The sequence below is a fragment of the Platichthys flesus genome, chromosome 7, assembly GCF_949316205.1.
Source record: "Platichthys flesus chromosome 7, fPlaFle2.1, whole genome shotgun sequence".
NCBI classification, from domain to species: domain Eukaryota; kingdom Metazoa; phylum Chordata; class Actinopteri; order Pleuronectiformes; family Pleuronectidae; genus Platichthys; species Platichthys flesus.
In genome coordinates, this window is record NC_084951.1 from 18,799,192 (window position 1) to 18,923,690 (window position 124,499).

At 42.9% G+C, this 124,499-nt stretch overlaps 3 protein-coding genes across 4 annotated transcripts; 1 reads left to right on the forward strand and 2 right to left on the reverse strand.

Annotated features, from left to right (window-relative positions):
• Positions 1–43,779: 43,779 nt before the first annotated feature.
• Positions 43,780–46,519, reverse strand: aar2 (AAR2 splicing factor). The gene is made up of 4 exons (XM_062392724.1): positions 46,440–46,519; positions 45,447–46,351; positions 45,129–45,358; positions 43,780–44,655 (listed from the first exon to the last, which is right to left on the reverse strand). Exons 2-4 carry the CDS (start codon positions 46,219–46,221, stop codon positions 44,488–44,490), a joined length of 1,173 nt encoding a protein of 390 aa, XP_062248708.1. The 5' UTR covers positions 46,222–46,351; positions 46,440–46,519; the 3' UTR covers positions 43,780–44,487.
• A 3,331-nt stretch (positions 46,520–49,850) lies between these two features.
• prpf6 (PRP6 pre-mRNA processing factor 6 homolog (S. cerevisiae)) lies at positions 49,851–61,013 on the reverse strand. Its single transcript, XM_062392023.1, has 21 exons — positions 60,799–61,013; positions 60,027–60,186; positions 59,739–59,857; positions 59,521–59,599; positions 58,971–59,147; positions 58,371–58,499; positions 58,148–58,242; positions 57,901–58,057; positions 57,363–57,525; positions 56,378–56,496; positions 56,030–56,248; positions 54,715–54,837; positions 54,476–54,597; positions 54,178–54,316; positions 53,645–53,764; positions 52,711–52,887; positions 51,957–52,090; positions 51,412–51,503; positions 51,104–51,218; positions 50,845–50,971; positions 49,851–50,624 (listed from the first exon to the last, which is right to left on the reverse strand). Exons 1-21 carry the CDS (start codon positions 60,984–60,986, stop codon positions 50,472–50,474), a joined length of 2,907 nt encoding a protein of 968 aa, XP_062248007.1. The 5' UTR covers positions 60,987–61,013; the 3' UTR covers positions 49,851–50,471.
• A 9,880-nt stretch (positions 61,014–70,893) lies between these two features.
• samd10b (sterile alpha motif domain containing 10b) lies at positions 70,894–118,767 on the forward strand. Of its 2 annotated transcripts, none has more exons than XM_062391143.1 (5): positions 70,894–71,235; positions 92,555–92,739; positions 103,328–103,496; positions 110,194–110,334; positions 118,633–118,767. In XM_062391143.1, exons 1-5 carry the CDS (start codon positions 71,223–71,225, stop codon positions 118,653–118,655), a joined length of 531 nt encoding a protein of 176 aa, XP_062247127.1. In that variant the 5' UTR covers positions 70,894–71,222; the 3' UTR covers positions 118,656–118,767. The 2 variants fall into 2 exon arrangements, with proteins under 2 accessions (XP_062247127.1, XP_062247126.1); XM_062391142.1 differs by lacking the exon at positions 70,894–71,235 and adding an exon at positions 83,023–83,174.
• The last annotated feature ends 5,732 nt before the right edge of the window (positions 118,768–124,499 follow it).

Genomic DNA, 124,499 nt, shown 5'->3' on the forward strand with positions numbered 1-124,499 from the left:
CTATCCTGTGAGAAACTGCTCTTGATCGTACCTTTCTTTAAAGGGATACTTCATAGAAAAAAGGAAAATTCACTCATTATCTACTCACCACCATGCGATGGAGTTGTGGGTGAAGTGGTTGAAATTATAAAACCGACCTCAGTTTTAAGCCTAAAAGTCCACAACAGAAAGAAGCGATGCTATTGGACATAGCGATGCGAACTCGCACCCCCTGCGTGCATTTGGACGAGAGCTTGTGTGCAGTGTGTGCAGTTTTTCTCTGTGACAATTAGAACATCAACAGGAGGAGGATATCAGAGGAGGTTTGGGTCTAGGCCCGGTATTAATCACACAGTTTCGAGTCGAATATATAAATGCTGGAGCTTGCGGATACCCGGATGACACCACACAAACTCTTCCCCCCCCTCCCCCATTGGCACAGGGGTGAGGAGTTAACGAGTGAATTTTCATTTCTCTGTGAACTTTTGTAAACTATCCCTTTAAGAAGTCCACGCTTAAATGCTGGTGTCAATTCCAGAAACATATAATTAAACAGTCACTGTTGATCATTTTTAATCATTCTACCTAAACAAGCACCGGTTCAGCAGTCCTCACTGTTACAGCAAAAGCAAATCTCTGGGTGTGAGTTTATTATATGGCTAAATATTATTAGTTCTCAGGCGGCCGGGATCCACGGCTCAGGCGGCCGTGTATGGTAAAGGTTTTGTGTTTTCACAGAGAGACCACCACACACTGGGTCAATGAGTCTTATGATAGCACTGCACTGAGTGTGTGAACGGGCATACGTTTCTCCATGTGTATACGATGTGGTCTCTATCATTTCTTCCTCACTCTCTCTGAAACCTCTCCAACAGCAAAATAGACCCACATGATGAAGGAGGATTATTGTTATTTGGAGAGACTTGAAAAAAGGTTCAGAGTATTCCTCTCTCTCAGGGTCGGCGGGTTCAGGGTTTTTCACTGTGGCTTTAGTGGGCGATGGGTTCGAAGAAGTCTTGGCCATCCTGTTTTTTTCCCCCTCTGTCTTTATTTTATTTTAGATTAAGTCTCTTATGTCATTAATCAGCCTGAAAGGGAAATAAACCAATCAAATAAATGGGCTTGAGTTGTTTTCTCCTGGTAACCGCTCATGTTATCCTTTCCTTATCTGTGTCGGAGGCTGGAGGAAACAATAGGAGCCTTGTTTTCTCGTGTTGGTTCTCTTCCTGTGGCTCGTGGTGAAAACAGCAAGGACCAATCAATCTAACAACCACGATCAGTGTGTGTGCGAAGATACGCGTTTTTGCCTGCCCTCATTCCATGTGTGTAAGTGTGTACGTTTTTCCCACACACACCGGGGGGTTGTTAAATGGTTCATGTCAGGTCAGCCCTTGAAAGGGGTCATAAACTCACACGAGTAAAGCCATCATTGCCTTTTCCTTGCCCATATCCACGAGTATCACTCAACCTGTCGGCTCCGTTTCCTCGTCTTCCTCTCCTCCGCCCTCGATAGTCTGCGGCTCACACCGACGCCAATCATTCCCTTTGCTCCTGCCTTCAAATGCCCACTGACTCCTTCCTCCTTCAACCCTCACAAGGAATTTCATGAACAGCTCGGCTGCATTTCCAAGCTTCTATTTCCTGGTGCGTTAAGTGCGACCGGTGCAGGTGTCACCACCCTCTCAGACACTTGCCCTGATCCACCCTTTACCATGACACCATCATGCACCAGGATTTACAATAGCTGCAGTTACATGTGCATGTTTATTTTGTTTTTACTCTGATTGAAATGGTTCCGATTAAAGATTTTGGCACCGACACATTTAATCTGAGCAGCTGTGTGACATGTGCAACAGTGATGAATACATTATCTCTATGGCACGAGACGTTTCAGAACTATTTGGTGATTTGATTCAAGAAGAAAGAAGTAAAATGCACAGTAAAGATGGAATTAAGCATTGCATATAAATCAGCAATTTTAACTAATTGATTGCCAGCCGGTTGAGGCATTTGAATTTGGACGTGTAAATCAGTCTGTATTTACTTTATACTCTCCCTCATTGAAAATGCTGTTGTGTCACGTTTTAGAGTGAAACGAAGATGCAAACGTGAAACGCAAATGTGAAACGCAAATGTGTCTGTGCTTCTGACTCCTTTTCTGACATTGTGTTCAGAGACTCATAAATATTTAACAACAGGTATCACATGTTCCGCCATCTTCTTTTACAGAACAGTTATGTTTTAATCTTGAAAATTAACAGACTGACATCCATTTTCCACCAGGTTAACTTTGTGTAAGTTATCGTAGAGTAGAGGGCGTCACTGAGAAGCTGATCAGAGTTCTCCTCTGTGCAGCTGTAATGCAGCTGGCCCACACTGCTCTGACCCATACTGGGCGGCACTACACACGGCAGGCCAACATGCCCATAATGCGTCAGACTCCAGTCCCACCTTCACACCACCTGTTCACATATTTCTGCAGCTCAACCTACTTAAGTAAGTCCTTGAAAAGCAGTTAAGCACAGAGCAGCTGCATTGCACCTGAAATATATTTTTATACTGTTTACTCTATAGTTATACAAAGGTGCATTGCTCTGTAGACACTTCACTGCTGTAACATAACCTAAGTTTAAACTATTTAAAATCAGAATGTAAGTCTCAATGTAAATGCATCTAATAAGAGTCCCCTCTTCCACAGCAACAGTGACTGGTGCCAACTGGTGTCTCTAACTGAAAAAAGCCCTTTTGGGTGACAAAAGCCATTAAACTCCAAAGAGTGAGAGAAACAAGTTCCCAAATTGATAACAGAAAAGAAACATTTGTGGTTAAACAAAAACCATACACACCGTCCTTTGCTGCCACAGGAATTCTGAAAATGTGCTCTTGGCAGTCTTCTCGCTCCAGTGTCCATGACTTAAGCCACGTCAGGCTCCATTTATTTGCACAGCCCTTCATCAAAGTTGCAGTCCCCATCGGTTTCACAGCAGCCACATTATGAAACAATAAATAAAACCAACACCCCCCCCCCCCCCCCCCCCCCCGAACACAGAGGCTCAATGAGAACGAAAGAAAACAGAGGAAACCCTGTGAAAAACGATTCGGCGTTCCGAGGACCACCGGGCGTACTGCTGTATCAGTGCATGTCAAACACGCAGTTGTTAAATCAGCCGCATTAGTGGCTTTGCCAACTCCGGCAACATCAACAGCTCACATGAAAGAGCAGGTGAGGACGATTTACTGGGATTAAGTTTTGGTCGATAAATACCACCATCATTAATGAGGTATAGGAAATTACTGAAATCGTCTTCACTCTGAAGACATTTCATCGGTAGATTAAATCGAAATGCCATTTTCACCACATTATATCATGCTCCGGGCATTTTTTGCTCCATTCGGGGGAAATGCTGCAGTTTTTAATTTGTTGCTTCCACATGCCGACGCTCGGGGAGATACGTGTCCGTGGAGCTCCACAGCCGCGTGCCTCTGCCTGTGCGTTGAGTTTATGATTTATAAACACCACTGACAGAGAAGAGAAGAAGAAAAGGAGAGTCTTTGGCAGGAGCCGCGGTCCGAGAGGGACGATTTACCGTTCCGTGACGTGGGACTGCAATGAAGGCTTTTATCACTGCTGTGGAATTGGCATCGCTGCTTTTAATCTGTTTCTCTTTCTGACCCTCACCACCCACGCGTAGCTCCCAGAACACGCACGTGCAAACATTTGCTAGCAGACAACCAAGTGGCCTGCTGACAGGGACTTTCATGAGTTTCATAAATGACCCTCCGGGCATTCAGGAGAAGAACGCGATGCTGAATCTGCTTATTTTCCCTACCGCAAGTCATCGCCTCAATAGACTCCTCATCAAGCAGAATGTGAGACTTCATCGCCCCTCTGTTATTCAACTGACACAGACAGCCCAGTGGACTTAAACCCTTCAAAATAAAACGGTCAAATTTGTGCCTTTGAGTTAAATCCCCGTTTTATCCCCCCACAATTTCCTGTGAGCAGCGAGGAGCAGACATGTAGTAAAGCGGGGCTCATCTGTGCAGCAGTCTCCAGCTGCGGATGCCAGGAAACCCCTGGCCTGCATACCTGAGGGAGCCGAGACAGGATGGAGTAGCCGAGAGGAGCAGCATCAAACGCACCGCCCTGCAGCTCAACCACCGCGCCAGGCCGAGGCCCCTCACCAGCCTCCCAGCTATATCAGCCCCACTGATCTTATCGTTCTTTTGTGCTCCATGTGAACGCAGATCATGTGTTCCCACACTTTTCTCTGAGAGGCTTAACTTCAGGCAGTTTACAGTAAGGAGTACAAATGGAAGTATAATAAACGCATGGAGCAATAAAGCTGCCCACTTGTTGAGTGTGTCAATCCCACCACTGCACAGGGTTTCAGGTCATTCAGGAGCTGTCACTGACACTTCTGTTGAGGGGTCCACACGTATGAAATGGGGCTGTATGTGTGTTGTATGGGCTCAATTTTAACCAATCACAAATTGTGTTGGATAATTGTGCCAGTCCTCATTCCGTCAAACTCACTGGGTGGACTGTGTGATTTCTTTTTCGATCTTTTGTTGGACTTGACCTTCAACTTGTGGATTTCCTTTTCTTTCGTTTTTGGATCTATGTGGCTTTGCACATGTTCGTTAATTCCAGTTTTATTTTGAAACATCTTTCCCTGTGTGTCTCTTTTCCTTTACTGCCCGTCCTTGTCTGGTTTCCCTCCTTTGTTGGTCACCTGCCCTGTCTTCATTAGTTTCATCTGTGTCTATCTTTGTGCCAGTTCATCTGGTCAGTTTCTCCTCAGTCCCTCTGTGAGATTGCTTGTGTTTTTCTTAAAGGTTTTCCACACCGATGCCTGTCAGCAAGTCAAAACAACGACAGTTCGTTGGATCTGTCCTCGTCTGGCTTCTGCATTTGGGTCCTCAGCTGATCCTGGACATGACAGTTTGAAGGTTTGAGGTTAAGGTTAGAATAAGGTTTCAGCACATTTTAAGGGTTGGGTTGATGACTTGTGACGGCAAACGTTTAACACATATTTGGATTTGGTTCACCACATTTAAAAAACAGGGTTGAGATTAAAAAACGACATAGCAAATTACATCAAATGGTACTTTCTGAATCTAGCAGCTGCACTTGACTGCACGCTGAGCATGATCCATCACCCAGTATGTACAGAACCATATGTATAAATGGAATACAAGCTCCAGGTTATACGTTTCACTTGTGCTTTATCTGCCATGACAAGTCAAAATGCCTGCTATCAAACTGGTCCTCTGTGATTCATTGGCGATAGAGTTCAGCCTCATGAATTGTTAAAGCTGTTTATATGACATGTCTTCTCAACATGTCTAGAAGTTAAAGGGCTCGAAGGCAAGGTTTTCAACAGGAGATAACAGTTTCACATTTTTAGTAGCTGGGTGAAGAAGAGTTCATATACTGGTCATTTCCCATCTCCTCAAAACTGATCCATGCAATGGTTATTAAAAAGTTACACAACTAATTGGACGTGGTCAAACAATATGATGCCCTTTCCACTGCTTCTCTCTCTTCTACATGTCTTATTGGTACAGAAATCTCTGTGCGCCTCAATTATCTGGACAACATTAATTATATCGGCTTTAAACTTTGCCTGTTTATTTTTAAGCGCCTTCACTGCAGTGTCAGAACACACAACATGTTCAACACTGATCAAATCTGAATAAACCGAGGAGCAGATCTCTGTTGCAGACGTGGCTGAAGTTTTTGATCGGGACAACGGAGTGTTCACCGCAAAGTCAACTAATTTCTGGATTCTGGGTCCTGAGTCGAGCTTCACTAAAGATTGAATTACTCAATTACTGCAGGTCACTTTCACGATTTCAGACAGAAAGCTGAAACCACTTGTGGAGGTGGCTCGGTGAGGGAGTGAACCAGGGAGAGGTGACTCAGATGTCACAGTCTAGTCTAGCCTCGTTGGCCAATCAAATCTCCCTGGATTCAAAAGGCAGCAAATGAGCTGCCACACGAGAGAGAGAGACAGAGAGACTTCCTGAGACAGAGTTGAGCTGAAAAGCCGGATTCCAGCAGAAAGTTCTGGCAAGTTTACCTGTGTTGAGTTTATGTTTTTCATCTGTTTAAATAATAAAGTATGCTGACAGATGAGATCCCGGTGGCACCGGACATTGCCACACCAGTATTACCACAGACCAGGCGAACAGCTCATTCCCGACATGCAGCTTTAGAATGGGCACTGCACTGCTTCTCTTGTAATTCTGACCATTGTCACTGTAACTGCTGGACACGTCCAGACTCAGAAATCTGTGGCATTGACCCTCCGCTTTCTATTCTTGCTCAAAAACAAAGTCACATACTGTGGGACAACCTGCAGCGGGCTTCACACACCTGACTGAATGATTCCAGTATATTTAATGGATCACACGTGCCGCGTTCTCTGTGTGTGTGCACCAGGTCCAGTCACTCTCCGTTCCCTGGGGCCAGGTCTAGTAAAAATGCTTCTATAAATAAGGCCAACTGTTTCTCTGGAGCTCATAAATCTGAGAGGGCCGTATTTCTCTCCATTGTGGCATCTGGCGTCATTCATCACATATGTGGTGAGCAATTAGGTATAAAAGAAAACCAGGAAACCCAGCAGAGGCCGCACTGGCTGGTGCCAGCAGCCATTACTATGTTAAACTTCACCACAAGGAGACCGTGATCCAGAGACTTTAGTGGATACGAGAGAAAGAGAAAAATTATGTATTGGGTCTGGAAATGACATCACTGTTTGCCAGTGAGTGATGGGACTTAAGTTACAGCCTTCTTGTTTATGCGCACCACAGGATAACAAGCGTCTCAGGTTTAGCATAGATTGCAATCAAAGTCCTTAACTCTCCTAATCTGGGCATGTAAACCTCAAACAAACACTAACTACAGGCAGACACACACACCGATGTATGAATGCCAGTGCTGTCACACTGACACCATCGATCATAGACCTTTTAAGCCAGAATCAATATGTCACATCCTGTGGCCGTTTCGTGTGTATGCAATACCATATTAAACACTTAGGGATAAAAATGTCTGTACTGTCATTGTGCAGCACTTCCTGACTCTGGTCCTTGGAGCTTAATGTATTTGTGTCCCCTTATTCAAAACCCGCCAATCAGCACAAACCCAAAACTAAAATAGGACTTCCTGTGGTACGCCCAATCACTTCCTGGTGCCAGTCACCATACTGCTGCAGACCTACCCGAAGTTAAGAGGTTTCGGGCAACATTTCAAGATCCGTAAAGAACACAGTCTGCGTGCTATGAATACTGACACGCCGTCGGGGAGAAGGACTGTGATGTGATTTTGATTACAGCCCAGCTGAGTCGCTGCATATTCTGACAGAGCTTTTCAAGCAGGACATATATTCCAGATTGCATTCCCCAGACTTCCCAACTCTTCCTCTTTACCTTTACCAAACAGGAGGCTAATTGCCGCATCTGTTTCCCCTCACAATTTAACAGCAATTAGATTGGGTTCCAAGTGTGGGGGGGGGGGTCAAACAGCAGAGCTACCTTCCTGACAGAAAAACAATTAGACACACTAATGACTGCAGACAGAGCAGGACACATGTCAGGCTTGTGGTACCAAGAGCTTTAAAGCAATCCTTCCACATAAATGTTAATTGAAATATGCGCAGTCATGTGCTTGTATTTAAATTTCCCCCCGTTGGAATAGGTCCTGTGTAAGCGTGGATACTTTGTGGATTTCATCTGGTATCTGGCACCTTCCAAGTCATGGACTGTGAAGCAGCATGCACCTGTGCCCATAAACATAAAAGCACAACACCGGGATATGTGTAAAAGCACGGCAGCAGATATTCAGACGCACACTCACACAGGCACAAACACACTCTTAAAAAAACACACATTAAAACATCTGAAACAATGGAATCAGGAAAATGCTAACTTTACTTGAAAACAGAGCGACACACACACCCACACTGATACTGTCTAGACAAGTTTCAAAGCCTGAATGTGTGAGAGCAGCGTCAACCTAGGTGGGAACTACTGGAGTCTGAGTTGGAGGAGAGAGGGGCGGCAGAAGCAAATTCCTTCTATTGCCACGCCGCCCTTTCCACTCACTCTCCCCACAACAAACACAAAATAGCAACAAAATGCTCTCGTAATGGGGCTTTGACCTTCCCAGGGGGAAAGTGCCTCTGAATGCCAGAGTTAGAATAGGGGGATGAGTGTGTATAGACTGAGAGTGGCCTGGGATCAGTGATGCACATCGAGCTATCAGACCCAAACCCAACAACCCTTCAACCGCTCAGTCCCCATTGCTCTTGAAAGCCTCTCACCCACTCCCACCTCCCTCCTCTCGTCTATGACATTCTCCTTTTCTCTTTCCAACCCCATCTTTGCTTCTCTCTTCACTTCTATTATTCACGCCTCCTACTTTGTCATCCTCTCTACGACATACGGTAAGGAGCGGGCTAAGATCTCAGTGCATTGTGGAATGCCATTCACAGCCTCTTTCTATAGTTGGAGGGCAGTGTTGTTCTCCCAATAAAGCCCAGGCTGATACACTGTTTGTAGCTTCCTAAGTCAAATATGTCCCACGTCTGTCCCAGACTGTGGTGACTTATGATCAAACCTCCAAGGTCAAAGGCCATATCCTCATCTTAAGAGACTTTAACAATGACCTTTGACTTCATTCTATAAGACAGAATCCATAGCAGCAGTTTCAAAGGGTTACAGGACATACCAGAGACATTACTCTTATACAAGGGATTACTTTTTGTTTGTGTGTGAGTGCATAACTATGCACCCATGAGCATTAGCTATATTAGTTTCCAGGCATTTCCTCCTAAGTGTAACCATTCAGTACGAACCGGGAGCCAATACTCCGAGCTCCCGGGTCACAGAGAGAGAACATAATGCACCTCATTAGACAAAGCACAATGAAGCTTCTGTTGTTACAGTGAAAGTCGGCCCGCTCTGTCCCCAAAACACATCTGCAAAATCATTAACAGATGTCTTAAGAGCCTCCATCGGGCCAGGGTATCACAAACACACACTTTTCTAGCTTGCTGCAATATTCCATTTTCTCAGTCACTGACTGGCTCCGTTCCTCTGCATTTCCTCTGTTGCATCACCGCTGGTTGAGCGCCGGTGCAATCAGGCCACTAACACTTACAAATACTCACAGAGAAAAGTTTCTCTCATGAATACAATGCATTTGTGCCCAGAGTCTCCCTTGTGTCATCCTAAAGTTTATCCCATTTAAATAGTATCATAATCACCTGTAATGTGATAATTTCATTTTTTTAATTTTTTTAAACTGGATACATATCTTATTGCAGACACCACAATGGCAAACAATACTTTTTGTCAATTCCTTTTGTTATTTTTTCGGGACTAAAAGATGTTGATGAAATGTAGCCACACATGTTTTTGTTGTTTTTCCCCCCTTGTATCTGTCAACCACATTAAGCCTCCCGGAGCCCATTAAGCCGCACACCTTCCGAGGGAAATGGACAGCGGGGGTGTTCTGCTTCCTTGACCGGAACCAGTTCACCCGTCATCAGCTGTGTTTAATAATTATCACCTCATAATAATTGGTCCGGGTTTTCAGGAGCCAATGTGTGGAAGGTGTGCAGGGGCAAGTGCCTGCCAGCCAGAAAAAAAAAAAACTGGACAGAGTCGACTGTGAGACACGACGCACTCAGGAATTTACAGTTGTTCTCATAAAGCCAATGAAAAGCAGAGCTCTGAAACAGCAGGCACAGTCATCTGAGGGGAAACACTGCGCGGAGGAGAGTCCAGAGCCAGTGAAAGTTCTGAATGGACATAAACAATCAGAGGAAGAGAAGCCCGCGGAGAGACAGAACATAACGTTGTGTTATCCAGTTGTCATTAATAATGAGGTATCGCTCCGTTGACACCTGCACGGTTGTCCATGCTCATAATTTACTGCACCATGAAAACTAATACACGTAAACTTTCTGGTGCAGCTCTTAAACACACCACTTAGCTGCAGGATCACAGCAGCCGGGTTTAATTAAATGGCGTGTGGGTTTTGGAGTAAAGTGATAATATCTATTAGGGCTTATGGGATTAGTCTCGGTTACAGGCGAACACTGGAATGCAGGGAGAGCGTGGTTAATCAGTCCAAATCCACATGGCCTCGGTCTGCTTGCAGATCCAGAAGTTGGTGAACCTGTGTTACTGGTCAATGCTGGAACACAGTGGCACCGGTTGGGCCAAAACTAATGGGAGTCCTTCCATGAACTACCTCATAACTAGAATTTGGCTTGGTTACACTAGCAGTGGATTAGTTGTGTGTATAAGGAGGGGAAAGAGAGAGCAAGGAAACGAAAGCCAGGGACTATTAACCGCCATAGCAGCTGTGCTGGTGCCTGTGGAACCACACATTAATCACCATGTGACTTTTAAATTTTGCCTCTGTACACTTGCGTGTAAGTGTGTGCATGCAAATCTTGGGAGGGTATAAACGTGCAAGAACTTTGAAATGGCTCCTGATTCTATGAGTCAATGGAGGGAAAGGGCAGAGAAAAAAATCACATGGACAAAAGAATCAAATGGTTTCGAGCCAAATGATTCTGAATGAATATATAAACAAATCAGAGTTGGATTTCCATCAGACTCCTGAATGAACTCCAGGTCGCAGCTGGTGCTGGCCTTTCTTTTAATGTTCCGATGTCAAATTAGCACACTAACCACAGAGGCTTTCCAGGGGACACGAGGAGACACAGGGAAGGAAAATAGGGAGCTAAAGAGACAGAGGCTCATTACAGAGCAGGACAGCTTCCTTGTTTTGCTGTTGTTTGTTTGGCATTTGGCTGGTGTTTACCATCAGCACGTAGGGTCAACATTCAGACCCCGGCCGTTAGGCTTTCTCCCAGGACAGCACCATACAAAGGCAGGAGACTGCTAGTCTGCACAGGGAGGCCCCTGGCCATGCCCAACAGGGGCCTGGGGTCACTTCATCTATGCCCTCTGCCTATGTTTGATCATTGAGGAAAACCTCATGAATGTGTGCATACATGATTGGATGCTGTTTACGAGACAACCTTGTGAGTGTGTGTTGGTGGAAGGACAATTAAGGACATTCTGCAGTAGAAACAACATACATGAACATTCTTCGCCTGAAGCATCATCTGATGATGTGTCCATTCAGCTGTTTGATGGATAAACACATTTAGAAGATCTCCTTTTAAGAACCTATTAGTCCTGACCTCCAACCCATCTCAGTTGTAGATGTTAAGGATAAGCCCCCTGAGCCACTTCTCCATTAACGTCCCACGGAAACACCTCAAGGTTAAATCTGGTTTTGCCTTCTTTTCAACATAAACGTGTTATTCAATTATAGTTTTTATGATAATTTCACCCACTAAATGCACTTACTCTAAAGCAGATGGAGTTTGTTATGGATCCGTAAGTGTTTAAATTGAACTGAAAGAACAGAAAACAGTAGGAACAAGAAGACACTGGAAACAAGACAGTGAAAAACTTTGACAAACCAACAAAGGGAAGCACAGAGACTTATATACACAAGGGGGGAGGGGGGGGTGATTGAACACAGGTGAAACACATTAGGGACAGGTAGAATCATAGTGGCATGAAAAAGGACAAAAATAGGAAGTTTAGCCAGAGACACAAAAGGAGTAAACACTTCAAAATAAAACAGGAAACTTTGAACTCAGGGAAAAACAACCGAACACAAACACAAACAAAATGTCCACAAAGAAGAGTCTCCCACGAAAAACAAAAACTCTTTATCTAAGAGTCCAGAGCCATGACACATTGCTTGTTATGTGAGTTCACAGTGATCTCAACGTTTGGCCACCAAATATAATAAATTAATTCTTGAGTCCAAGGTTGAGGCGCTCGTGAGATATTGTGTGAAGAAGAACACACAGCTGGACAGACAACCTGAAAACAAGGCCTCCGGTCACTGGATGTCATTGTTGTGGAAGCATAAAAATAAACTATGAATGTAAATGTTGACTTAGAAGCTGAGACTGAAAGTTTGAGTGTGGCAGGAAAATCTGGTTGACAAAACAACCACAACACAAGGTATATTATATAGATATATAGAATGATGATCATTGGATGAAAGGAAAGCTTACACACAATCCCCAATCAAAATAAAAAGAAAACTTTCAGGTCATCCACACGTGACAAATGGGACAATATCTTTAACAAAACCTATTGATCGTGTGTCATCATCTATCAGTGCTGGAGCCTGTTGAATGCCAACTTTCCTCTCCTCAATCCTCATGTTCCGGCTAACTCTCTTCTACCTGAAGACATGTAAGTATCTCTAAGATTTATAAAGTTTACACTGTGTTTCAAGCCCAGAAGTCATCACTTGAACAGATAGATGAAGCCATCACTGTCTGAGAAGGGTCCCACACGTTACAATTCCAATCTGATTCAACAACACCTTCTTTATACCGGCACAGCTCGACCACAGATGATAAACTGGGGAGTGCTACATCCCAGCTGGAACTTTTTGGGAACCATCAGAGTCAAAAGATGACATTTTTTTCAAAACGCATGCATCTCTGATTTGGAATGGTGGTTACTGCTGAAAGCCCTTTCCTGCTTTTGACTCTCAGATCCACAGCCATATTGTGATCTTGCTACACGTTGAGAGAACCTTATCCACAGATGATACATAGTCTGCGTGCCAAAAGCCTGCTCCGAGTCCAAACATTCTCACAGTGGACGTCAAGGGGAACACTTCTCTCAACTCCTAATGGCCAGGTACGAGATTTAACACCAAGAAAGTCAGTGGTGCAGCCAAACCACTCACTTAATGCAGGAAGGAGACTTGGAAGGATTTTATTTGAGAAAAGTTCTGTTGTATGTCCAAGTTTGCAACAATGAATGGAGTGATGGATGGGAAGTTGGCGAGAAGTGGAAAAGTCTTTGTCTTGATGGGCTGTTCATGATGGTGAGTGGGTTTCTGTAATCCGTGGTGGTCAAGGATCCCAGCTGTCCCAGTTACCTCAACCACGCCAGCTGGACGCAGCAAGGCCCCAGGACCACAGGGACATGAGCTAGAGAGAGAGGGAGAAAGAGAGAGAGACTCTGGACAGATTTCCTGGTACAGTTGGTAGATTTAGCAGGACAAGATTCTTAGCTCAAAAACATCCTCGGGTATGTGGCATCTTTGATGGCAGCAACTGAAGACAAAGCCAGTGGTAACCGAAGACTTTGGCACTACTTTCTCGGACAGAGCAACAACAAAGCGAGACAAGGCAGCGTGAGATGAATGAGAAAACGATCCGAAGCTCAGTGGAAATCCATGGAGATTCATCCAGAGTTGGCTCGAGAGCGACAGGCCTTATAATACTTCGTTGCAGTCGTTTTGACTTGTTACCCACAGCGCTGCATCAGTGTCTCTGAATGACTCCACAGATTACCTCAATTATAGCAGATTGTCCCATCTGGCGCCTCCAAAGGCCCCCAAAGCCCATCACTGACTGTCTGTCATTGAGTGCATTGTGAGTGAGTGTGTGTGTGAGTGTGTGTGTGTGTGTGCGTTTATGGATGAACGCTTGTATGAGTTGTGTTCACGCATACCGTTGTGTGTGCCAGGTTCTGCGTGTCCACTGAGAGCGGTCGCGCTGTTGCACATCTTTCTCCTGCTTATCTGTTCTCAACATGTGTGTCTATTAGAACAACTGGAGTATTATCTCTGAAGGGTCCATTCAAGCCAAGAGCAGGAGCTTAAGTCATCAGACGTCGTGCAGCCTCAGACAGAACACAGCTGAACCAGGAGACACCAGATGCCGCATCCGCAATTTACCATTTAGTTTGTGCGTCATTAGAGACATTCGAAAACATTTTCCAAATTAAAGGGCTTCAGACGACATATTTCCTCATTGTCTCCTTCTTTTATCATAACGAATCTCCTCTCCATGACATAATCATAAGGCACAGCAGCGTTCATCCAGAGGATTCACATTGCATTATCTCCAGAAAGGTCAGCGTGGTCAAACAAGGACACAGAACCAGACGAGACCACGGTTTTGGATCCAGTTATCTCGTTAGCCCCGCCTCAGCTCCGCATTCCTCAAAGGTTGAGAGGCATCAGAAAAGCGGCGTCGATGAATCCTCAGCAGCAGATTTTCACATCTGCAAACCAGAGATGCTTAGAAGTAAACACAGAAAAATGTCAGGAGAGACACGTTTACATTTCCTAATGCAATAATAGGGAAGGAGAGAGAGAAAGTGAAAGTGAGAACATGTATCATGTGGTGCCTGACTGCAGGGTTTCATTACGGCAAGCTGCATCATATACTGGAAATAAACATGCGGGAAAAAAACACTTCTAATTCTAATCAACCATTAATCATCCCATTGCGCAAAAATTCCCCAGCATCAACATTGTGGTTGATTAGACACAGACACAGTAGTCAGTGACTTTTCCAAAAGAAAAAAATTGAATGGAAAGGCAGAATTCTCTCAGCGGTGGTGATGACAAGAGTGAATCATTTGCTATTAGTGTATAATCTTTAAACCACACCGGCTTACCCTATACTTATTTTTTTCATTTTTTTGAATACATCTAAAGAGCTTGTAGCCATGTGAGTGCTGTGTTAGTAAACAGAGTCGCTCGTCACCTCCCACTGGGCCGATCTGTTTGTGTTTATGTGCGATCTCTGCTGAGGCCTCATCGGCGTGGTGTTGTATCACTTCATGTATTGGACCAAAGAGCGTATTTTTCCTCTTCTCTGTGTCTCAAGGGGCCTCCCAACTTTATCACTTCCACTTAGCTGGCCACCTGGGAGCTCAGGGCGTTATGTGTGTTTTTACATGTGTGTTTGCCTACATGCACGTTTGTGGGTGTCCACGTTTGTGGGCAGTTCCCTGAAACACGAGAGCGAGTTGATTCCTGCACAATTTGACCTTTTCTTCTCTTAAGCAAACGCTTAGTGGAAACTACTCAACGCAGTGGAAAGAAAAAATACAAACACACTCATGCGAGCACGTGGAGTAGATGGAGTGGAAAGACCAAGTGCTGCCCAGATCGGGAGAGCTGAGTAATCCAGCCTCGGGATCAGTAGCAGTGTTTACGAGTCTGCATCCTCACTGATAAGCTCAGACGCCTTCTCCTGTCGTAGTCCGAACGCTCGGTTCACAAAGCTGTCAAAGGTCTTGTCCAGTTTTTTTCTCATAAAATTTTCCCACAAGTGAGACATTTTTGTTTCTGCACAAGATCCATTTTGTTTGAAGACTGTTTGTTTGGAGATGGTACAAAAGCCCCAGGTGTTTTGTTTGTAATATGAATAAATCAGCGTGAAGCCAAAGTTTTTTCCTAAAACATCCCACAATATTCAAGTCTACATCAGCTCTGGGTAATATCCACTGATTGGGTTGGACATCACAGTACAGATGCTGCACTTGAAAGCATCGGAGGGGACGGAGAATAATGAGATCTGGCTCATATTAAAACACCAGAAAGCGATACAGACAACACGTTGGACAGCAGTGCTGGTGTGTCGGGTCAGAACAGGATCAGCACAATGCAACTCTCTGTCTGCGCTGTCTTCTTTCTCATGAAAAAACAAATCATACAGCTGCTAATCAGCATTTGAGGGCCACGTTTGCTGTATTTGCCTTCATTAAATGGGACATGTGCACAAGTGGACCCCGGTTTACAGCTCACACACACACACCAGAGCACAAAGAGTCAAACACAGTCCAGTGCACTGGTATGCAGACACACACATGCACAAACACAAACAGGCACCTTAGTGAAAGTGGACGCCCGCAGCCACTACAGCGTCAGTGTTTTTTGTGTGGACGGCCAATTCTCGATGGGCGGACTTTCAAAGCTGTCTCTAATCCATTTGATTAGCTGGACCCAAGAACCTGGGCTGCGGACAAAGAGCTCCTTTCACACATGCGGCCGCCGCTTACAGCTACATGTGATCTCAGGAATCTGTGCATCACAAAACATTCTCCTGGATTCCACCTCCTCTCTGTCTGTCTCTGGCTGTTTGTGTTTCCCTGTGTTGCCTCAGCTGATACTACAGCTTCAGCGGGTCGGCCTTATTATGATGTATCAGCGTCGATCATCGTGTTTTTCTTCCCTGGACTTTGAAGATTTCGAGCTTAGTAACGATGTTTGGTTATTTTCCTTCTTTAAGCGTTTCGGCAAAACCATTACCCATTCTTAGAAAGAAACATGACTCGACAGGATCTCCTCTGTCTTGCAGTCAAATCCCCCACAAATATTGGATCAGTTACTTCCCGTAATGCAACTTGGTACAATCTTCATTCCCTGCCTGCTGAACAGCAATCTAAAATCTCTCAATTGATTCAGTCGATGTTGTAGTGCTCTCTGAATGTTTACACCCTGTATAATGCATCAAGCAATGTGTCAAGACAAGACAAGAATTTAGAGTTCGTAACAATGCGGATTAAAAATTGTGTCTGAATATGAAAGTAATAAATAAAGATCCTAACATGTGATTTAATAGAGGAAGTGGTTAGGAGAGAAAGCTGTTTCTCCTAGTGTAGCATTAAGGCTACGCTAGTTAGCTTGATGTGCTAAGTTTGGCAGCTAATAAAAGGCCAAAACCAAACACCAGCCTCCTGAATCCAAACTTTGACAGTCCTGCTGACAAGGTTGCATAGAGGTCTCGGTAAGGAGTCAAATGAAAACTAATAAAACACCGATTTGGTGTGAGAAGTTTGTTGAAAGCAACACATTAATGCATTTTTGTTTAGCTTAACTGTTACATATTCTGACAGTAAAGGAAAACTGTGATGTATAAACTCACATCTGAAAGCCAGCAGAGTCTCGGCCTGCAGTTTTAGAACGGAGCCATAAACAAATCTGTTTTAGATGTGAAATCGACTCAGCAGAAATACATTCCCCCTTGTTACTTTAATGTCAACATGTCATTAGCGGCTTCCATGTGTTGCCATCTCTGGTCCTGAAGCTGATTTGGGGGAAAGTAATGGAAGGGCCATCTGGTCTGACAGGGCCTCTGACATCAAATGTCTTGACTTAAAAGACCACAATAGATCCCTTGGAGCACCCACATGGTCAAACTCACGTAAATACCTGCAAGTCCAAGTATAAACATATGATTCAATGAGGGAGGTGTGTCTTGTTGTAAAGCAACATAGTGATCAGAAAGCCACAGAGAACCTTTAAACTTCCAGGGTGAACGACTTGGAGCAAGTTTTCTTCACAACCACTGGATTCAAGTTTTTACAAGTCCCTGAAGTTCACTGCTCACCCTTTCCCGGCTCCATCAAATACTTCAGCTTTTAAGATCACAAACGTCAGGAAAGAGGGAACATCTTGTGTTTGATAGGCAAATTTTCCAAATCCACTAAATTCTTCCATCTGAAAGATGTGAACATCTGTGAGCAGCTATTTACTGGAATCCTAAAAAAATAGACAACCACAGATGCTTTTTAGGGCCATTCTCCTCAGTTTTGACACTATATACCCCGTTCTCCTATACACACACACACACACACACACATACTGTATGCATGCTTGCTCACGCATACACCTTCTGTAATGGAAAAAGCTGTTGGACGAACACGTTCAAGTGACAGCCACAATAAATAAAACAACAGCATGTCAAAACATTTAATGAAACGTGCATTAGGTATCCTCCCCAGAAGACCAATTTAAAGGTGTGTTCCACAATTTACTAGATTCTTCCAGGCAAGACCACTTGGGAGAGATGCTTCGTGAAAGTGTGTGTGTGTGTGTGTGTGTGTGTGTGTGTGCATACTGCATGTGAGTGTGCAGGTTGTGCAGCATATGCAGAGGTTTTATGCGGCACAGAGGAGAGGCAGATCTGGGTTATAGGGAGGGAGTGGCAGTGTGGACACAGGCGGTCTCTCATCTCTTGTCTCTCGGGTCTGTCTCTGTTCTGCTTGCTTGGAGACACCGTGGCAGTTACAGCTAATGAAATGTTTTCCCAAGGACAATGATAGCGAGTCCTAAAACACCATTAGCTTCACTCTCCGGGTCGCGGAGCCAATGTGAAACACAAAAGCAATTTATAGTTAATTAAATACATGGGAAAGCATCTGTGATGGACAGAAGGGAAAACAAGAGTTGGTTTGTGTTTTTTGCTCGGACGTGTGTGCACATGGGCCTCTATGTTTGTGGTAAAGTCCGTGAAAGATTCTTATCTCAAAATACAGCCTTCTTACAAAAACACAATCTGCATGGTATATTCTGTGGTCATGAAAGATGTCTGGCAGTAAGGGGAATCGTACAATAATGACTGCTGCTTGTATTTGAATCGTTACAGATAAACCAAAAGGTTTGCAGTGTGACAGAGCAGCAGAGCTATCCAGGTTTGGCAAGTACCGTCAATTCTCTTTTGCTTTTCTCTCACTCTCTATTTCTCTCAGTTTTTCGCTCTCGCCCCTGCGCTTCTAGCCAACTGTGAGTCTGTCTAGCCAGTCAGCGTGAGACATCTGGGATCCATTGGACCCAGAGAGAGAGAGAGAGAGAGAGAGAGAGAGAGAGAGAGAGAGAGAGATGTGAAGAGTGCAAAATTAATACAAAAATTAAACAGAAGAGGAAGGGACAGAGTGAATGAAAAAGGCCTTGATTTATAATCTGGAAGCCAAGGTGTTACCAGAAGGCACCAATTACTAATCCCATCCCATAATATGAGGTCACCCAGTAACAGCAGGGGTCGTCACTATTAAGAAAAATACAAAACTAAAATGGCACTGAGTAGAGCACATGCCTCTGCCAAGGATCTTCAGTCTCCTTATGAAACCACATTTGAATTCACTAGATCCAGATTTTCATTTGGATCTCCTCGGAATTGCACAAACTCATAAACATTGGTCCCCTTAACATGTCGGATATTCACGACGTCCATAAATAATTACCTGAGCAAACAAAAATGTGGAAGACGGCCTTGCAATGTTACAGAACGATAAAGAAACATCTTGGATCCGCCCCTGATCCTATTCACATGCACCGGTTCTTTTTGACCCGTACCACATCCTTCATCAAGTTTTGTCATAATCCATCCTGTAGTTTTTGTGTAATCTTGCGAAGTCTGGTGGAAGCAGATGAGTTTGCAGAGCTATACTTTGTTGGAATACAAACAGCTCATTCAATACACTTGCCTCTGGCTGTTTGACAGGGCAGGTGATATGTCATTAATGGACAGAGGCCGATAAACTTCCCTCTTTGTTATAAATAGGAAGTTTGGGTTCCAGCGTAAAGTTTGGAGCAGTAAAAAAAAGAGTACTGTTTTAAAGTCTTGTGCTTCAGATTAATTAATTCCAATTTGTTTGTAACAACAGTCTAACGAATAGCCATGAAACAGTTGAATTCCTTCAGACAGTAGCTCGAGGATACTTAGATTACGGAGTCAAACATTGGGACGCGGCCAATGAATCAGACCAATCCCACTTTTCAGCGACTCTGCCCGGCTCCCTCGCTCAAACAGAGGGAACCTCTGTGGACAGGTTAAACCAGGTGTGGTTTGTCCGGTGCCTGGACAGCCCGAGGTTAGATTTGAAGCTTAATGCAGGGGGACAGATGTGTTTAGTTGGGAGGGGGGTGGGCGCTGATACTAACACGGCCTGACACCTGCAGCCTATGGTGGTGATGAGGATATTTGGACATGTCTGTACCCTGTAATCCCTCCACGCTTTGGCCTTTTTCAGCTGGAAAGTGAAATGAGTGAAAATGAAATGTGTAAAAAAAATAGAATCCCCTGACAGGCTTTTTTTTTTTTTGTATCTCTGCCCTCTGGCTGCTTTTTGCTGTGAGACTCCAAACACACCTGCCACGTGGCATGAGGCACCTGCTGGGACTGAAACATCAGACTGACACCATATGTCAGAGTGGATGGGGTGGTTGTTAGGACATGTCAATGAACATTAGAGTGATTTTAAATGATGCTCACTATAGCCATGGTTGGATTAGTGTTTCTGGATCTGAAGAGAAGAGAATTTTTCTCTGGCACCTGAAAAGAGAATTCCACGTGGGCATAGCTCTCCGTCAAAAAACAACGAGGACAACATGAAGACCTAGATTTCATGTGGACTGGGCTCATCTTCTGGGGTTGGAGTTGGGGGCAGTCACAGATTGGCTTTCAGTGTTTTTCGAGGAAATATCTTCATCATCCTTGCCAGAAATCAGGGTCCACCCAGAGATAATGGAGAATAACACATTCATTCCCAAGTTCACTCTCTCTTACACACATGCAATATCACACAGACACACCCTCTAAATCCACACACACACACACACACACACACACACACACACACAACCCAGCTTTGGGCCATTTAATACCTCGTTTTGTTCTGTATTATGAAATGTTATATGTTCTCACAAATCTCAATTGTAAAAACACTTGCTGGTGCACAGCACTAAAGCCACGTTCGAAATATGACATTGGAAGGCTCTCAGCTCCTCGACCAGCGCTCGGAATTTACAGCTCGATTAGTGTTTCGGATTTCATCCCTCCCATTGTGTTTTCTCTCATGTCCGTCCAACACATGAGAGCCTTTAATTCACATACTGCTTCCATATGCTCGATAAGTGCCCTGAGCTATCGGTAACACTGACTGAAATCAAGCTGCATTGCACACACAGGTAGTTTACTCGGCAGGCCACCGCCTACAGAGCAGTTCTGTCACTATCCGTTAAATTTGTTATTGGCTGCTAATGTAGTTGTTTCCCGATTAGAAGAATGTAGTGAGTGAGAACACAGACTCATCCATCCATCTGTTCATTATCCATTCTACTTATTCTTTGAGGGTCACAGGTGCCACAGAGCTACTTGACATTTGGCCAAAGGTCCGGTCATCGGCGTATCACAGGATTGGAGGATTCTGTCTACACAGTCTATGAAGGAGTGGCCTCCAGTGACTGAGCCGACCATGAAGGCTGAACTAAAACAAGACGGTCTGGTCTACAGAGGATTTCATATATGCTTCACCAGCTTGTCACTGAATCATTAGTTACTTTGAGCTGCTGCACTTACAGCCACATGCATGGCTAGCTTGTTAGCTTTATAACGGTAGTGCAATGAATCCTGGGAAAGATCGGCTTAAGAAGGAAGGAAGGCTCCATCCGGTGGAATCCTCTTTGCTCGGGAATGGAAGAACGTCGGTTAAGATAAAGGGGACAACCTAGTTGTGCAATGGGACGCAATATGTCTTAAAATGCAGCCTCCGAGGGGGACACAACTATAGAGACAATCATTCACACTCCAATGAGCCTAAGCTGCCTGTGGGAAGAAGCCAGAGCCCACTGAGAAACCCCACAGACACTGGGAGAACATTCAGCTCCTCACAGAAATGCCCAGGCCGCCTGACCCAAAACCTTCTTACTGTGGGGAGACAGTGCTAACCCCTGCACCACCGTGCCACAGACCCAAAATTAGAATAACACAACAGCAGAATTAGGAAACAGTTGTCTTTGTTTCCTTTGTTGTGACCCCGTATTGTTCTGCTCCATTGGTTCCCACACTGCTTTGTGTTCTGAACCATCGTCCAGTTTTCCGGTTTTCACCTAGTCCCAGTACATTAATATGTTATGTCATCCTCACATTGCAGTTTTTGTTTCGGCATGTTTTTCAAATAATCAAAAATCACTCAAGCAAAATGTTGCCCAATACAGTGACTCATTGTTTTTCGGAGTGTAAACATGCACTCAAGAAGCATGTATTAATCACTTGTGACAATGACGAAGCTGAGGCAATGCAATCCCTTTGTATATTTTTGCAGCAGGCCTTTGTATGTGTAAGTGTCATAACAAGACCACCCAACACAATGTCCGCGCCACTGAGAAAGCCTGAGTGACTTGACAGACAGAGATCAAACACTCGGTTTGATGTAAGAAGGACAGAAACAATTTTGTTATGTCTTTCAACACTGAATGCTTCACACTAAAAATACATAAGAGTATTTGTTTCCAAGCAAAGAACCATATCCATTGTGATGTTTTGACTTTTTTTTGGTCGAAAGTGTAGGTGGTATGAGGCTGCATTTATCCATCTGTGATGTCAAAAACTAAATCAGTCCCTCATGAGTTTGGAGAAGGTCCTGCACTGTCCATGCTTTACAAATTACTGAAGGACACAATGGTCTCTGGTATCTGGGCAACACAAAATGTCTTGAAGGTACATTACACTTTTTCTACTGTTACAATCTATTAAATAGATAAATAAACACATTAATGTTTCTATAAAGGCGGATATGTATTTCGATGATTGTTATCATATTTTATTATAACACCTCTATTCTAATATATACATCTACTTACAATCTGTGATCTTACCACTAACCGAGTTACTCACTGGCACAGGGACTCAGTGTCATGAGTGTTGAAGCCACGGGGCTACCCACTGGTGTGGGTCATTTGCTGTTAGCACTTGTTCACCCCATTAAAGAAAGGCAGCTAGCACTAGCTAGACTCCTCCTTTGTGTAGCATGTGACCGAGTGTTCAGGAGCTGCCTTTAAACATTCATAGTGAGAATCAGCACCAGTGATATATGAACTGTATTCTTTTTTCGAGTTTTATAAACGTAATATTACCTTTTCACCCACAGGTTCATACAAAGTTTCTACACACATCACCTCTCATAGGTTGGCAGAGCCATCAGGGGAAACCTGGGGTTCAGTTTTTCGCCTCCAGACCCTTCAAATTTGAACTGGAGGAGCAGGGGATCCAAACACCGATCTTCTGTTCACTGGACAACCCGCTTTACTGCTGAGCCACAGCCTACCAGTTAAAAAGGCTTATGTTGGTGAGTCAGGCTAACTAGCTTAAAACTTCTTTCTGAGTGGAATTCCAACGGTTCCACCCACGATGCTGTTCAATAGCTAACTTTTTATGTAATTGATAAAAAGGAGAAGACAATGACCTGTATCTCTTCAAACAAGCCTTTAACGTGATGGAGATTAAAGAGAGATGTAAACTCTTCAGGGGAGAAATCGGCTCTGTCATAGGACTTTCTAGACACAAATCACATTCCCCCCTCTTTCCTTAGATGCACATCCTGTCAGGAAGCCGAATTTGCACCTTCCTGTCACTTCAAGATGATCTGATTCCTGCAGCGACCCAGTCACTGTGGGGGGGCTTTGGAATCTTGGAATTCCAGAATTCCAAATTCGCTTCCTTTTTCCTTCCAGGAATCATCTCCTCTTCTGTGTTTTCTAATCTACCCCTTCTCTTTGTGTCTCACGGACCAGACGAGTCTTTTAGAATCTGTCGGTCTCAGGGTTATTACTCCAATATCAAAGTCACAGGTGGAGAGCTGCCCTGCAGAGCGGCTGTTAGACTCACTGTCACACAGCTCACTGACTCACAAACAACTCGTGACCTGCTCAGCTAATTTTCTTCACCTGCCACACACTCATTTCTTTGTCAAAGAGACCAAACACACGCAGAGCCAATTTTTCTAATTATTCACTAATACTAATTGACAGGCTGGATTCCTCCACAATTTAAGTTGACCTCTCAAGACACCAGAACCCCCCCAAATTGTGTTTTGGACCACCAGTGTCCTGTTGCTGTTTTGACCTCTGACCAGATTGTTGACTGTTAGTTTAGCCACTGCTCTTTCTCTCTCTCTCTCTTTGTCTATCGGTCCCTTGGGCCTCTACATCTGTCAGCATCATTCCTTCTCACTCTAAAAAAACCTTTTATCCTTTGTTTTCTCATTTAGCTTCGATGCTACATCATATCCCTGTTACATCTTTATTTTGACACTCCTATTGCATTTTGCACATTTTCTCTTTCTGTGTATTCCACTTCACTTTTTTTCTTTTCTCCACCTTCATCTTTTGTATAAACCCCACTGATGGACATCTGATTGCCACTCCTCTGTCATGTTCTTCTCCACAGCTCCTGTAGTTGCTATGTTAAACGGTGACCATCTGGGTCAACACGGCCCTCTGCCATCTCCTTTTGAAGTCGGAGGTTAAGCTGATAATAATCCAGTATTTCTACCTCTGTGCTGCCCCTTGTAAGAGGAATTTCTAATTATCCGAGAAGGAATTCCCAAGATCTCGATGTGATTGGGAACAGCTTCGGCATTTGTGCGAGATGACTCCGTGTGTACATGAGAGTGGATGGAGAGGCTGCAGGGTCGTGGTCACTAGAGTAGCATAATGGAGGTCTTGCAGAGTGCACACACACACACACACTGTAAATCCTGTGTCACAGCGGAGGATTTGAACATTTTGGCAAGGTTGCATGAAAAATGCTGGTCATACATCTGGTTAGCCTCTGCATCAATGCAGGTGTTTTGTTTCATTGTTATACTGTATAAGAGAGCAACTGCGACATGGAGTCAGATATATATGAGGAACAATTAACAGTCACTGGATCCTCTTCTGCTTGGTTTAGTCGCAGTTCACTTATCGGTTAATATGACAGAAATGGCATCTGTCCAATGAGAGGATCAATCGCGGAACTACGTTCTTAAAAGGGTGTGAGAGCAATGCTGACATAGAGCCTTATTCTAGTAGCCTGTATTTCACAATGGGACTCTGTCCAGGAAATGACATCAGAGACATAAACAAATTCTGCCATTTGAAGGAGAAAACAAAGACAAAGGCACATGGGTAATCTAATAGAGACACGGGAAGTTATGTCCCCTCATACATTATAGTTAGGGCTGGATTAGGTGAGTCCTGAACCTTCCCTTAGTTATAGACTCCTGGGGGAACTCCCATCGAGCACCGAGCACTTCTCTCTATCCCTCTCTCAGTCACTCTTCTGATTAAGTTTCAGGATCAATTTATCTATCAACTGATTTATGGATTCACGCTTTTAAATCAGTCATCAGTGGCAAGAGATGACCACTATTAATGTTAAATCCAAATTAGAATCACATCTTGAGCTTCATGAAATGCATGGAAATTTGAATCAAAAGGGTTCAATCATTAAATCAATGTTGACATTCATCCATCTTTATTCAAGCACATTTGAATCTGCCATGCCAGACTGAACAATGTACAAATGTACCTTCGTAGTTTTACTTCCCTTCTTTCAAGATGCAGTGTATTTTACTCAAGTAAATTGAATCAGGCCTCTCCCTGGTCTGAGTGACACATTGCCTGGATAGCCAAACATCCATTGACACAGCTGGCTGTTTATGAGGGCAACGGAGAGGTAAACTGAGCAGATAAACACAGATAATTGGGTTTGTGGCCTGCTGGTCAAACAAAAGCCAGATGCTCTCCTGGCTTCCTGTTATTTCCCATATTATTTATTAACCTGACTCGTGGTCCATACAAAGGATTTCCAGAAATTTTACTTTCCACCAGTGGGTTGCCTCCAGTTCATCATCAGCCAGACGCCATCTAGCCAAGAGAGCATTTTAGGCTTTTGAACCATGAACCTATCTGATGGAGTTGGAGCCCGTTGAAGCTAATCCCACTTATCAAAGACGGGTCCAAATGGTCCTAGAAACCAGTCGAGTGCCATCAAGCCTCCTTAACTCCCTCACATGTGCTGTTGACTTCAGCTGTGCTTGCAACTCCAAGGACATCGCTGTCCTGTTGCTGCTGATGTAACAGCCGCTGCTGGCCAGGCTGTTACATAACCCCTGGAGCCACATGAAAAACCCAACTTGGAAACAAAAATCACTGAAAATCTCTCTGGTCCCTTTCACAGAACCGTGCAACCCCTCCCATCACAGGCTACCGGCCAAGCACATGATCACAGCTCTGCACCATCCCTCTCTCTCTATGACTGCCATATGGAGGAACCACAAATCAACAGCTGTAGGGATATGTGCGTGTTCAAATTGTTAACATACTGTAATAACCTGAGAGTATATGTGCGTGGGTGTGTGTGTGTGTGCACCCAAATGCCCCATGTGAAGTGTTGCGCAGGTTTAGATCTTTTTAAAATAGCCTCGGAATAACTATTTTATTGTATTGTGCCTTTGCAGATGAAGTAATAGATATAAATCGTGAACATACTGTGGCACACACAATAGTGGGAATGTGTTGTTGCTTTGTTGAAATTCACCCTCAATAAGCGAGACCTCTGGGACGAAAACAACAAATTACTCCCAGTTTCTGAGCAAGTGCCTCTGTGGGCCAACTTGATGACACATGACAATAACTTATATGGTTGTGATCATAAAAACGAAAGCTCCAGAGCATTTTTCTAAAACTATGAGATGTATACGAGCTTTCGATGGCATGCTGGAACACATGAATCATTGAGCCTATGGCCTGTTGTAATATCAGAGTGGAAAACACTTAAAATAGTTTATCTTTTGGGTTTTGTAACATTTGTTACTTCTTCTTAAGCACCGACTGTGGTACTGCCTGTGTTACTTCTTGACTCTGTAGATTATGTATTGATCAATAGGTACCATATGGGGGTGAGGTGAGATTTGACAGTATACAGTATACGGACAGTGTCTGGTACCACGGAGTCATGAAAGAAACAGCTAATGCTGGATGGACCAGCTCCTTTTTATGATGAAGGATGAAACCAAACATCAAGTGAGTTTGTAGTGATTTACTGAAAAACTGACAAGAATAAGCGATTTGTGCGCAAAATAACCCTAAACCAATTGTTTAATGTGTGTTTGTCAACAGCTTTATGCCCCAAAAAAATGTTAATGAAATAACATGATCTGGACAAAGGGGCAGACCCAGTTTTTTTTTGTTACCTCATTGTCTATAACATTGCAAGATATGGCAACTTTTGTATGTGTAATTTGTGCTTGACTTTGTTTAAGGGGACTGTTGGTGGAGATACAGCTTGAGAGATTGTGGGATGACGTTTTTACCCCTTAGTAAAGTCCCATTGCTGGATTTAGTTGTGTTACATATTCACACAATGTCCCAAGCCAAGCAAGATGCTCGCTTGCTGGCGAGCACTGACACACCCACAGCATCGAACGACGAGTCACACGATTCTTCTTCCAGTCTAGACACCATCGGTCCAACTTTACAAGTTGCTTTGTGTCTGTGTCATCACCCAAAACACATTTAAATTAAAACATTAATACCATGACTTTCTTTCCCACAGTAAAACCACGACAGCTCTCCTACTAATATAATGCTGCTTTCATAAACCTGATTTATAGGATAGTTTTAAATGTGCATAGTAAACAACGTTGCTGCTGGAAATGTTTCCATTCACGCTGCCAAATGTACGGACGTCTACTCTCATGCTCACTGTACTGACGGCGTTGTGTAACCCAGCAAAATTCTCCAATCAAACTGAAGCCCGTTCAGCATTAAAATAAAATAATAGCAGAAGGTAGAGTATATTTCAGAGCCAGGCATGGTAATTGCAAATAAATGGGTCCTCTAACACTGAACACAGTTGATGGAGGAATGGAAATAATTTCAGCCTCTCCAATCAGGGGTAATGGAGGCCAGTCCTCCCCTGACACCCCTGTTCTAATTAAATAGCACTGGGGGTCTATACTATAAATTCTCGGTTGGTTGATTCCAACGTGAGCCTAGACTTTTCAACTCTGACTTTCCTCCGCGTCGTGACCTTGTTGAAATTTTACATTAAATTATTATGTGCGATTTTCCACTGGGGGCAAACCAATCAAGATAAGTGGCTACACTTTTCTCATTATCAGCGAGTTCTCGGTCCCTCTTTATCATCGGTGTAGGACTTGGTAATGATCGCTCTCAATCCCGTTTGAAATTCACTTTTTAACCTGTATGTTAATGAGCAGGACCGTAAATGTAAACCTGAGGCAGAATGGAAGGATGAAAGCAGCATGTGTTAATAGTGATATGCTCCTGATCCACACAGACACGGAGCCAGAAGGCCTGGTCATTTCCCCAGGAAACAGCCTGCTTGGACAAAGCTGGCATGATTCCCCTCTTCACATTCCCCCACTGCAACAGATTAAGTCTCTGCACATTCAACAGGGATTCAATCTTTTCTTTTGAATGTCTTCTTGAACATTATTTTAGCAAACTGTTAATCACATGTAACCTATTCAAGACATCTCATAGCCGTCCGGTTCTGGGGCCTTTCTGCTTTACATGCTAATATGATGCTGTGAGGGAAAAACAGGGAAAGATGGAAATAGAAGACATTCTAAATGAATCAAGTGCATTCCGTTCAGGCAATCTTTGTGCCCACAGAGGGGGACTGCAGAGAGAAGAAGGGAAGGCAGCTTCAGTTTGTTGGATGCTCTTCAGGAACCGGAGACAGAAACGCTCGGTTCTGTTAATAATACTGGAAACAATCAGCACTCCAGGCAGTAAACACAACAAATTGCTACTGGGGCCTTTGTGGAAGTCACTGTGAGTGAACTGCCACCTCATCATTTGTGTCCTGGCCACAATCAAATTCTTGTTGCTGTGAGTGAGAGCAGTAAATTATATGTATGACAGCGACTAAATCAAATATGGTACAGTTTATTGTTAAAGAATTTCCAGATCAGGATCCAGTGGTCTTGTGGGGAGTAGTGAGATATTATTCAGTTCGCCTGCAGTCTGGCAGGACCCCTCCTCTGTTAAACTGCATAAATAGCGGGGGCGCCTGGTGGGTGCTGGGAAAAACACACTTGCGGACCACTGCAGAGACCCGGGTTCAGTTGAGGGCAGTAACCGCTTTTGTTTTGGGTCTAATCGAACGCAACGGTTTACTGTACTAGAAGGCGCCTGTGGGGATGGGATTAGGGGTTTGGGGGGAACATCACTGATGTCCTTGCATGCTATACGCCCTCCTGCTGAAGCCGTGAAAAGAAGCGGATGGCGTCACTCCTGGGGAAGTCACACCCTCCCAATGCCAGTTAGTTGTGATGATAAGAAAAATGTGAAAATAAACAAGTCGACATATTTAAGTACAGAATGAAATAAAAGCATGTTGACTTTTCATCATTTCACCACATTTTTGACTCATCGAATAAATAAAACAAAACTGATTAAATAAACACTAGAAAACACACCAGTTTGATTAAAACTATCTAGGATTACAGAACCTATTCTTGTACAAAACTTATTTAATGTGTACTTTTACTTTTTAATTTGGTCCGTGTCCCATCTGCTAACATGGAGGAGGCAGTTTTTATTAACCATACTGGAGTTAGCCACCAGGGGGCAAAACATATTGTATGGGGGCACTTTAGCCATTGTATGGTGAAACAAACAAACTCCAGAACGATCAGCTCCTAGATTATAGTTGATTGTGACAGATCATTTTGCTGTAAAATATTAGTTTAGAAAGTCTTTTGATTTTCACTTTTCACATGGATATTTTTTATTTACTTTGAAACAATTTTACCTTATTTAACCTCAACACATTCTTGGGAGTAACCCTAAAAATCTGATTGTTGCAGATGAATCCCATTTGAATAGAAACATTAGGGGATTAGATCATTGTCCATTTGGCTTGTTGGTGCAATTACAGTAAGAATCACATTTGCTCCAAGTTATTTGCTCACATTAAGTTAATGGATTTGATTTGTAAACTGTATTAGCTGCTACTCTGTAAGTAAATAACACTGTTTAAGAAGTTTGGTATAAGGATTAAACTCCCCAAATAAAATGAGACTCACAATCAAACCTAATCAGGTGAGAGTCCAATGGATTACATTTCACCACAATCTGTGGAATAATGTGTTTTCCCACCGGGTCTCTAGACGTTAACACCTAAAAAAAAGAAATCCAAAAAGAGCATCACAATGAAATGCTTTGTATGCCTACAATGGGCACCATGAGTTGTGTTGCATCATCTGAAGGAGGGATCAACCTCACTGAAATTAAAAATAAAGGACTTACAGATGGAGAAGCTTATGTAAACACAGTGTTCCGTGCTCAATAGAAGTCAGAGAGGGCATTTTTGAAGATTCCGCTACAGGAAAACAAGGAATTAAATGAATAAGTCAGGAAGGAAATCAGTAGTGGGTGAGTGAATATATTGTGAAAGTCATTTAGCACGTATCTTGTCATTCATTGTTGCTTTGTTGATGCAGAAACTTCATGCATCTATTATTATCTGCAGCACGTATGGCGATCAAGCAGCCAGTGAGATATGTCTTTCATTAAGACATCAAAGAGTGTGTATCATTTCCCAACTTGAGCGCTTCACTGAGCCACTTGGTGCATTGCATGCCTTATTAGATGGGTTCAAGCTAATCCAACTGTAACCAATTGTGCGTTATTGTTCACGCTAATTACCCCATCACAAGAGGTCGGCCTCTGCTAAGTTCGCCTCAGGGTCACATCAGGAGGTCAGAGGTCACAGTCGACCAGGGTTGAAACCAGCGTGCCTCAACCCCTCACCCTCACTTTACTCAGCCGCTTGACCCATATGGTATCCCTATCCTCTGTATCCCCATAGCCTGGGAAAGATTCATCTGAAATAATGGGAAAATGGGCCTGTCATTGGAGACTCGAGTTAATACGCGTACGTCCGCTCCCCGTTGTGGCCCTGTGACCTGTGCATGTGCCCCTGTCAGTTGAGAGCTCAGGTATGCAGGGAATGCCATCGCAGCGGAGTCAGGCAGACGCTGCTGAGGGCTGCGAGCGAGAGGAGGCGCAGGTTAGGAGGTGAGGACTGCACTTCATGCCCAGATGGATGTTTGCTCAACCTGGGATCATTTATGAAGGGACCTCATGCTGGAGGAGATAGTTCGGCCTCCATCATCTCCTCCTCTGACTGGATAAACCTTTCTTGAATACAAAGAAGGTTGTATGCAGTGATGTGGAAGATATTCCCCCCCACCACCACCCCTTCATTATATTGCATTAGCCTGCAGCTATCTCTCAGCGCTGTCCGTGGACTGTCTTTAACCCTGATTTGTCCGCTTCCTGGATCGTATGAAAAGGGGAGAGCTCCTCATTTCACACTTAATAATCTCATTTCACAGCATCTGGCACAAGCTCAGAACAGAGGAGGAGCACAGAGAGCTGTGAAAGCTGTAGGTCCAGTAACATGGTGCAGTGTGTGAGTATATGAGTGTTGGATGCAGGTATTACTCATAGTGTGGGGACCTCAATCACCTTATGGGGACTTGTCTTCCTGATGGAGGCCAAAAAATCCCCATAATTTAAATCTTTAAATGTGTCATTTAGACATGTGTTAAGGTTAGGTTTCGGTTGAGGTTAAAGGACGTGTGTGTGTTTGTGTGTGTGTGTGTGTGTGTGCATTCAAAACCAGTTAATCAGTATGTGCAGTATGCCAAAGAATTACAGACCTATTGGATAATTCTGCAGCTCACGATTTAAGTCCATTGCCAGCGTTCAGTGCCAGTGCAGTAAGAGTGTTTCCTCAGGGCAGGAAAACTTGCGGATGTCAATTGATTGGTGGACTTGGACAAATGAGACGCTCTCAGGGTCAATTGTAGCAGTTGAAGATCAGAGTGGAGCTCCAGGTACCAACTGTGCACCGACACATTCCTGAAACACTCACACACAGTTTGTCTCCTTTCTCTCTGGCTCACACACACACACATCTGCAAAGAGGTGTGCTTTTTGAATAAAGGTACTGGAGCCAACCAATGCCGCATGCATGCACACGTGCACTTAAGTTGTGGCTCGTTTCGGATCCAACCACTGTTACTACTGTGGCAAATGAATAACCGACAGCACAATACAATGTTAGACCGACTACAGACTAAAAAAATGATGTAGAGAAGTTTTAAGTTGAACTTCACTGTGAATCTCAAAGGTGGATCTCAAAGGTGGAAAGTTTTCTTCTGTGTTACTGAATGCATGAGTTGATGTTGTGACAACCTCAGCACACTTGTGATAAATGTATATATTCAAACTCAATAGCTTTATAATACAATTGTGGTGTGTTGTTTGCATGTTTGTGTTGTTGGGGTGGCCATCGCTCATCAGAGCACCTCCAGCTGCGATTAGTTCGGCAGAATCTAGTTGTCCAAATTCTCTCGTTGGTTAAAACGAGGCACAGAGAGATGAGACTGACACAGATAGAGAGAAGCTGAGCCAATCCCTGCAGAGAGGTTGTGTGTCAGGTGATTTAAGAATCAGAATCAGAAAGTATTTATGGCTAAATAGGTTTACTTGGTGCATACAATGAACATAGAAACAAAAAAAACATAAAAACACAATAAATACAACACACATAAGAAAAGCAATAAAAAGAAACAATATATATTTCCTCACTATTTACTTCTTATTTACTCCCTTTTTCTAATATTTATACAAAGTAACATTTATTTAGACATAAACATATCTAAATAAAATATATATAATAGATAAAAGATATAAAAAGTGAAGTAAAAAGTGAAATACAAGATGTAAATGTAATGCAGTATAATATAATGCAATATAAAGTGTTAATTTAACACATCCTTGAGGTGTGGGGGCAGAATAAAAGTCAGAGTCAGGTGGGGGTCCCGGACCTTGTTGATATGGCCAACTGCAGCCGGGAAGAAGCTGGTCTTGTGGCGGGCGGTTTTGGTCCTGATGGACCGCAGCCTCCTGCCCAAGGGAAGAACCTCAAAGAGGTTGTATCCCAGGTGGGAAGGATCAGCCACAATCTTACCTGCACGCCTCAGGGTCCTAGAGGCAACAGGTCCTATAGAGATGGCAGATTGCAGCCGATCACCTTCTCAGCAGAACGGATGATCCGCTGCAGCCTCCTTTTGTCGTTTGCGGTGGTAGCAGTGAACCAGATGGTGATGGAGGAGGTGAGGATGGACTCTATTTATGTTGGAATATTGACTTTATGTCTGTTTATCTGACAATAAAAATGATGAAACTGGTGAGCTATTTCCGTCTGATTGATGTTGGGAGACCCACAGTGGTAGCAAGGGGACTTTGCCCCAGTATAGGACATTGTTTTGGTGGTGAGGGCCAGACACTAAATCCACCTTTACTCAAAACCTCATGACTGCTTTGAGGTTTGCAGGAAAGGTTGTGAGGCCCCAAAGGGGCAACAACTGCACAACTAACAATAGCTTTACAGTGTGACACAATGTGGACACAGTCTCCGGTTGGGGTTTGAGTATTCTGGGTAGATATGGAATTGTATAAATCACCAAAAATGTCACCCCTGCCCTAGAATCTTTCGTGATCTTTCGTGGACCTTCTTCCTTTTATGAACCAGCTAAAGGCTGTAAATTCTATTATAATGCATAGGACACATAATAAACACACAACAGCTGCTGCCAGCACCTCTACATACCCTCTTGTATGTACACTTCAACATACCCTTGAAAAGTCCAAAGCCCTCATATGTTCATACTTTCAGTGGGGGGGGGGTCCTAGGTCTCACAACTTGATTTTACAGACTGTGAAATGTCTTCAGTGTGGAATGTAATCGCGGCCGATAGGTTGATCAGTGTCAATAAATCAATTATGAAGGGCCCGGTTTCAGTATGGGAGCTGGAACATGTTGGTTTAAAGGTATAGGCCCAGGGAGGTTTAGACAGACTCCTCTGTCTGGCAGTGTAATCCTTCATACGACACAGTGCTTGCCAAACAAATCTCACATTTTAATAAAGACAGGAATTTTTCTCCAGACTGGAAGAGGACCGAGCTCGGTTGGGTGTGATGCTGGAGGGAACGACTAATGAGCAGGTTGGATATGGATCCAGAAGAGGGAGGGGGGTGCAGCATAATTGTTCCCACTTCACCCTAATTGTGTGCCTATACCGTCGGTCCGAGGAGACACACTCTGGGTTAAAAGCTTAACTTCTTTTCTGCAGAGAGAAGCCAGGCCAGTGTGTAAAAGTTCAACAAGTAGTGGATAAAACGATCAAATATATAACTTATAATATAAGTCAGTGTCTCGTTCACAGCTTGGAGGGACCATCTCAGCCAGATCATCGCAAAGATCAGAAGTGGATGTGAGTCAACTAGGGATGTTTAATGTCAGATCATAGTTGTGTTGTTGATGGGATTTCAAAATAAAGGACCAATAGACTGCCCTTTTTTCCAGAGGTCACAGCTTCCCTCGGTATAAAAGAGATATTTGCCCGTTCACATCTGGGCTTTAACATCGTAAGTCGTGCTTTTCTGCATCACCAACAATCCATCAGAACAGAGCAGCCCGTCAACAAGCTTTCCATGATCCCCGTAACCTTGGCCTTGACCCCAGCCCAGATCCCATGACCCAAAGCCCCCCCCCCCCATCTACCAAGTCCATTAATCATACAAAAATACCTTCATGCCTATTACGTGGGATCTCAAGCTTTTCACAAGAGGCATGCTGTACTAATGAATTCCTTCTCAGTTAATTCCAATTCACTGTTTCTCCTTCTAAGCGATCATCAGGTACAAAGCCTCGCAGGTATCAAGGGTAGATTCTGGGTAATTTCTTTGCATGAATAAGTAATTAATACTCTCAATTTACGCCTGTGTTCCTTCGCTGCTAGTTCTCATCATCGAGGACACGCAGATATTTGTGACAGAAGATGAGTGTTTAACTTGAAGGGTCAATCCTGTCCCTGGGGCTTTCGAGATGTTTTTATTTAAGGGGGGGGGGGGGGGGGGGGATCCTCAGCCTCCCTGAGCAATGGCGGCGATGGCTTTAACCCTCTGATCTCAAAGGCTAACAAAAAACCGGACAGGATATGAAGGATATCTGCCACAGCAATCACAGAACATGTGCCAGTCAAACACATGTGTGAGTGTGTGTAGATGTGTGTGGTGTGGGAACGAGAGAGTGAGTGCATGGCTGTACAAATAAGTACGTTTGTGTGGTTTGGATTAGGAAACCCTGATGTGCTGATCTAGAGCCTGCATTGAGTTTTCTGAGCCTTTTAGTTATTAAGGTAAGATTTTGTGCGCTGCTGACCCCAGATATCGACGTTAAGGCTCTCCTGCTGAAACTGCCTTCAACTGAAGCTATTCCCAAGTGGACCAGTCAGGAATTCTGTCAGATAAGCCCCCCCAATCCCCCTAAAGCATGGAGGCGTCAGTACATCCCAAAGGGAAAAGGAGGTTCCATAGCTCTGTGTGGTTTGTACACATTTTATATACGGCGTCACACTACTCATGTCCCAGCCACAAACTCGCTTGACTTACAAAAGCCGGGATCTTTTCCACTTAGCATTAAAACCCAAACAAGCATGTTTATGATACGCCCCCCATGTCCTCGCTGCAGACAGGGGTCTCTCTCGGGCGTGTGAAATGATTGTGTGAAAAGCTGGACTCCAAATTGGCTGTGTGTGACCGCCACCGATTTGCCCGTCATTCCTCTGCTTTTATGAGAGGGACAGCGCTGCCAAAAAAGAAAAGGAGAGTGAAGCAGTCCCTTTCAAATGATGGAATAGTGAAATAAACAACAACATGCACACAAATATAAAGAGACCTGTTTTCAAAAATAAATAAACTTATCATTCGCTAATTCTTTGAACATACTCCCGAATTCCCCAAGTGTAATAGTGCAAACAGCTGTGTGAAAGTGTCTTTCATTCACTCATAATAAAGGACAATAAATATCTGTTTTATAGAAGCCAACATCAGCAGATGAATCTCAAAAGCTTATTGTTTCTCTATGTAATGCCTGTTATTGTGAGTTGATGTGAGAGGTTTCTTTTCCTGTTTATGCACATGTACAAAAAATTAAGAAACTATACAACACTTCTACTTATCTGAGGTTCTGACTGGAAAGCTGTCGTTCGCTGTCATGTTTCCAGTGGCTTCTTGTTGCTACCTCCCAGTGTTTCTTATGTTCGTTCAGTTTAACCTTGTTTGAGTCCTTTTTGCTTTCCAGTGTTTTTTGCTACTGAACTTTGCTTCTGTATTTTTGGATCCACCCACACACCTCTGACACAAAAGTATATGAAACAGCATCTCGGCGAGGATCTTTCTTTCTTTATTACATTGTTCTGTCTCTTGTAAGATTAAAACAAACAGATAAAAGGTGTAAATGTACCAATGAACCATTTTTGCTTATGCAACGTTTCCTAAACTAGGCAGAATTTTTTTTTACAGTCATAATTTACATCCTTCTTTTACTCCAAGAAAAGTCTTATCACAATTCAGACAAACCAATGTAGGAGATATGACATCACCTTTATAAAGAAAAATGAAGTGTCTCTTTCCCCCTCTCTGACCATCAAAAGCGACCAGATCACCACACGAGTTTCCGTCTTTTTGCGGGTCTTTGTGTGTCTACCCATGAATCCTGGCGGGGGGGGGGGGGGGGGTGCACAGGAAGGGATGCAGACTGGAAGCTGTGAGAGTAGAATATGATTAGCCACAAGGCCGATCCTCACTCCGCATCCTCGCGTATAACTCAACACATGGCGAGCGCCGTCTTTTACTGGAGCGCCAGCTGCATGTGGCTAAGTGAGTTCTCAGATCAAAATGTTTACTTTGGACCGGACGCCTTTCCTCAAGAAACTACACGAACAAGAAACCCTGAATCTGAACAGGGAGGTGGATACCGCTGCCGGGTTCTGACACCCCACCTGGTAAAACAGAGGAAATGGTTTTAGTGTGTCTGTGTGTCCTGGGCACCTATGCATGAAAACACACACACACACACACACACACACACACACACAACACACATACATATGCATACAGAGTTGTGAAAGCAGTATAATATCTGCTGTGGGCTAAGCAGGTTAAAAGAACAGCGGTTCAATGTCACCAGAGGAGCAGAACTGAGCTTGAAGAAGTGGACTAAGACATAAGTGAATACTAATGTAACACGTATGTTTTTTCTGCATAAGTACAGTATGTTTGCATGGATTGGAATCGGCCACGACACTGACGGAATCCTGCCCTGATGTTTCTGTATCCCATCCAGCCTCAAATATTTATACAACCGTCTCCAGAGTCACTGGCACGTCCACAGCCGTTAAGTCCTCTCCTCCTCTCAGGACTCTCCAGTAGCTCGGGTGCTGCCTGGCGCTCATGTGGGCAGTCGGCCTGACTTTCATTAGCCAGCTGCGGTTCAGTGGTAATGCGGAGATGGAGAGGGCCCAGTGCAGACATGTGGAGCCGGTCGCGGCCCAGGAGAGGGGCCAACGTCTGTTTACTGGCCAGACACCGTGGGTAGGAGAGGTAAACAACACCAGCCACGAAGCAGAGAGAAGGTGAAACGGGGAGAATGGAGAGGAGACGGTGAAGAGACAGAATGAAGAGTTGTGAGCGATCCTCTTTCTGGCTGCCTCTGTTTGTCGCCGCAGTGTTGATGCTCTGTTGCAGCTCCTAGTGACATCATGGCAGAGGAGCAGCTTCTGCAAGTTGTTAGTAATTTAAGCCGCTTAATTGTCTGTCAGCCAACATACCACAGTGAAACCACACCTAACAAGTTGTTTGGTTGATCCCGAAGCCAGAAGACTTTTTGTTTTGTTTTCTTTTTGAATGCAGATGATTGGACATGTTCAGTTGTCTCTTGTTTGCAGCTTTTCGCTTTCTGACCTCGGCTCCTTCAAACCTCTCCTGTGTCAAACCTACTCAGCAGAGACCCATTGAATTCTGGGCTACAGTTAAGCTGCTGTGCTCATCCATTACAGGCCACATATCTCAGAACCAGGGCCATTATCTCCTCCTCAAAGATTAACATCTTGGACTGGGTTCAAACCATTCGGCTCATTTGTGAATAGAAAATTTATCCCAGTTGCAAAACTTGATGTGAAATGTCTCGTTCCTGGTATCTAATGTCTGTATCCATGCATCTGTTGCCAAGTCTTTGGCATTGAACCAAACCTTTACGCCGTGTGTATCACATGGCTGCGTTTATTGCCTGTAGTTTAACACTGAAAGAAAAATGGCCTCTTGTGAGCCAAACACGTGGCCACCTGGCTCCAGTGATCCTGGCCACTACATGGGAGAATCCACACATGCGCTCATGCACACTGACAGAGGCTTGTCCAATGAGACAGACTTAATTGCAGTGGTGACAGCAGCAGGAGAGGACGGGAGACAGCTATGGGCTCAGATCAGGGACGATCAGCTGAGACGAGACTGGGACTCTGGCCAGCAGCACTGGAGGAGAGTTGGAGCTGGTTAGAAGTAGGGAAAGACTTTAGAGGAAGCGGTAATTAAGAGTTATTTACTTAACTATCCTGATAAACTCCCCCTGATGAGGATTGATGTTCCTTTTGGGTCTGCTCATGATTAAGAAGGGATCAAGACTTTAAACAACACAGAATAGAGTAGGAGCGTGACTGCGGAATATACAAATACTGAAAACAGATCTCTCTGCTCTTCTCCTCTGAAAGATGGACTTGTATCTCAGCCCGAGCCTGGACGAGGGATAAGCCGAGTGATGGAGGAAGTGGAAAACTGTAGGAAAGATTGAGATGAAGGAAAAACTGCATAGAGGAGACAGGAAGAGAGAGATTTACTGTTGTATTAAAGACAAATGGGAATATAAAAGGGGAGGTGGGGTTTTCTTCTTCCAGTGGCTTTTTAAAAGCTCCATGTGTCCAAAAACAAATCCTGGGGTTTTTCACACTGAGCTACAGCTTGATCAGTGAGGACTTCACACACCTTCTGAGAGAGAAGAGGAGGTCACAAGAAAAAGAGCATGACGAGAACATTTACAAATGAGACTAAGAAGAGATGAATTGGAACTATCATGTGAGGTTAATGTCAAAAATGAAAGACTGTGACATGTGACTGAAAGCTCCACAAAAAGCCACTCCACAATCACGTTAATATGTGGCTAAGGAGGTAGTGCGGGTCATCCAGTGATCAGAAGGTCAAGGGTTTGATCCCTGACTCCTTCCGTCCTCATGTCGAAGTGTCCTAGGGGAAAGACGCTCAATGGTAAACTCCTCCCTGGAAGTGCTGTACCAACGTGTGCACGTGACTCGAGGAGTGAAGTGCTCTGAATTAATACTTGAATCTCATTTTTCCAAAGGGTTTCTCACAAACAGACACATTTTCTTTCTTCCCATTCAAAGAAGAAATTAATGGAATGCTCCATCCATCCATCAGGTCCAAAGGAAGCAGGAGCCAAGCCCTCACTGACCACACAAATCACCAGCGTGTCGCATTAAAAGACCAACTCACATTCACACCTACAGATCATGTAGCTTCTTCAATTAACCTCAGCTGCATGTCTGTCTGACTGGGGGAGGAAGCCAGAGAACACCCACACAGAAAGACCCCGGCCAACCGGAGAATGGAACCGAAAACCCCAACCACTGAACCACCCTGCCGCTCAAATCATGTGTTCAAATCATCTGAACATTTTGTCAAATCTCAAGTTTTGCCACAGAGAGCTACAAATTGAATGCAAAATCCAAAGTTTCCAAATATTTTACGAGTTGTTGTACAAAGCAATTTTCTTTTCCATTTACCTGCACATCAGGGAATTGTAAGGTTAACAATGGTTTTAGTGTCTTTCTCAATGACACGTGGACACAGGGAGATACCATCAACCTCAGTGGAGGGGCTCTTCTACCTGAGCATCAGCAGCAGCCCTGCACGGAGCCAGGTTCTAGACAGAGCAGAGACTCATGTGCACAGTTGCATCTCCTGAATTATTAATATTTACTAAGAGAGAAAGCTACGAAATAGGCAGGTTATTGTATATATATATCCACCGTTTAATAAATGTCTGAATCTTTTCTTCCCACCTGCTAATAAATAATCTTTCATACCTGACATGTTGGGAGCAGGAGAGGAGGCATGTGTGTGTGTATGTGTGTGTGTGTGTGTATGTGTGTAAGTGTGTGTTTGTGTGTGTGTGTGTGTGTGTGTGTGTGTGTGTGTGTGTGTGAAGTCAGAATAATACATCAGAAACGTCTGAATTATTCACAATCGAGGGACGGTGCTGCTGCAGGCGGCAGAGTGGGTGAGCAGGAATGAAGCTAACAAGCGATAGGAGGTCAAAACAGGTACAACAATGAGTGTTTTCCTCCTTTTCAGAGCACTGTTTGAAAAGACCTGGTCCACTCAAGGATGTGGGGCTACCAGCAGGGCTCTGCTCTGGCCTCAAAACACACACACACACACACACACACACAGTCACTGTCTATGGCTCATGTTCTCTATACCCATGTTGTTCTTGAGCAGTTTTGTGCCTGTGTGTGTTGCGTGCTTGCGCGTGTGTGTGAAAGCAGAGCCCTCCTGTGCGTGTTTGGTGGTGCAGGGGTATTCAAATCCTTTCTGCTGTGACAAGGTCTGCCAGAGTTCATTCTCTGAGTGCCACAGCCAAATACAACACACACACACACACACACACACCAAAAATGGGAGTCAGAGATCAGTCATCTGATGGGCAGGTAGGAGGGGGGGGGGGGGGTGAGAGTTATCTGATGGGACTCTGGTCCATGCAGGCTCTTTACTGTGCTTCATTCATAAAGACTCGTCCGGTGTTTAGTTAAACTCCTGGACGATAAAGGAGCAGAAACCTCCACGTGTCCTGTGACAACCCTGAGAGGTGAGTGTGTCTGCAAGTGTGCTAATCACAGCATGTACTCGTTTCCCCTCTACAACTTTAATTAGTCAGCCTGGGAAATGTCTCGGCCAGCTGTCGCGTCCTTGTGCTGTACATGATCAGAAAGGCAGACACTAACACACGTGTGCTGACCAGACCTCAAAGGTCCACCGCTTTGTTTTCAGCTCCTGGCTTTAATCACTTCAGCAGATCACCATAACAGAGCATACTGTTCACACTCTCTCTCTCTTCCCTCTTCCCTGGCAGGTATGACATTTCCAGGAGGAGATTTTTAACTTCGTCCATCCTCGCTTTCAGTGACCCCCCCCCCCCCCGTCCATATGTCTGGGCACCAGAGATCCAAGCGTGCACGTGCCCTCCCTTGACGCACACTCATATACATGTCCTTGGAAAATGTACACGTGCCTGGCTCACAATTTGGGTCATGCAAGTAAGATATGTGAAAAAGGGGGAATCAAAGCCTGGTCATCTCACACGCACACACACACGCACACGCACACGCACACGCACACGCACACACATGCACACACATGCACACGCACACAAACTATTTTGAGGTTGACAAAAAAAGTGAGAGAGAGCGGCAGCTATTGTGTGTGTGTGTGTTTTTGTGTGTGTTGTTCATACACACTTTTCATCACAGTTTCAAGTCATTGAACTGATTTTTTTTCATTTTCACTGTTTCACCTCAAAAGTAAAAGTTCAAACTGTTCGCTTCACTGCTGAGGTTTGTAAATACACATATTTTTTGCATTCACACAGTAAACTCGTTCCACTTCTGCACCAACATCTTTTCCCACATGTTATCTTACGACACGGGCAATTACCAAAAAGCCCACTTTTTTTTGACAAGCTATTCATTCTAATTATGCCTCTTGCGATACATCAAAGTGGTCGTAGAAAGAAACAGACTTCACATCAGTGGCTGAAAGACAGACTACAGGCAGAGAAATGGCAATCATCAATCGTAACAGAAAAACGTGAGAAACTTAAACTTGCATCTGAAACTTCTACAAAAATGGTGTGTTTAGAGACGTGTGAAGGATCAGGCAAACAGGAAACAGCCGTTAGAAAGTACTGAATCTCTCTGTGCTGATAATCCTGCTCGTGTATTTCTGAATTTACACCGATCGCGGACAATAGTCTCTTTTCACAGAAGATATTCTGACCTGTCACAGTAAAGCCGCTTTCAGACATGACCTCCGGGTAAAATCCAGAGAATTGGCTGCAGAGTTTTCCTAGAGTCTGCGCCTTTCACACATGCACAACACAGCGGGAGGTTTTCTTGACACAGACGCGTTCACAACAGCAACGAATCCTGAAGAAAGGCCCAAGTGATACTGGCAACATTAACCACTGGCACTAAGTAGTAGAGCACACACCTCCACCGAAACCCAACAGTCTCCTTATGAAACCACATTTAAATTCACTAGATGCAAATAAAATGAAGATGTTGCAAAAGACACTACCTTGCAATTTAAAAACTGGTAAAAAAAAACATTATTTCATGGATTTTCCCTGATCTGGATCCACATCAGGATTTAACTGGCTCTTTCTTAATCCATACCACATCCTTTCACTAAATGTGGTTGTAATCCATCCTGTTGATTTTACGTAATCCTGCAAACTAACAGACAAAGAATCAAGAATGAATAGAAAGGCTCTCAGTAGAATGCACAGCTCTGCCAAGGACCAACAGTCCCCTTTAAATTCAACCAAGCCACACACACTCATAGAATCATTGAAATTATCTGAGAATAAATGTTTGATTTCTTTCATCAAGAACCATGAATAATTCCCTGGGAAGACTTTTCCAAAAAATGCCCACAATAAAGTAAAACAATTCCTGGATCCTTTGTCCAGATCCATGAGAAAATGTTATGGATTATTTCTTGGTCCATGTTCCATCGTTCCACCAGGTTACATGGAAATATGTCTGTAGTTTTTGAGTAATCATGCAAATTAACCAACAAACTAATAAACAAACAACAGATAGAAGTAAAAACACAACTTCCCTGGCAGCAGTAATGTTGCATAGCAGATGCTTGGGTGAAAAGAAAAGTTGAATTATTCCCCTACACACATAATCAAACACTGCACATTATCATCACATTAACATTAAAAAGGTAGAGTCAGTGCTCGGTCGAGAAGCTGCACACACACACACCGACACCCATCCTCCTCCATGCAGCGAGCTGGAAGGAAGGAGAAGGAGAAACGAGGGGCTGAGCAGTGAGAATGACCAGCTCACATCTAACGGAGAGAGAGCTTCACTGCCAGGGGCCTGCTGTGGAGGTTTGAGGTTCCGCTGCACAATCAATGAAACCAGTTTCCCAGCCCGCTTCCTTCCTCGGGGCGGCCGCACCAAATGAAATAAATAAGGGGAGATTAAAAGGAAAATGGTTGCCATACCAGGAAGATGGCAGGAGGCCGTTCCCCGAGGGTGAAGAGGATGCGTGCGGCACAGAGACGCTTGGACACTGCGTGAGGCTATTTGCTGACTTGATGTATTTCCAGGTTTAATGGAGGGGCTGGTGTGCCAGGGATGTCCCTGTGGTGTCATTGCCTCATTGACAATGTACAGTATTTCAATCCCCGGAGAGGAAAATGGATCTGCAAATAATTGGGGTACATTTCCTTCCCATGTTGCGCTGCTGAGATGTTTCCACCGTGTGTTCCAAGCCCCTCTCTCCATTTAATTGCATTCAAAAGGAAAATAACAAACCGGCGCAGGGCCCCAGTTGTCTCTGAGTGGACCACGGACACGGAGCTCATTTTAAGATGTGTGTAAATGTATCAAAGGAGGGTTTTTCATCTTAAAGCCGACCATTAACATTGATTTCACAAGGGCATCTGTCGTCTGGGAGGAGGATGGAATCCCTCCAGGATCTCCATCAAAAAGCCCCAGACTCTATTGATTCAGATAATTACATCAGATGGCTTTGGTCCCTTTCACAGCAGCTACATGGTTACAGATGAGTTCACAGAGCCGGGGCACGTCAAAGCAGAGACGTCCAGCTGGAGAGACAGAGGGTTCAGGAGGGGCATGGGGAGAAACTCATGAGTGAATGGATTGATGGAGCAACAGGATAATACGGAGCCTGTCCAATCCTTCACAGTCACAGAGCACACACACACACACACAGAGAAAGAGAGAGAGCCAATAGATTGCATGTAATTATCTCATCCAGTTGATCCCGTTTTTATCTGTGCAGCCTCATTCCTTCCACCTGTTGCTCCTCTTTGATCGTTTCCATCCCGCTGCCAGTTCCAACTAAAGCTTAAATCTCTGCAGCGACAAAAACAAAAGCTTTTCATTCTGTGTGAAAACGTAATTTATAAATTTACAGTGAAAGTTCAAATGAAGATACGTGGAGTTGTAAATCTTTCCAAAAGGCCTATGACTGCCATCTAGTGGAGGAAAAATAAATGATTCCAGCTGGGACACATGCATTGACACACACTTCACAACTTTCTTTGTATCAAAAGTGTTGTTTTTATTATAGTAAACCTTGGATCCAATAAATCATAGAAAGTGTAAAAAAAAGCTGAAAATGAGGAAAATAAATGTGATCTTCATATTTGACCAACTTACTGCCAAGTATGGATGCAGAAAACGAAAAAAGATTAAGTTCATTAATGTATGAAGGATAGAATCATTACCGTCCCTCAGTACCTTACTCTATTGTCCTCTAATGAAACGCTGTATAATATGTGTAGATTTCGCTTTTTTAAAAGTCAGAGGTATTTAGTTTACACATCACGGTTAGAGCTCTTTCATTCATACATTGCTTACTTGGCAGTTGTGGTGAACAGTTAGGTGATCTGTCTCTTGAAGAAAATGACAGGTTCTTACCATTAATCAAGTCTACAACCATTCTTATTTAACTTTTTAAAATACTAGGGTGTTTGTTTTGGGAATAAATGTGATGAGACTGTGGCTATAAAACTTCCAAGCATGCTTGTTGAGCATGAGAGAAATGACCACCAGAGGGCACCGTTGATATTCAGTAAGCTGCATCTCCACTGTAACTGAAATAAGGCTGAGCTGCAAACTCCTGTTAAGGTTATGTGAGAACCTCTGTGTGGTGTTAGAGCTTCTCTGCTCTCCCTCAGCTTCAGATCACACTCAGTCCTGTCCCATGCTAATGATTCCAAGGATTCAACATCTTAGTCCAGAGCAGCTTCAGTCCACTGTCACACCTTCAGGCAGCTCCACCACCACGGGGGCGCAGTCGTCCGAGTCCGCATCGAAATCCCAGCGAAACTTCTTGGTCACGTGGGCTTTGAACTTCTCCGCCCTCTTGCGGAGCGTGCTGTCGACACCGGGGCCGACGGCAAACTGGAAGAAGTCCTGCGAGGAAATAAAGTCAAACAATTAGTTTATATATATGTGAAACCTCCTTTGACATTTAGGTCAGGCTCTGACAATGCATGTGGGGATTTAAGTAAAATATGCCGTCATCTACTCCGTCTGTTATAAAAATGTTAATGACACGAACAACCTTTTTGTCAAAAATCTAAGAAAATAATTTAGAAGGATCCACTTTTTCTTTTTTTTCCTCTTCCGAATCCTCGAAAGATAAATAAAACCTTCTACTTTCTATATTTCCATACCGACTGGAATGTGTGATTATATTTGTCATATGATTTTCTATCTCCTGATAACAATTCTAAACAAGTTAAAACATTTATTTCCTGTGTTAAGACAGTTTAACAGTTGCATCTACATCACATGATAACTGTAAGCCTAGATCGTTTATGTCCTAGTGATCATTTGTATTTTATTTGTTTCAACATGTTGAAATCTGAGTGTGGAACCTGCACCTGCAGTGTGGAGGTGAGGAAGTTGCTGTGTGACACAATGTCGACGAAGAAGTCGGGGGGGATCTCTCCGAGCTGGTGGTAGAGCACGGCGATGAGTCCCAGGTAGAGATCCTTCCTCTTCCGCATGGAGTCCTCGGAGCGACACAGCAGATTCAGCAGACGCTTCCAGTGCTCGAAGCCCTCGTACACGTTTCCCAGAATGAAGCACACGAAGGCAAACTGCAGCTCACCTGAGAGAGGAGAGGGAAAGTTAGTAAAGACATCAAGTCAAAGTGTGGCCTCTTTTAACTACTTGATGTTGAGGTTTTAAACAAATACCGAGGAGGTGGAGAGGCTGCAGCTCGTAGTTCTTCTCCAGCACAGTCTCCAGGGCGTAGCTCAGGTCCAGGCTGCACCGGGTGATCTCTGCTGGCGTGGCCCCAGGCGGGTAGGTCTTCTGGGGGATTTCAGAGAAGCGCAGCTCCGTCCCCTCCCTCGGCTTCATCCGGGGGAGCCTGTCCAGGCCCTCCTTCATGCTCTGACAGGCCGTGTCGTTCCTCGGCTGCTCGGCCCGGTCCTTGGTGTGTTTGAACTCAACCTCTGGGACCACGTCGCTGAAGGCGCAGATTCTACCGGACACGGGCTGCAGCTTTTTGGTCAGCTCCTCGCTCAGGCGGTCGGTGAGGGACACCCATTTCCTGATCACCTCGTACGGATAGGGGCCCAGGTGGGGGTCCAGCTCCTGCAAGGTGGCCCGGGTGCGGCTCACCTGCTCCTCGTCCTTGGAGGCGGAGAAGTCCAGGTCTTCTTCTTGGGGGTCCCAGTTCGCCAGCAGGATCTCTCTGGGTTTGAGGGACAGGAAGAGGCCCTTCTTGGGGCCGATTTCACTCCCGCAACTCGGTGCGTTCACAGAGCTGTAGTGGAGGAAGTGCAGGCCCGGGGGGATCATCTTCACCCCCTTGAAGCGAGGGCCCACCTGCCAGCTCTTGCAGTCGATGCCCAGCTCTGTGCCCTGGGGGACCCCCAGCAGCACCAGGGTGGCCCCCTCCTCAAACCGCCTCAGGGCAACATCTGGATCCATGTCCATGCTGCTGCTGCTGTCGCCACTGGCCATGTCTCTGTCCAGGACCTCTTCACTTCGAGCTGCTAGTCAAACCGAACCGAGCTGAGCAACAACTAAACTCTTTCAGCTGAGAAACGACAGCGTCTCATGTCCAGAGGAGATGGAAGGACTCCGTGTGTCGCTGAAAAACAGGAAACGGAAACATTTAAACGAACCTTATTTAAACCGTAAATCTGTTTAAGAAGTGATAGAGGTATTTATTGTTTTACCTTGAATGAAGACTTGTTGATGTTTCGCATCGTTGTGAGATCGTTTAGTCGAGGCTGTGCAGCATATAATAAGTTTCCGGGCGGAAACAGCACTGTGAGTCGAAGGTTCCGCTTCTCTATTTTAATTCAATTATCACCTTCAAGTTATAGATTATCACTATTACTGTCTGTGTCTATCTTTAGTTGATTTTATGCATTATAATGTTGTATTTTAAGATTTAGTCTTGCACTGTTTTCCCCTTTTGAAATACACTTAAATGTGCTGTGTGTGTTAGTTTGATGCACAACTTTTTACAGGTTCGGTTATTAGGGCCCGAGCAACTGACAGGCACTGACAGCCAGTGAGGCCCTATTGAAGTTGTAAGGATTATTATTATTATTCAGGCTAATGAATTGGCTTTTTCAGGGCTTTAACATGCTCAAATTCATACCAAAATTTGCTGAAAGTTATTAATTAATATAATATAAGTCTATAATTTATCTTTAAATCTGTATTTATATTCGACTTCAATAGTCTTTCAATCCCATTATACTGAAAATATTTTTATTGAATATTACCATCAGCACATACCTCTTTACAGTGAAAGCTTAGTAGTTCTGGTGGAAAGATTTTTTTATTATTTGTCTATCATTATTATGCTTTTGTGTTTGACTATTTTGTGTGACGCTGGAGGCATACATTTCCCTCTTGATCAATAAAGCATCTCTCAATTTATAAATCTACTACTGTTAGATTAATTATATAAATGTTATATCTACCGAATGTTTTATTTATTTTTTATTTCAGTGTCTCTGTGAAAAACACTAAACAATAAAACTATAATGTATAGTATTTTTCTATTAAATATTTAGGCCTAATTATTTACTAATTTTTTCCTTTATTTAACACTAATGTATGATAGTTGAGTTATACTGTAATGCTGCTTTTACGGTTTGTCAAATAGGGAGAGTAATAATAGTGTCAACAACAACCACAATAATAATAAATACAAGAGAAGAATTAAAATGTTTATTATATAGTGACAGAGGCACATTTCATGCTGAGTGTTCTAACAATGTAAGTCGCTTTGTACAAAAGCGTCAGCTAAATAACATGTAATGTAATGTAATGTAATGTAATGTAATGTATGAATACAATCACAAACATGATAGTTGCTACAACAGGAAGAGAGTTCAGAAATGATCTTAATGCATTGTGGATATTTAGCTTAGCTTTATCTGTGCTTTCTGTAAAACTATTCCGAAAAAAACAAGGACATGCAAAGTCTGGAATAGTTTTACTACACAAAACAGTGAGAACTTGACAACAGTGAACATTCATGACATTGTGTTAGATGAGAAGTCACGTCATGTCCACTGTTAGTTAGATGTGGAGAACCTATAGTGGAAATCCACCTGATGTCTTCATGAGAAAGCTGCAGGTTCACAGGATCAGGCCGAGACATCACTTGCTACTTTGAGAGCTTGTAGACGCTCTGAAGTTTCTGCCAGCAAGTGATCAACGCCTTGATAACTTGGATCACCTTGTTCCTCTTTCTCTTCTTACCTCGTATTTTCTTGACAGTGGAACAAGAGGTCCTCCGCCCCTGAGAGAGTATAACCAGAATAGATAATTGTTCAGCAGTGAAAAAAAGAAGTAAGTTGGTAACTTAAATTAAATAAATAGAAGACATACAAGGGACATTCAAGGTCTATCCTTAGATTCTCTGTAAACCATTTCTCCAAAACCAACAACCTTCTGAAGAATAAAATAACCTGTAAATATCTGGATGCGGTGGTGAGTCGAACATCTCTTTCTTTGCTCGCTCTGTTGATTGTGGTAAAACTTAAAATTAAGAGTTATGTTGAGTCTCCTCACCAGATAATCAGGGCTGCAGTTGTGAACGACGAGCTGCTCCATGCTCTCCACTGGCTTCTCCAGATCAGACCGCTGCTCGCCGCTCCTGTGACACCGGACCTGCTGTGTCATACCATATATTGAAACCAGGATGCGACGTGCCTGCAGTGGGGAAATAGCCGTTATAGCTCATAATTCCCTCTTCTGTTTGCATGTTTTAATTCTCAATGTGGAGCAGCCACCGAGACGGATTATGTGACATGCTGTTGTGATCATTACACTGTCCATGGTGCTGAAAGTGTACATTCTGTTTACCTTTGCTTGGGGACAGGGGTCTCTGTCTCTGGAGGTGTGAGTTGAGCCTGTCAAATTCTACAAGAAAAACCAAATGTGTATTTATCAACATAGATTAAAAAATTGTCTGTCATTCAAAATATGAGTCAGCAGAAGTAGTGTCTGTTAATCGAAAAAACTGCAGCAGACACTGGAGGGCAGCCTCTCATCACAGAGGTGTTCACACATCCCCCCCCCCACACACACACACACGAATACACTCACAAAGAGCATGCTGGTTAATGGAGTTTGATCATAAGATATAAATCTGTTTAAAAGCAGACATTCTCCTACCAGACTCTGCAGCTCAACGAAGATGACAACTCTGTAGGAGTCCAGGATTTCTTTATAGTTACATCTGCGTTTACCACAATGACAATTGACCAACAACAGAAGCGCCAGGACACTGCGGAGGGAAGATCCGGTCAGACACTGCAAAACACAGAGGTGTGTGTTATTATGAAAGAATCCTTTTTAAATCATTATATCAGGAATAAAGGATGATGGGTAATTGTTCATTCGGCTCATGCTCGGATGCGCACCAACATCTGTCCCTCTCCAGATGTTTGGAGACCACGCTGACAGTCGCCTTGTCCGCAGACCAACATCTGTCAAGCTCCCCGTCAGCCACCACATGTTTTTAAAAGTTCTCACTCACCATTTATCATGTCCTGCTGCAGGATCCTCACACGAGCAAACGCATCTCAGTCAGCGCCACGGAGACCCGAGGAATCAGCCCCTGATCTTGCGGGGATCATCGCACCCGAAACCCCTCCAGCCCAGGACTTTCTCACGCTTCCTCCGGTGGATAGGTTAACACGGTGGCGGATAGACTTCCAATAAAGTGCCCCGTGGTTTTGTCCAACATTAACAACGGCACACTCCAGTTTCCTTCCCCCGACATGGATCGCTGACGCTGGGTTTAGGATTTCACCAAACTCCAGTCCGATCAAGTCGAGGAAAACTTCTGCAATCAATCACTTTGTTCTCCACTCTTTCGATTTCGTTGCAGGGAGATACAAGACCGAGGAGGAGCAGCTGTGGATGTGGTGGAACACTTCTCCCCGAAAGACATTTAATACTTAAAAGCCCACATTTTCACAATGGGTGGTTTAACTGGATGAAATCCCCAGAGTCTCCTATAACGACGGAGCATGGAGGATGAGTGCAGGTCAAACTCTCAGAAATAATTGATGCCCATCAAGTCATAACAGTGTTTAACTACAAAGCTCGACAGCGACTGGTGCAACAAACTCTGTTTATTGGAATCCTGGAAAGTATTTTTTTTTTCAAACTCATTTCAAGCAAGCAGTGTATTATAAAAAATTAGATCACTACAACATGAGAGATCAGTTATTAGCCCCTGACAGTTTGTATACACTCACAACTTGTTGAACAGACAGAGCCAAACCTACAGCTCAAACACACTCACACTACGAGGAGTGAAAATAAAAAAATCCACTAAAATGTGATGTTTAGATGTTTTAACCAAACACATTTTTTACAGAGCAACTACAGATCATTTGATTCCTACATGCCAAAATAAACTGTTGAAGGAGGAATGAAACTGTGTGTGTTCGTACATTTGCCTAAAACAGGGTACTGAAATTATTCATTTTCATTTCTGCAAGTTCTTTTTTATTCTTTCAAAGTCTTCAACAAACCACAAATGCTGAAATTTGGATTTTGACACTGATCATCAGAAAAAGCAGACCAACAACAAAACATGTAAAGGGGGTCGATCTCAGTACTTTGTATGTTACGGAGACGGACAGGTTGAGCTTGTCCATCGCCGTTCCCTGCTAGACTAGTGACTGCCAGAGTCCTCAACCTGCATAGAGTCCAAATGTCCTCCCTTAGTCTTAGAATGTATTCTTGATCTTGCTGGCCACCAGCACTAAGATCTCTCCCGTCTTCTTCTGCCAGTTCAGGACGTGTTTGGACTCGGCACACCATAGCTCTCCGTGGCGGGGCTCCGTGTTCTCACAGCGCTTCCGCACCTCTTCCTGTTGTTCCTGATGGACCAAACAACAGTGGGGTTGGACATAGCTTTTGGCAAAAGCATATTTGGTATCTCTTTGGTATCAGTTTTAAGTAGTAAATTTGAATTGACTGAATTTAGATCTTTATAGGATTCTGGGATTCCAATCTTGCTGATGTTTAACTGCAATTTCCCCCCCAAAGTCTCACAGAGACTCTCAGCCAGAGAAGGACCGTCAATAGTTAGACTCTCACCTCGGTTCCATGTTGCTGCTCAAACTTGTAGAAGAGAGCCCAAGCATCTCCAAGATCTGGGTCAATCTTCACCGTCCTGAGGAACCACTCTCTGGCTTTGGTGATCTTACGTTCACTCCAAAACAACCTGAAAAATACACACAAGATCAGTTGGATCAAAACATTGTCAAGAAGAAATGTTAAAAGCAAAATGGAATGTAAACCAGCAAAGACAGGGCTTATTATCGAGAATGAAACGAGGGAGAAGACATTGTCATACTTGGCTACAGCGAGCAACACGTGGGGATCATGTTCACACTTCTTCAAAGCGTCCACACTCTTAGTTTTCCTTTGGGGCCTGGCCTCCAGAAACACAGCCTCAGCCCACAGGATACCTTTGTAGGAAGCAACAGGGAGTAGAGGGAGATGGAGAATTAAAGATAACAGACGGAAAAAAACGAAATGCCAAAAGTATTTCAAAATTGTTGTTGTGTTAAAGGTCTGTAGGATGGTTTTTTGACAATGATTTTAGAACAAACTCAAACAAATGTCCTGAGACTTCACACAACAGCATCCATATGCTCTCACCTGAATTGGGGCACTCCTGCAGGGCTTTGGCCATGAGTGTGTTGGAGATGTTCTTCAGTCCGGCCCTGAACTCCAGTCGAACCGAGTCCAGCCTGGTTAATATGATCATGAACACATCATTTTAGACACAGAGCTGTCAAAGTTCGAGGTATTTTTAGTGTTATAATATGACATGAATCTCAGTTTGTGTTTCTGTGCTACATCTCAATAAATGTGGTACGAGCCCATGTTGTCTCATGTTCTCTGATTCAAGTTTCTACTTCTACAGAAATGAATACAATCTGTCTGTGGGTGTTGGTGCAAGCTCTTTCTCCTCCATGCAGTGAAATGAAAATGCCACAAAAAGCCCAAAACATAAAATGAGTAAAGAGAGGGAAGCCCCTTCAATTTTTAATCGCCCATTTCATAATAATCACTTTAAACAGTCACATTATTATAATTAATTCACTAATAAGCTACACAGGAGACTAATTTCAAACTTAAGTGCTTCCTGCTTTTGCATTCAAGTGGCTTATTCACACTTTGTTTGTTGTGTGTTTTCTCACCATAGCTCGGGGCTCTGGGGGTTCTTGAGTCGTGCCTTCTCCAGGATCGCTCTGGCTCTGGTCAGCTGTCCCACTCGCTCCTCAAGATGAGACAGCAACAACCACAGGGACGTCGAGTGGGGACACTTCTTCAACTGAAGCAACAAACGAGACACATGCCATTTATTAGAGAAACACCAATTTTCATCAAAAACATGTGCGAGTCAGAATTCCTCTACAAACACATGTATGGTGAAATAAGAGAGCGCTATCCGATGTGGAAAAAAAACATAGTAATATACCATCTGATCATGACCTGTGCTATTATGCTTAAATTAACAGGAAATTACATTTAATATATACAGATCAATAAGACATAGAGATGTTAAGTAGTAAATTGTGGTTTTTAGGTTCTTTTTTGTGTTGGGGAGTAGTTAACTACGTGGTTCTCTGTCAGGAACGAGTAGGTTAAAAAATGTCTGGTCTATTATATGAGCCAGAAAACCTATATATGATATAAATGATCAAATATGAATCCAGAATGTCCCCCCCCCCACATAAGGACATTTCCCTATCTGCCCATCCACTGTAATCCCGGAGTAGCCGGGCTAGAAGCACTCTGACTCAGCCAGTGGAGCTCGTGCGAGGCGCCTTGCCCGACCGTACTTTTTTTGCTTAATGCAGTTCACTCTTATGATCATTTGTGAGACAAATACGGACATTCACTTAAATCAAAGTTAAAATTTGAATGCATTCTTAAGATCCCTATCCTCACCCCTTGGTTGTATGCTTCCCTGGCCTTGTCCATGTTTTCACCCTGCTCCTCGATCTGGCCTCTCATCATCCAAAGTTTTGGGAAGTCCTCGTAGTGCTTCAGGGCCTCAGTGCACAGCTCCTGGGCAGCTTCTATGTTTCCCAGCACCCACTCCAACTTCACTGATTTCATAAATACCTGAAGAGATTACAAATATACACAAGACGTTTAGACAGCAAATCGGACCCTGTGAACTACAACTTGAAATATACTTATAATAGTATTGTATAAAATTATCTGTAAATATATGTCTTCTGTAAATACACTACCATCATGCAAATACAAACTTACTATACAAACTTTCCCAGGCAAAATCTCATTACTGCTTCATCAACACCATGTATTTGTCTTATCTGACCGGACAATCAGTGCAGCCTACGTTAAAGCAGGTTTACACACTTATATCTGTCAATGAATACATTACAGATCATCAAAAGAGCGGTGGAGAGGTCGACTGATAGACAGAGTGGTAGTTTGCTTTGAACAACTGTTTTGAGATAAAGGACCCTGGCAAGCCTGAACTTGAGAAAACAGCATGTTTGTAGAAACTCTCTATTTCAATGCACTAGTGACTGACAATTAAACAAAGGCTGTAAAGCTGAGAGAAATCAAATCTGATAATCAAGCCACCAGTTCCAGCATTACTTAGAAAAACAAACTCAATGTCCTGATACAGGGGGTCATGAAAGGACAGTGTTTCTTTGTACAAATTAATAGCCCAAGAACATGGTGTCCTTATGGCCTCGATCTTGACAACAAAACAATATGCACATTCCATATTTTTCTCTTTTCAGTATTTTTTATAATATAATTTTTCCTATTTTTTTTAAGCAGAGAAGTGGAGTTGATGAGAGTTTGAAACAGGGGAAAATGTTATTTTTGTCTTCTCACTCACCCTGGCTGTTGGGGCGCTGCTGCGGGCCTTGGCCAGCAGTCGACGGGCTCTTTCATACTCATTATTCTCAGACTCCAGTTTGACAGCAGCCAGCCAGATCTCTTCACTGTTAGGGTTAGCCTAAAAATATAATTTGGGTCAGAGGTCGAACAAATTGATGAGACAGAGAAACATAAGAAAGGGTCACACATAATCCAGTTCAGACATGTCCTGTTGAGGATTTCCGGAGAATTGGGTCCGGACTTTCTCCGCTGTTCACCTTTCACACAAGAAAAATGCAGCTGGAGGTTCTCTGCTCAGACACGTCCAGAAATGCAAAAAAATCATCTGGAGGATCAACTTTCTCCGACTGAGTCTGCAGGAACTCTGCAGAAGCCTAGGAAGTAATTTGTATCCACACATACAACTCCTCCGGAGAAAACTACGGAGAATCTATGTAGTTCAGTGCATGCCTGAAGCAGCTATAGATAAAACACATGGTCACATAGACACTTCATGAACAGGTCAAAATATGGTATTGACTGCATCATCACCTGGAAGGCCAGAGCTAGGATACTTCTGGCTGCAGGCACATCCTCAGCCAGCCACTTGGACTTGGCACCCATCAGCCACAGCACCTCGGCCTTGGGACAGTGAGCCACAGCTCTCTGGAGCAGAGCCTCCAAAGACTCTCTGAAAGATGCAATGAAAGAGTAATGGATGAGAGGAGCACAGTTAAAATTGACTAAGCAGAGTAAAGGAGAGAAAAGCAGATGTTAAATATAGTAAATAAGAAACAGACAAAGTTCCAGCTTTAGAGTGAGCTACATTTACAAAAGAAGAGCTGGTCACCTGGTGCCGTGGTTCTTCTCAAAGTAGGCGGCTCTGAGCCAGACACTTTTTTTACTGGGGAACACCTGCAGAGAGTGGGCGTAGATGGCCCTGGCACACTCCAGCGCTCCATGGGACACACACTGAAACATAACAGATGAGCATCTATAAAACTCCACTGGTAAATGAGTATGTGAAGTTCATCTCAAGGAGTTTGGGTCTAAGCGTGGAATGTGTAAAAAACATATCGCATTACTCACACTGTCCGAATCCTCCATCCAGGTGTGTTTACGGTCCTCCTCTTCAATACCAATCCCGATGACGGCCCTTATCACAGCCTGGCAGGTAGCCACACTGGATGCTTTGTCACATTCCTCTGCATCCTGCAAGAAAAGAGGAAACATTGAGGAGGGAAACGATTCTGGGTGTACACAGGAGGACAATGCAAAAAGTTAGAGCATTAGTTAGTGACACCAATTTGAGAGGAATGATGGAGCTGGAACCAGAAACCTGGAAATGAACCTGGATTTCTGATTGATAAGAAATAAGTCCATCTGTCGTCGGGGGTTTCAATGAGCATAACACACAGTTCCAGACAAGATAGTCAGGAAAAGAGCAAGTGTCAGAAAGTTATTCTGTGATTGAAAAACAAGCGTGAGCGGCACTAAAAATGTCAAGACACAGAGCTGGCTTCTATTCTTTTGCACCCAGATGAAAAAGCAGAAGGTAGCTTTGCCAAAGTATACTGGCAAGCGGTCAAACACATGACGCAGTCTCTACTCACTCAACATTTAAAAAGTGAAAACATTCATTTCTTCAGCTTATAATTTACAGGTTTATTTTGCGCTAAAGGTAGAGACACAGGTGAACAAATTCAATGGTGTAGACAGAAAAGAAACACCAGGCTGGATTTACTCCAGTGTTTTTGCACATTACTGATGTTTTTGTTATGGCAGAAAAACACCAACAACTTTGTTACCATTTGTTTACTGTTTCTCTAAATTTTGAAGTGACAGTAGACTGAGAATTATAACTTAATCAAAGTGCCATTCCTTTTTTAGTGGTGCACAAAGACAGAGTAAATTAGTTACATCTGTACATCACAACACAACAGCACTAAAACACATAAGGTTTTCATTAGGGGTGGAAATCTCTAGTCCCCTCATGAGTCCATTCAATTCTGATGGATAAGATTCGTCGATTATCGATCAATCAAAGAAAGATATTTCTATACAGGATAAAAAAAATATATTACCCTAACCCTTCATCTTCACAAGCCTCATGATTTGTGCTTTGAAAACGTATTTTTGACAGTTACTGTTATTACAATTGTAATTTACTAAATAAGATTTTCTATTCAAAAATCGGACCACAACAGTCGGTCTATAACTGTATCGCATGACTCCGCTGTTCAACAAGAGATTCTGCTCCTCTGCTCTTTTCTAATCGCTCACACTATGATCAGATCTTGACAACTGCATTTCGTTATTGGTCTACAAACAGCTGCAGTAATTGCTGCTGTGTCTTTTTCTCTCTCAGCGATGTCAAAGAAATAACGAAGCCACAGCAACCCACCGTTATCCACTGCTCTCTGTTGATCTCTACACCGTTGGCATGCAGAGAGGTGATGGCTCTGTCGATGATCTTCTCCACCATCTGAGTGTTGCCATTGGCCTCCTCCAACTTAGCAGCGGTGATCCAGATGTGGCGATCAGTGGGAATGTTCTCTCGAGCTTTGTTCAGGACACGACGGGCGTTCTCGTACGTCTCTAACCGGGCCAGTGCCAGCCACAGCTAGAGAAAGAAAGACAACAATAATTTAATATAGAGGTAGGTGCAAAGCTTAGTTTGTTGCATTGTATTGATGTGGATGCATGCAATGTATCATGTTGGTGGAAAGAAATCTACATGTGCTAAGCGTACCTCCACACTCGTAGGGCAACACTCAACAGCTCGGCTGAGCATGATCCTGGCATCCTCTGGCTCCTCCAGCTCAACAGCCGTCTTCCACAGTCGAACTGACTTGGACACGTTCTCCAGGGCTGCATGAGTAAGAGTTACATAAGAGTTCAGTCATTTCATTGAGTCTTTTGTTCCAAGAGATTTACAACCAGTGAGCAGGACTGTGTGTTGCTCAAGGAAAAAAACTAACTCGAAAATTTTCAAATCCTCAGACCATGCCATACGGTTTAAATGAACATTAAATTTTTTTTTTACAGAAAATAAACAGACCTTTATTTACACTAGCAACACATTGTGTGCAGTGGCAAAAAAAAAAATAGAGACGCTACTCGCTTGAGTGAATGTAGAACCAGGGCATAGAACATAATAAAATTAAACATTATACAACAGCAAATCCTGCAATACAAAGTTCAACAGCGTCTGGGGGAAAACGCAGAGGCAACTGAACATGTAGAGGCGGAGAGACCTCTTCCACAGAGGAAGCTCCCCATCCATCTCTGTCACTGCGGTATGCTGCTGGGAAATATTAGTGTGCGTATGTGTGTGCATGAGGGCACTGACACCATGGCGCTAATCGGGTGCTTGGCCTTGATGAAAAGCCAGAACCACAGCTGCCAAATGTAACCCTAATAAAATCTTTTATGCAATCGTATGATTGGAGGGAGTGAGTAGCTCTGTGTCGGTGCCTCTTATGACACAATGGACAGATTGAGACTGGTTGTGAATTTTTGCCCTGCAGACAGTAGTGACTTCCTTTTGGCAAGGAAACCATTAAATATAAATGAATACAGAGCGCTGCTGGGAACACACACAAGCCTCTCGTCATAGCAACATGACAGCAACAGTGTGTTTTAAAACTTTCAATATCTTTACAACCAGTGGAGAATAATTTAAAAGCATTCCTACGGTCAATTAGATCTTTTATAACATTGTATGACTGCCTTACCCTTCCTGAGGACTCGTTTCTTGGCCCTGACATCTGTCTCCAGCTCTGCAGCTCTGATGTAGATGCGGACAGACTGCGGCATGTGACGGACGGCCTGGGCTACCACGGCTTTAGCCGTGTCCCCAGGCTGGAGCCGGGCTGCCTCCAGCCACACATCCTCACTCTGGTGAGCAGAGAAAAAATATATTTATAGCATCAGGATGGCGAGAAACAAATTAACCCATCAGCCAAGCAGCATTACAGTGTCATTACATGAAATAGCTGGCGATGCAAAATTGAATAATAATAACAATGATGATAATGAACTTTATCTGTTTCGTACAAGAAAAGTAGAATAAGCTCAATTTCAATTTTGTGCTTCTATGAAAACTTACATAGATTGAACATCATAAACAAGGATAGAAAGCCATACAAAGTAAACAGTAATAACTTTCTTTGGACAAGTATTATAGAAACATACAAATTGTATTACATGAATTAAAGTTTATAGACATAGATCAATGAGCTTAACATATTTACAAATTCTGTCGGTCCTTACCTTAGGACACATCTCGGTGCCTTTCATGATCAGGTTCCTCGCCACCTGTAGTTTGCCAGTCACCTCCTCCAGCCTGGCAGAGGCAATCCAGGCAGGTGGGTGATGGGGATTGGTCTCCCTCACTGATTTCAGCAGCAGACGAGCCTTCTTGATGTCACTTGACATAAGGAAGCAAAAATAAATCATTAGACCAACAACATTTTACTTTAGACACATAAGGATCTTGGTGTCCCTTCGGTGTTTCTACCTAATGTCTCCTCCATGTGTGGGGATCATTGAGTTGAGATCTGTTAGGTAACCCTTAGGATCCACCACTGTCTGTCCACTCACTGAGTCAGAGACCTGAAGACAGACAACATGTAATTACTGGAGATAGAATAAATAAATACTGTGCATTTGGATATCTAAGTGCAGTGCGAGTTGTTGAACAAGGTAAAAGTGAAGTTGACTGAGGATGTTGCATCACTTACCTGACTGAGCCTCATATCCATGAGTGTGTTCCTGGCCTGACCAATTTTCCTCATGTCCAGCTCTCCTGTCCCTGGCGTCATCAGGCCGGGGGTCATGCTTCCAGGGTAAGGGGTGTTCAGACCTGCCAGCTAGGGAAGAAAATAAATAATCGTCAAAGAGAAGAGCATTTAATCTTGAAAAAGGGTAGTGAAAAATAGGCCTGGATCATGTGACTGATAGACACAAAAAAGTCGAAACAATAGCTTTCCATTGCTGCAGAATGACAAATACAGTGCAGTATATTCATAGTAATAATGTAAGATCAGAATGAAAATGTTTTAATCAGTTGTTAACATGCCATTTTTCGATTTGTGTGTGGTAATTGGTTCTATTTGCAGAAATGGTCAATCTTACCAATCAGATTGGCACAAGCTGGTGATTCCATCCGGTTACAAAGTAAATGTCTACTGAGATTGCACAGTTGAAGTAATTTGTTTCTCTGCAGTGAGATATCATGACTCCTGCTGGTGCAAGATGAAACTACACAGTGCTCACTGATGTGTATCTGTCTTAATATAGATATCCAAAGTAAAGCAAATTGTCTTTGTGTATATACTGACCCCTTGCAGAGGGTCAACACTGGTGTGCTTGTCTCCGGTCTGCAGGTGTTTGGAGAAGAAGCTGTCGGGGACAGGGGTGAGCTTCTCATAGCGGGGATTCCTCTGTCGCTTGTTCCTTGCATCTCCAACCTCAGGGATGCTCAGCCACTCTTCTTCTGACACCTCGGCCAACTTTCTCTGTGATAAGAGAGAAAATAATTAAGGATGACATTTCATAAAGAGATTTATAAATGGAAAGTCAGTGATTTGGCATCGCTGTAACAAATATGGTGCCGTGTATCGCTTTATATCTTGTGAAAAAGCTCTAACAGCTTGATTTAATGTAACCCTAATGACCAGCTGGATCATCTCAAAGGGTCTTGGTGGACAAGGTTACAGCTATGATGTTGTAACTATTTTTACAATTTAAAATAGGAAAATCAATTTTTTGCTTGGCAGCGACAGAGTCACTAAAATGTGGAGAGACAGGTGTAAGATGAGGACAGCCGCGAAAAAACGGCTTGATTTGGGTTGGAAAAGGCAGCAGTCTGGCACATGTGCACCTTTGTACCTTTAGATCTGAAAACTGCTGCTGTATCTTGGGCCGCTCCATACGATATTTCTCAATTTCTTCCTTTTCTCTCAGCTCCCTAAAAAAAGAGAGAAGAAAACTTTAAAAACAAGCCTCACATACATTACAAATTGCAAAGGATGTCCAACATGAAGACACCGTGTGAAATCTGGAGTAAACTTCAACCCAAAACCCAGGTGAGAGAAATGTATTGCTACCTTCTTTCTTTGCGTCTTTCATCCATCCTCTTGTCTAGTGCAGCATATATAGCATCTGCTTCTTCGTCGTCTTTCTCATAGGGTCCACTTGAAAACAAGCTACCTGCATATCCATTGAACTAAAAGATAAACAAACAGCCTAATGTTATGGGGATGGCAGAAAATATCACAGAATCCTTATGACCTGCACATTAATGGTCTGGTGGGCTATGAGTTTTGAAACTTAATACACAATTTCACATTAGAAAAACATCAAATAACAGCCAGAGACAATCGAGTCACAGGCACCTCATCATAGTTGGTATCATTGAGATCTTCTTCATCCTCCTCGTTCTTTTTCATTTGGTCCCCAACTGTCCTCTTCCCGGGGGGTGCATGCCGATCATCCACTGGATCATTGGCATCACGAGCAGGACCAATATCTGATCGGGTGGTGAAACCAGTTGCACTGAGGAGAGATCACAGAAATAAAGATATGGCATAGGACTCGTACAGGGAAATTCAATAAAGGATTTGAAAACGTATGTGACAAATGTGCACTCGTCATTTTTGCTGTTTGACTAATTGAACCAAGCTAGCTGGCCTCTTAGTTAAATTGAGTTTAAGTTGAATGATCAGCATTCACTATTGTCAGAGAACTGATCAGAAAACAGAGTAGACTTGAGAAAGTAATGAATGAGGTTATGAACACTGCATCGACAACAGGCTCCAATTGCCTTTAATAAATATAAACTATGAAAACAATTGTACGGTCGGCCAATCATATTTGTTTGACGTTACGTTAAATGAATTTATTCAATCATGCAATCACAGATAATGCCGAGCTAATACCTTAGTTATTGCAAGTAGCTACTGTGTATTTTGAACATTAATTATAAGTTCATTAAGCTGATGTGTTGCTTTTGTTACAACGAATGTTTTATTATTTATGCTTAATGTGTGTATGTATACACGTGTTACCACCAGGAAAGTTCGCTGAACCAGAGACTTCATTCAATAGACCGAACTTAGCTTGTTAGCTAGAGAGCGGTTAGCATGCTATGTAGCTGAGTTAGCTCACCCTCTGCCCAGACCGGGGACGTAGCCGAGCGGAGCGGGCATCCCCAGGAAAGGCTTCTTCTTTTTCCCCATGAGCGGAGAGGCGAGGGGTACGGCCGGGGCCGCACCGTTGGCCCCCGCGGCCCCGGCGCCTCCCGCCGATGCCTTGTTGGACATTTTGGGCGCCTGTTTAGGACCAGAACTCGCCATCGTTTCTGTAACGGCGAGGAGGCTCACTGCCGGATAAACAACAGTCGCACTTCCGGTACAAGCGAACAGCTTCTGGAAAGATCAGCACCCCTACAGGTGAGTCTTGGTGCTGTTTATATAAAAAAGAGTCTCTAATGGAATGTTTTAAGCTCATGAAGTTGTTTGTATGAATCATATACATGTCTTAATTTCCACCTTCCGCTGTGAAACTGTGGTCGGAATTATAAATATTTGTAATCTATTTTATCTCACGGTGGTGTCGCTATGTTCACAGAAGCCACAGGAGGGCACCAAATACCCAACAAAAAGAGGCCTTTGCTCTGAATTTAAAAGTTTAAACTTAATGTTTTTTAGAGAACTCTTCCTAATGCAACTTTTCCAGTGGGTAAATCCTGTAGCATGAAGTAACATCGTGACATGAAATTGTATAACTCTCCCAGAAAGAACTGAAACAACTTTAAACCGAATGCTTCGTGCGTTTTTATGCTTTGTTTTGTGATATTTATTCATGATTTTACTTTGCATTTAAAGCATAATGTGTATTTTGTAGGAGGCATTCACGCAACTTCAATGGCCTATTTATAATAAGACCGGTAATTCAATCAACTAATCAGCAAAATAGGCCTTTTACATATTTTATGATGTAACCTCATTTATTCCCTTGACTCCACATCAAAAGTAGACCTGTGACCCCAGTCATGCAATATATATCACACCTGACATGCATAATATCTGAATTAAAAACCTTCCCATTTGTAATCTCAGGGATTTAGCAGGGTTCCTATTTGAAAGGATCCTCATGTGCTCCAAAGTAAAACCAAGTTTGCCTTAATATACTCTGGCTCCCTGAAAAAATTGTGAATTAATAGTTTAGTAGAACTGAAATTGACTTCATTTCTTAAAGAGGATGATAACATGTGAGGCATATATTTTAAGTGATTTCAGTGCAGCTCTGACAGACATGTGTTAACGTGTCGCAGCGATAACTCATCTTACATTATGGGTGAAAGATATTCACTTTGGAGAGTCTGTATTCAAACATGAGACTGGAGGCGGCAATGGATTTAATTACACTCTAACATGACATTTCTGGGCTCCATCCTGTGAGACGAAGAGAGGCCATACATCAATTAGCTTCAGTCACGTTTAACTTCACCCACCCATAATCTGCCTCAGCCCAGACCCTTACATTTCTCTTCATTTACATTGCCTGGAGGGCAGACATCATCTCTCTCCTGGGAGAAGATGTTATGATGAAAATGGACTGTCAGACACATCAGAAGATATATGGCGCCCATAGCCGAGAGCCAATTTCAACATGAAGTGCTACTCGAGGCTTGATTACACCCAGTTATTTCATTGCTTTTAATTTCTTTCAATTATTTCTATGCAGATTGATATGGACACGTATAATGTGCAGCTTGAATTCACACTAAATATGTTTTGGTCGCAATACTGACCATAGATGAATGATTCGCTCAGTCTCTTTGTTATACTTAAATTATTAATAATACTGCCCAATACTAACAATGTAAAAATCGCTCAATGTCTTGTTCATGCACACATGTAGCCCTCTATACATGTTTAATGCCCCAGTGGTAACCGTAATGCTACATTCAAATTGCTAAAATAGGAATTCTACATAAAGAAGCACCCTGTATTTGAACAATGACAATGAGTTTCCATTAGAATAAATGCATTCAGCAGGTATTTGCAACCTCCACCACACACATACAGTATGAAGTGCATAACAAAATGCTCATGGTGACAGTGACAGTAGGAGATATCAGGTTTGTGTGGGACAGAGTTGGAAGGAGTCACATGGGAATTTTGAAAATACCAGCTTAATTTACCCTGAAAAATAGGAAAATCAACCTACAGGAAAAAAAGAAACACGCAATAAAGTTCTGGGCCCATAAAATCCCTGAACTGAATCTACGATATTTATACTAAACTAGGGGATTGGCTCAATTACCCACAAAGGGGGATTAATCCAAACATGCTAACATAAGATACTAAACAGATCAGTTGATCTATTACATTACGTTATCACATGTCATTTAGCAGACGCTTTTATCCAAAGCGACTTACATTTTTTTTAGAACACTCATCATTTTATGAGGGGCCATCTAGGGGTTCAGTATCTTGCCAAGGACACTTAGGCATGCAGATGGGATAGAGTGGGATTTGAACCAGCAACCTTCTTGTTGCAGAGCACCCGCTCTATCCCCTAGGCCACGCTCTCCCCTATTACTCAGTGGAAGTGTTGGAAAAATTAGAATTTACCTAAACTACAGTAACTCTATACATTGAACTGTCTATTTAATCAGATACAGGATCTCCTTCTGATAACTAATGTAAAAAATACTTCTTATTTCAAAATAAAAATTTCATGCACACCCAAACTAAACCACGCCCTGTTCAGACGAGATTGAGTCCTGCTCTTTCTACCTTTCTACCTATAAATATGGAGAGTAAAGCTCATGATGGCGCCTCCCTCTGCAGAGGAGTGTGTCGTAGAGCATCTGTTCCTGCAGCAGCTTCACCTGCAGCTCTGTCTCCGAACAAACTCTGGATCTCACACTGTGAACATGAAGACATGAGGCCTGGTGCTGGAGGTGAGTCCAGCAGAGTCACAGCTTCTCACTTTACTTCCTCATCACTGATCTGCTGTGGGTTTGTTTGGGAAGATGTTTCACTAGTGGAGGAGAAGCTGAACTGAAGAGGAATAGAAACATTAGCAGCGATCCTTTATGGTTCTGTTTTTAGATGGAGCGCTCACTCTGGGGAGACACTGAATCATTTGAACTGATTAGTTGTTTTTACATGAAACGTGTGTTAATTTCTTGTTTGGTTGTTAATCTCTTGACTCTGTTTTTTTGTTTGTTTCTAAATATAATTCATATTAACGTGACAGAAACCTTTTCTTTTGTCATAATTTTAAATTGTAATTCCCTGTGTTCTCAGACAGAAATGTTTGTTAATTCAACATGAAAAGTTGCTTTGCGGTTAAAGTGGATTCAGCTTCAAACGTTTCTTCAACAGTTGCAGTTTTACTGGTTGAAAATGAACCATCGAATCATTGAAATAACAATAAGTATAGCCTAAGTAGGCCGACAGCCTCCTGTCCCTCCGAAATAACCCAAACTCACTGAGGATTGTGGAACAACTGTTGTGGGAAAGGGACACATGTATTTTACATAAGTGCACATATTTCACTGTGATGCATTCAGCTTCTCTTGATTTATAAATAAAATTAAAGATTTATGTAATGAGCAAGTGAGAAAATAGTTTATCTGCATGTTTTATAGAAAACTTGGATCAAGACACAGAGTCTTCAAGCGACTTTGTCTTCGAGTGTTGACTAATTTATAGAGTGTGTCAGTTACATTTGATCTGCACTGAAATGACGTGTTTTTATTTTTCAAAGTAAATGCTCGTCATCTTAAGAGAAATTGTGACTGTTGTGTTTGACAATTCATTTGCAGATTTGTATTACGAAAACACAAAAAAACAATAACTTCTCAGTTTGGAATAACCCATTAGTGCAATTTGTCAACGTGAGCAAAGCTGAAATAAAAAATTGAATAGCTCAGTCTGTTTTTTAACAAAGACTAATTGCCTCATTTGGATGTAATTTAATTTTTGATGAGGGAGAGTCACAAAAAATACTAATAAAAAATACTGCATGAATTTGTACCTAGTGAATTGAAATGCGATTTTGTGTTATACTGTGTTGTGTGTATTCCCATGGAAGCATTCTGTAATCTACATGTTTCTACATGTTTATGCATTCGTGTGCGTGCTAGTTTGTACGGATGCATGATTCAGTTTAGTCTGTTTAAGCAGTGCATATGACACGGGGTGGAGTGGTGGACCACTGGACTATCTGTCCTAAGAGACCTCTAATACCTAGAATGTAGCTGCGGTTTTATGGATGCTGCAGAAATATATAGGAAGACACCAAGAAGTACAAGATGAAATATCCCAGCATATAACATTACGCCCCATTTATGGTCCACAGACTGAGAGGTTTGCCAGAAAGATGCACAGGAGGAGATATGTTGAGATGACAGGTTTATTGATACGCTTTCATGCATCGCACACAAACACACACCTACACACACACACAAACACATGCAGACACATCATTCTCACTGCCTGAACTGCAATGGCAGTTAATTCTAGCTCATTATATGTCAACAGTACAATGTGGGTGAAGAAAGAAAGAGGGGGGGGGGGGGTGCAAAATAGGACATCATTTTTCACTATTACACACTCATGTTAAACTCCATCAGTGTCTCTGAGTTGAAAGCAGCCTGCACGCACAAAGCCTGACTTCATTCGTATGTGAAAGTCAGGGGAGGATTAATGATTTTTTTTGCACTAATTGCCGAGTGTGTATCATTCGGAAACAAAGCAAAGTGTCCTTGTGAAAGGACAACAGTAAATTGCTATTAGGGCCTTCCTTCAGAGGAGGCCAGCCAGAGCTGTTTTCGGGCAACAGATGCTCAAATGGAATTTCATCGATCCACTGAGCTTAGTGTGACAACAAAGCTTTGAATATGGGCAGTCCAGTAATCAGCCCAAGCCGCGGATCTGAGCCCGCGCACAGAAGGAGAAAAAGATGATGGATTTTGTGTTGTGAATACTAATGCACTGACAAACGGGACACGTGTGCATTTGCGGGTCAATCCTATTGGAAATGCTTCGTTAGACTAATTGCCATGTAAAGAAAAGGACCTCTTGCACTCCTCTCCTTCAAGAGTGGGGTCACCTTGGGAGGAGACTTGTATGACAGAGACTTACAGAAGCTCAAACAGTAACACTGCTAATAGCATGTGCCTTATTATTCACTTAACGTCACAGCAGCAACCTGCCGCCACGATACATCTGTATGAGCTGTCAATTTGATTCAATGATGGAGACGAAAGGAAGGCAAGTGAATGACATGCACAATGGTTTTGGTGAGAGGTTTTCATATTTCTCACATTAAGCTTCTGACAGCTCACGATGCCCGAGTTGATTTGTTTCCCTGACGGCTGAGGAGATAAATGAGGTTATTGACTGAAGCAGTTATATGACCTGTTGTTTGACTGAGGCTGGTATTTAGCTGATGGGTTATTTTGAGGAGAGGAGAGAGATACAAATCCCTGAGTTTCAACATTTAGAGAGATAGACCGAGCATCCTGTCTTCCTCAAAATTATGGCCCTTGAATAAATTTGGATTCCTTCCCATCCGAATCTTCCCTGAGGACAAAACACCAAGAGTTTTTTTTTTAATATATAAAGATGACACAAATATCAGTGTCCTCTATATCTGTCGTTTCATGTCAGATTCTGTCTTTGTGTCGTCTTAACTCAGCCGGAGTACCACGAATTTTTGCATATTTGTCACATTTTTTTGTTTTCTGCAGTCGGAAAAAAGTTAATTTGTTGAAGATTTGAACACATTGTGAAGAGGACAATTCATAATACAGTGACATAAAGAGTTTATCATTTTCCTTGCACTATGAAGGTGGGTAACAGCAGAAATTATTTAAGCAGATTGATTCCAGTGAATCATTATCAATTCTTTACTTAAGTACATATTTTCCATTGGCATGGAAGCTGGTTGTGAAATTACTCAGGTTGTGTACTTTACTTGTAATGTTATATGTATATAGGAAATTCTGTGATATATTGAAACTACTTCAAAATATGACACATTAGTCATCTGTTATCGCTTCCATTTAAAGTATTTCCAAGAAAAAGTCCCAGATAATTCTCCCAAAAAGCATCACGAATAGGCATAATAGTGCAATCATGTACATCAGGAACCATCTCTGGGGGAAGACTGGGCACTAGAGTGAGGGGCACTTTCAAAGAAAACATCCGAAATAAGAAGGGATGATTCTTGATAATATTGCTGTTCTTTTCTTTTTTCACTCGCTGAGGTTGCCATTTTATTCAGGTTGGTGTCTGTGTCGACTTTTAGAAAAAAACAGTAAGTGCATTGTCTGCGGATGGAAACATGTTTCTTCACTTACTGCAAAGTGTGATCATATCGAACCTCTAAGACTGAAAGAGATTTGATGACAGACAGAGAGTGAACAGCATGTGAGGAACAAAAGGAACACAGTACATGGTGAGCAGCCTCTTGGTTTTGATGATGATGATGGAGAGCGATGTGTTTGTGTGTGTGCGTGCGCACGCGTGTGAGAGAGACAGGGGTTGTGTAGGTCAAACTCACACTGTCTGTTACACTGTGGTAATTTGCATAAGAGTGAGGTCACCATCAGAGAGTGAGTGGAATGAGAATCACTTCCCACCCTTACCGCCCTTCATATGGTATGTGCGCACACACACACACACACACACACACACATGCACACACACACACACACACGCACGCACACACACACACACACACACATACACACACATACAGGGTGCAGAACAGGAGACAGGGGGTGATGATCAGGCAAAGGGAATACATCTCTCAAATAGGTTCTGTCATCCTTTGCTCCCCTCTCTGAATTCACTCGGAGCGGGGGACAGAGCTTTCAGAGGACGGCCCCTCTATACAATATGCACTTAGAATCACAGAAAACTCCCCCAGGTCTCTGATTAGGAAAACAGCTCAGGCCCCAAACTTAACACCATAAAGTGGATTCTCCTCTGTCATCTGCACTCATCTCGCTGGAGTAAATAGCTTCCTGTGGGAATTCATTACATTTCTTTCACTTCCACCTGAAAGAGCCCTCCCTTTCAGATCAGATTAAGTGCAGGCGGAGGAGAACTCTTATTTTCTATTGAAATCCAACCTCTTTGAATCTTTTCTGTCTCTAAAACATTCAGTTGCACCAAAGGTTGGTCTGCTCTCTCCTGGGCTGTTCTTCTCTCTCCATTCCTCTAGTCTATTTGGCACCTTTGGCGCTTGTATGTGGGCTCTGCCAACTCGAGGGACAGCCATTCACCGTGACGCCAGCTTTGGCAAGGATGCCACACTCCAGTAAATCAATGGCCTCTCTATGTCTCTTGAGGAAGTGTTCTCAGCTTCTCTCTCATTCTTTCTTTCTTTTTTTGAGGAGATCTCTAGCACCGGCTCAAGCTGTTCCTTTCACTTCATCTTATCAGCCACAATCTGGCTGTTTGCAGGACAAACATATTCCTTTTCCCCCCAATACATCTGTTTTCATTACAGCTGGAGTATGTGTGCAATTTGCAGCACAAACACACGTTTTTTATTGCAGCTTTGTGTATTTGCACCATGCATATGTCTTGCACTGTCGCAATACAACAAAGTCTCCTGGCGTGAGCAGGACAGGCCTTGTGTAACGGTTTAACACAGACAATAAAAGTTTAATAGCATAATCTGTTTGTCGCACGATGTAATGCAGATGCTGCTCGGAGAGAATAACATTCCTCAACACCCAGAAAATATGCTTCAACTTAACTCCCGGTGGAAACTCTTGGCTGCAGCGTGAGGAATGAACATCTACAGACAATAACATTTTCATTCTCCTGGTCCCTCACGTTCCTGCCGCTGCTGCTGGGCCACAAAACACAGGACAAAGATATCTTTTCCCAACAGCAGCTCATGTTGTTGCTGCTGTGCTTCTGCCACCTGACTCCCGGCAAGCTGGTATCAGCAAATCTTGCTTCTTGATCTCTGCAGGATCTATTCATTATTCACCGCACTGACCGTCCTCTGGATTAAAGCTACGCGCCTCGACTGCTCCGTTTTATTTTTGCAGAAAGCATTCGCTGGCACATTTCTAAATTAAGCTCCGTCTCTGAGATTATGAGGGAGTGCGTGCAAATGTGCATCCCTCCATGTGTGCGTGACTGCGTCCGTGGGAATAACAATGAGTGCACCATCATGTAGGAATCTGACTGGGTGTGTGTGTGTCTGGGCGAGTGAGTGTGTGCTTTTAGCTCTTGTCAGCGTGTGTCCTGGTGAAGCCCTGATGGACCAGAGACTCCTTTGTTCACGGTCTTTCAGGCTTTGATGATCCAGTGTCTGCACGAGCTTCAGGGAGGGCCCACATCTTCCAGCACAGGCTGATGGACCGGCTCGGAGTCTTCTAGGGACATGGCTATGCAGTGTTCTACGAGGAAAAGAAAAGAGAGGGTCGGGCGATGAGCAGTCTGAATAAAATCAGAAACAATTAGCGGGGCAAGTTGTAACAGCAGATTGACGAAGACGCGTTCACAACCTGCTCCCACATTCTCGGCTTTGAAGTAAAGCTCGACCGTCTGCAGGGCAAATAGAGGCTGACGGGGGTGTCTGTCGAGGGAGGACTGTTTTTAAGGATTTTCTAAGTTTCTGTAATATTCCAGAGGATCCTTTCCGGGTGTGAGCAAAGATCACATGTTTGCTCATGTGTTATCCCACACATGCTTACAAATCAGTGATTTGATAAAGCTCATCACCTTAAAGGGCCAATCCACAGATAATACAAACCTAAAAAAGCACCTATATAATAAGCTCTGCAGTTCCAGAACAATCTTTTTAAAGTGTCACCTTCATGATACCCTCAGGCGTAATTCAGGTCGGGCTTGAGACTTTTATCCTATCGACAGAAAGTTTGTGTTATAAACTGAATGTGTCCGGTGAGAAAAATTGGGCGATAACAATAACTTTTACCGGCAGGAAAACTTTTTCTTTACTTGCACTGAAGGAATTGTATACAGTGATTTGAAGCTTGATTTATAGAGGAAACTAAACGCATATCTCAGCCTCGGCTGCATCTGTGTTTTAGTTGTATTTGTGTGTCTTCATGGAAGTGCTATAGTTCATCCCAGTACTTTACGTCACAGATCTTACTGCCATATTTAGTATTCAGAGAATTGAAAAACTTTGGGGGGCAAGTGCAAAATAATAGCAGAAAGTATCATCATGAGTAAACAGGGGAAGTTGCATATCGCTGATGAATCCTTACAACTTATACTTTTTTAGTTGTGTATGCAGGTTTAGTTTATGTTAGTCTGACATGCACAGGGCCTGCTTATGATTTATCTTGTTATTAAAGAGGAGAAGAGTTGAAAACAAGACGATGGTTTGTGTCTGCAAGTTACAAAGATGCAAAAATAAAAAGACAAAGCACTAACCGTGCAGTTTTCATAGCTCCCACAATAGGCTACAATAAAGGGAGCTCATTCCCAGGGGGGGAATATTTACTGCACCCAAAGAACAAACGTGCTTTTGAGGATTTCTGCTGAATTGAAGTTTCCCTTTGTTTAATCTGGGAGGCTTGTGCCCTGATCAACTGCAACCTCAAAGAATCTCTATAAAGAAAGTGATAAATTAAAAAAAAAAAATCTAGCCTTTCACAACCAACAGTGATATAGAACAAAACTATAACTATTACAGCCAGGTTCATTTCACAAGCACAAATACTCAGGCTTGTTTTTGAAAGTATACGAAAATGTGGGCTCGAGGGACAGATGAGGCCCAGTATATGTATATCATACTAGGTTATACCCAGTATATAACCTCCTTTGAAAAATTAATTTGTATTCTCTCTGCGGCTCTGGCCAAATCAACTCATGGTGAATGTAAAAAATAATGATTCAAAATATATAAAGGCATTCAAAACAAAATCTGAACAAAAAATTTAAGAAACACAATAAAAATCTCATCCCACCTATATTCACCACTTCGAACCGGACAATGTGTGTATTTGTCGCTTGTGTGTCACTCCATCAAAACCATCGTATTGGGAAATATCACATCAGAACTTCTCTGGGCTATTTGCATTAAATTGAGAGCCAAAACAATGACAGCCCCGTTTGTAGCCTATGGTTGCCATCATAATAAAATGGGGCGTGTGTGTTGTGTGCATGCGAGAGAGAGGGAGAGGGAGAGGGAGGGAGAGAGCGGGAGAGAGATATAGAGAGAGAGCGGGAGGATCCAGTCTGGCTCCAGGAGCAGCTGCTCGGTGCGTAATGACCTTTTGTCTCCCGGCGGTCAGGTGCGGAGCAGCGGGGGGGCGGAGATTCACAGGGAGCCGCTGTTAAACCCGACTGGTCCCGCGACGTCCCGCACAACAAATGTGCGTGAGAGAGTGATGTAGGTTTTTGCCTTGTCTCTTCCCGGTGCACGGCCGCAGTTCGCCGCCGGCTCCATGCTCCCATAGCGGCTCCGAGAGGACGGAGAGACGCGCTCCTCTTCCCGGTTCGTCTTTATTTCTCACAGAAGCATGGGAGAGTCCTGCTGACACCACGGAGAGATACACGCTGAGACCGAGTATGGCCGTGGACGGTAAGAGCGCCCAGCATCACTCCCACTGGAGCCCCGCACAAACTGGGACGTCATGTCCAGGAAGGAGTTCACGGTCATCTGACTGCACTTTGACATATTTCAGAATCTCATATTGGACCATCCATAGACACGTTTAATAGAATATATATGTGCTTATTCTGAAATGTAATATTGATGTTATTGTACTTTTCATATTTCAAAATCTCATGTTAGACCATAGACCCATTTTAATGCAATATCTCCGTTTTGACATGTGCTAATTTTTAATTGTTGGAGGAAGTTAATTTGATCTTAATGTACTTGTTCACATTGTAGAATCTCATATTGGCCAAAAATATTATCATACAATATTTTCATATGGACATGCGCTTATTCTGCAAAGTAAGAGCTCATATTGATCTTATTTTACTGCTTTATTTTGAAATCTCTTATTAGACCATATAAACATTTTATGGAATATTTCTGTCTGAGCTCATTCTGAAATGTAAAGGAAGTTCATACTGATGTTAATGTATTTTCTATATCCTGAAATCTTTTGTTAGGATATAGATATATTTTTAAACAGTATTTCCATGTGGACATTTGCTTTTTCTGCCTTATAACGAGTTCGTGATGAGCCGTTACGCTGAAAGCTGCACTATGAGCAGCCATATAGACATGATATTTACAATTTCAAAGTTGCGTCACAACCCTAACCCATTTGTAGATGGTGTCAACGTGTGGATGGATCTTTTTTTTCCTGCAAGGTTGAAAACCCAATCCACTCAGAGACAAATCAGTCGACTCATCCTTTAAAGTCAAGTGGTGTTCTCTTGTTTTGGAACATTTTAAGATTCATTGCAGCCAAGCAGCCTGAAACTATAAGTTCTCCTGCTCGGTGTGTGCGGGCCGGCACATTGTTCATCTGGGAGACAGTGTTTACTTCTGGAATATATAACAGTGAGGCAGCCGTCTTTGGTCGTCCCTATTTGCTTTGACTCATGATGGCGAGGCCATGGTATAAATAGAACATAACCTACCTCTGCTATGCATGCAATCAAAAGTAATCTAAATAAAAGCACAAACATCCATCACTCCATACAGCCATACATCGTTTTGCAGGGTCACTTGTTGTTGTGGTGCTGGAGCCAATCCCAGCTGATAAGGTTCACCCTGCACAGGTCACCACTCTATCACAGCACTGACATACAGAGATAAACAACCATTCGCATCACCATCACATGCACACCTATATGGGCATTTTCACCAGATAACCAAACTTGCATGTTTTCCGACTTCGGGAGACTTTCCTCCACCGCGCTGCCCCTTTAAAAAAATCCAACACGCGTTTAAGAAAGAGGAATAGGTCTACATAAGAATTTGACATAACCCTCCGGGTATCGCCTCCCAATTTCTGTGAGGACGTTGGAAATGATCAAACATTTTTGGAAGAGGCCACATTTTATTCATCCTTGGCTTTTAACAAATATCTTGTTTTCGTCCTCTTCCCCTGCTTTTCAAGCTCCAGCGGGCAAAACCAATTATTTTCTTTAAACTATACCGTGCATGAGAATCTCTTCAGCATTTTAGTGGGTCCTGTTGTTCTCCTGCCCCGTTGTCTTCCCCGTGCTTCGCTGGTTGGTGTTTGCTCCGGGCTAACTGACTTAAGTGAAGCCTAATCAGAACCTCTCTCTGCTCAAGGGCAATAATGTGTGTGAGAGCATCAGCGTAGTGCCAAGTGTGTTTCCCATCTGCCCCAGGTCTGCTGAAGCAGGTTAGCTCCTCATCAGCATTGCTGCAGGTAAGACACTCAGTCAGATATGCATATATGCCTAGTGACACATTGAGCTATCTATAATTAATCCACAGTTTACTTAAGCATCATTAATTTACCCAATGCCCTGGGCACGGACACCACCCTGACAGTGTGCTGTGCCACTTAAACTTTAATGAATGTTGGTCCGGGTAGACTGTTGCATTGTTTAAGCACACACACATGCACACGCACAGACACACACACACACACACACACACACACACACACACACAGACACACACTGAGGGCTGGATTGACAACCAGGGGAGATGATTAGGAACACAGATCCCTAAGATTTAAGTCAAATCTGTGATTAAATATTAGACACACGATCCGTCATCCTCAGAAAACCCAGGGGAGGTTTAAAGTTGTACATGTCGGATCCCTGTTTAACTGTTGCACAGGACAATGACTGAGTTGATTTAGTTAATTTTACCCTGATTTCCAATTGTCAGTGGGCCGCTCTTTGATTGTTAGGTGGGTTCTCAGCTACAGGCCTGTGACTGTATCATTTACAAGGGCTGATCTGCATTTAAATGGTATAATTTACATTTTTACCTCATATTCATACATTCTGAGAGAATTACATTGTCTGCCGCTCAGCGAGTTTCGCTCTATAATTATGTTTCCCTTAGTGTTAGCCTATTCAGAGCAGATAAAATTCATCACATGTTTGCTTAAAGCGCCCAGGACCTCCGGCTGTATTGTCATATCTGAGATAGCCACACAAATTGATGCTCCTGGATCAGTGAACTTCCAGATGCAGGGATGTTTTTCCCCTCTGAAGAGGAGCTAGGAGTGCAGGGTGACAGAGGCATACTAAGATCTGCATGTTGGGCATACAAAGACTTGAACTGGTGCTGAGGACGCCAGGGTGGCTTCCATCCATCCACCCATATACTGCTGGACATATGCGCACACACACACAGAGCAAAAAGAAAACAGAGCTGCCGTGCCCCCCGTCGATCTGACAGACCCACAACGAGACGAGCCCAGAGCTGGATCTCAGTCCAAAAGCAACCTATGTATTTATCTCAACCCCGTGTCTCTGTGAGCGTGTGTAGACACACCACTGTACGAGGGGTGATGGTGTGTCTGTGCTGCCTTAGTGATGGACGTGTGAGCAGAGGAGGGCTAACGAATGTGGAGCAAAAGCGAAAGTCTTTCAATAAAATACAATCTAATAGGATTTTCCTCCTCAAAGGACACTGCAATTACATATATTCACCACGGACCATTTATTATGAATTTAATGCCAGTAATCCCAGTAACAACTATCAATTTATCACTAACTAGCTGAGGAATAATGCAGCTGTCTGTCTTCTTAAGCTCGGGAACGGTTACAGGGAACCATTCTCTCAAAACCTCCAACAGCACACAAACCTGCCCTTCCCTCCGATCAGGTCACACAGTCGCATGCTCATTCAACTGTGAAATAACTGGCCATTTCCAGTGGGGCGCTCCTGCTATACCACAGGATTTCAATCTGTGTTTTGGTCCATGTGCGTGTTTATGTTTGTGTGTGTCTGCATGCAGATGAAGTAGAGGGGGAGCCGGCACCTCAGTGGGTGTGTTGGTAGTGGGGGGGAGGGGGGGGTGTTGAGTGTTAGCTTTACACGGACAAATACACCCTTTGTTGTTTTTCTGGCGTGTGTTTCGTCGCCTGCTGGAGACGGCGTCCATTTGGTGTTTGGAGCCAAATGTGTTTTCTGGCCTCTAGTAAAGTAATATGGTGTTAGTGTGTTAACCCTCTCAGTTACAGTGGAACGGTGGGGGTTATACAGCTGTGTGGGTGTGTGTGTTTGTGTGTGCGCTTCTGTGTGCATGTGTGTGTGTGTCACGGAGAGCATGCAAGCTGTTGACCTCTTTCCCCTGTCCATCATCATCCCCTGCTTCCTCGCAGCAGGCAGTGTGTCACTCAGTTTAATTCATGGAGCATCCTCCTGAACACAAACGCACGCACACACACACACACTACCTCCTGTCATCCATCATCAAGTCTCTGATCCACCGCAGCTCCGCAGCTGCACCTGGTCTGAGCCTGTGGATTCCGGCAAAGACAAAGTGGACAGAGGGTGAGAGGAGACAGAGAAGAATGTATTTGTATAATCTAGTGGAGTCTGTCTGAGTTTATCAACATCTTAGAGGATGTTTTGTTTTTACTTTATCTGAACCACTTTACACAGAGGTAGCAGGAATGAGTGTACCCATCGTTAGGATCCCTGATTGGACAGGAAAGCTTAGTTGAAGTTTAAACAAAGACAAGACATTTATTTTCTCCTCCAAATAAGTTTGAAACCAGGTGAAACTGGAATCTTCTATCTGAATGTTTACCTCCACCAAGGTTATGCTTCCCCCCCCTGTCTGTCAGTGGGTTGTTTGTTTGTCAGCAGTATCACCCCCCAAAAACGTAATGGACTTGCCTCAAACTTGGTGAAAGGATCGGAGCTGAGCCAAGAAACAACCTATTACATTCTGGCACAGATCCGAGATTGCAAGAGCATGTTTTTCAACTATTTCCCAGGGAATAATGCACGGTTCTTCATGGTGGTATATATTTAGGGGACCGACATATATGAGTTTGTGCAATTTGGTGTGAATCCATATCTAACGGATTTTAGATGTTGTTTCTTAGAGAGGAACGTTTTTTCCAGCCACTACCCTAGAACTGCCGCCAATTTGATGGTGAGATAATGTGGATTCAGAAGGAATCAACGACTTCAATAGCTTTAGAACTGTGCTGAAACAAAAAGAACGTATTCAAATTGAAGGGAACTGTTGGGGCCTCGGTCGTGGTATGTGCTTTTTCAGTTTGACAATATTATCACGTTACCAGTTTTCAGTTACTACACTGGTGAGAACAAGGTTATATAAGTGGCAATAAGAAAGATGGACAATCCTATGGAAATGAGACCCTTGTTGAAAGAGCTTGGATGTATCACACTGTATCTCGGTGGTTACGGTGCTTGGACTTCTCACTGAAACAGTAATCCAACAATCCATTTTTGTCAAACTCTAACATCTATAGGAGAGTTGTTGTTGAGGTTAAGGGAGGAAAACATTTTCAGTGAGGTATTGATCTGATGGATTTTTCAAGTGTTCCTCTCAGATCCGCCGCCAAGTGCTTCGACCTCTAACCCCTTTGTGTTGAAGTGGGCTGAGCAGAGGACAGTTCAGTAGATCCACATCGACTCTCTGATTGATGAAGTGGTAAAGGCGGACTTCAGTATAAATCAGCGGTGGATGAAAATTAGCAGAGTGTGGGGGATTTCTTTTTTTACCCTGTCCTGACGCGTCACACTCGGACTGTTTCGTTCAGCCGGGCCCTCACTGCTAACCTCGCCATCCCCTTTAATACGTCCAGAAATGATAAGGCCTCACCGTTCTGATCCAGTGCCCTTGTCCCAGGTCCGACTCCCCCCCCTCCGCCCTCCCTCTCGCCTTCCTTCTCTCTGAATTAGTGTACGCACAGGCCCATATCCAATTTCTCTTCTTTTAATTAACCTTCAGCACGGGTAGAGGGGCTGAAAGGGTGGATGAAAAGGAGAGATGTAGTTTTTCTGAAGAATCACACTAATTAGCTATATTTTGACACAGGGGTTGTGTCCCTCATGTATCTCACTGTTGTTAGCAACTGACACACAAAGTCCATCACTGTCTCTGCTCCTCGCTGTTTGTTTCCCCTCAGCCTTGCCTAGATGAAGTGTTGGCATCCGGCTACTTCAGACTATTTGTTTGTGCAATTGTAATGATTTTAATTTACCATTTATAAACATCGCTCGTTGCTGCTCCCCATCATGACCATCTGTCCCGGGAAAACGAGATAGCGCTTAATGTGATGAGGCCACGTTCCACTATCCTTGGCCAGATGTCTTTCAGCCGGCACTTTCAAGGAGAGCAGTCAACCTCTCCCCCCCCCCCCCCACACACACACACACACATACACACGCTCTATCCTTCCCATTAGAGTCCTCTGAACAAACAGTCTAATTAAGTGTGGCCTTGTGCAATCGGGTGAGCTTGGAGATTTTCACTCGTCGTTAATAAGCTGGCCCCCGCTCCTCCTACCAAGTGCTGGGGGTCAGGGGCCCCCAGCGGTACAGATTACCCATTAAACCAAATGGCTAATGGCTGCAGGTACGCCCTAACAAGGCATCCATCCTTGCACACTCGCGAGCACAAGTCACGTCCGTGCACTCGAAAAAAAGCAATTACACTGCCACTCTCAATCTCGTAGCATGATCTCTGACAGGTTGGCTCTGCGTTTCAGATAGTGTGTTGTTGTTTTTTATGCAAATGTCAGAACTTTCCAAGTATGTGTTTGTGTTTGTGAGTTTTGAATTGAACACGTTTTAGACTCATCCCAATCATTGGTCTATTGTCCTCCAAAAATAGAAATCATACAATTGCTTTCCCTCTTATCAGCCTTCTAGCTGTTCCCATTCGCGCTGCTCCAAATCTAATTGCTCCACCCTATTTCACCCTTTTTTAAAATCACCTTACCACCGCCGCCACCGCCTTCTGTCGCATTCCCACCCCTCCATCCATATTCCGCTGTCTTCCTCTCTCTCTCCGTTCCACTCCCGTCCCCCTGGTGTGTGTTGGACCTGCTTCCTGTGAATATACAGCCCTGTCTGTGGCCTCCTCTGGCTGTCACAGTGCCTCTCAAATGGCCCCTCAATTTGCTATGTCAATAGGCAGCCAAGTGTCAGCGTGTCAGCTCCGCGGCTGAGGTGGGGAGGAAGAGTTGTCAAAATGCAGGTCAACTGTGTGACTAACCCCCTGGCACTAATATTCTCGCTTGCCTGCATTCGTTGTCCGTTTTTCCAGGTTTCATCTCAACTGCACTTTATTCCCGCTTTCATCTCATCACAACATTAATCTCTCTCGCTCTCTTCCCCCTCTTTGGTAGCTCACTGGAGTTGCATTAAAGGAAAGAAAGCCCTCCCCAACGATAATGCAAATCCCACAGTCCTCTGCATGCTCACTGAACATTTAACTGAGATTTTCACCTCACAGTCTTGCGCTTCTTTTAACTCTCTCACACTCACGGAACCCATGGGGGGAAGCTCTGGTTTACGCATATATGAAAGCCATATGGCACCATCAACATCGGGGGGGGGGGGTACATATTGCAGAGATTTATATAACGCTCAGTTAATGTGGATATTTCTACTTTCTGACAAGTTTAATGCAACATGTTTTTTTTAGGGCGTTAACAGATTTTTGGCCTTAAATAAGAACTGACGGTGATTTTCTGAATATCGCAGACCAGGAAATGTCCTGGAGGCTGAACCTAAGAAATCCCTCTTAGCCTCAGTGTAACCCGCTGCCTCATGTGCCCTTCTCCGGACTTCTTATTGAATGATTCATTCTCAGAAAGAGATTGCGGCCATGATGCCAAAGACAGGCTCTTAAACATCTTTATATATTTAAAAAATGTCCAATTTAATCTGGCTTCAACTGTGAGTAAGCGTAGCTGAAATCTTCTTAAATTCCCTCTTTACTGAGATCATTGGTTTTCCTTTTACCCTTGTTTTCTTTGGATTGGTTGTTGTATTAATCCCTTTGTCTTTTGCTTCCTTCACATCAAATGGAGTGAAGCTGGCTGTGGCTCGGTGCAGTGTGTGTGTGTGTGTGTGCAACAATGCTCGTTTGTGCGGCTGCACCCTTTTGACCTGATTTTCGATGAAATCCAGTGAGACATGCGACTGTTGTACCTTATCCGTAGATTAGCAGGGATTTGTCCGGCAAGAGTCAGCGGGATGTAGTTGCCTAAGTGCTGCATTGGTCACAAAGGATCCTGCAGGGAGACAAGTATAGACATGTTGTTTCTCTTGCCTCTTTACAACCACCTGGGGCATGGCAAGACTCCTGCTGACAAACAGCCATCGGTCTGTCAGAGTCCCAGTGTATCGCCTTGAAAGCCGTTATTCCACCTCATTCCATTTGTTTTATCCTCCAGTCCTCTCGCAAAGGTTTAATGGAACTTTGCCCAAGACGTAGTTGTTTTTATTGAGCCCGGTATGACAGACGTTAAAAAGAAAGCCGGAGCAAACTATTGTCGCGGGAGGCAGCCGAGGTTACAGGGCTGTCACTCAGAGTTAGTGGGGGTGGGCTCTGAACTGTCATACCAGCCTCCCGGTCTCGCCCTACATACCGGGTCACTGGCGCTCTGCAGGCTTTGGGTCTCGGTTGAAGCAATAGCACACGACGACACAAATACTTCTGAACACGTAGCTCAAGTTACGTATATGTACTCTGCCCTCGTGTGCACGTACATTTGCCCTGGCGCTGCCGGGTCAGGCAAATAGTAAGATGTTTCAGCGGATGCAAGTCACGTATTTAGCTCGCAGGGTAACTTCTGTGTTTTCAATGGAGGTAATCAAAGATTTTCAGAATGGCTCACCAGTGATGAGACAGATTTCAATGAACTGGTCATACAGGGTTTTATGGTATCCAGTTTTAGGAGGCAATGCATAACGGATATGAGCACAGTCACTGTACTTAGGGAAATTGGGTGGTTTGCGCTCAAGCTGCACCTAATTTGGTTTAAAGTGAAATAATTAAGCGTTGTATAATAAAGCTTTTCTCTCATCTAAAGGGAAAAGGCTCCACAATCAGACAGCACATTCATACGATACACAGATATGTGTGTGGGTACTAGCACAGATATCTTTGTGAGGACCATTTTGAGCCTATACAACCTACACAGTGAGGACATTTTGTCAAGTCCTCACCCTTTTGGCCCACTTTTAATGGCCTGTTTGAAGGTTAAGACTTGGTTTTAGGGTTTGGGTTAAATTAGGTTTAGGGTTAGGCATTTAATTTGAATGGTTAAGGTTAGGTTAAGGGCCTAGGGAACGCATAATGTCAATGAATGTCCTCTCTAAGATAGATGTACAATTTTGTGTGTGTGTGTATGTGTGATACAGGAAGAAGAAAAGTGGGGGTTGCATGTGCTATTAATGCCCCATTGTTAACATGATGTGTCTGTGGGATAATTGGAGTGTGTTTAAGTGTGTGCGTGCATGTGTGTATGTGTTTGTGGGCGAGTGTGATTGTCTGAGTAGCCGAGTGATAATAGGGGAATCGTTAGTGGAGTGGAAGAGGAGAGAGGGTTGGAAAGAGAGCCGGTTGGCTGCTGCCGTGTTGGACCAGAATTACTGAAATCACCGAGACACACACCATGAGTGGTGGCAGTGTCAGTGTCAACAACCAGAGCACCCACACACACACAAACACACACACACACACACACACACACACACACTGATGTTGATTAATAAGTGGGTCTCTATAGAATATATGAGACATCTGGCGTTATTAGAGATCAGCGTTTTCAGGGTTTTATCAATAGAAATCCAGCAGCGTTTGAAAACCTGACATTAATCATCCGCTCTGATGTGTTTACCACTGAGCATCGGAAGAGGAATTTGCTTGTAAATCACAGAATTACATTCACCATCACTGTGGGGATTACTTGTTAAGAGATTTACTATTGTGGCCGCGGATGGTTCGATTAAGTCCCATAATTAAGTGATGGAGTTCACAGAGAAACAAGGAGGTTACGTGTTCATCTGCATTGGATATTTATGAGTGTTTGTAATTTGGTTCAAATCCAAAAAACCATCTGGATCTCATCATTTTTGTTTCATAAGAGGACTGTTGGTAGGTTCTGTCTGAGCGCCCTTCAGATAAGACCTTAATCCTGCTGTGTGCTCGGGTTGTGGTGTGATTTCATCGTCAATTTATCCTTGACTGTTTTAAAATAATGAATAATCCAGTTAATAAAATAGTGATAAATGCACATGAGAAATTTCACTAAAGCTTACTAATCAATTTATATATTAACCTTCTTTATAGAATCTCAACAAAACACAAACAAGAAATAGTTCCAGAAACTCTCATTTTACATTTTGGTTTTTGTATTGGATTAAATAAACATGATGTAATATACTCTCTTTCTTTCCTTTTTTTTACCTTTGAGCCAGTGTATATTTCCCTCTGCTTCCTGTCTAAGTTAAGCAGAATCTCCTGCAGGCTCTAGATTCTTTACTGCACTGAAACAAGTGTCAATTTCAACGTTGAAATGAAACTGTAACAAACCCATGAGGAAACAGATAACGAGTGTGTTCAGAATAAAAAGAGAGATGAATGAGAGAATGTGTTGTGTGCATGTGTGTGTTTAGAGTATAGGATCAAGACAGAAATGAAAGTAGAAAAAGTTCCCTTGAGATCTTCTGGCCTGGACAAGAAACTCCTACTGGGACTGTGTGTGTTTGTGTGTGTGTGTGTGTGTGTGTGTGTGTGTGTGTGTGGGTGTGTGTACCGATAAGAATGACAAAGAGCTTTGATTCTCTTTCCTGTTTCATCCCAAACTGTCTACTTTGTACTAGCTGCTGTCTGACAGCGCGCAGCCTCACGAAACCTAGTGAATGAGCATGTGTGTGTGTGTGTGTGTGTGTGTGTGTGTGTGTGTGTGTGTGTGTGTGTGTGTGCATGATGATGTGTGAGTGTGTGGAGGAGGAGAGGTAATTGGCATGTCCATCTGACGCAAAGTCCTGGGCAGTGCAGGAGTGGACTGGATAACACAGTAATTAAGCAGAGAGAGCTAGACCCCCAATCAGCACAGCATTCTGCTGCAGCCCACAGAGAGAGGGAGGCCTGTGGAGAGTGAGTACACACAGAGGGGGAGCGGGCGAGTGCCCCCAGGTGTGTGAGCATTTTGTCTCGCTGTTAGACTGGAAACAAGGAGGCTCCTGAAGGGCTGGTATCGAACATGGCTGACTGGGATGTGCACACACGCCATCCACAGACGACACCTGCTGATGCTGCTGCCGCTCTATCTGAAAAAAAAGTGTGTAGACTTTGAAGAGATATAGAGTGCAGGGGAAGTGTCGGGCTTACATCTGTTGTCTAACACTCGTAGAACTTAGTTAGTTCTGCAAATCTACTACAACTCAACTGTCTCAGTGCTATTGACTCTGTATGGCCCTTGCTTTCCTTCTTTCTTGCTTTTTGTCTTTCTTTTTTCTTCCCTGCTTTATTTCTCAGTTTGTCTTTTTTTGTTGTTGTCTTTCTTGGTTTATTTCTTTCATGCTGTCTGTCTCTTCTTTCTTTCCTTCTTTCCTTCCTCTTCTCTTTTACAGCAAACTTTAAAAACTCTCATATTTCTGCCGGCTGACAAGGACAGAAGTGGCCCCACCACTGCTGCCAGCGCCACCGCTACCACTACCCACAAAACTACCAACTTACTCCCCGTCTGCAATTTTCATTTTCTCCCTCTATCTCAGCTTCAAATTCATTGGCACTTTTCGGCTTCTCTCTCTCTCTCTCTCTCTCTCTGTTTACCTCTCTGCGTCTGTGGAGCATTAACTTTTATCTATTTTTTTCCCTCCACCATTTCCCCGCCCATTCTATAATCCTATTTCCTCCTCTTTTCATCCCCATTTATCTTCTTTTATCCCCTCATCCTGGTCTCTTTGTGAGGATGCAGGGATGCTGTAGAGCAGATTACCAACTAACTCTCACAACGGTCATTTACTCACTTCATTGTTTGCAAACCCCTCGGTGCTCAGTAACCTTTGTGTTTGTTTGTGCATGTGTGTGTGTGTGTGTGTGTGTGTGTGTGTGTGTGTGTGTGTGTGTGCATGCTTTGTGCCATCGACTGGTTGTTATTGTTGACTCACTACATCGCCCCGACATTTCTTCTCTTATATGTCACAGAGGTTTACAAGCGATGACACACACATGCACAAACAAAGTAGGCTACTCGTGTGATAGTCACGGCCTCGAGGACGCTCAATAAAGTATTGAGTGCTGAACCCGGCCACATCTCGCTCTCTCACCAGGCCACAGCTCCAGTGCGCCGCATCGATTTACAGACCACATGGTCCCAATGAACTGGAGTCCATCCTCGTCACCGCAGGCCAGCGTACGTGTGTTTGCATGCGCGAGTGCCAACTTGCACACAGACTCGGTCACTCAGGGAAGTTGAACCTCTGCAGATGGCCGCCGTCGCTCCTCTCGTGCAAATTGCAAAGCGTTATAACTTGAGAATACATGGAGCTGGTTTTCCCTATGTTCGGCAGAGGGAGCGTGGAGGATCCCTGCTGGCCGGCCCTGCAGGCTCTCACTGAAGGTATTTGTGCTGTGAAGTCAAGGAGCCGCTGTTTGCTCGTGAAAAGTGGATGTTTGATTTCAGTGGTAAAATCTGTTTGTCTTATGGCTTCAGCTACTTTTGGCCTGATTTGCAGACTCGTAGATTGATGTTTCAAATGCTTAAATTGAGATTGAATTTTGTTATTGAAATTCATGCAGACTTTGTTTTTGTGGTGAGCCTGCTAAATGACTAATTTCCTGCCTTTTAATTCAGTTCATGACTTTATCAAGGCCATTGTGCTAAAATGGAAATGGAGCTTTAATACTTTGTGCCCAAACGTTGGTTAATCCACTCAGACACAGCGTTTTGCCAGTCAGGGGAACAGCTGTAAACAAACGCTAAATATTTAAAAAGCCAGTCTTGCCTAAGCTGAGAAGTTACGTGCCTGTGTTCGTCTCATCCCCCACATGGTCTTGGATTCTTTCCAGGATAATACCGTGGGGGCTGGTCTGCACTTCAAACTGTGAAGGCTTTTTAGATCACAGCACGTACACGAGATTTGAAAGCTGAAAAAATAATTTTTATGGGACAGCGGAAAAGGACTGTAACTGAACATAGTGGCAGCTCTTCCCTCCGTTTAAACTCCTGTCAGAAACAACAGACATCTTAAACTTTGAAGTATAAAGTTTTAGACTGGATCTAAAATATATGTTTTTTTGAATCAATCAAAAACAAGGACAACAAAAGGAAAGAAACTAGTTTGATCATTTAACTTGTTGCATTTGACCTTTCCCAGTATTAAAAGATTCAACCAGTCAAACCTGTTACCATTCAGCGTATAACCTTTCTCCTGGCTGCCTGTGGGTGTCACTGCTGTGGGAATTAGAAACACCTCAACATGCAGAAAGTCATGCTCGGCCTGCTCGACCTTTTTAATGCAATTTGCTCCATCCTATCTGATGCCTCGATCCCTTTTGAATTTCTAACCAGGTTAATTTGGATGAATTTGTCAAAGGTTCCCATAATAGTGATAACAGTGTAGTGGCTTTGTGGGGACAGATTAATCATCCTATTACCTGTCCACTCAGGCTGGCTGGTCGAATTATAATTTAATATCTCGCGTACAAGATCATGCAAATAAACACAGATAGCACATGTCCTTGAAGCCCCGAAACACGGAGGCCTTGGGTCCACTGTCATTATTATATTATAAATTATTTATGCAAATGCTTGTGTTTCGGTTCGCATGTGGACCAGAGCACAGTCTTCAGGGTCAAAGTTTTGCATGTGCATATTTTTAATTCCACCACCTCCATCCGAAAAATGCTAAACAGGCTTTTAAATGCGTGTGGAGATTTTTGCTCCTCTCTGAAACCAAAACAAATTCTTAGATTATCAGATGAGTGATGCTAACAATTGCTGCTAAAGTTGAAAGCTGGGGAACGGTGACTCTGTGTGTTTCTAGTGAACCATTCAGGATATTACATCTTTTAGCATTGTTTCAAATATGTGAAGACAGTTGTGAGGGTGTTTGTCTCCAGGGAACTCATTAGAATCATTATACCTCCACCAAGGCCCAACACTTTAAATTTACTGGATCCCAAATTGCACACACTCACAAGGATCAGTCCCTTTAACGCGCCTGATTACAGTGATCAAAGATCCATGAAATATTCTGTGAGAAAAAAAAAAGACTTAAACCTGATTTTCTTTATGGGCAACTTGTGAAGAACATAAAATATTCTTCTACATTAGCTTCCATGGAATGTGAGACAGTAGTTTATTCATAATTGTATATTCCCTGTTTATCGTATATGATCATAACAACGTGAAGGTCCATAGTTGCCGCGGCAGATGAGGATGAACACTGTTTATTGTTTGCTGCCTGAACTTCTGCTGGGTTTAGCTTTCCCATCTTTAATGAAAGTGAAAGGGACGACACAATTATTGCGGATCCAAATTAAGATTTTAAATTTAACTTCAGCATGCAGCCCTCATTACATCAGCTCTCATTAGATTCTCCATTTTCAGTACGTACTTGAGCCATGCAGGAAACAAAGCCTTCTTCGAAAAAAAAAAAGGATACGTAAAATACTACACAAACCAGAGCAGTAGCTCATGTTCTACACCAGTCGTCAGGGAGGTTATGCAACTGGGCAGGCTGGTGAGAAGAGCTGGCTCTGTGGTTGGAGTGGAGCTGGACTTAGCTGTATGGTAAGTCACCCTCTGCACAGCACCTTCACAAGGCAGGGGAGTAAACAGTCAGCATAAATACATGTACAGGAAGTCTTTCCCCCCTCGCAACACTCTTCAACCCCTCACAGCAATGGTGGGTTCTATCTGACAGAACCCTCACATACTGTACATAATGCACCTGTCTCTCTCCTCCCCTCATTCTCTCCACCTCCCTCATCACTCACCTCTCTCTCTCTCTCTCTCTCTCTCTCTCATCCTTACCCCTCCCTCCACAGTGTCTAGCTCCTCACGCTCTCCTACCTGTCTCCCTCTCTCTCATCCCTCTATCTTACCTGTCTCTCTCTCCAACCTCTCTTACCTGTCTCTGTCTCTCTCTTTCTTACCTCTCTCCTCCTGTCTGTCTCGGATACAGAGGGACTCATCGATCTTGTCCGTTCTCTAGTTCCCCAGTTCGATCACACCTCACATCCTGTTAGTCGACCTTGTCTCACTCCTCCTCTTCCTCCTCCTTCTTGTCTGCCATTTGCGCTGAATTATCAATTGTCAGTGAAATGTAATCTGTCCCATATCACCATAGGGAGACTTGACTGTGAAGGGGAGAAAATGGCAGAAGCGCACGATTTCCATAAACTCTTCTCCTCTCCTTGCGCTCCCTCTTTCTTTACCCTTCATTTCCTCTAGCAAATAATAGCATTGTTCTATTCTGAAGCATCATTTTTCAGCTGTTCTTCCCTTTTTGTGACATGTCATCCCGTTTATTTCTGTATGTCTCTATTCCGACATTCACCCTGGGCTTAATTCTTTCATCCCCTCAAGAGGGCGTGACCACGTTAGGCCTCTGTGTTCCATCTCCTCTTTTGTGTCATCCTTCCGTTTCCTTCTTTTGTGTGAAACATGTATGAGATCCTCTGAGCCGGAGCCGATGTGACAGCCAGTGGCCTCGGGTGGAGGAGTTGGGTAGATGGTGTCTGTGTGTGTGCGACTATGTGTGTGTGAGTGTGTGTTTTATCCTAAGTGATCTGTAATTGTATGTTCACACACACGGTGATGGATAATCAATAGTTCTGTCTGTCTCTGTGGAGGAGTGGTGGGGACCAGAGTGGAAAGGGTAAAAGTCGTCCTGTCCTCAGCGCTTGACCCTCCAGTTTGTTTTTAGTTTTTGGTGTCACAGCACCGCCTAATGAGAGGAGGCCAAGGTCGGTTTTGGCTGTTCTCCGACCAGCCTCTGTTGTTTTTCTTATCTGTCAGGTCCAAAAGAAAAATGCCAACTCCCCCTGAGTTCTGGGCTGCACTCTGCATCGTGCGCCATAATTACCCTGCAGCTAAAATCCAGAATTCAACCTCCATCCACAAACAAGCTGTGTCTCAATTCAGCGGCTGCATCCTTCAAAGGACCCGCCGACCCCGGTCTTCAAAACCAAAATGAGACCGTCTTGTTTTCCTGTTGCGTCACCAGCTTGTCCCGCCCTTAGAGCCGCCCATCGCCATAGCAACAAAGCTACAAAGGCAAACGTTATTCGGTTGATTATAAACGATGAAAATATGTTTTTATAACACGTGTGCCGTTAGCTGTTTGGTTAAGTAGTGACATTTAAAAATAAATTCTTCTGACATTTTCGCCTCAACATTACCGTTTGTCTCCGAAGCGCAATGAATCATGGGATATGTTGGGCTGGGGGGGATCCACCCGGTGGTCAGGGATGGAAGGACACATCTGGAGGATCCTACGAATTGGAATAGTATATCTCGCCGCTGTGACGTAATCGGTCTACGAGCATGACTTCGAATTGAGACACTGCTACAGACTCTTGCAGCTTTATTCAGGTCCGCTCTCCAAAACCAAAGCAGACAGGAATTATACAGATGTGTGGATACGCAAGTCCTCATGCTGTCACATTCACGTATGCATGAGCGTGCCGGTGCTCAGTTACACACATACACACAAACACAATGACACACAGTGTTAGCAGGCACTTCCCCCGTCTGTGTACTGATGAGAGGTGGTGTGTTGTTATCCTCAATCAGCCTGCGTGGTGGATGCCCAAAGTTCACTCCCATTTCCCTATCACCGCGCCCCCATGACACTGATAGTTTGCGAAAGGTAAACCTCAGCTCCAGCCTTGGCGACAATGTCTCATGTCAGAGTGGATAATGGACCGCAATGCATCATGGGAAAAAGCCCCGGGGTCCTGGGTTTTAGATTTATTTTTAAAGCTGCAACCAAATTCTTCTTTCCGGCCCTCCCATGCTCTTTTCAAAATTGAGTAATTTCAAGGCTCATTCCTGAGGTGAGGACCAGGTCTGGTGGAGAGGAAGCGTTGTAAATAGGCCTTCGCTTCACCCCCAACATACCACAGGAGCAACAAATCGGTCTCACTGGGAGGTGTATTGTCGGTGCTGGCAGCATTAGTCCGTTTGATGCTTCAGTTGGACTCCGGGTTTAAGGTACATTACGGATGCATGAAATCTCCATGATGAAGTTTCCTCCTCTTGCAGATTACAGGGGAATGAGAATTATCTTTTTTCTTTCATACAACACTTGCACTCCAAATATACATTTTTATCTTTGAGTTGAATAAGAGGAGGTTGGTGTCGGGAGGGAAATGCACCATGGATGGCACCCTGGTGGATTAACCAGACCACTTTCCTCATGAGAGGATGAGGCAAACACAAACACACACACACACACACACACAAAGCCCTGAAGTTGATGCCAAGGTTGTGCAAAGATCAAACTTCTGCGAAAAAGCCCACACAGCAAAATAGTTCACATAGGCTAATTGAGATGCTCTCTTTTGGTGTCAAATGACTGATGTCCAGTGATGTCATGTTAATCTATTGTGGGATTTGGCTTGGAACGACCTTCCAGAAGACGCACCTAGCAGCTTAATTACCTTTTTTCAGAGGGGAATACCTCGGAGATTTAGCAGCCACTCGGCACAGCAGATATGTGGCTCAGTCAAGAGGAGTTGATATGAGGTTACACTCGACTGGGCTCGAGTCATATTGACCTACCTGACCTCCACACACACACACACATACACACACACTTGTACTTCTATTTTGGTAAGGACGCTGTGCATTTTATGGCCCCTTAACCCAACCCTTATCCCTCACGACTAGAGGCCTAACCCTGACCTTCAAAACAAGTCCTAACCCTTTAACCAGTGTTTTTTTACCTTTCTTGGAACCGCGGCAAATTTTTGTCATATGAATCTCCCAAAGCAGAAACATTCCAATTGTTACAAATTGAACATAGTAGCATATTATGTTTTATATGTAATATAAATAAGGAATTATAGAACATGCATCATGATTCTGTGGGAAGAATTTTTTTTTTTTTCTGGAAACATTTAACTCTTTTTATTTATTATTTGTCCTTTACAAAAGCTTTTTTCTGCTTTCAGGTTCACCAAGTTTCTTGAGTCCGTATAGGAGTCCAATGCGTTTTATTATTCTGTTTGTTTTTAATATTTTCAGCAGGAGATTAAATTCTGGTCGAGGAGTGAGGAGGATTTTGTGGTCCTCTCACTTCTGAAATAAAAAAGAAAGGCAACATTGGGTCTACCCAATCGTGTGAAGCCGTCAGGAACAATTTCATCTCATCAAAGAGATGCAAAAATTATCCAGATGGCTTCCAAGTCTATTTCAGGATGTCAGCGGTCCAGTTTGATACACTACCACCACTGAGATCGCATATTCAATAGAAGAAAACCCAATTTCCATGAACCTATTGATCTCGAGGGACTCCCTGGAACGCTTTTAAAGGATGTGAAAAATGTAGCAATTAGAAACTATTCCGAGAAATGTATGTTCATCTTTTTGTCTCTTTTTATGTTTCCTGTTTGTGAACATGTCCGTGCAGAAAACCTCCCACTGCATTGTGCATGAGTGAAAGGCAAACTGGGGCAAACTGGGGAGCCAACTCTCCAGATTTTGCCCCGAGGTCGTGTCTGAAAACAGTTTTTGTGTGCCCTGCCACAGAGGGTGAAAAAGACCTTAGACAGCCCTTTGAAGGTGTGTCAGAAAATGAGGGTGAGAAGATCCTCACTCACACCATTTCACACTTATGTAAGGTGTAAGGGACAAACTGGTCCCCACAAAGATAGCACCTAAAGTAAGGTGTACGGGCCAAACTGGTCCCCACAAAGATATGAACTCAAGTAGACGCACACTCTCATATGTTGTTGTATTTTTTGCACCTCTACCACTTCTCTCTCTCTTCCTCTTTCTTCTACCTTTCTTCTCTTTATGTGAATCAGAACTTTCACTGCCTGTAGCTCAGAAGATACAGTCCATATCAGGCTTTCTCACTTCTCACCCTGCCTCCTTACGGCCACCCTCCATCATCCCTTCTCTTCTCCCCTCTGTCGACTGGAGGTGATAAAAGTCGCCGGCAAGGGCAGCCAGAGATAACACAACAGCACTTGGTGATAAATAGGACACAGAAGATCTGGTCCGGGCTGATCAAGTGCACGTTGAGGCAGACAAGGGAAGGTGACACATCTGCTGATTGGTATGATGGTAATAATCATCCCTGATCACAAATAATGCTTTTAAGGACATTGAGCAAGATCCTTTCGTCCAGGCTCTGGGTTTTTCTTGTCGCGACCAGCAGAGGCACACGTTGCAATGTCATTTCAAAAAAGAGGTCAGTGGGAATCTATGGTTATTTAATTGCTTTTGGCAGATTCTAAATTCAGAGCCGTATCCTGTGCCAGGAGGTTAAGCTGACTGGGTCCATTAAAGCGGGCAGGACGGGTGCTTTGTCTTCGTTTTATGACTGCTTGGGGGTGTCAGGGTCTGGCGATGTGGCAGAGATTGAGATTTCAGTGTCGCGGGGAAGTCATGATGCCTCGCTTATTCATTTTCAAAGTGATGTCTATAAAGGGCCGGGTGGTCTCTGTCTAATAACTGGAGAGCTCTGTCTTTAACAGCTTGTGAAATGAAGTTGTTTCGTGGTCTATTAATGCGTCTCCCCCACCTCGTCCCCCGGGCTCCTTTACCTCAACACAGTTTGATCAGGTTACTGTCGGTTTGCATGGATCAGAGAGCTAACTTACAGAGCCGCTCTCCCGCCTCGCTATCGTGTCTGTCTCGCTTTTTGGGTCTCTCTCTTGTCTCTTCCTGTGCGATTGGCAGGTCTTTAGGGCTGCAAGGCACTTAGCTTCCCACGTCTCTTCCTCCTGTCTCCTCCCCCTCAGTGAGACTGACAGTAATTACATCGGGGCCGGGCCTAGTTTATCCGGACGACCCCGAAGCCGTGACAGCCAGAGAGAAAAGAAGGTATAAGGAGGATGCTGCTGCATAAGAAGATACAAAAAGAAGCAACGTATGGACATGAGGAAAGCGCCCGACAAGAGAGACACTGGTGTACGAGGGGAGGGAAGCACAACACGCTACACACCAGTGGTTCCTGACAGGCCTTTCTTCTTTTTCAGCTTCAACCTCTTTTTCATTCCTTCATCATGGCTGCGCGAACTCTGCTGCACGCACGTTCAGACCTATTTTTTTTTCTGCAACCAGGTTTTTCCCACAAGCCTTTGCTGTCCTACAGCAGGTCTCAGTGGTCCGTTGTGCAATTCTAAAATTGGAACAGTCCAGGAGGGATTCTTTGGTTTGAGGTTTTATCTGTGAGTTCCGTTGTTACCTCTGTTTTAGGTTTCAATTATTTCATTTTTAGCTCTTTTATGGGAATATAGAGCTGAATCACAGGGTCCAAATTCATCTGAAAAAAGGGACAAATAGATAAACACACTGTAAATACCCTATAAGTCATTCTCGCTTTAAATACCTGTCCCATCCTATTCCCTAATGCAATGGTCTCTGCTGGTCTAATGTTAGCCGCCCTCTCTGATTGGATTAATTCCCCTCTTGTTATTGATTAGTAAAATAAAAAAACCAATGTGAATATGTAACAAATATATACAAAATTTGGTGGAGTAGAAAGTACACATATTTGCTGATACATGTATTGGAGTAAAAGTGAAAAGTATCTGAAAAGGTAATTACTTTGCACTTTGCTGCTTATTGCATTTCTGTTTCGATGCTAAACTGCAGTTTTTCATCTCAGTATCTGAATGCAATGAAAATAAAGTTCAATCCAATCTTTTTTTTTGGAGGAGCAGGAAACATAAATTAAGAATCATTGGTGGGAAATGAACTGAAGCTTTTCCAAAATGACACTCTGACATTGTGAAGAGACAGTTTTAGTTTTTTTCTGCAAACATTTATCATTCCTTCCGCTTTTACAACCATCATTAACGATTCTGTCTTTGTCTCAATGACACTGTTTACATGCACTCACAGAAAACTGGGGAATTTCAGATGGAAATCACAAAGTACTGCAACCCTGCATTTACTGGCAGCAGCTTGGTGATCTGATTTCTCCTTCATCACAGTTTGAACCAGGAGCGATGCTGTATATTTAAAGTATGATTGTGGCGAATCATGCTCAAGCTTTGCAGTGGAGTGTGGAAAAGCTCTGAGTTCTGAGTCAAAATGCAACTTATTTCCTTTATGGTTGGCCTTTTGTGTTATTTTATCACCAGGTTTCTCTTTAGCCTCAAGAAACGTAAGGTTACTTAAGTGTTTCTTACTTGGTTTCACAATTTCTTTGACCTTCTCCTGCTCCTTTCCACTGTCTCCTTTCTGTTGCGTCTGGCTAATGTTCAGACATATTCTCTTTCATCATTCCCATTACTAATAGGTAAGAGGACCAGTGACTGTATTTGAACTGCAGATCCTTTAGAAAAACGTAATCCTTAGTGGAAAAGAGGGACTGATAGACACACGGGGGGAAGAAAAAAAAGAAGCAAATATTTATATGCGGGATTTCAATAATCAAGGATTACTCTGACATGGGAGACAGTTCCCAAAAACCCTGCATGCCTCTGTGAATGTGCACTCAGCATAATTGGAGATCACAGTGGAGTAACACTGCTGCCCACCAGCATCACCAAAACAGCCATCTGTTTGCAGCTCTGTCAGCACACAAAGCGAGTAACCGGGAGTGAGCGCAGCCTTTTAAGCTCTTTGAGGATTATCAATCATTTATTCTACTGTTTTCTGTTTGGTGTTCCTGTGGCTCAGTTCACAGACAACGTGTTTTCCAACCCCTTAAACAAAGACCATACAAAGTGATAGTTAATCAGTTCTTCTCTTCCTGCTTGTCTCCCTCTCTCTCTCTCTCTCTCTCTCTGTCTCTGTCTCTCTCCTCTCAGCGGCGTCCAGCTTCAGTTTTTGCCGTGCCTCCCTGGAGCACACGCTGTCTGCTGAGGAGCTGAGCTACCAGCTGCCGCGTCGCGCCGGAGGCAGCAACCTGACCTGGCACGACGGCCGCGGCCAGAAGACGGCACACACACGCACCGTCAAGCTACTGCAGCAGCCCGGCACAGAGGGCATCCAGGTATAAAGACAAACAACTGGATTAGAAGCATATACAAGCAGATATGTATTATAGAAATCAAATCACAGATGACTAAAGTAGGATCAAGCACCAAAGGACGGCTCAGAATCATGAGTTGGGCCTTAGTAAACATGTAAAGAGAAAGTGTTTGGCTTTAACTGGTGAAGTTAAATGATTTAGACATAATCTGTCTCTTGTTTGAATTTTTCAAAGGGAATAAATTCAGACAATTTGTGTTGATCATTTACATAATTGATATAAACATATATTTTTTGCCAAAATCAAAAAAGCAGTATTTTTATATTTCCCAGTAATCCCTTCAGTTCGGGGTCAGTGGGTTCATCCAAAATACACATTTAATGGTTATTTAAAAGGATAGTTTATAAGCGTAATTGATATATGAAGGACATAGTGTATTTTTTCATATTCAAGCCTTAAGTTTTAGGATTTTGTTCATTTGAGATCCACTTTTAGAGAAATTAAAACGTTTTTCTATCTAATGGGATGAAACAGGACTTTATGAATATACATGATGATGAACGTGGGGTTATGTGATTTGACCAAACTCTCATATCCCATTACTTTACATTGCTACCCATCACTACCTTTTCTCAACCATGTATATTTGGTTCCATGTCTTTGACATGTTAGTTGAAACAGAAGCCATCAGATATTTAGTTTTTTCTGTCGCAGACAAAGGCTTCCTGCAGCATTTGAGTCTGGTTGTTCCCTTGAGCTCTGGACTGCTCTCGTTCAATAAATCCATAGACTTGATCCGTACGCTTTGACCTGATTCATTTTGCATAGAGGGTAAGGGGTCAGTGGTCTTTTGAGTGTGCTGAGAACTGATAGGTTTGCATAAGTACAGTTTCCTGGTCCAATAAACTCTTCTCTTACACAAATCAGATGCACGAGACAGGCCTGCTTTAACGTATTTGGTCCTTTTGCCCTGCTCCTTATCAGAATTCCCAACTTCTGTGTCACGTTCACTCTCCTAAATGTTTGTTTGATTTTATGCAAATCTCCTGCCCACATCTGTGAAGCATCATCTTTTATGATGGTGCTTTCCATACCCACAGATATTATTGACTAACACTCATACACTACAAATATGTCAAACTGATATAAAGTGAAATGTAAATGCTGTGTGATCGTAGGTTACCAGCACAATCATCAATGGTGAAGATGACTTTTAAATATCTCAAGGGTTTTCTGTATCTGAGATATAGTATAAGAAAGACCGGCAGGTGTTTGAGCAATAAAGTGGCTCAATATTTCAGTGTCTCAATATTTCAAGTACAACAAGTCCTATTTCATATTGTAATAAGTCAAATATCACGGTTCACTATTTTATTAAATTACATCTTAGTAGTGGATTAAATATTTTAATGAAGTAGTTTGAACTTATTTAAAAGAAAACATTATTTCCCTTGGGGGGAGCTTTTCCGTAATTCAATATCGTCCAGTGTGAATTAACTGGTGACTCATAAAAGCTCTGTGTTTTCAAAGCTGCGTCTGATTGGCGGAAGGAAACTGTTCTAACGTTGGTGGAGAAATTCATACTGTGAATGCAACATGGCAGATAATCTGTTATCATCAGAGAGACGAGAGAAAACGCATCAGGGCTGCATCTGGAGCTGTCGAAGCTCAGCGGTGAAGGAAGTTCTAATTGTTTTCTCTTGTACACGATGTCGGCTGGTCTCACCGGAGCCTGTGGTAGACACGACCAGAGAGGAAGTGGTTACGTAAGAGAAGAGCGGTACAAGGAACTGTTACCTCATGGCCTGTGATGTAACTGTGCTCGTTCAGTCCGAGGGAACGCAGAAAATAGACTCACAGGAATTTACAGTTAATAGTGTAAAATTGCCATTTATCCCACAGATGTTTGCGCCTGATGTCCAAGCCGGATATGGAAGTGCTTCCAGTGCTCTCTGGTTGGTGGCTCATGACTCAGTAGTATAGGAGCATCGTTTACTTCCACATATCGCTCTTGTGCAAAATAGCATCCCATCTGTGCATCACCACAGAGAGGCAAAACAAAGGGGGGGAATGATCTATTTTTAAGGCATTCTGCCTGTGTCTGAGAACAGCCCATTACACATCAGCCTCCCTCCTGGCTCCTACTCCTCACATGACAAAGAGCACACAGCCCAGTGGAGGTCATTTGTTTAGACTTCCTGCTGCTTCTAAAAAAAAGTTTGCTGCTGTAAGATGAACGTGTGCGCTGCATAAGATTGTTTCAATAATTCATAAATGAGTGCCCCCTCAGCTATAACAGCTATAAAAGACTTAATAAAAGACGAGTGGGAAGCTGCTTCCATGTGATATCACAGAGACTGGATAATTAAACCTCCTCCATACCATGAGAAGAAAGGCTTATCATTTCCTTGTGGCAACAAGACTCTTTATGCATAATTCAACAAATGGGAGAGCAGTCCAGTTCCCTCAGGTGTGTGTGTGTGTGTGCGCATCCAGTTCTCTCAGGAGTGATGTTTAGATTTCTCTTCATTACACTAGTTGTGCACACATCAGCTGTAATGAGGGAGTTAAGTGAAAGAGAGCTCAGCTTCTTCTATATATATATATATAGATATATAATGTGGCACTTGGGGAATCTTCCTTATCATTTTAATATAGCTGGTAGAAACACATTATGTGCTGCTATACAAGCCTCCACCCTGCACCACTCTGTGTACAGACTTTCGCAAAGTACGCTGTATAATAGGTAAATCAAATAAATATATAAAAGCTGAAAATGTAAAAATACCAACAATAGAGGATAATTACATCTACAGGGCAGCGTTGGGGCTGTTTTGGAGGAAAAAGAGATTTCGACAAAATAGTTATTTTAATGATTACAAAAACAATCCTGAAAAAGAAAAGTATAAAAATTGGCGGTAAGGAGATACTGTGCTCGCCTGAGTTCCACTCTCTCAGCTTCCAACAACTCTGAAAGCTCACTATGAAACATTTCTTCCTCCATGAAGAGTATTTTTTTTTTTTTTGTGAGTCTTTCTTCAAAATAGACACAATGTTTTTTTTGTTCTGGAAACAGTGTAATTACGTGTTATGTCACCCAGTAGCTGCTGCTGACCCAGTAACAGCTTAAATGAACTGTTAAAATGGAGGCTATACACTCATCTGTGTGGTCACACTGCAGAAGGTCGACCTACAGTATATGTGCCGACCTATCTGCTGGTAGGATTTTTCCAAATAATGAGTCATAGCTGGCTCATCTCCTGTGGCCTCCGATTGGCTGTCGTTTGGGTAGCCAGATTGGGGGGAGGGGGGGTCAGTGGTTGGATCTCAGACACACACAGCTTGTGGATGAACCTTTAGATGAGACCGGGGAATAGGTGTAATAATACTGGAAGTAGATTTGCATATCAGGCCCTGGCTACCCCCTGTTTCAGGAAGTGAGTCTCACTTGTTTGCTGGTAGGGCGAATGAGAAGGAGCAGTCTGATGATGCTCCTCTTCCGTCCTCGTTACAGAACACAGTGGCCGACCTCAGCTGACACAGACACAAAGCGGTGAATAAGGAGAGAAAGAAAAAAAAACTGGCACCACAAGAAACTTTCTAGCTTCGACAAATCCTTTCAACAGAACCACTGAGACTCACCCTACATTTTTAAGGTGGTTGTCTCTGGTCAAGCTCATTATTTTATGGATTCACATTTGAAATTCATGAGTAACTGCAGCTGTTGTCCTGCTCTTCTCTGGAGTCAGACAATGACATGATACAGTGTCATTTATAAATTCAATAGCCTTGGATATATGATGGAATAGATGTGAGCCTTTCATAAAAAATATATATATATATATCAGCATTTGTTTGCCAATGCATGCGGATATGAAAACTTGTGCATTCATCTTTATAAAGTACGTATTTTTTCTAAATTCAAGCTCGATATGTTCGTTTGTAATTTTATTTTAAGCTACTTATATCTTAGTTTGGTTTAACTGCAAAATACCAAATCTCACTTACATTCAATTTTGCAATTTTTTTTATTCCTGAATATCTGTATTGCCATCAGCCCCCCAAAATAAATTTTGGTCTGGCTCTTACTCAATATTTTTACAAACAAATATAGAAAATCCTTGAAGAATAGCACATGTCATTGTGTGGACTTCAGCTGTTTGCTCTCTGCTGATTATTAACACGTTAAAACGCTAAGATATAAAGTAAGATGGTGAACATGGTGAACATATAGTATTGTCATTATGATGAGATGATAATGATGTTTGTATATTGCTCCAAAACCTCAGAATGAGGAGACATGCGGGTGGTTGTTTATTCTATGTGCCTTTGAAACCATAAGCAGCAGCTTGCGTCACACCTCCTTGCAACAGACTGCGCCGGGCTCACGTTCATATCCTGGGACCCGGACCATCTGTAACTCTGACCTAGAACTTTAATTGCCTAAACTTTACCGATAAAGGTGGCCGACTTCGTTTGAATTTTAATGTAATTATGGTTCATTTTTGAGGGGCACAGACCAACATCATCCTTCTGATAAGCCTCTGATCAGAGAGTTCTCATATGGACTTTTTGACCCAGTGAATACTTAGCAGTTTCTTTTTACAGTCTGTGGTTTAGGTTTGAGGACTTGTTAAGAAGCATCCCCTCAGTCAGTGGATGTGCTGTCGTGCTGATGCAGGGTAGTCTTTTGGTTTTAGAGACACAGCAGAGCGACACAGAGCGGCTGTGCAGGGAGGCAGAAAGGCTTCACTCTGTACCCTCCTCGTCCGGCCACTCAGGGACGTGTCGTTCTTACCAAGACACATGTTTGACTCATTCAAAATCAAGAGCTTTGTGAAACATCCCATCTGGCCTTTTGTCCACCCACTGAGAGCCCGCTCATATTCACATGAGTGTAAGATGTCTACGCACTCAAAGTACTGAGGACAACTGAAGACACAGTTGTGCGACACTAACCGGGGTTGACAGTTCACACACTCACTTGCACAGGAACATTCGAGCAGACACTCACAAAATCGTGCACGTCAACAGTTAAAGAATCACAACGACACTCAGACGCACAAGGCTCTGCAGAGCGGTGGCGTACAAAAGGGAGTTAAATGATGCAACAGAAGCCGGGGTACTGAAGGGGGTTTGTTGTACGTGAGCAGATGAGAGTGAAGGATGGGATAAAATGAGAAGAGGGATACAGAGGTGTGGAAGAGACACGCAGGATCACATGTCAGGACACGTCTGGGTCTGTGGGACTGGAGAGGCAGATTGGAGAGTGGGGATCTGATTCTCGGCAGTGACGGAGATGGATGGGAACAGTAGGTGTGGAGATGGAAAGGGAGAGTTGTTAGGTGGGACAGCAGAGCAGACAAGGGAGACGGAGGGGGAGCGATCTGTTTCCTGTAGAGGGATGAAGTGACAGCAAGGAAAGATCCTGAGCTGAGTGGGGAAGGCAGGTGTGAGCTCATGGCATGCATGTTAGAGTCAGTTACCCAAACATGCACGCATATACTGCAAGCAAACACACACACACACACACAGAGGGGATTTTTACAATGAATTAGCAAAGCGTCATTGATGAAACTGAAGCAGGATCTGGATGTGCAGATACAGATGCAGGGATCAGAAGAGATGTGCTACAGACCACACAGGGAATGTTAAGGGTTCCCCACGCTCTCCTGACTTTCAGCTAATCCCTGAGCAGCTACACAGTGAGGCAGGGCATGCACACACACACACAAACACACACCAACACCCAAATCATAGCACAGTGCACAGAAGTCAGGGAGGCACAGGGTAAAATCTATGAGGAGCGAGCAGAGGGGGGATGAGAGACATGATAAAACAAAGTAAGCAGGGGAGGATAAATAAGCTGCTCTGGGATACAAACCCACTGATCGGTACAGAAGTGCAGAGAGGTAAGTGAGAGTTTGTGGAGTCAGAGGGGAAATGGGATGTGAGGAAGCAGGACGGCAGAATAACATGTCCTGTTGAACAGACACACCTTTATAACCATCTGTTATGATTTTAATAATTTATCGGGGGAGCTTTGCCTTATTTTCCCCCTCTCATTAATGAAGTTAGCCATTAGCCAATTAGATTATAGTTTTGCATAAAGAGACTGGGCACACCCTCACTGGAGAAATTAACCATGGAACACTATTGTGATAAGGACTACCGAAAATGACAGAACCACGTTTTTTAATTCCGTCCGAGTCCCATCCGCTAACATGGAGGAGGCCGGATTTATGACCTATACCGGTTTCACATTAAGCTACAAACATGAGCGTGGTATCAATCTTTTAGATTGGGTACAGTAGCCTATAGGTCAAAAGTCCTGCCTTCTCCGGGTTATGGTACGTGGACCAAACATAAAGTGCACATCAAAAAATATTTCTCAAAGATGGTTTCTGTCATGATTGACAGCTTAATGGTGGAATGCATTTATCGGTGGGACCTAGCTAACATGGCTCCATCCCTCCAACTCCAACCCTCTGGATCCAAATTCTGGATAGTGGGAGGAGGTGGAGATGCGTCCTTCATGTATTCGCTACAGTATACATCAACCGCCTTCCTCCTCCTCTTCTTCCTCATTCTCTCATTAAGACTTCGGCTCTACATATAGCTTCCACTTTGCCTGTGCCTCTCCTCCCCTCCCCTCCTCCGGTCCATCTCTCCCTCACCGTCCTCCCTGTAATGAATGAGGGTGCTGCTCCCGCTGGACAGAAGTAGGTCTTGGGAGGAGGGGGGGTGGTAGAGGGTGAACGGGGACGAAAGAGAGCCAGCCAGCGGGGAGACACACTGATGGATGGCTGCAGAGAGAACCGCGTGAGAACCAGGGGAGCAGGAAGAGAGGGGTTGGGATGATGGGGACATATCATTCCATTTCCCTGCTGTATGGCTTCTTGATGATGAAGGCCATTACTCATGCAAGGAGTACCCCCCCCCCCCCTTTGGTAACGTACCGTACAGCAAATCAACACCAAAAAAATATATAAAATAATAAATTTTCATGAAACAAAATCTACAATTCTTTTGAGATTGAAGTCAGAAATAAGAAGTGTGTTATTGCTAAGGAACCACACTGCTATGTGCTTCACTTTGAAAGCTTGTATTGATCTCATCACACCAGAGATGCAGCTGCTTGCTGAGCATAATTCCATTCCGTTGTCCCAGATGCACAAAGCTCTCAACTTATTCAAATCAGTACGTTGCTTCACCGCAGTGTCGCTTCTCACAATAATGCGATTGTGAGCAAAGACAACAAGCGTTTTTTCATATTCTAGGTATGATTTGATTAGATCTTTCACTGCAGGCGTTTCACACTGAAACAGCAGCAAACGTGGTGTGATGATGTAAATCCAACCGTGTAAAGTAAATCAATATGGTTCACACAAAAGAAATACACAATTCTATTTACTTGTTCTATTTAGTTTGCGACTTTAAAATCTCAAAGAATAATTTATTATCCCCTCTAATAACTATTTTCTTTTATATATCTCATAAATACATCTCAATCTTTTATCATGCTGCAATGACTCTGTTGCTATTAAAGCTAATACAAGATAAATTATAACAGTTTGTTGGGTCATCTTTTTTGAAGTATATGTATTTTCTCATATAAAATAGATCCTTGGATTATTATGAATCTGCCGGTTCTTTGACTGTATACTGTGATAATTTATATTTATATTTTAATATTATGGGTCGTAGAGGCAGCAGGGAAACACATCAGCTATTTTATACAGGCAGCGAACATGTAAATGATGGTTGTAAAAAATACTCCTTTTCTTGCGAGTTTAGAAACATCTTTAATCTTTAATACAGTGCAGAGTGAATTTTTCCCGATGAGCTGTGAGGTGTCGTCTTTGGATGATGCACATCCAAACACCTCATGTGTGTTTTCCTATTACCTCGTATCGCTACTGTTGAGATATGATTTTCCAATTGCATCATTTCAATTTTTCATACAAAGCAATCCTCTTCGACTCTGTCGAAAACAATTCACATTCTCCGCTTCAGAAAACTTCTGCAATGTTTTGGATCTAGAAAATGTAAATTTCTGGTAAATAATTTGTACTCTGAAGACACGGTCAACCACCACTTTTATTTATGATGAAATTTTATAGAAATATTTAGGATTTTTTTCGGGATGTGTATTTGGCAGGATCAACCATCTTATTACCTTCACACCTTGCATGTGTATTGCGAAAGGTGAGGTTAAGGCTTCAGACCAACACTAGTGAACTTGTGCTGTTATATCCACAAATGTCCTCTGTTTATAAATAATAATTTAACACAAACTCATTCTGAATAAGCTTTGTATTATGGATGGCTTACCAATGCAAAGAAATTCGTTGAATAACAATAATGGTGTCTGCTAAGAAATGTTCACTGAGGAAACTGGCAGACACGCTTATAACACACCAGCATAAATACTTCTGTTGGTGAGTCCTAAGAATTATTCTACACACAAATACGCATTTACCAGTACTCGCATGCATACTTGCTGAGCTGAGTAATGACATCACGGCAGGTTAGTCGTCTTCTTCGAATGCAGGACACGATTGAATGATGCGCACCACAGGCGATTTGGAAGTGGTTATACTCTATACACATTTAAAAATAAGTGGGTATACCCCATTTACGTCAACGACATCTGAGTCTCCAGTTCAGGGTTCTACGTACTGACTAAAGCTTCACTGAACTTTGAAAGAAAAGATGAACGGATCTTTGTGCAGCAGGGTCGATGCAGCTTCAGGGTTCTGTGGAGTCAGTTATTCTCCATAAAGATGAGGGACCATTCTTACCCTCTCCTGTCCACACTCAATCACCCACGAGAGGGAGCGTTTCCACACCTTTACCCAACTAGATCTCAATTAATGACGGGGCTGAGCAGTAAATTTGGGTTATTAAAATGGCCTCAACGCTCTGTCGAGTCGGGATGTATTTGCATGCGCGTAATAAGGAAACACACTGGGGCAGGGAAAATGGAGTTGTTTCCAATTACGGCCTACAAAGCAGAACACACTTAGCGAGTGGACCAAGCAGAACTTGATGGGGCTGATTGGTGCTTAAATCGACAGGAGGAGGTCTCATTACAGCAGCTGGCAAAGATTTGATGGTTATGAAAGGTTATGAACCTGCTTCTATCACGTTTTGAGACATGGAGGTTTGGAAGTACACGTTGTGTCGTTAACAGCGGACAACTTTCGATCTGAAGCCACAATTAGAAGTGCATCTTTCGTTTGTGTGTGCGACAATTTCAGCATACACAATCCCATTAAACGCAGTCAGTTATGATGTGGAACATTTGGCAGCACTTCAGTGTTCCTCTGTTGAAAATCAGCCAAGTCCTTTGTTGCGGAGTTGGCTCAGTCACAGCTTGAATGAAAGGATTAGATATGAGAGTTAAGTCTCTCAACACAAAAAGAGAGAGAGAGGGAGAGGGATAGCTGAGAGGACAACTGGTTGAGTCTTCTGCCCATCTGAAACGGTAGTGACTTTATTAACGTCCGTATTAATACCCTGCACATTGAAGCACAGAGGATGGGCCGCGAAGGAGAAGCATGTGAAGAAGAAAAGACAGAAATGGAGGATGAGAGGGGTAAAGACGAGAAGTTGAAATATAGAGATGACAAGAGTCACTCTAATATTATGCAGACTGCATAATGAAGACACTGCTGTCTGGGTGAATTACCTCGGGGGAATGACCGTGCCAGACACAATAGGACACAGCGTCTGCAGCCATGCTGGTGGTGGGAATAACCAGTGGAATGTAGATAGCGCATCAAGATGAGTTGTTGACAGTATAGTGTAGTACAGATTCAAAATAATGTTATGTGTGAGAAAAGGAAGCAGTGGAACTTCACTCTCTTTGAAAGGGGGATATCTGGGAGCCCTTTAATCAGAAGAACAGCAGCTGTTTGTCCATCTGTGCCTACAAACCTCAACACACAATTCACTGCTACAGTGGGTTAGGTTTAAGCTTATTACATAGGTAGCAGTACAGTAATGATTTGGCTTGTAGCTGGTATAAAAAAGAGATATAACACTTTAACTTACAAAATACTGTTATATCCTCTAGCTTTATTTCATGCACTTTTCCATTTCTGATATATGACATATGAGTATTGGGTCCATATCAAAAGAAAATTAGAAATTTCACCAATAATGATGTTATAATATGAGAAGAAAGTTGTAATTGAGAAGAAATAAGTGAAATTACAAAGCTATTACCAGTTAACAGCAACAAGAGCCCATTAGAATTTGTTCTCCTTATTATACATATTTTTTCTCATAATATTATTATTATTATTACGTTATTCTCGCTCTAAATGGATCTGATACTCCGTTGTACTGATTTATTTGACAATCCAAAGGGATTTTCTTGCAAACTTTGACATTCAAACACGCCGCAACAGTTTTAACATTAATGAGACAATTCTGCATGTTGTGTTAATTTAAAAAACTACAGAGCATTTCCACGGCGATCATCTGAAAATTGTGGAACTTGCCAATACGCACACATATACCTACACTCACTGACATTGCACAACTACTACTGTACCTGCACTAACCTGGAATGATCTCTGCGTCCTGTGTGTTTCTGTAGCTGCGTCCGGGTGAAGCCTTCACTGTGTATCACACCAGTCCGACACTCTCCAGTCTGTCCAAACCTGTGGTGCTGTGGACTCAGCAGGACGTCTGCAAGTGGCTTAAGAAACACTGTCCTCACAACTACCTAACCTACGTCGAGGCCTTCTCTCATCACGCCATCACAGGTACAGTCCACAACGCACCACGCTGATTGCACAGCATTGTCAGGCATCATTTCTTAGTTTGTTGTAATGAATCTTGACAGTGTAAATCAAATGAAAGTGATTTAAGGATATAGGTTTAGAACATCTCAAATCGACCTTATTAACACTGATAAGTGTTATGTGTTATATGTGCATAAAAATAGGTGATTGGGGACAAAATGCCAAGCCACACAAACATGCCATCTGTATTTCACTGAGACTACCTGCTAAAAACATTATGTAAATTACTTGTTGCGGGTACTCAAATAATTAAGTAAAAACCCACTTTGACTCTTGGTTTGGATTATATCTGTGAAGTTTTGGAGTCTATACGTTTTTTTTCTTGTCCACCAAACACACTGGGATTTGTTCCTGTCTCATCTAAAGCATATTAGACAGAATAAAAAAAAAAAAAAACTGTAGATTTCCCCTGAGAGATTCTGAAAGAATCCGATTTTGGCCATGAGTTGTTCAGATGGACAATTTGAATTAACCCTTCAAATTCATGTCCAGCACACATACAGCTAAGTATGTACTGTGTTTTACCATCACTTTGTCTCCATTAGAAGATGTCCGTCCATCACAGCTCAGTGGGGAACTTTTAAATATAGCGACTTGATTTGGCTCAGTGGGACGGCTGAGGTTTCAGACCAGCCTCAAACACGGGAGTCCGGTTTTTGAACCGAGCTAAATCTGTGCAGTTTGTCCCTCACACCTTACAGCACAGACCAAGGCACGGAAGATCCACATCAACAGTAACACTTGTGCAGAAAAGAATCCTTTAATATCTTTAGGACCTTGCTCATTGACCTCCGTGAATCTCCTGCGGACTAAGACATTTCAAGGCAATGCCGTAAAAGGCTTACCAAATCTCACGCACGTATTATTTTTAGGTTTGTGGTTCCAGGGCTTAGCCTTTTCAACTGGAAACAGGTTTACACCCAAATCTCTCCAAAGGAGATTGAGAAGGCATTCATGTGAGGTAACGAAAAGGCGTGCGGCCTATTTTAGGAGAAGAAAGGGAAAGCTGCGGAAAAAATGGGAGGTTATCGTGTTTCAAGTTCAACATAAACAACATCCTAACCCACACACACACACTCACACACACACACACGCACACGTGCATTTATTTGGGAATGAGCCCACACAAATACATGCCACTTGCGAGCGAGAATAACAAACACACAGATTTATTAACACACACTGTCAGACGGCCATGACAGACCACACGGTAGAGGAGTTTCTTTTTTTGTGTCTTGCTGAGAACAGATTGCTGTTCTGTGCCGTGGGGTTAGCCACCACTCAAATTTGCATACAAACACATAAACACACAGGCAAATATATACACACACACACACTGGCTTCAGGGCTAACAACGCTGCCACCGTCACAGTTCAAGTTGCTCTGATGTGATCACTTTTATTTATGTCCTTTCAAACACACACACAGGGGGAGCGGCTTGGGGGAAATGTGTTAACTTATGTTGTTAGTAAATGTTCTCCGTACAAAAGTCTCTGCCTTTTTCAAACAAAGAAGGATGTTGGATCTCAGCAGCGCTGAAGACATGGAGTGAGTGTGTGTCTGTGTGTGTCTGTGTGTGTCTGTGTATCATCTTTGTCTACTGACCCAAAAGTAATAGTAAAGTGGTTCTCTCAGTGTCCCAGTGTAAGGGCACCATTACCGTGAAACAAGTTGCCTGAGGTCCGTGAAGCTTCTTCAGTGTCTCTCGCTCTCACAGTTAACTCATGCTTTCATCTTTCCTCATGCTTTTACTGGCTCTTATATTACAAATATTTTACATTTAGATAATTCTGTCTGCTGGCGGTCAAGGGTAGGAAATTGACTGCCAGGCATTTTCACCACACAGTAATATATATGTGAAGGAAATTAGTTGCCTTGTGATTTACTCTTCGTACTGATAAGCAGTCACAGCATGCCGCCTTCTCTTCCTTTTGCAGAACACCTGTGATCCAGATACGTTTGAAGTTGGTCCAATCATTTTATTTCAGTCTATGTGAATGTGAATGGTTGTTTAACTCTGTATGTCAAACCTGTGGTGCACTGGAGACCCATCCAGGGTTTTAAATGCAGTCTATGTTTCAGCTGGGATCTACAGGATCATCAGAAATGCGTAAATATAGTTTACCAATAACATAAGATAAGATATGTAAAGTCTAGATTTATAAAGTTACACATCACACAACAGCAATTGCACTGCAACTAGCATATTTAAAAAGTTTTATGTCGTTAGCCGCTGAAAGCTCCAATAAGATCAAGTGAGGCAGCTGCAGAAAACACAGACTGAAGTGATTTGAACTTTTCATATGTTAAATAATTAACTTAGATGCCAGTGTCATTTAAAGTCAACTGTCTAAATATAACTGCAGCAGATTTTAGTGTAATTTTAGTTAAAGAAGTATTTTGGTAATTAAAAAGCAGTGTATATTAATCAAAAGTCAATAGTGGCAGATGAAAGCTTGACAGGGAAAGTTGGGCCATGGTGTGAATGGGATTTAGTGACAGAAGCCCTGTCTATTCATATCCCCTGGTATTATTGATGTGGTCTGTGCCTAGATTGGTTCTCTGAATAATGGCACGACTGCATTCACACCTACTGATTTCATTTATTTATTGCTCTCCACATTCCGTCCGCTCTGCCATGAGAAACTGCAGCCATACAGTCGCTCAGCAGGTTCGACTTCAGCACCTCAGCTGTCAGTCAATAAACTGTCATCTGCGGTCGGTCAGTACGTTTATAGAGTGAGATCTGATAAAAACGCAGGTTAAACCACCTTCGGATGTAATCTTACAGATAGAATTACAGTCCAGCTGCTGCGGCATGAATTTACACCTTGCATTAATGTTCTATTCATCTTATCGAAGGTCGTATCCTGACACGGGTCACAATTTAATGCCACGTGTGCCAAATAAGCCAGACAGGATGAAGATATATCGAGCGAATATACAGTATATACATTTACCCAGAGTGGAAGTGAAATAAACGTAGTGAGTTACATGCAAAATGTAGCTGGAGGGCAACACACTCAACCTTGATGCTACTGTATATACAGGCTGACAGAGAGGTGATACATTATGCAGGCCTTCAGGGAAAGCAGGGACTGAATTGGTGGCCTATCAAAGGTTTAATCTAAAGGTTGTTCTCTTATAAGGAAGCCTTTACCTTTCTCCCTCTTGGATTGCTTTCCCCCCCTCCTTTCAGCGTCATTATGTTCCCGGGCCTGCTTCCCATTTGCCTAGAGACATTGTTAATAAGCAGTTTATTTTGAAGCCAAATTGAGAGAAGCAATCGCTATTGAAACAGCTTTTGTTTTTGTGCCTCTTTTTTTTTTCTTCCTCTCCTTCGACAGCACTTCTTTCCCTATCTGCAGGCAATTATTATAGGACCTGTATTAAGTCTGTCTGAAGGGAATTGATTTGAGCTCCATTCATCTGCTTTGTCTCATTTCAGGGCTCATACACACATAGAGAGACAGAGGGGGAGAGAGAGAGAGAGAGAGAGAGAGAGAGAGAGAGAGAGAGAGAGAGAGAGAGAGAGAGAGAGAGAGACTGACAGCAGTGGTATTTCTGGTGCATACTGTTGGCAGTCACATCTTTGAAAACTTTAGCGGGGTTGGGAAGAATAGGTTGATGAGTGTGTTTGTGCACAGAAATGTGTAACTGTGCACAAAATAAATTAACAACTATTGTTGTTGTATCCCATAGGGCGTAGGTAGTTGTGCTAACACAATATACTGTTCAGCTCTATGGGCTAGAAAAAGAGGTCACCTGGACTCTGAAGAGAAGTAAATAAACACACACACACAAACATACACACACATCCAATAATACATAATGAGAGTTAACTGTTTTTTTATGCCTTGCCCACAGTGGACGTGGCTATTGTGCTCATTGTTCAGCCCCTTTGGTTGTAAAGGGACTAGTTCACAGTTCTGTCCTCGTTTGGCCTGTCTAGTTCCACTGAGAGCTGCGTCTCATATCTCAAAGACATGGGATGGAAGAAGAAAACCATAATTATAGCTGCTTGCTGATATAATGTTCAGTCTGTCCGCTGCCATCAAAGAATCAATCACTCAACTTCAACAAAGCTTTGTTAACGATAAAAGTTCCCTCTTCTCTGCTGATTGGAGAAACGGGGTCAAAGTACAGAACTCTAGCTCTGTCCCGATAATCAAACTTTAGCTCCTACTTCAGTGCCACTCTAAGAGATTGGATTCAGTACAGGATTTCTCAAACGTTCAATACCTTGATCAAATGTGTTTTACCTCGAGAGTGTGCGAGCGACTTTGTGCACAGTTAGAGTCGCATATAAAGAATGAAATGATGATTGGAGCAGACATAGCCTTGTGAGCTTTGATTTGTGAGAGTGCATTGGTCAGCAGTTCAGTGAACTGAGACAAACGGTTGAAAACATGGGAAGACTGTCAAGAACACATAATTGAGGTAAAATTATTCCAAAAGAGGAATATGGAGGTTATAGAGCAATGTGGTACAACTCCAAAGATTGTGATGTCTCCATGCAGATGAAAAATCCGGTGGTCAGAGGCATAATGTTTTCAGGTTCTTCATTCGTCCCATTCTTCTTGGTCAGTTTGGCTCGAGGATTAAATGATGGTGGTCAAAGTTCAAAGGTCAAGCTCACTGTGAACACAGTTTTTGGTCTTATTAATGCAGCAGCTCAAGAACACCTTGAGGGAATTTCTTTAAATTTCGTGATCATGTTCCCTTGGACTCAAAGACTGATTATTTTCTAGCAGTCAAACGTTTAGGTCTCTGTGACCTCACATAACTCTTTTTTACCTTGTGAATATGTTTTATATAACGTGTCAAGAGAATCATCTCAAATTTGTCACCAGTGGTCACTTAGACTGAAAAATGTACTGATTCGATTTGGGTTTTCAAAGGTCACAGTCACGGTGACCCAACAAAACATGTTTTGGTCTCTTGGACATAAGAAAAGTCTCCATTGAGGGAACTTATTCCAATCTTGACCAGTTGGACTCTCGTAAAAAATTGTAGACTGAACCTGCACTGGTTGATGGAGGCATGCAACCACAGGGCAGTACTTCTAGTTTGTTGTAGTACTGCAGTCACTCAGTTTCTTATACACATGCTTTCAGAGCACTTAGACCAGGCCTGGAACTACTTGGGGTCACAACAGACCTACCTGAGTCCATCACTGTTGCAACTCCCAGTCTGTTCTCCAACCTCCAACCTGTTTTATAAAATATGACTGCCAGCTCTCTATTAAGGACATGTATATTTCATGGGCTCAGAAGAGGAACAAAGGACAAGGACTCCAGTTCTCATTTCACTAACATTCTTCTGGTCATCTTCTCCTTTACTCTGTTCTTTTCTTGTCTGTAATCTCTCTTTCTCTTGCTCTCTCTGCTCTCTTATGCTTATTGGCTGCTGTGGATGAAAAAATTAGCAGAAACAACTCTGTGTGTGTAGTATGTGTATGAAGCACATACTACGTGAAAGCATACATTACTTGGGGGACTGTTCCTCTGCAGCACATACATAATGCACATATAGGGAACTAAAGAGATGAACCAACAGACAGAGGGGTGTACTAATGTCCAAGGGAAGAAAATGGGAATGATTGGTACAGAGAGTGAGCTGCATGAGTAATGAGTCTAATTATGATTTGGACATCTTACGGAGAGGCTGCTGATATGATGGATTCCTCTTCTCTCTGAACTGGTGAAGGACATAGCTCCCCTAGCCATGGTAACCTGTGTTTGTCTCACGTTTTTCACATATTCTTTGTGTTTGTGTGAGAGCAGCTTGCTTATAAAAGCTGCTTACTGTGGGTAATGGTATGTTAAATGGGGGTGTCCCACAGGGTTCACTGCCAAACTCTGTAGCAAGGCTCAGCCACAGCAAACAGCCAGCACGAGTAATCCTGCCCACGCCACCGTCTTTTACTGCCAGGCCACCGAGCCCACCAGAAAATAAACACCTCATTGGGAGATCTAAGTTAGACATCTGAAAATATCCAATGTACAATTGCAGACATATTCTCAGCATATGAGAGGAAATGAATAGTCTCCTTTCCCTGTTGATTGCACTTGTTGGAAGAATTTGAGAAAACCTGCAGGAAGATAAAAGCTCCTCAGAGAGCAGGCTGTGTTTTGAACCTGGACACATTATAGAGGAGTGTTTGTATCACTGACCGACAGAATGAGTATTTTAAGAAGATATTGCTTGATTGATTTGTTTAAGGTTCTGTGGAGCACGTCTGTGTCTGTGCATGAACTTGATATACAGTCACACTGCACTGACAAATTTACTTAATTATTTGGAAACACTTTAGGTCGCTCTAGTTTCGCATTTATTAGCAGTATTTGGATGTAAAATGCTCTAAAACGCACTAATGCATCTAATGACTACTTAATAATGGAGTAATATGCAGTTATAGTTAAATTATTGACGTCAATTGCCATACATAAATAATCACTTGAAATGTATGGTGTTATAGTTATAGTGTAATATAAGTGTTAGCAATAATTCCACCATCTGATTGACTTAAATGATTGATTTCCACAGGCTAAATCGAATTACCTCAGCTCTTATGGTCATATTAATGCCGTGCAGAGAGGGCTATTTCTCTAGATGAGTGAAATCCTAATCACTCTACACATCCTCCACTTGGCAGGACGGGCTTTGCTGCGCTTGAACGGGGAGAAGCTGGAGAGGATGGGGATCGTGCAGGAGACGCTGAGGCAGGAGGTCCTCCAACAAGTCCTCCAGCTGCAGGTCAGAGAAGAGGTCCGCAACCTGCAGCTCCTGAGCAGAAGTGAGTAACAAGAAAGTTTGTGTGAGTGTGTGAGTGTCAACAAGTTGTCTGTGCATTTCTGTCAGGAGTGGGTTTAGGTAAAATGGGCGTATACAGTCCGAGGCCATGCATGTCCTCCATGACACACATGAAGGTTGAGATCCAAGTGCAATTGCTAGTGGCTGTGTGTGGTTTTATTGATAGACACTGTTGATTTGCTGCCCTGCTTTTTTGAATGAGGGCTCCAGTAAACACGTTTATTATTCAGCCATCAATAAACTGGCTCAGTCCATCTCTGTTGACCTGGATTCAACAGTTGAAGCCTGTTCTGGTTTTTATGGCATCAAAGTGTAACATTACATTTCATTACATTACATTTCATTTAGCTGACGCTAACACATTTAGTTTCACTGTAGAGATGGATTTCAACTATTCCCTGTAACTACCTGGATAAAAAAGATACCCATCAATTGGATGAAACGTCATCCACAATGTAAAACATGCAGATATACAGACACACATACATTATGCACATATATTTTTAAACTCCTAAATTGTGTTAGTGAAGGCTCACAGGGCACAAAGTTTTTTGATGGATGATTCGTGCCTTAGTTTTCCATGATTTTGTATTCCGAGCCAGAGGCACCGAGCACCTTCCAGCCATTTCACTCAGGTTTTCCATTGGACTCCATTATTCAAGATCATGACCTATATTCAGCAGCAGCATCCTGGCAGCGCTCATTCTCCCAGAATAAGAGGAGATCTGCAGTATTTAAGTGAAATTGCAGCCTGCTTGTTGCTGTAGTCGTTTCCAATGTGCTGCCTAGTAATTCACTTCTCAAACAAGAGGAAGAACACGTGTCTGGATGTTTTTACCGTGCTCCTCTTATTCACCGAGCGTCCAGGTGCAGAGCCTTTATTAATAAAAATAAAATATAACTACACAACCATTCGCTCTATATGCTAAAATCTCTGTTGGCATAAATGCTTCGGACCAAAAATAGAATTCAGCCCAAACAATGACCTTGTTTTTGCCATCAAATATTTATTATGCACCAGCTATATCTAAATAAGTAAATGAAGTCATTGTTGTAATATGAGAGGCTCACAATCGCTCTCTGACCATTCATGCTGCTGCTGTTGTTTCTATTAAAACTTGTTTTTACTCACTACAATAAGTTTTGAATAGAGATGTTCTGGTGTCATTTATTGCGTCCCAGCCTTTGCATATCGACCAATAACGAACAGCAACTAGTGTTTTGGACAATGAAGAAAAAGTCATTTCTGGGTTAGGAAAATTTTGTATTTTTACCTGAGTGAAACTAATACACAAAAGTGTGTCATCGGATCAGTACATAGATTTGCGTACTTGCTGATCCCCGCCCCATTTGCATCATTGGAGGTGTTTCAGATGCTGGAATCGTAGCATGTCTAGTATCATGGTTCATGCCTGACAAAATGATGAGTTCTCCCTTTTTCAAAGGCTTTTTTTAGGGCTAGGGCTAACCCTAACCACTGAGGGTTCTGACAAAGATAGAAGTACAAGTGTGTGGTGTGTGCATGTTTGAGGGAGAAAAAAATAGGTTGTTCTCTAAAGACTAAAACCTTAAATGAAATGAAATTCAGCTGAGGTCATAGAGTAACACAAGAGCACATCTAACCGTCCAGGAAAAGCGTTCCCATGCAAACCCTGAACAGTGAACCATGTCATTATCCAACAGCAACGAAAGAACAAGGGCAGCAGTTACATAATAAAGCAAGACTGAATTTTGGCTGCTCTCCAGTTAAAATAAAGATTACAAATAATATATAATTATTGAATTCTCTGCGTACGCAAACTCAAACACACTGAGGTTCCAGGCACCACAAACCAACCCTTTTTTTGAGGCATAAACTTCCCGAATAAGGGAGTGATGAGAAATAGAAGGAAGGGGAAGTGATGATGAAATGTGACCAAAAGCCTCAAACCTTGTGTCTCAATCCTTCTGACCACCAGGATGCTATAACTTCCTTTATTTAGTTTTCTTAGTTATTGTGCCCTCGCATCATTGTAACTCAACTTATAAGTGTCAATGTTTGTGCTGACATTCATGGCAGTGAAGCATGTTGGATCAAATTAAACTGTATTAAATAGAGACTTGGGACGCAATTGACTGGTAAAGAGAAATAATTAAACTCCTGTTTGACACCCGTGTTGACAGAGCAATGCAAATGTCATTTGCCAGTTCAGCAGACTCTGACTCTCTACAGGCGACAAGGACAGGCTAATTTGTTGGTCTCATAAAACACCTGAGATCCACATGGTTACAGGGTTTTCAGAGGTGATGGAGGCAGGACACCCAGGGTTCTGGACTGGAGGAGCGATAACAGGGTGTTTCGGGCATGAAAAGGGAGAAATGAGAAGTGTGATGAGGTGGTGATGTGGTGGGAGATCACTGAAGAGGTGATGCACGTCCATCGACTTAAAAGGCCATTGGCAACTGTATTTCTCCAAACACGTCACGCAGTACGAACATGATTTTAATAATGCATGCTCGTGGCTCTAGTTCAATGAGAAAGGACTTAAAGAGAAACAAAGTAGAATGAGTAAAATAGATATATTGTCAACGGGGGGAATAGACTATCCCAGAAGGAAGTAGAACACCGTGGAGGTGGTTGTTGTGAATAAGGTGCTTTGGACAGAAGGAGCTTTCCTCCCCAGAGCCTAGAACCTGGTTGTGGTTTTTAGGAATGAAACATGGATGCATGATGAAGGGCGATGACCCAGTCAGTTGAGGTGCTGCAGGGATGGAGGCAGGTCACTGACAGCTGAATGACAGGATGGGGAGAGAACATTTTAAACTTTGTCAGCTTACAGGTGACTGGCTCAAAGCCAGCGTGTCGGCTTGTGATTGGATGAAAAGAGCTGATAGGGCATGTAGAGATAGCAGGAACTGTGGACTAGGGAACTCAGGAGGTCGTCTTGACTGACTGATTTGACCAAGATGAAAATATCTCAACAGGAATTTCAACATAATCTGCTGTGCTGGTTCCTTGATTTTCACTCAAAGACTCTTTTGATTTTCAGAACAAAATCTGAAGATGAAATTGTGCACATTTCAATGGTCAAAATAGAAAATATGACCGTACTTAATTAACTACTGCAGCAGCTAATGCAGATGCCCTCATGCTGGTCTCTCCTCATGCGTCCTCCACACACACTCGGAGCTCCTCTCACTGGACAATTATCCTGACATATTTACAATTCTGCTGTGATTTAGCGGAGCCTTATGTCTCTCACACACAACGCCTCTCAAGTCTGACTCATCTCCAATAAATTTACCAAAAATTAAATATCGATCTCACAGAAACTTTCCAAAAGAGGATGATAATACAAATAAGCTTGACTCTTGTCTCTGATCTGAGCAACTGGAGCGGAGTTCAACACAACCCTTACAAGGTTCTCACATTAGTCACATTAGGGATTTCTTGAGAGGCGTGGTCTAGTGGCAGAAACTTGGACTATCGGCAGAAAGGTCTCTGGTTCGTCTCTGGTTCGACTCCAGACAACAAAAAGACGAACCTGGATTGATCTGTCCAAAAATCCAAGAGTCTCCCTACCCTGTCTAGTGCCCCTGAGCAAGGCACCTTACTCCCCCAACATCTGCTCCCCGAGCGCCGTACATGGTCGCTCACTGCTCTGTGTGTCCTGCACCAGATGGGTCAAAAGCAGAGATTCAATTTCCCTACCTGCATGAGTGTCTCTGTGCATGTGTTTGGGACTAATAAATGCATCTTAATCTTAATCTTAAACCTTTACAACCAGTGGGTTCTTTAAATCTCAAGATCTTAAGATAACAGAGGTAATTAAATGGACAAAGACAGAGTGGAGAAAAGAATGAGTGACATGTAATAAAGATGAGGACGGACAACTGAGACGGGAGCTGAGATCTTTCACAGATACGAAGCTAAACTTATCTCGACCGCCAACAGGAAATATGGTCACAGTCTTCACCCCCTCCTGTTCCTGGGATGTGTCATTAAATGATACCCACTAAACTGTCTTTGCAGAGCTTTGTGGTACAACAGGTAAGTTGACCGTTGACCTTTGGATGTAAAACTTAATTTCATCTTTTTAGGTAGTTGTCATAATGAGCGTAAGACTTCTCGAGAAAAAGTTTTGTAATGCCGTTCTCCACGGATAAGTCATACATTTCAAGTTTTATATACAGATTACAAAAGATTTAACATATTAAAACCAAATACATACTTGCAAACGGCAGACAACTACGATGATGGTAATAACTTAAGTGCAATGGTGATAGCAAAGTACTGGTGAGTTAAAAAAACTAAAAGGTAACGGATGTGGTCACAGTAACCTTTGACCTTCGACCACCAAAATGTTCCGAGCGAATATTTGTGTCAAATTTCAAGGAATCTACTTACTGCACTCCCGAGATATCAGCTTCCAAATAATGAGATGGACGTACGGACGCACAACCCAGAAACATTACACCTCCGGCCACAGATTACACTGGCCTTAAAAACACTGCGGATAAAAGCTACCGATCACAGATAAAGAAATGAGAGTGGAAAAGAGTGAAACAAAGCTTGGACTGGTAACACGTTTACTCCTTGGCTGTGGGGCCCCACTGTCTGCACCAGGCTAATCTGTCTGCGGCAGACTCAAAGCCCCATAATAACATTTCACACTCAACATAGAATCACATTACTTAGTTTGCAAATCACTGTTGAAAATGCTGTTGTTCACACAATAAGCAAAATATGTCCATAGAAAACCAAACGAATTGGAAAAGTATTTACTCATTGTATCATGTGAATACTGCATTTAGTAGCTAAAGAGCCTATACATGCTAATGTTGCTCCATTTCTCCACAAAATCACAATATCAGGTTCAGAGGTGATAACGCATCAGTGTTGTGCTCACAGCTTGGTTTCTATTTATTTATTCCATTAAGTTGACAATTTATAGAAAATCATTTCAAGATATTAATCAGTGGAATTGAATTGATATGATAGAGTTAACAGTGGTGACTTCTACAGTGACGTGGTTTAGCTCAGTGCTCTCAGGCTCTTCAGTGTCTCTCTCAAAAAAGAAGTCTGCCTAAAACGGTGACTTTATGTATTTCAATTAAATAAAGTTCAAGACAAGTTATACAAAAATATTTACACAAACACACAATTTATTTGATCTATTCACTCTCAGGTGATTTTAATTATTCACAGTTACTCAACTTGATAGAAAACACTTAAATAGATTGACATTGAACTTGAAGTTAATAAATAAATAAATACATTTTCTTTTTGTACATGTAGGTTATAAGATTAAAAGGATGCTGTCGGTTTGATTCCTCTTACTTTGCTCACTGTGAAAGAATAATCACACGCAGCACAGAAAAATCTGATTTAAAAAGCCAGAGCAGTGAAATAATGTTGTACAAGAATGCCGTTTATTCAATGAACACAAGAGCTGAATAAATTAACTTATACCACAACTGTGGAGTAACGCAGCTATCACAAATTTGACATGATTTTCTTGTGTTTTTTGGATAAAGTGCTGAGCAAAGGGTAAAATGTTGTTACATAAAACTGGATTAAGAAAACCAGTTAGTCATGCTTAACACTCAACTCGAGCGTGGAGAGGTGAAATTCCTGTCAGATCAAATGGGCTCCAACAAATTTAGTTAGTTTCATGGTGGAACAAAAAGGATAAAGAACTGCGCACCTGCAGCATAATTCACCTGCTCTGCTCTGTATGTGTGCTCCATGTCTTCTGAATATTTCTATAAGTCATTCCTGTAGAAAACCTTAATATCTGCTTAATATTGAATGAAGGGGGGGGTCAACCTGAGGCAAAGTAAAGTAACAAATTCACACAGTGCAGAAATTTAAAAGTTAAATGAAACTCATACATGTAGGGCTCATACATGTAGGGCCATCTTCATCCATCACTATTGTGCATTGCATTACTTCACAGTCTGTTAAACAAGCCTCTTGTACACAACCCTGTAACGTTTGGGAAAGGTGCTGCACATACATCTTGTATTTTTTAGACACTACAGTATTTTTGATGTTTTTTCCAGCAGGCTGTGTTGTCTTTGAAAGGTAAAGATGATGTCTTCCACAGCCCAGAGCCATAGCTCTCTCAGGGGTTGCAGGGGTTTGTTGTAACATCTGCAGAGCTTTGTGGAGGGAGATTGTAGACATGCCCTCCTCCCTCTCAGCTGCTGGTTGTTGGTATATCTTTATAATAAACTGTCAGCGCCGCCCTTTCTTCTCAACTCACCAAAATGTCATCAAAGTTGGTCAACGCAAATATGAGGCTGCCAGGTTTCAGACTCTAAGAGGTAGCACACATGGGAGAAGTGGAGCTTCAAAGCCTTCAGCCTCCTGAAAGGGTCTATTTTAACCCAAACTATTACCTTTTCTGAAACCTGCCTCAACCAGACAAAACCTGCAACTGAAAAGTGAAGCCAGGGAAAGCCTTTCTGCCAGAAAGCCTTGAAATTAAATTTCATCCTTTTGTCAGCAACACTTTGGCTGCCCTGAAACACTGTCTTGGTAAGCCTGGTTAGCAGCTATGAAACTCTCTTGTGATGGTGCCCACCCTTGAAAAGCTTTATTCAGGGCTCTGTGTGATGCCCGCCAGCTGAACCGTAGCTTTGAGTTACAATATGAATGAAACTCTGTGTGTAACAGACAGAGCAAAGTGAGGAACAAATTTTTCCCGTTCTAGCTTTCCCTTTATCCCGTCAGCCCTTAAAGGGATAGCTCACCGAAATATGGGGTAGGGTGAAGTGTTTGAATCCACAAAACACTTTAGGAGTCTCAGGGGTAAACAGTGTTGCAGCCGTATCCGATACAATTGAAGTACCAGGCGACTTTAACTTCAGAAGTAACAAAACAATAGAAAGAACATAACATGCCTCCAAACTGCTCGTGTGATGTCATCCAAGTGTCCACAAGCCCCAATATTCATATTCGAGTGAAAACGGCATCATTTACACCATGTTTTAAGCCTCAATTACTTCAATTGTATCGGATTTGGCTGCAACATAGTTTACTCCTGAGACTCCTTAAGGGTTTTCTGGAATCAAACACTTCACCCACCCATCTATTGGCATAGCGGTGAGTAGATGATGAGTGAGCTTTCATTTTTCTGTGAACTATCCCTTTAATGATGACGGCTCCACAGGGAGCTCATGTAAAATGATTTCTATCAAAGGGGTGGTTCCCTCCATGGCTGTACAAGCCTCTTGTCATATCGATGCCTCTCTCTTATTTGCTGGTCCAGGGTCACTCCGGTGCCATGATACGTCTGCCTGTGTCTAGACAGGTGGTTTGTCTTATTTGGCGATCAGAAAATGAGGCCTTTAGAGCTGAAAACAGTCTGACAAAGGAACGTCTGCTCTTCCACTGACAGTTGGTGTCATTTCAGGATGGCTAATTGTCAGGGAAACCATCTGGCCACATCTGTTGTTTCGAGAGAGAGAGAGAGATAGAGTGAGAGATAATGACATTAAGGAAAACAGGCTTCTCATTACATGCTGTTTTACCTAATGTCATCATTTTGATATATGATTTATATAGCTGCTCTCCACTGTGTAATATTTTAGTAGGTATATTATAATAAATATATTTATATTTTGTAAATGTCCTCGCTGCAACTATAGACTGTATATAAGGATGTACAACATGTCCCCACTTCCTCCAGTTGCAGAAATATAAAGCTAACATAATCCTGATACAGGTGCTGCCATCTTGCTCTTTTGCTCTTGATCTTACATGGTATGCAGATATTATACTGCAAGATGATTTGGCATTACTTTTGAGGAGTTTTCATGATGTCCAACTTTAAAGTCTCACAAAAACTCTCTTTGCAGTAATTTTCATGCACTGCAATTATCCTCTTACTTATTAATTCAGCCAGAGCTTCATACTACATTATTGTTTGTTGCAGGTTGTTGTGCTGTGATTGATACAGTGTATTACATGGTGAGAGCTCGGCCACACCGGGCAGAGTAGGTCTGGAGGAGTCAGGGGTTTCATACGGATTCAGAGGGGCTTTGAGCCCAATAGTTGAGCTTTGCTGGATCTTTGAAACTCCTTTGTTTTTAAGACTCAGCACAAAGGACAAACAACTTCATGATGCGTTAAGAGATAAAGACCAATATAGAGGAATGTACTGAATTTTTAACAATGCACAGAGGTTTCAAAGGGGCAAGTTGCTAGAACAAACTTCTGCTGCACTCTGAACGCTCCATTTTCTATCCATGTGAACCCTAATTATGCTCTTCCTCCTCTCCCCTCTCTCTGCAGCCTCCTTTGGAAACTTCTCTTAGCTCATCCCTGGATCCATTTGGCAGCCCACTCCCCCATCCCATGTCACAGTAGGAGCCATGGAAGAGCTGCCGTTTTCAGATATGTGGGCGGAGAATCAATGAGTGAGCGGGGCGGGGGGGGGGGCGGAGGGAGAGGACAAACCTCACAAACGACATGCCAGCCAGTCGAGAGGATTCTCATTCAACACAGCCAATCTGGTTTACAGACACTGACACAGAGACAAAGCCTCAAAGCTCCAGGCCGACGTACTCCACTGTAACATAGTGATAATGTGTAAGATTTACAACCCTAGTGATGATGTAGACCTGTCACTGGTATGTGCCTGATCACGGCAAATCTCCTTTTGGTTTCTTGCCTCAGTCAGACTGGACTGATTGGGCGATTTAATTAGAAACCTGGTGGATGCGTGCAGGTGTATTTTTGACACAAGCTTCACACATGCACAAGGAGGATTCACCCTTTTTTGTTCAATTTCTCCCCTGTTAAGGTTATTATATGAATAATTCTTTAGTATGGGTTCAAGACTGTGAACCCATGTAGAAGACTCTTTGGATTCAACACATACACATGTAGTGCCACCGCTGAACCACAGGATCGATCTCCGAGGAGCCTGTTCAGAAGAAACTACAGCTGGTCTTAAATGGATTGGAGTGATGCCGGTCTAATCAAGTCCTTGGCCACCGCTCACACTACATTTTCTCCTCAGGACTTTAGTTTTGGAACTGTGGGTTCAGAGGGATCAACAATAACGCTTGAAGCTGAATGTCATTCCCACAATCAATCTTTTTGTATCGTGACTGATCTGCTGTCAGTGAGAAGTTTAGAAATATACAAACACATATATATACAGTATGAGCGTTGTAGAATAACGTATAATTCAATCTGTGTATGTAACAGTAGTCTTTTGTTAATGGAATTGATTCCAGAGGGCACAGAGTTAATGTGATAATCACTGACTATCGATGCTTGACAAAGCAATAATTTCAATCCTTAAAGGAATAGTACTGTCTTGGATAAATATCAAGGACGCTTTTTTTTACAGCGTTGGGATGGAGACTGCTGAGAGAAACGTATACTGTAGATTTGCTCCTGTTACAGTGGTAGCATTTGCCAAACCTCAAAGCTTCTGTCTTCTCTGTGAGCTGTACCGTGTATGTCATCTGTCACACGCAGATATGTGGAGAGAGGGGACAAGCCTGTGTTGTATTCCTCCTGGTTTCCGTCCCTGATGTGACACTGTGATTTTCGAATGCTCCGAAATCAAGACACTATGACAGTGACGCAGTTTCCCAGCGGGACTCAATTGAGCACCTGAGATGTCACCCTTGACAGCAGCAGACAGCTATCTACCATGACAACGTTAAAGTCACATAAATAAATGAATAAACGCCTACATACATAAATAAACTCCTGGCCCCCCAGCATCCGCCTGTCTCTCCCTTGAAAAGGAATCTTTGGCTAAAGTGAGTAAGTGACTGTTAGAGGGAGTAAAACACATGTTTTGAGGGATTATCTGATGTACTGTATATACACACTTTTAGTTCATTTTGTCAAATGATTGATGAACTGTTTGAAACGCAAAAAAAAGAAAGAAAAATATTTATTTGCTTTGCAGTTCTGAAGACATGTGGTATGGAGTATGATGAAAGTTGTCTTTTTAGAATAAACTAATTGAGATTAAGCTTCGCTCCTGATTTCTTGAATTGATTTAATTTTTTTCCATGTGCCAAGGAGATTATATTTTCACTTTGTCCATTTGCTTGTTGGTTTGTTTGTGAGAAGAATGACATGAAACTTGATATAAAAGTGAAATGGGTCAAGGAATAACCCACTAAATGTTGGTGCGGATCCACGATTACAAAGATAATATGAAAGCAACAACATGAAATAAGAATTGAGTAATAGGGAAGGACATAAAAATACATTTAAAAAAAGACAACAGAATCAAGTCAAGTTAAAGCAACTAAAAGTCAACCCTAGTGTATCTAATTTGAGGGTATTGTAAAAGAATGCTCAAATCAAGAATTGTGTTATTGTTACCTCTTTGTGAAGAAGATGAAAGTGCTGATGACAGAATACGTTTGTGTGTGGTCTCATCCCCAAAGCTGATTCCATAAGAGAAGGAAGTGATGAAACGTCCTCTGCACATCTAAATATAGCCTGTTTCTGTGGGGGTGGAGGATTTGATTATATACATTGGCAATTTGAACATATGAGACCAAAGTCTGGGTTTTGTCTTTAGTTTTGCAGTGATTCTTCAGTTAACACTAAGGAATGCATTGTTTGGAAACAGGACCAAAGTAAAAACACACTTTAAAGTTGAACTGGTATTAAGCTGTTCCAGTCTTTACAGAGCATGTGTGAGTTTCGGTTTAATACTGACTCCCATACCCACTTCAGCAAAACATCATTGATTTCTTATTTCTGTGCTTCTCTGACACACAAAGTGGAAACATTTCCTGGAGACTCTACTTTCCTTATCTTTACACTAATCCCTGTCCCCAAAAATGTGATGATTTACATTATGGGGACTTGCTTTGGTTCCCACAAGGTCTGCTGGTCCTAAAAAGGTCAGTGTTTATGCTGGAAAAGGTCTTAAAGAAGAGAGAAAAATGACAAGCACAAACACACTGACACACACACACTAACACAGAGACCCAACTTCCTTGATTTAAGTTGTGCAAGAGTGATTCACCTAAGTGGCCCAGAGTGAAGCCAGATATCGTTTATCTGGCCATAATAAAGAATTACTGCAAAGCTCTTGTGGATTTCTTTCCTTCTTTACCACTTTCCTCATAATGTTTATTCCTCGCTAAGTTTCTCCCATCCCTTGCTCTCTCTCATTTATTCGTCTTTCAATTCAACCATGAATCTATTCATTTATTCATTTCATTAAATAGCGCCCGTTTATACACGCTCCTTGTCTGTGAGTACGTCTCCAACGTGCACCTGCTGCACTCTGACCCGTCAGTCAGGGCCGAGAGTCACGACTCAGTCTGTGAATGCAAAACAGTGGTGGCTGCCTGGAGACACACACACACACACATACACACTGTCGCTCTCCTGCTCACATACACACACACTGTGATCCAATTACCGGGAGACATGAAGCATCTCACCTGTTAGTAACAAGGCCCACGTATGATGAGCAGATTCAGTGAACAGTGGCCCTCTCGAACCAGAACTCCGTGGAGCAGATGGCGTGAAGGATGGTGCAGTTAATTGGGTTCTGTTTACTGTTAAGTGTCTGTTCTCTCTCTCTGTGACGTCCGGAGATGCGCAATTCGTTTTTGAAAGCTTGTCTTTCGTCATTACTCTGTGAAACACCCGAGCCTCCTCATCCGGCTTGTTTATCGTTATGTGCCCGTGGCTTTGATCATCTGGACCTCAGTCCTCTGACAGCACTGAAGCCGAATGAGAAACACCCTCCCATCAAGAAGCTCTCTGCAGCAGCTGCTTCACTGGAGCTGCTCAGTGGCGTAAACTGTTAAAATCTGTAATTTTTCTGGCCAGCACCCAAATATTTATATTCAGCAATCCACAGCAAAGGACATCGGTATGATAAAAGTGCATATGTGCTCACTCAACTTTCACTGAAAAGGTCAACAGATAAATGACACCATTGGCCACTGGATGGACTCTTGGAGAGTCGTTTAGGGCACACGCCACTCCACCTGGCCCGCTTTAAAAACCATTAAGTGGCCTTTTGCTCACTCAGCAGAGGAGGAGTGGGAACATAAATCACTGCCACGGTAAAAGGATTAATTATGGGTCAGACAAGCCCCCACATGAACCACTCATCAGCAGCCATTAAAGAAAGCAGAACACAGATTTCAGCCTAACCAGCTGGAACATACTGTTGAGGAGAAACAGGCGGCTGTCAGTCAGTCGAGGGAGAAACACCCCTTTGGCCCAGAGAGCCATAAACCAGCTGAGCGCCCCCTCCAGTCTCCATGTGCCATACCAACACGCTCCACATTGCCATGAACAACAAACACACAAATGTAAAAGTGACATTTGAAGATGCTGCAGGGCCCTGTATGTTTCCATATGGTTTATGAGTGGCTCCTCGCCGAGCACAGAACAGCACTGCCCCCTAGTGGAAAGCGAATGCAGACAAACCTCAAATAGACGTTAAAATGATTTGAAGGGATCTTCAGACATCGTACAAGTGAACTGGACTTGCTTGTGTTTCTTGAAGGCGCTTCACCTCTCATCTAGAAGGCTTCTTCGGTTGTAACTCAATAATGGGAGATTTCGGGGTATTTTTTTCCTATGTTGAGATTCTTTATGCTAGCACCTACATACAATTAGTATGAAGGTAGTAATAATAATAATAATAATAAATACTTTATTGTTTCATCTTTTTTCACAGTCATTTCAGTACAACCATCCCAAACGAACACATTTCAGCAGAGCAGAGGCAACCTACCGGACATCACATGAAACATAACCGACTGTTACCTCACAGCAGAGCATGTGCCCCAAAATATTATATAACTGTTATAATTACTTACTTAATAACAATATTATTATTGTTATAACTATTATAGTACGTTTTCCTTACTCCTATTAACTGTTAAGGGTAGATAATATAACAATAATACATCATAAGTGTTAAATATATATATAGGTTATTAAATAGGTATAAGGGAGAGTTTATTTTTTCATAAATAGCTAAATAAGACATAGCACTGGAGGGTACACTGAGTTATGAATAGTTGCAGTATATAATTAATAATGTTTTAACTAAATCCATTTTTTATTTGTGCTTTGATCTCTCGTGACATTTTTTTGTATATATTTTCTATGTGTGCACCTCTTGGCGTCATGATGTTTCAATGGGCAAAGAAACCTTGAAATTCCCCTCTTTTAAAATAACTTTCATAAAACAATATGTTTTAACTTAAACCTCTGTGTTACTGTTGGCTGATACATCACAGTGAAGTCAGTATAAAACTGAGGCTCTGCTGCCCTCCACTGGCAGAGTTAAAAACAGCTCTGTTTGTTTTTTACATGACATCATGGTTTCAGATGATTTCCACTAATGGAAAATATTAGGTCACGATGACTGGCACCAATCAAAGACTGAGAGAGGCCCTGTGTTGATTCTACTTGGATGAGTGAGGTGGCAGTGGTTATTCATCAGCTGAGCTGTGACACAAGAGAGACGCAGGCTTCACATCATGTGTGAAACATGTATTATTAGCTATGGTTTGGGGTGTGTGTGTGTGTGTGGGGGGGGGGGGGGGGTAGCCAGTGTACAGCTACAGGAATTAAAAAGCCCTGTGTTGACAATGACATCAACAGGAGGAATCCACAGTGTCTTAGTATTGACCTTGAATTTGCATGATCACAAAAGTCTGAATCTGTTTATTGAGCCCATGTGTGTGATGCTGCTGCACATTCAGCTGTGCACACTTTTTTCTTTCACAATACTTGTCATTGCTTTTATTCATGAGGACAACGGGGGTGGGTGGGTGGGGGGGGGGGCCTGGACAGTAATGCAATGACAGCCGTGAGGACAACTTCCCTCTTTGTGTTATCTCTGTGAATATTTGTCATTGCATTGTGATTATACTATATACAGTCTATGGTTCATACACGAGGACAGAAGTGGCCTGGGCAGTAATGCAAAGACAACCAGAAAAGAAAAAGATGATAACTTCCTCCATGGTTAGGGTTAGGCCTGTGTGTGTGTGTGTGTGTGTGTGTGTGTGTGTGTGATGCTGCTGCACACTCAGTTGTACAGACATTTATTTTAGGAATATTCGTCATTGCATTGATTTTATATGTGAGGACAGCAGGGGCCTGGACAGTAATGCATATACAACCAGGATTTA

Bases quoted from the DNA above. Each gene is read 5' to 3' on its own strand.
- aar2 (XM_062392724.1), bottom strand. From the start codon at position 46,221: ATGGCCAGTGGCGACAGCAGCAGCAGCATGGACATGGATCCAGATGTT. The intron at 45,359-45,446 runs GTATTTGTTTAA...CTCCTCTCTCAG, and splicing joins GCAGCCTCTCCACCTCCTCG to GTGAGCTGCAGTTTGCCTTC. The intron at 44,656-45,128 runs GTGCAGGTTCCA...ATTTCCTCGCAG, and splicing joins TCCTCACCTCCACACTGCAG to GACTTCTTCCAGTTTGCCGT.
- prpf6 (XM_062392023.1), bottom strand. From the start codon at position 60,986: ATGGCGAGTTCTGGTCCTAAACAGGCGCCCAAAATGTCCAACAAGGCA. The intron at 58,243-58,370 runs GTAAGTGATGCA...GTCTGTCTTCAG, and splicing joins TGGATATGAGGCTCAGTCAG to GTCTCTGACTCAGTGAGTGG. The intron at 52,091-52,710 runs GTGAGGATAGGG...TTGTTGCTTCAG, and splicing joins GGGAAGCATACAACCAAGGG to TTGAAGAAGTGTCCCCACTC.
- samd10b (XM_062391142.1), top strand. From the start codon at position 83,096: ATGGAGCTGGTTTTCCCTATGTTCGGCAGAGGGAGCGTGGAGGATCCC. The intron at 103,497-110,193 runs GTACAGTCCACA...TCCACTTGGCAG, and splicing joins CTCTCATCACGCCATCACAG to GACGGGCTTTGCTGCGCTTG. The intron at 110,335-118,632 runs GTGAGTAACAAG...CTCTCTCTGCAG, and splicing joins CCTGCAGCTCCTGAGCAGAA to CCTCCTTTGGAAACTTCTCT.